Genomic DNA, 144179 nt, shown 5'->3' with positions numbered 1-144179 from the left:
ACTTCGTCTATATTCCGGGGTGCTACTCTATCCTCTCTATCTGATCCCTCCCCTCCCCTTCCCAGGCGGCTTCATTAACATTGGAATTTCCTGGGCCAGAGAGTGAACTGCTCTGCGGGTTTTTTTTTTTTTTGCCTTTTCCTAACCCATTCTCCTGGCCTGAGAGAAGCTGCTACAAAAAACCCAGGGACCAAAAATCCTTCCCTGACTTCCCAAAATTGGACTAAAAATGCAGTACCAGCTCCAGCCAAGCAAATGAGATCTACAGGCTTGGGCTTTCATCCCTACAGGCAACAAGGTGGCTATTACAATGCAAAGGCAATTCTGATAGTGATCTGACTGTAATTGTTTTAGTGGATTACTGGAAAGACAAGTTTCCCAGGTCTGATATCTCTACCTATTGAACAGAGCCCTCACTGACCCACAATGGGGAACTGAGGGCTGAAGCTCTATCCAAACCACCTAGCCTCCTGCTATAGGGGTCTGAGGATAGTGACACCTACAAATCTGTAGAGGTACATGCATTGGGTGGCTAAGGTACAGCTGCAGAGCCCACCCACCAAAGTGCTTTAGGAATAGAGACACACCTACCTCACTGGCACTTGGGGGAAGCCTGTCAGCATCCTGCCCCCCCTGGAGTGTGACCCCCTGCTGCTACTAGAATCTGGTGCACACAACTATCACCACTACTCTTCTAAGTGAATAGGTGACAGTCTACACCACACACTTGGTGATCCAAAATCCGATTCTAGTCAAGAATAGTGAATAGACTCTTAGGCTTATATATCTGGTAACAGCCCAAACCAGCTGGTAATAGGACATAAGTGATTCAAAGGCTACAACAATCAAGACACGCAATCTAGTAGCCCATCTACATATATTGAAAGAAAACAAAACAAAACAAGATAAGACTCAGTGAGCAAATATAAAATAAACCATTACAATATCTTATAGATGGCTTGGAGACAGCAGTCGATATCAAACCACATAAAGAAGCAGACCATGATTGCTTCTACAACTCCCCAAATTAAAGAATCAAAATCTTCCCCAAATGAAGATACAATCCTGGAATTGCCAGATGCAGAATATAAAAAACTAATTAACAGAATGCTTCAAGACATCAGGGATGACTTCAAACATGAAATAAGGCAATCTACAGAAAAAGCCAAGGAACACACTGATAAAGCAGTTGAAGAAATCAAAAAGATTACTCAAGAACATAGTGGAAAAATTAATAAGCTGCAAGTAATCCATAGAGAGACAGCATTCAGAAATCCAAAAGATTAACAGTAAAATTACAGAATTAGACAACTCAATAGGAAGTCAGAGAAGCAGAATGGAGCAACAGGAATGCAGAGTGGGGGAGTTGGAGGATAAAGCAATTGACACCAATATAGTTGAAGAAAAATCAGATAAAGAATTAAAAAAAAATGAAGAAACCTAAGAATCATGTGGGACTCTATCAAGGAGAATAACTTGTGTGTGATTGGAGTTGCAGAACAGGGAGGGATAACAGAAAATACAGAGAGAATAGTTGAAGCTCTGTTGGCAGAAAACTTCCCTGACATCATGAAAGACGAAAGGATATCTATCCAAGATGCTCATCGAACCCCATTTAAGATTGATCGAAAAAGAAAATCACCAAGACATATTATCATCAAACTTGCCAAAACCAAAGATAAAGAGAAAATTTTCAAAGCAGCCAGGGATAAAAGAAAGGTCTCCTACAAAGGAGAATCAATAAGAATAAGTTCAGACTCCTCAGCAGAAACCATGCAGTCAAGAAGGCAATGGGATGACATATACAGAGCACTGAAGGAGAAAAGCTGTCAGCCAAGGAACATATATCCAGCAAAACTCTCTCACAAATATGAAGGTGAAATTAAAACATTTACAGATAAACACAAGCTTAGAGAATTTGCAAAAACCAAACCAAAGCTACAAGAAATACTAAAGGAAATTGTTTGGTCAGAAAATAAATAATATCAGATACCAGCACAACACAAGGTCACAGAACAGAACATCCTGATACAACTCAAATAGGGAAATCACAAAAACAAATTAAGACTAATTTTAAAAAGAAAAAAAAATGCTCAAAACAGGGAATCATTGAAGTCATTATGTAAAAGATCACAATCATCAAAAAGAGGGACTGAATACAGGAGGCATAGAACTGCCATATGGAGAGGAAACAAGGCAATATAGGACAATACAAGTTAGGTTTTTACTTAGAAAAATAGGGGTAAATATTAAGGTAACCACAAAGAGGTCTAACAATTCCATAACTCAAAATAGAAACCAAGAAAAACATAATGACTCATCAAACAAAGTCGACTACTATGAAAATGAGGAACACACAATTTACAAAGAAAAACGTCTCAGCACAAAACAGTAAGTGGAAAAATGAAATTGTCAACAACGCACACAAAAAGGCGTCAAAATGACAGCACTAAACACATACTTATCTGTAATTACACTGAATGTAAATGGACTAAATGCACCAATAAAGACACAGAGAGTCTCAGACTGGATAAAGAAACACGATCTGTCTATATGGTGCCTATAAGAGACATGCCTTAGACTTAGGGACACAAACAAACTAAAACTCAAAGGATGGAAAAAAATGTATCAAGCAAACAACAATAAAAAAAGAGCAGGAATAGCAAAATTAATTTCTGACAAAATAGACTTTAAAGTTAAATCCACCACAAAGGATAAAGAAGGACTACATAATGATTAAAGGGATGATTGACCGGGAAGATATAACCCTATTAAATATTTATGCACCCAGTGACAGGGCTGCAAGATACATAAAACAAACTTTACCAGAACTGAAAAGTGAGATAGACACCTCCACAATTATAGTAGGAGACTTCAACACACCACTTTTGGAGAAGGACAGGACTTCTAGTAAGAAGCTCAATAGAGACACGGAAGACCTAATTGCTACAGTCAACCAACTTGACCTCATAGACTTATACGGAACACTCCACCCAACTGCTGCAAAGTATACTTTTTTTTCTAGTGCACATGGAACATTCTCTAGAATAGAGGACATATTAGGTCATAAACCTTTCCAGAATCCAAAACATTGAAATATTACAAAGCATCGTCTCAGACCACAAGACCATGAAAGTGTAAAGCAATAACAGAAAAATCAGGGAAAAGAAATCAAATACTTGGAAACTGAACAATACCCTCCTGAAAAAAGACTGGGTTATAGAAGACATTAAGGAGGGAATAAAGAAATTCATAGAATGCAATGAGAATAAAAACACTTCCTATCGAAACCTCTGGGACGCAGCAAAAGCAGTGCTCAGAGGCCAATTTATATCGATAAATGCACACATACATAAGGAAAAAAGAGCCAAAATCGGAGAAATGTCCCTACAACTTGAAGAAATAGAAAGTGAGCAACAAAAGAATCCATCAGGCACCAGAAGAAAACAAATATAAAAATTAGAGCTGAATTAAGTGATTTAGAGAACAGAAAAACAATTGAAAGAATTAAGAAAGGCAAAAGCTGGTTCTTTGAAAAAATTAACAAAATTGATAAACCATTGGCCAGACTGACAAAAGAAATTCAGGAAAGGAAACAAATAACCCGAATAAGAAACAAGGTGGGCAATATCACAACAGACCCAACTGAAATCAAAAGAATCATGTCTGATTATTACGAATAATTGTGCTCTAACAAATTTGCAAACCTAGAAGAAATGGATGAATTCCTAGAAAAACACTACCTACCTAAACTAACTAAACAGAAGTAGAACAGCTAAATAGACCCATAACAAAAAAAGAGATTGAAACAGTAATCAAAAATCTCCCAACAAAAAAAAGCCCTGGCCCGGATGGCTTCACTGCAGAGTTCTACCAAACTTTCAGAGAAGAGTTAACACCACTACTACTAAAAGTATTTCAGAGCATAGAAAATGACGGAATACTACCTAACTCATTCTATGAAGCCAGCATATCCCTGATACGAAAACCAGGTAAAGACACCACAAAAAAAGAAAATTACAGACCTATATCCCTCATGAACATGGATGCAAAAATTCTCAACAAAATTCTAGCCAATAGAATTCAACAGCATGTCAAAAAAACAATCCACCACGACCAAGTGGGATTTATGCCAGGTATGCAAGGCTGGTTTAATATTAGAAAAACCATTAATGTAATCCACCATATAAATAAAACAAAAGACAAAAACCACATGATCTTATCAATTGATGCAGAAAAGGCATTTGACAAAGTCAAACGCCCATTCATGATAAAAACTCTCACCAAAATAGGAATGGAAGGAAAATTCCTCAACATAGTAAAGGGCATCTATACAAAGCCAACAGCCAACATCACTCTAAATGGAGAGAGCCTGAAAGCATTTCCCTCGAGAATGGGAACCAGACAAGGATGCCCTTTATCACTGCTCTTATTCAACATGGTGCTAGAGGTCCTAGCCAGAGCAATTAGGCTAGACAAAGAAATAAAGGGCATCCGGATCGGCAAGGAGGAAGTAAAATTATCTCTATTTGCAGATGACATGATCTTATACACAGAAAACCCTAAGGAATCCTCCAGAAAACTACTGAAACTAATAGAAGAGTTTGGCAGAGTCTCAGGTTATAAGATAAACATAAAAAAATCACTTGGATTCCTCTACATCAACAAAAAGAACATCGAAGAGGAAATCACCAAATCAATACCATTCACAGTAGCCGCCAAGAAGATAAAATACTTAGGAATAAATCTTACCAAAGATGTAAAAGACCGATACAAAGAAAACTACAAAGTACTACTGCAAGAAACTAAAAGGGACCTACATAAGTGGAAAAACATACCTTGCTCATGGATAGGAAGACTTAACATAGTAAACATGTCTATTCTACCAAAAGCCATCTATACATACAATGCACTTCCGATCCAAATTCCAATGACATTTTTTAATGTGATGGAGAAACAAATCACCAACTTCATATGGAAGGGAAAGAAGCCTCGGATAAGCAAAGCATTACTGAAAAAGAAGAAGAAAGTGGGAGGCCTCACTCTACCTGATTTTATAACCTATTATACAGCCACAATAGTCAGAAAAACCTGGTACTGGTACAACAACAGGCACATAGACCAATGGAACAGAATTGAGAACCCAGATAGAAATCCATCCACGTATGAGCAGCTGATATTTGACAAAGGCCCAGTGTTAGTTAACTGGGGAAAAGATAGTCTTTTTAACAAAAAGACTGGCATAACTGGATATCCATTTGCAAAAAAATGAAACAGGACCCATACCTCACACCATGCACAAAAACTAACTCCAAGTGGATCAAAGACCTAAACATAAAGACTAGAATGGTACAGATCATGGAAGAAAAAATAGGGACAATGTTAGGAGCCCTAATACGAGGCATAAACAGAATACAAAATATTACCAAAAATGATGAAGAGAAACCAGATAATTGGGAGCTCCTAAAAATCAAACACCTATGCTCATCTAAAGACTTCACCAAAAGAGTAAAAAGACCACCTACAGATTGGGAAAGAATTTTCAGCTATGACATCTCCAACCAGTGTCTGATCTCTAAAATCTACATGATTCTGTTAAAACTCAACCACAAAAAGATAAACAACCCAATCAAAAAGTGGGCAAAGGATATGAACATGCACTTCACTAAAGAAAATATTCAGGCAGCTAACAGATACATGAGAAAATGCTCTCAATCAGTAGCCATTAGAGAAATGCAAATGAAAGCTATGATGAGATTCCATCTCACTTCAACAAGGCTGGCATTAATCCAAAAAACACAAAATAAATGTTGGATAGGCTGCGGAGAGATTGGAAGTATTATGCACTGCTGGTGGGAATGTCAAATGGTACAACCACTTTGGAACTCTATCTGGCGTTTTCTTAAAAATTAGAAATAGAACTACCATACAACCCAGAAATCCCACTCCTTGGAACATACCCTAGAGAAATAAGAACCTTTACAGGAACAGATATATGCACACCCATGTTTATTGCAGCACTGTTTACAATAGCAAAAAGCTGGGAGCAACCATGGTGTCCATGAACGGATGAATGGTTAAATAAATTGTGGTATATTGACACAATGGAATACGAAGCATCAATAAAGAACAGTGACGAATCTGTGAAACATTTCATAACATGGAGGAACCTGGAAGATATTATGCTGAGTGAAAATAGTCAGATGCAAAAGGACAAATATTGTATATGACCACTATTATAAGATCTTGAGAAACAGTATAAACTGAGAAGAACACATACTTTTACGGTTATGGGTTGGGGGGAGGGAGGGAGGGTGGGAGAGGGTTATTTACTGATTAGTTAGCAGATAACGACTACTTTAGGTGAAGGGAAGGACAATACTCAATACAGGGAAGGTCAGCTCAAGTGGACTGGACGAAAATCAAAGAAATTGCCGGGATAAACTGAATGGTTTTAAGGTCAGTGGAGTAAGTGTGGGGGTTTGAGGAGTATGGCTTTAAGGGGACTTCTAAGTCCATTGGCAAAGTAAATTCTATTATGAAAACATTCTGCATCCCACTTTGAAGTGTGGTGTCTGGGGTCACACGATAACTATGAGCCCAAGAGACAGAAAGGGCCACATGAACCAGAGACTTACATCATCCTGAGAGCAGAAGAACTAGATGTTGCCCGGCCTCAACCGATGACTGTCCTGACAGGGAGCACAACAGAGAACCCCTGAGGGAGCAGGAGAACAGTGGGATGCAGACCCCAAATTCTCATAAAAAGACCAGACTTAATGGTCTGACTGAGACTGGAAGAATCCCGGTGGTCATGGTCCCCAAACCTTCTGTTGGTCCAGTACAGGAACCATTCACGAAGACAACTCATCAGACCTGGAAGGGACTGGACAATGGGTTGGAGAGAGATGCTGATGAAGAGTGAGCTACTTGTATCAGGTGGACACTTGAGAATGTGTTGGCATCTCCTGTCTGGAGGGGAGTTGGGAGGGTACAGAGGGTTAGAAACTGGCAAAACGGTCAGGAAAGGAGAGACTGGAGGGAGGGAGTGGGCTGACTCATTAGGGGGAGAGTAAATGGGAGTAGGTGGTAAGGTGCATATGGGCTTATGTGTGAGAGACTGACTTGATTTGTAAAGTTTCACTTAAAGCACAATAAAAATTATTTAAAAAAATTGGCCAGTGAAAACCTTATGAATAGCAGTGGAGCATTGTCTGATACAGTGCTGGAAGACAAACCCCTCAGATTGGAAGGCACTCAAGATACAACTGGCAAAGAGCTGACTCCTCAAAGTAGAACCAAAAATGAGAACTAAACTTGTTGATGTCAAGTTGACTCTGACTCATAGCGACCCCCTTGATGATGTGGATGGAGTGAAGATTTTGGGACCTTTATTTGCTAATGTGACATGACTGAAAATGAGAAGAAACAGCTGCAAACATCCATTAATAATTGAAATGTGAAATGTACTATGAATCTATGAAAATTGGAAGTTGTCAGAAATGAAATGGAATGCATAAAGATTGATAATATAGGCATTAGTGAAGTGAAATGGACTGGTATCGTACATTTCGAATTGGACAGTCGTATTTACTATGCGAGGAATGACAGATTGAAGAGGAATGGCATTGCATCATTGTCAGAAAGATCATTTCAAGTTTTATCCTGAAGTATAGCAGTGTCAGTAATAGGATAATATCTGTATGCCTACATGGAAGATCACTTAATACGACTATTACTCAAATTAATGCTCCAACCACTAAAGCAAAAGATGAAGAAATAGAAGATTTTTACCAACTTCTGCAGTCTGAAATTGATCAAACATGCAATCAAGATGCATTGATAATCACTGGTGATTGAAACATGAAATATGAAAGTTGAAAACAAAGAAGAAGGATCGATAATTGGAAAATATGGCCTCGATGGTAGAAATGACGCCAGAGATCACATGGTAGAATTTTGCAAGATTGATGACTTACTAATTGCAAATACCTTTTTCAGAAACATAAACAGTAACTATACATTTGGACCTCGCCAGAGGGAATACACAGGAATCAATTTGACTACATTTGTGGAAAGAGATGATGGAAAAGCTTAATATCACCTGTCATACAAGGCCAGGAGCCAACTGTGGCACAGACCATGAATTGCTCATATGCAAGTTTAAATTTAAACTGAAGAAAATGAAAACAAGTCCATAAGATCCAAAGTACAAGCTTGAATATATTCTGCCTGAATTTAGAGATCATCTCAAGAATACATTCGACACTTTGAACGTGAATGACCAAAGTTCAGAGAAGTCGTGGGATGATGACATCAGGGACATCATACATGAAGAAAGCAGAAGGTCATTAAAAAGACTGGAAAGAAAGAAAAGACCAAAACAGATGTCAGAAGAAGACTCTGAAACTTGCTCTTGAATGTAGAATAGGTAAAGCAAAAGGAAGAAATGATGACGTAAAAGTGCTGAACAGAAGATTTCAAAGGGCAGCTGGAGAAGACAAAGTATTGTAATGAAATGTGGAAAGACCTGGAGTTAGAAAACCAAAAGGGAAGAGCACACTTGGCATTTCTCAAGCTGAAAGAACTGAAGGAAAAAATTTAAGCCTCGAATTGCAATATTGTGGGATTCTGTGGGCAAAATGGAGCTCTGGTGGTGAAGTGGTTTAAGAGCTCAGCTGCTAACTAAAATGTCGGCAGTTTGAATCCACAAGCTGCTTCCTGAAGCCTTGTAAGTCAGTTCTACTCTGTCCTATAGGGTTGCTATGAATTGAAATTGACTGCATGGCAACAGGTTTAGTTTGGTTTTTGGTATGGACAAAATATTGAATGACGCAGGAAGCGTCAAAAGAAGATGGAAGGAATACAGAGTTACTGTACCAGAAAGAATTGGTCTATGTTCAGCCATTTCAGGAGTTAACATATGACCAAAAACCGATGGTACTGAAGGAAGAAGTCCAAGCTACACTGAAGGCATTGGCAAAAAACAAGGACCAAGGAATTGACGGAATACCAATAGAGATGATTCAACAAGCGGGTGCAACTCTGGAAGCATTCACTCCTGTGTGCCAAGAAATTAGGAAGACAGCTACCTGGCCAACTGACTGGAAGAGATCCATATTTATGCCTATTCCCAAGAAAGGTGATCCAACCGAATGTGGAAATTATAGAACAATATAAGTCCCCGTTTATGATGGTGAAAAAAGGTATTTGCGATGAAGAAGTCGTTGGTCTTGCAAAATTTCTAGTTTGCTCAGCTTCTTGATTCTGTAGATTTGTCTTTTGTCAAATTTGAGGAGTTTTCACCCATTATTTCTTTGAATAATTTTGAACCCCACCTTCTTTCTCCTTTTCTTCTAAACACTCTGATCACATGAATGCTCGATATTTTGCTATAGTCCCTCAAGTCCCTGAGGGTCTGTTCATTTGTCTTTTATCTGTTTTTTCTCAGTTTGCATATTTTATGTTGTCCTATCTCCTAGTTCACTGATTTTTTCTACGCCCATTCTATTCTGCTGTTGAGCCAATTTACTGAGCATTTTTTAAAATTTGGTTGCTGTATTTTTCAGTTCTAAAATTTCCATTTAGTTCTTTATATCCTCTCTTCATTTGCTGAGGCTGTCTGCTTTTTCATTTGTTTCCAGCATGTTCATGATTCTTCCTTGAAGCATCTCTTTAATCTCTGCCATCTAGATGTTGGTGTATGTTGGTTGTCTTTTTTCATTCAAGTTGAGATTTTCCTGGTTCTTGGTATGATGAATATTTTCTGTTAAAATCTAGACATTTGGGGTATTATGTTATAAGACTCTGGATTTCATTTAAACCTTTGTTTTAGCTGGCTTTTTTTCTGATGCTGCTGTGGCAGGGGAGGTAAGGGTGCCATGTGGAGGTACAAACCCTTCTCCACTTAGGTTCTGTTGACACTTGAGGGAGGGTAGGGCTCCTCATTACTGTAGGGTGGGAGAGGAATTACAGGTTCCTCCCATGGTCTGCAGACACTGTGGTAGAATTGGGGTGGACTTTATACCGTCCCCTACTTGGCCTTCTGTGACACCACCTTATTGGGGGATGTTGAGGCATCTTGTTATAGCTTGGTGAGGGTAGAATTCTAGGCTCCGTACTTAGCCTTGCTGGTGTGTGTGAGAGTGGGGCCATAGGGTTTTTTTTGATGCAGTTTGACTGGAGTAGAACATTATTGTGTAAATTTTTCTGTCTTGCCTAGGCTGCCCTTTTCCTTTTCTTTTGGCTAGAGAGAGTAGGCTTTCAGTGGGGTACATTTTTTTCTGCATTGGTTGGTGTTTCTGGGTTGCCGGTTTCTTCAATTCCAAGGCTGGGATAGATGAGGCCAAAAGAAAAAAAAAATCCGAGAAACTCATCACCATGTCGTTCCTTGGGCTCCAAGGTCCCTACCCAATCTGGTGCCTTCTCTCTTTCAGAGTCTACATGTGTTTGTTTTATACATAATGTCCAGTGCTTTTAGGTGTACTTAGCAAGCGGAATAGGAAAAAATTATGTCCACTCTGTTTTCTGGAAGCTGAGGTCCATTCTGAAGTTTTATGATTCCTTTTAAAAAATTTAAATCCAATTGGATTTTATTTTGATGCAAGGAATGGGGTAGGGATGTACTGTTTCTTAAATTTCAGTTGACTAGTCAGTTAACGCAAGCTCATTTATTGAATAATTCCTCCTTTCTTCACCAATCTGAAATGCCACTTTTATCGCAAACAATATTTCTGTATTTGTTTGGGCCTGTTTTGTTCTGTCTTTTATCTTGCAGTGACTTGTCTTTCATCTTTATTATCAAATGTTTTAATTATTGAAGCTTCATAGTCGAATAGACAATGAATATGCTCTTGACCATCTAACCTGTCTCCCCTTTATTCATCCAGCTTCTCATTGGCAGTAGAAACCTCTCATCCTATATTATTTACATGAGTGCTATACAGTGCCACCATGTTTTGTTTTTTCCTTCTGTCTGTTGTGGCTGAACACTGAACACTGAACACTGGGGTGTTAATTCTCTGGGGCAGGAGTGGGTATCTTGGGAGAAGGAGAGAATGGTTTCTGCCAGAGCATGAGTTCTTTCAGTCTGATTATAAATGCTCTATGGCGGCTTCTCTGGAGGAGATGGAAAATTGCAATTATCATACTCCCAGCTCTGTAGTCCAGCATACTGCATTCCTGCCTTTCACCTTCAGAACCTTCTAAAGGGAACAGAAAGCCACTTTTTCCTGTTGTTTCTAATGAGCAAAGTACAAAGACTACTGTAATTTGGCCTAGGATCTCTGGAGAACAGATTGTTTATGTAGAGTGACACCATGGGGTATTCCTTTTAAAATTTTCTATACAATCTGTTTCAATGGTTGATCATTTAGTGGGCTTTCTTGCACATTCCCTATCTTTTTAAGGCAAATTAATTAAACTGAAAACTATTTAAAAATATTTTTATGTATATTTACGACATAACACTTTTATTTTTCTACCAACAAAAAACAGATTTGCTTTGCCCCAGTCTTGGCACCCTCCAAATTACCCTCTTCACTGCAGCCCGTGTGATTTGACTCCTATATCTGTATCTCCAGGCAAGGCCTGTGGGGTGAGATACAGACCCATATATACAGCTGCCGATGTGACATGCACATCATCTTTTGGATGTCTCAAATACAACATCTTCAAAACCAAACTCATGATCCTCCCTCTGAAACCCACTTTTCTTCCAAATTTCTTTCCCTTTTTTTTGGTGAATGACCACCCACCTCCAATAATTCAGTAATCATCTCCTTAACTATTAGAACTGTTCCCCTCTAAACCAAACCTAGCAGCCAAAAGAACTTTCCAAAATACAAATCTGATCACATCAGTTTCCTGCTTAAGTATCTTAACAGTATCTTTAATGGTTTCCCATTGCTGTTAGAATAAATATGAATCTTCTCAACATGGTCTGAAAGTCCTGAATGGTCTGCCTGCCTTTGTATTTCCACTTCTTATTCTTTCCCTATGTCCTATCCACTGACAGGAATATTTTGCCATCTAGATATGTTCTAAATGTATCTACCTATCTTCATCTCCAGTGCCACCACTGTTTTTCAGGTAAATATCTTTTTCTTTACCTCAAGTTCATTCTGTGGTGACCACTTAACTGGTTTCCCTGATTCTACTTTTGTCTTCGTTCAGTTCATCTGCACACAGTAGTAAGAGTCATCTTTTAAATATAGATATGCTCACGTAACTGCTCTGATTTTAACTCCTCCTTCATATTTAGCATACAATGCCATCTTTTTCCTGTAGCACCTCAGACACTCCATGATCTGGCTTCATCCCTACATTTTCAGCCATACGCCAATATTCATCCACCTTACACTCTAGTATTAATGATGATGGTGATACCCAATATTACTAAAAAAAAAAAAATACTAGCAGTTACCAATTAGTAAACATCTTCTATGTGTTAGCCCTGTTAATATATTATCTCTGGTTGTCAAAATAACCTTTCATGTTAGGTATTAGAGAACCACTGTTCTAGAGATTCACTTTTAATTGGAATGTTGGCTATTGGTTTGAAATAAGAATATTATTTATCACATTAAGTGAGTATCCTTTTATTTCTAGTTTACTAAGAGATTTTACGAGGAATACAACATAAAATTTAATACATATCTTTTGATATCCATTAAGATGGTCATAAAGATATTTTTTGTTGCTCTATTGATGTGGGGCATATTATGGTAATAGATTGCTAATATGAAAAAAATCTGATATTTGAGAAATTAATCCTACTTTGTCATGGTATTTTAATATTTTAATATACTGCTAGATTTGATTGATTAGTATTTTACTAAGAATTTTTGCATCAATGTTTATAACTGAGATGGGTCAATACCTTTCGTGTATATGTACGTGTGTACATGCTGTCTTTATCAGCTTTGGTATCAGAGTTATGTTACTCTCATAAAATAAATTGGTAAACTTATTCAGTATTCTCGTAACTGCTTGTTTACTGTCTGTCTTTCCCACTAGATGGTACATTTTGTGAGGACAGGGACTATATCTAGGGGTAATCGTAGCACAGTACTTGGCACGTTGGAATCAATATGTAAATATTTGGTGGATGTTCCACTGCATCCCTGTGATAATAGATGGAAAGCTGAGGCTCGGAACATTTAAGCAACTTTTCCAGGGTCGTACAGCTAATAAATGGCAGAGGTGATCCAGGGAATGTATAAGTAGAATCCAGTGGCCCAGACTTGGGTAGGAAGCTGGGGTGCATGGGTTCGAAAATTGACATTTTGTGGTTAGAATTTCCAAAATGGAAAATCAAGTGTCAAAGTACTCCAATACTGTCTTCCCTTGTCTTGGTTCAAACTTATGTACTCCATTCTACGCACGGAGTCTGCAACTTTTGCTCCATCGAGTTGCCTCTCAAACTACCCATAAAACAAAACAAATCAAAACAAACACATGGCCATCGAGTCGATTCCGACTCATAGCGACGCTATAGGACAGGGTAGAACTGTCCCATAGTGTTTCCAAGGAGTGCCTGGTGGATTTGAACTGCCGACCTTTTGGTTAGCAGCTGTAGCTCTTAACCACTATCCACCAGGGTTTCCAAACTACCTGTAGTTCTTCATATATAGGATGACTGTATAATGTATTGTCCACACTGGCAAAATTTGAGAGTGAGAGGAGTTGTTGTTCATAATTATGCCTGGATAACAAAAGTAAATTGGGACTGTCTATAAGGTTGCTCTACCCATTCACGTGTGATGTGTTGTCTCCCACATCCGTACCTTTGCACATGCTGTGCCCTCTGCCTGAAATGCCTTGTCTCTTTCTTTATCTAGTGGCCCAGTCTTACTAATCCTTCAAATGTTTTCTGATCTGGGAAGCCTTGTCAGGATGTTCCTTTCCTCCCAGAGTCAGTCCAGTGACTTACCCTTGGGTGTCTTCAGCACTCTGATTATTCCATTCCAGCATTTATCACACTGTCCTGTAACTGTGCATTTTTACTGGCCCATCTTCCTGATGGCTTGTGAGCTCCCTGAGGGGAGGGACTGTGTCCTTTCTTTCCCCTGGTGCCTTGCAGTGCTTGGCACATTGTAAGCACTCAGTAGTTGTTTGTCAAATACATGAAAGCGTGAACTAATGAATGAATGAACAGCAAACTAAAATTGCTCTCCCTATCCCAGAGAACTGCTACCTTTTGTGAAAAAGAATAGGCCAGGAAAAACTTGTTCATGCTTTCCACTTGACCTGCATGACTGAGCTTTCCCCCAGCCAACCCTTTAGGAAACATTAGGACAGGCACAGATGGCTCCCCTACTTACCATGCTGCGCGGTGTGCTAAAAGGTGGCCTGAACAGTCAGCTTCCGCTGGTGTGCCACACTGCCTGGGATGTCACCATCCTTGTCTCCACATGGCCACTCCTAAAATGTACATATGTTAGCTTAGAGGAGTGGCTCTCTAAATTATTACCGTTTCTCCTACCCACTTAGATTTTTCTGGGAATGGGATATAATATATGAAATGAATGAGTCTGGATCATAGTGGGGGAGACCTGGTGGAAAGACCTTTCCTTGTCTATAATTACTTAACTATCCGTGTGATTAATTAATCTGTCTCTCTCTCACTATACCGTGAGCTCCGTGAAGGCAGAAACAGGTCTCTTTTAGTTAAAACACCAATTCTGTGCTCACGTACTACTTTGCCACTTTGTACATAATTATAAGCCTTACCTCACTGAACCTTATTTGTTGATTTCTATGTTGTCAGACCCTGCTTTTATGCAGCCTCACTTTGAACTGAGGAACATTCAACCTGTGGCTTCAGCCTGCCTGTCCTAGCCCAGCCCAGCATCAAATTTGACCACTGCAGGATCTGTATTGCCAACTGGAGTCCAAATGTGTCTTGCTCCCCCAAACCTGGTAATTAGTGTGCGTGTATCACATTTATCACATGTATCACATTTTCTTACACACCTCAGGGACCCAAGGAGTTTAAGGAGTCATAGCCTCCCTGCTAATCCTTTCTGTTCGGAACATCAGAGATCATGATTGGCTCTTGCCAATTCTCCTTCCCCTTCTCCATGGGATTGGATCTTGTTCCCTGTACCCACAGTTTTTGGCTAGGGTTCTGTATCACAACATTGAATTATAATTCTCAGTTTGGGTCTGTCTTTCCTATTTTTTTTTCCTATTAGAGAGTGAATTTCTTACTGTCAAGCACCTTGTTTTGTTCATTGGTATATTCTTGATGCCTAGGGCAATTCTTGGCACAGAGTTGGTGTTCAGTAAATACCTTTCGATTGAATGAATGTGGATCTCTTTCTAGGGAAGGCATGCCGAAACAGTGTACTGCTGTGGGTGGATCCTGGACAGTAGTAGGAATAGCTACCATAGCTACCATTTAGTGTGAGTGTAGTCTGTGCTAAACCCTGTGCTAGGCATTTTGAGACCTTTACTCTCATTGGCATAATGCTGCCCGCGAGGCAGGTGGTATTATTTGTGTTATACAGATTACTAAGCTGAATTTCAGAGAGGTTAAGCAACATGACTAAGATCTCATAGTAAGTGATGGAACCAGGATTCAAACCCAGGTTGTTCTGATTCCGGAGTCTCCATGCTTTCTATTTTATCATGAGGGAGTACTGCACAGGTGGCAGTGGGGAGGAAATTTGGGGGGCACAGATGGGATAGAGAGGTGGTACAGGTGCTAAAGACAGACTTCATTGCCTGCCATATTTGCTGAGTGCCAGCTCTGTTCTCTTTGACTCTGAAGATGCTATTATAACCAGAAGAGACAAACTAGCCATCTCAGACACCTGTGGCCCAATAAACATTGAGAGCAGAGAGGGCAGAAAAGGCAGGCAAGCAGGCTTCAATCATCTGTGCTAGGAAGTGATGTTCTATTGTTTACCACCTGTTCTGTGCAGGCTGGCCAGGGTGCTAGGAGTAAGCATTTACATAGGATTTTAAGATGAGGGAATAGTTTAATTAATTTGGAATTATCTGCTTGGTTCCCCAAGAGAAAAAAAAAACCTCAGATTAATTCATGTATGAAATTTGTTCCCTCCCTCCCTCTTCCCCATACCCCGCCTCCTCTTTCCTCCTGTCTTCTCTCTCTCTTCCTGCAATAAGACTGCTAAAATCCTGGGGTAATGTATTCTATTTAGCACCCATGGAAACAAGAGTCAGGGAATCAAACGACACATTGTATTGGGCAAATCTGCTTCCAAAGGTCTTGTTAAAGTGTTAAAAAGCAAAGATGACACTTTAAAAACTAAGGTGCGCACTGACACTTGGGGGAAGCCTGTCAGCATCCTGCCCCCCCCTGGAGTGTGAACCCCAGCTGCTAATAGAATCTGGCGCACATAACTATCACGACTACTCTTCTAAGTGAATAGGTGTTAGGGTGCACCACACACTTGATGACCCAAAATCAGATTCTACACAAGAATAGTGAATAGACTCAGGCATATATATCTGGCAACAGCCCAAACCAGCTGGCAATAGGTCACAAGTAAGTCAAGGGCTACAACAATCAAGACAGCACAATCTAGTAGCCCATCCACGTATACTGAAAGAAAACAAAACAAGATAAGACTCAGTGAGAAAATATAGAATAAATCACTACAATATCTTAGTGATGGCTCGCAGACAGCAGTTGATTTCAAACCACATAAAGAAGCAGACCATGACAAATTCTACAACCCCCCACACAAAAGAATAAAAATCTTTCCCAAAATGAAGATACAATACTGGAACTATCAGATACAGAATATAGAAAACTAATTTACAGAATGCTTCAAGACATCAGGGATGACCTCAGAAATGAAATAAGGCAAACTGCAGAAAAAGCCAAGGAACACACTGATAAAACAGTTGAAGAACTCAAAAAGATTATTCAAGAACATAGTGGAAAAATTAATAAGTTGCAAGAATGCATAGAGAGACAGCATTCAGAAATCCAAAAGATTAACAATAAAATTACAGAATTAGACAACGCAATAGGAAGTCAGAGGAGCAGACTCGAGCAATTAGAATGCAGAGTGGGAAATCTGGAGGACCAGGGAATTAACACCAACATAGCTGAAAAAAAAATCAGACAAAAGAATTAAAAAAAATGAAGAAACCCTAAGAATCATGTGGGACTCTATCAAGAAGGATAACTTGAGTGTGATTGGAGTCCCAAAACAGGGAGGGAGGACAAAAAACACAGAGAGAATAGTTGAAGATCTGCTGACAGAAAACTTCCCTGACATCATGAAAGACGAAAGGATATCTATCCAAGATGCTCATCGAACCCCATTTAAGACTGATCCAAAAAGAAAAACACCAAGACATATTATCATCAAACTTGCCAAAACCAAAGATAAAGAGAAAATTTTCAAAGCAGCCAGGGATAAAAGAAAGGTCTCCTACAAGGGAGAATCAATAAGTTCAGACTACTCAGCAGAAACCATGCAGGCAAGAAGGCAATGGGATGACATATACAGAGCACTGAAGGAGAAAAACTGCCAGCCAAGGATCATATATCCAGCAAAACTCTCTCTGAAATATGAAGGCGAAATTAAGATATTTACAGATAAACACAAGCTTAGAGAATTTGCAAAAACCAAACCAAAGCTGCAAGAAATACTGAAGGAAATTGGTCAGAAAACCAGTAATATCAGATACCAGCACAACACAAGGTCACAGAACAGAACATCCTGATATCAACTCAGATAGGGAAATCGCAAAAACAAATTAGGATTAATTAAAAAAAATGCTCAAAACAGGGAATCATTGAAGTCAATATGTAAAAGATCACAATAATCAAAAAGAGGGACTAAATACAGGTGGCATAGAACTGCCACACGGAGAGGGATGCAAGGCGATATAGGACAACACAAGTTAGGTTTTTACTTAGAAAAATAGGGGTAAATATTAAGATAACCACAAAGAGGTATAACAACTCCATAACTCAAAATAAAAACCAAGAAAAACATAACGACTCAGCAAACATCAAGTCAACTACTATGAAAATGAGGATCTCACAATTTACAAAGAAAAACGTCTCAGCACAAAACAGTAAGTGGAAAAATGAAATTGTCAACAACACACATAAAAAGGCATCAAAATGACAACACTAAACGCTTATCTATAATTACACTGAATATAAATGGACTAAATGCACCAATAAAGAGACAGAGAGTCTCAGACTGGATAAAGAAACATGATCCGTCTATATGCTGCCTACAAGAGACACACCTTAGACTTAGAGACACAAACAAACTAAAACTCAAAGGATGGAAAAAATATATCAAGCAAACAATAAGCAAAAAAGACGAGGAGTAGCAATATTAATTTCTGACAAAATAGACTTTAAACTTAGATCCACCACAAAGGATAAAGAAGGACACTACATAATGATAAAAGGGACAATTGACCAGGAAGATATAACCATATTAAATATTTACGCACCCAATGACAGGGCTGCAAGATACATAAATCAAATTTTAACAGAACTGAAAAGTGAGATAGACACCTCCACAATTATAGTAGGAGACTTCAACATACCACTTTCGGAGAAGGACAGGACTTCCAGTAAGAAGCTCAATAGAGACACGGAAGACCTAATTACAACAATCAACCAACTTGACCTCATTGACTTATACAGAACTCTCCACTCAACTGCTGCAAAGTATACTTTTTTTTCTAGTGCACATGGAACATTCTCTAGAATAGACCACATACTAGGTCATAAAACAAACCTTTGCAGAATCCAAAACATCGAAATATTACACAGCATCTTCTCAGACCACAAGGCCATAAAAGTGGAAATCAATAACAGAAAAATTAGGGAAAAGAAATCAAATACTTGGAAACTGAACAATACCTGCTGAAAAAAAGACTGGGTTATAGAAGACATTAAGGAGGGAATAAGGAAATTCATACAATGCAACGAGAATGAAAATACTTCCTGTCAAAACCTCTGGGACACAGCAAAAGCGGTGCTCAGAGGCCAATTTATATCGATAAATGCACACATACAAAAAGAAGAAAGAGCCAAAAGCAGAAAACTGTCCCTACAACTTGAACAAATAGAAAGTGAGCAACAAAAGGATCCATCAGGCACCAGAAGAAAACAAATAATAAAAATTAGAGCTGAACTAAATGAATTAGAGAACAGAAAAACAATTGAAAGAATTAACAAAGCCAAAAGCTGGTTCTTTGAAAAAATTAACAAAATTGATAAACCATTGGCTATACCCACTAAAGAAATACAGGAAAGGAAACAAATAACCCCCAAAAAAAACCGGAAGGGCCACATCACAACAGACCCAACTGAAATTAAAAGAATCATATCAGATTATTACGAAAAATTGTATTCTAACAAATTTGCAAACCTAGAAGAAATGGATGAATTCCTGGCAAAACACTACCTACCTAAACTAACATAGTCAGAAGTAGAACAACTAAATAGACCCATAACAAAAAAAGAGATTGAAACGGTAATCAAAAAACTCCCAACAAAAAAAAGCCCTGGCCTGGACGGCTATACTGCAGAGCTCTACCAAACTTTCAGAGAAGAGTTAACACCACTACTACTAAAGGTATTTCAAAGCATAGAAAATGACAGAATACTACCTAACTCATTTTATGAAGCCACCATATCCTGATACCAAAACCAGGTAAAAAAAAGACATCACAAAAAAAGAAAATTACAGACCTATATCCCTCATGAACATGGACGCAAAAATCCTCAACAAAATTCTAGCCAATAGAATTCAACAGCATATCAAAAAAATAATTCACCACGACCCAGTGGGATTTATACCAGGTATGCAAGGCTGGTTTAATATTAGAAAAACCGTTAATGTAATCCACCATATAAATAAAACAAAAGACAAAAAGCACATGATCTTATGAATTGATGCAGAAAAGGCATTTGACAAAGTCCAACGCCCATTCATGATAAAAACTCTCACCAAAATAGGAATGGAAGGAAAATTCCTCAACATAATAAAGGGCATCTATTTTTTTTTTTTATACAAAGTCAACAGCCAACATCATTCTAAATGGAGAGAGCCTGAAAGCATTTCCCTCGAGAACGGGAACCAGACAAGGATGCCCTTTATCACCGCTCCTATTCAACATTGTGCTAGAAGTCCTAGCCAGAGCAATTAGGCTAGACAAAGAAATAAAGGGCATCCGGATTGGCAAGGAGGAAGTAAAATTATCTCTATTTGCAGATGACATGATCTTATACACAGAAAACCCTAAGGAATCCTCCACAAAACTACTGAAACTAATAGAAGTTTGGCAGAGTCTCAGGTTATAAGATAAAGATACAAAAATCACTTGGATTCCTCTACATCAACAAAAAGAACATCGAAGAGGAAATCACCAAATCAATACCATTCACAGTAGCCCCCAAGAAGATAAAATACTTAGGAATAAATCTTACCAAACATGTAAAAGACCTATACAAAGAAAACTACAAAGCAGTACTACAAGAAGTTAAAAAGGACATACTTAAATGGAAAAACATACCTTGCTCATGGATAGGAAGACTTAACATAGTAAAAATGTCTATTCTACCAAAAGCCATCTATACATACAATGCACTTCCGATCCAAATTCCATATGATAGAAAAACAAATCACCAACTTCATATGGAAGGGAAAGAAGCCTCGGATAAGCAAAGCATTACTGAAAACGAAGGAGAAAGTGGGAGGCCTCACTCTACCTGATTTCAGAACCTATTATACAGCCACAGTAGTCAAAACAGCCTGGTACTGGTACAACAACAGACACATAGACCAGGGGAACAGAATTGAGAACCCAGATATAAATCCATCCACATATGAGGAGCTGATATTTGCCAAAGGCCCAGTGTCAGTTAATTGGGGAAAAGATAGTCTTTTTAACAAATGGTGCTGGCATAACTGGATATCCATTTGCAAAAAAATGAAACAGGACCCATACCTCACACCAAGCACAAAAACTAACTCCAAGTGGATCAAAGACCTAAACATAAAGACTAAAACGATAAAGATCATGGAAGAAAAAATAGGGACAACGTTAGGAGCCCTAATACAAGGCATAAACAGAATACAAAACATTACCAAAAATGACGAAGAGAAACCAGATAACTGGGAGCTCCTAAAAGTCAAACACCTATGCTCATCTAAAAAAAAAAAAAAGACTTCACCAAAAGAGTAAAAAGACCACCTACAGATTGGGAAAGAATTTTCAGCTATGACATCTCCGACCAGCTCCTGATCTCTAAAATCTATATGATTCTGTCAAAACTCAACCACAAAAAGACAAACAACCCAATCAAGAAGTGGGCAAAGGATATGAACACGCACTTCACTAAAGAAGATATTCAGGCAGCTAACAGATACATGAGAAAACGCTCTTGATCATTAGCCATTAGAGAACTGCAAATTAAAACTACGATGAGATTCCATCTCACTCCAACAAGGCTGGCATTAATCCAAAAAACACGAATAAATGTTGGAGAGGCTGTGGAGAGATTGGAACTCTTATGCACTGCTGGTGGGAATGTCAAATGGTACAACCACACTGGAACTCTATCTGGCATTTTCTTAAACAGTTAGAAATAGAACTACCATACAACCCAGAAATCCCACTCCTCGGAATATACCCTAGAGAAATATGAGCCTTCACACAAACAGATATATGCACACCCATGTTTATTGCAGCTCTGTTTACAATAGCAAAAAGCTGGAAGCAACCAAGGTGTCCATCAACGGATGAATGGGTAAATAAATTGTGGTATATTCACACAATGGAATACTAAGCATCGATAAAGAAAAGTGACGAATCTGTGAAACATTTCATAACATGGAGGAACCTGGAAGGCATTATGCTGAGCGAAATCAGTCAGAGGCAAAAGGACAAATATTGTATAAGACCACTATTATAAGATCTTGAGAAATAGTATAAACTGAGAAGAACACATACTTTTGTGGTTATGAGGGGGGGAGGGAGGGATGGTGGGAGAGGGTTTTTTACTGATTAATTCGTAGATAAGAACTGCTTTAGGTGAAGGGAAGGACAATACTCAATACATGGAAGGTCAGCTCAACTGGACTGGACCAAAAGCAAAGAAGTTTCCGGGATAAACTGAATACTTCAAAGGTCAGCGGAGCAAGGGCGGGGGTGTGAGGACTATGGCTTAAGGGGAGTTCTAAGTCAATTGGCAAAATAATTCTATTATGAAATCATTCTGCATCCCACTTTGAAATGTGGCGTCTGGGGTCTTAAATGCTAACAAGTGGCCATCTAAGATGCATCAATTGGTCTCAACCCACCTGGAGCAAAGGAGATTGAAGAACACCAAGGTCACACGATAACTAGGAGCCCAAGAGACAGAAAGGGCCACATGAACTAGAGACTTGCATCATCCTGAGACCAGAAGAATTAGATGGTGCCTGGCTACAACCGATGACTGCCCTGGCAGGGAGCACAACAGAGAACCCCTGAGGGAGCAGGAGATCAGTGGGATGCAGACCCCAAATTCTCACAAAAAGACCATACTTAATGGTCTGACTGAGACTAGAGGAATCCCAGCGGTCATGGTCCCCAAACCTTCTGTTGGCCCAGGACAGGAACCATTCCCTAAGACGACTCATCAGACATGAAAGGGACTGGACAGTGGGTAGGAGAGAAATGCTGATGAAGAGTGAGCTAATGATATCAGGTGGACACTTGAGAGTGTGTTGGCATCTCCTGTCTGGAGGGGGGATGGGAGGACAGAGAGAGGTGGAAGCTGGCAAAATTGTCACGAAAGGAGAGACTGGAAGGGCTGACTCATTAGGGGGAGACCAAGTGGGAGAACCGAGCAAGGTGTATGTAAACTTATATGTGACAGTCTGACTTGATTTGTAAACGTTCACTTAAAGCTCAATAAAAGTTAATTAAAAAAAAAAAAGAAAAGAACTAAGGTGCGCCTTACCCAAACAAACCATGTTTTTTTCAGTCACCTCATATGCAATGTAAAGTGGTACGATGAATAAGGAAAACTGAAGAAGAATTGATGCCTTTGATTTATGGTTTTAGCGAAGGAGCAGAGTTGCCCTTCCAGTGGACCTCGAAGGCAGAGCTGCCTCCATTCAGAATCCTGAGTGTATGGTCAATACCTATAGTCTGGAGGGCAGGGCCATTGCCTAAATGGTCTCAGAGAACAGAGAATTATTTTCAAGCCTTGAGGGCTAATGTAATGAGTTCTGCTGACTTGCTTGGTGCTTGTTATTCCTTCTTTCCTTCCATTTTCTCCCATTTGTAATGGAAATGTCTAGCTTGTGCCTGTTCCATGTACTTGGGAAGCAGGTAACTTGTATTCTAGATTTCACAGATGAAGAGGGAGTTTTGGATTTTAGACTTGGAGTTGATTTAAGACTTTTGGGATGATATCATGGGGTGAATGTGTTTTACATGTGGCAAGGGCATGAATTTTGGTGGGCTGAAAGGTGGAATGTTGTAGACTAAGTTGTGTTCCCCAAAATGTGTGTGGATTTGGCTGGGCCATGATTCCCAGTATTGTGTGATTATCCACCATTTTGTCATCTAACGTGATTTTCCTGCATGTTGTGAATCCTACCTCTGTGATGTTAATGAGGTGGGATTGGTGACAGTTATGTTAATGAGACAGAATTTAATCTACAAGATTAGATTGTGTCGTAAGTCAATCTCTTTTGAAACATAAGAGAGGTGAGCTGAGAGACATGGGGGCCTCATACTACCAAGAAAGCAGTGCTGGGAGCACAGTGCATCCTTTGGATCCTGGGGTTCCTGCACTGAGAACCTCTAAGACCAGGAGAAGATTGATGATAAGGACCTTTCCCCAGAGCCGACAGAGAGAAAAGCCTTCCCCTGGAGCTGGCACCCTGAATTTGGACTTCTACCCTCCTACACTGTGAGAGAATAAATTTCTCTTTGTTAAAGCCATGCACTTGTGGTATTTCTGTTATAGCAACACTAGATAACTAAGACACCTGGAATGACAAATTGAAGAAGAATGTCATCACATTCATTGTCAAAAAGAGCATTTCAAGATCTATCCTGAAGTATAGTGCTGTCAATGGTAGAATAATATCCATATGCCTACAAAGAAGACCAGTTAATACTATTATTATTCAAATTTACACACTAGCCACTAAGCCCAAAGATGAGGAAATTGAAAATTTTTACCAATGTCTATAGTCTGAAATTGATCCAACATGCAGTCAAGATGCATTGATAATTATCGGTGATTGGAACATGAAAATTGGAAACAGAAGAAGGATTGGTAGTTGGAAAATATGGCCTTAGTGATAGAAATGACGCCAGAGATCACATGATAGAATTTTGCAAGACCAACCACTTCTTCATTGCAAATACCTTTTTTCAACAACATAAATTGCAAGCATACACATGGACCTCACCAGATAGAATACACAAAAAATCAAATTGACTACATCCGTGTAAAGAGACGATGGAGAAACTCAATATCATCAGTCAGAACAAGGCCAGGGGCCAACCGTGAAACAGACCATCAGTTGCTCATATGCAAGTTCAAGTTGAAGCTGAAGAAAATTAATACAAGTCCACAGGAGCCAAAGTACGACCTTGAGTATAACTCACCTGAATTTAGAGACCATCTCAAGAATAGATTTGACACACTAAACACTAGTGACCAAAGATCAGATGAGTTGTGGAATGACATCAAGGACATCATACATGAAAAAAGCAAAAGGTCGTTAAAAAGACAGGAGAGAAAGAAAAGACCTAAATGGATGTTAGGAGAGACTTTGAAACTTGCTCTTGCATATAGAGTAGCTAAATCAAAAGGAAGAAATGATGAACTAGAAGAGCTGAACTGAAGATTTCAAAGGGTGGCTCAAGAAGACAAAGTATTATAATGAAATGTACAAAGACCTGGAGTTAGAAAACCAGAAGGGAAGAACATGTTCAGCATTTCTCAAGCTGAAAGAACTAAAGACAATATTCAAGCCTCGAGTTCAAATTTTTGAAGGATTCTGTGGGCAAAATAGAATCTAAAAAAGTTGGAAAGAATACACATAGTCATTGTACCAAAAAGTATTGGTTGACATTTAACCCTTTCAGGAGGTAGTATATGATCAAGAGCCAATGGTACTGCAGTAAGAAGTCCAAGCTACACTGAACGGAATAGCAAAAAATGAGGCTCTTGGAATTGATGAAATACCAATTGAAATGTTTCAGCAAACGGATGCAGCACTGGAGGTACTCACTTGTCTATGCCAAGAAATTTGGAAGACAGCTACTTGGCCAACCAAATGAAAGAGATCCATATTTGTGCCTATTCCAAAGAAAGGTGATCCAACAGAATGCAGAAATTATCATTAATACCACAGACAAGTAAATTTTCCTGAAGATAATTCAAAAGTGGTTTCAGAAGTCCATCGATAGGGAACTGCCAGAAGTTCAAGCCAGATTCAGAAAGGGACATGGAATGAGCGATATCATTGCTGAGGTCACGTGGATTTTGGCTAAAAGCAGAGAATACCAGAAAGATGTTTACCTGTATTTTATTGACTCTGCAAACGAATTTGACTGTGTGGATCATAACAAATAATGGATAACATTGCAAAGAATGGGAATTCCAGAACGCTTCCTTGTGCTCATGAGGAACCTGTACATCAAGAAGCAGTCGTTTGAACACAAAAAGGGGATACTGTATGGTTTAAAGCCAGGAAATGTGTCAGTGTCGTATCCTTTCACCATACTTACTCAATCTATATGCTGAGCAAATAATCCAGGAAGCTGGACTGTATGAAAAAGAACGCGGCATAGGATTGGAGGAGGACTCATTAACAACCTGCCTTATGCAGATTACACAACCTTGCTTGCTGAAAATGAAGGGAACTTGAAGCACTTACTGATGATCAAAGACCACAGCCTTCAGTGTGGATTGCAACTCAACATAAAACAAAAATCTTCACAACTGGACCAATAAGCAACATTATGATAAATGGAGAAAATATTGAAGTTATCAAAGATTTCATTTTACTTGGATCCACAATCAATGCCCATGGAAGCAGCAGTCAAGAAATCAGATGACATATTGCGTTGGGCAAATCTTTTTCTTATAGATCTCTTTAAAGTGTTGAAAAGCAAGGATGTCACTTGGAGACTAAGGTGTGCCTGGCCCAAGCCATGATATGTTTTGCCACCTCATATGCATATGAAAGCTGGACAGTGAATAAGGAAGACTGAAGAAGAATTGATGTCTTTGAATTATGGTGTTGGTGAAGCAAAGATGGCGAGACTTGATCTTAGGTACTTTGGACATGTTATCAGGAGGGATCAGTTCTTGGAGAAGGACATCATGCTTGGTAAAGTGGAGTATCAGTGAAAAAGAGAAAGACCCTCAACAAGATGGATTAACACATGGCTGCAACGATGGGCTGAAGCATAGCAATGATTGTGAGAATGGCACAGACTGGGCAGTGTTTCATTTTGTTTTACACACGGTCACTATGATTTGGAACTGACTTGAGGGCTCCTAACAACGACAAGCTGAGCATATAGTACAACACAGGTGTGCAATTGATTCGGAGGAAGAGGGAAGCCAAACTGTGGCTCTAGAAGTAGAAATTCTAGGAATAAGGAATCTGGGTCTACTTAAAATAAAAGTAGCTGGGAAAATCCAGGCAAATAATTGTTCTATATGGATTTGTTCCCACACGTTTCTGTCAATTTGTCGGAACATGGGGGCTTATGTGTTGCTGTGATACTGGAAGCTATGCCACTGGTATTCAAATGCCAGCAGGGTCACTCATGGTGGACAGGTTTCAGCTGAGCTGAAGGAATTGGCAAAAAACTGCTATTGATGGAATAGCAGTTGAGATGTTTCAACAAATGGATACAGCGCTGGAAGTGCTCACTCGTCTATGCCAAGAAATTTGGAAGACAGCTACCTGGCCAACTGACTGGAAGAGATCCATATTTATGCCTATTCTCAAGAAAGGTGATCCAACTGAGTGCAGAAATTATCGAACAATATCATTAATAGCACGTGCAAGCAAATTTTTGCTGGAGATCATTCAAAAGCAGCTGTAGCAGTGTATTGACAGGGAACTGCCAGAAATTCAAGCTGGATTTAGAAGAGAATGTGGAACCAGGGATATCATTGCTGATGTCAGATGGATCCCAGCTGAATGCAGAGAATATCAGAAAGATGTTTACCTGTGTTTTATTGACTAGGCTAAGGCATTTGACTGTGTGGATCATAACAAATTATGGATAACATTGCAAAGAATGGGAATTCCAGAACACTTAATGGTGCTAATGAGGAATGTGCACATGGATCAAGAAACAGTCATTCAAATAGAACAAGGGAATACTGCATGGTTTAAAGCCAGGAATGGTGTGCATCAGGGTTGTATTCTTTCACCATACCTATTCAATCTGTATGCTGAGCAAGTAATCCAAGAAGCTGGACTATTTGAAGAAGAAGGGGGCATCAGGATTGGAGGAAGACTCATCAACCACCTGCGTTATGCAGATGACACAACCTTGCTTGCGGAAAATGAAGAGGACCTGAAGCAATTACTGATGAAGATCAAAGACCACAGCCTTCAGTATGAATTATACCTCAACATAAAGAAAACAAAAATCGTCACAACTGGACCAGTGAGCAACATCATGATAAACGGAGAAAAGATTGAAGTTGTCATGGGTTTCGTCTCACTTGGATCCACAATCAACAGCCATGGAAGCAGCAGTCAAGAAATCAAAAGACTCATTGCATTGGGCACACCTGCTGCAAAAGACCTCTTTAAAGTGTTGAAAAGCAAAGATGTCACCTCGAGGACTAAGGTGTGCCTTACAGAAGCCATGGTGTTTTCAGTCGCCTCATAGGCATGTGAAAGGTGGACGATGAATAAGGTTGACTGAAGAAGAATTGATGTCTTTGAATTGTGGTGTGAATCACGGACTGCCAGAAGAACAGAACAGATTTGTATTAAAAGTGCAGCCAGAATGCTCCTTAAAAGCAAGGATGGTGAGACTTCATCTTACATACTTTGGACATGTTGTCAGAGGGATCAATCCCTGGAGAAGGACATCATGCTTGGTAAAGCACAGGGTCAGTGAAAAAGAGGAAGACCCTCAACGAGATGGATTGACCCAGTGGCTGCAACAGTGGGCTCAAGCATAGCAACAACTGTGAGAATGGTGCAGGACCGGGTGTTGTTTTGTTCTGTTGTGCATCAGGTTGCTATGTCGAAACCGACTCTGCAGCTCCTAACAACAACACAGCAACAACATGGATTTGTTTGGGAGTAGTTGAGGTAAGGTGCAGGAACTAGACAGTACAAGAAGCCTAGTTTGGATGAGTTTTTCCTTCATTGATTGACAAGTTGATGCTGTAGATACAGGTCTCACACACAGAATCACTTTAAGTATGTTGGCTGACTTGTCCAATTAATAACCAATCATAGAGTGAATAAGATGGTATCAAGATAAAGTTGGACATGTAGAGGCACTACATTTTATAAGTTCATCAGTTCCTGAGAAGTACATGTTGATTCAAACCTACTCTTTGCTCTTGAATTTGAGTTTTCATTTTGAATGGGCTTTATCTTCTACAGACAATGATTTATAGCATGTTAGTTTTAAGTTTTTATCTTGCTCATTTCTCTATCAGTTACAGGAAACTTCTTTAAGATCTAAATCCAGAACACATTGAGGTAAGGTAGTGATTATGTACATTATGAAATTATTGACAAGAATATTCTCCCCACAGTTTTTAATTTTCTTTGAATATATTGTCTGGACTTATAAAATTTCTGCTGATATATATATGTGTGTGTATTTTATATGTATTATATAATTTATATACTATATGAGCGTATATATATAATATAAAGTTTTCTTTATATATATTTCAAAATCCGTTAAAGGAAGTTATAATTAATTTATAACCATCCGTATATGTATTAAATTCTAATATTGAAAAGATCCTTTGCGGAAAGCGTTTTATTTTTTTTTATTTTTTAAATTTTTATTGGCTTCAAGTGAATGTTTACAAATCAAGTCAGTCTGTCACATATAAGTTTATATACACCTTACTCCATACTCCCACTTGCTCTCCCCCTAATGAGTCAGCCCTTCCAGTCTCTCCTTTCGTGACAATTTTGCAGCTTCCAACCCTCTCTACCCTCCCATCCCCTCTCCAGACAGGAGATGCCAACACAGTCTCAAGTGTCCACCTGATACAAGTAGCTCACTCTTCATCAGCATTTCTCTCCTACCCACTGTCCAGCCCCTTCCATGTCTGATGAGTTGTCTTCAGGAATGGTTCCTGTCCTGGGCCAACAGAAGGTTTGGGGACCATGACCGCCGGGATTCCTCTAGTCTCAGTCAGACCAATAAGTATGGTCTTTTTGTGAGAATTTGGGGTCTGCATCCCACTGATCTCCTGCTCCCTCAGGAGTTCTGTGTTGTGCTCCCTGTCAGGGCAGTCCTCGGATGTGGCCGGGCACCAACTAGTTCTTCTGGTCTTAGGATGGTGTAAGTCTCTGGTTCATGTGGCCCTTTCTGTGTCTTGGGCTCATATATATCATGTGACCTTGGTGTTCTTCATTCTCCTTTGATCCAGGTGGGTTGAGACCAATTGATGCATCTTAGATGGCCGCTTGTTACCATTCAAGACCGCAGACGCCACATTTCAAAGTGGGATGCAGAATGTTTTCATAATAGAATTATTTTACCAATTGACTTAGAAGTCCCCTTAAACCATGGTCCCCAAACCCCCACCTTGCTCCGCTGACCTTTGAAGTATTCAGTTTATCCCGGAAACTTCTTTGCTTTTGGTCCAGTCCAGTTGAGCTGACCTTCCCTGTATTGAGTATTGTCCTTCCTTTCACCTAAAGTAGTTCTTATCTACTAACTAATCAGTAAAAAACCCTCTCCAACCCTCCCTCCCTCCCCCCGTCGTAACCACAAAAGTATGTGTTCTTCTCAGTTTATACTGTTTCTCAAGATCCTATAACAGTGGTCTTATACAATATTTGTCCTTTTGCCTCTGACTAATTTCGCTCAGCATAATGCCTTCCAGGTTCCTCCATGTTATGAAATGTTTCACAGATTCGTCACTGTTCTTTATCGATGCTTAGTATTCCACTGTGTGAATAGACCACAATTTATTTACCCATTCATCCGTTGATGGACACCTTGGTTGCTTCCAGCTTTTTGCTATTGTAAACAGAGCTGCAATAAACATGGGTGTGCATATATCTGTTTGTGTGAAGGCTCTTATTTCTCTAGGGTATATTCCGAGGAGTGGGATTTCTGGGTTGTATTTCTAACTTTTTAAGAAAACGCCAGATAGAGTTCCAGTGTGGTTGTACCATTTGACATTCCCACCAGCAGTGTATAAGAGTTCCAATCTCTCCGCAGCCTCTCCAACATTTATTCTTTTGTGTTTTTTGGATTAATGCCAGCCTTGTTGGAGTGAGATGGAATCTCATCGTAGTTTTAATTTGCATTTCTCTAATGGCTAATGATCGAGAGCATTTTCTCATGTATCTGTTAGCTGCCTGAATATCTTCTTTAGTGAAGTGCGTGTTCATATACTTTGCCCACTTCTTGATTGGGTTGTCTTTTTGTGGTTGAGTTTTGACAGAATCATATAGATTTTAGAGATCAGGCGCTGGTCTGAGATGTCATAGCTGAAAATTCTTTCCCAGTCTGTAGGTGGTCTTTTTACTCTTTTGGTGAAGTCTTTAGATGAGCATAGGTGTTTGATTTTTAGGAGCTCCCAGTTATGTGGTTTCTGTTCGTCATTTTTGGTAATGTTTTGTATTCTGTTTATGCCTTGTATTAGGGCTCCTAACGTTGTCCCTATTTTTTCTTCCATGATCTTTATCGTTTTAGTCTTTATGTTTAGGTCTTTGATCCACTTGGAGTTAGTTTTTGTGCATGGTGTGAGGTATGGGTCCTGTTTCATTTTTTTGCAAATGGATATCCAGTTATGCCAGCACCATTTGTTAAAAAGACTATCTTTTCCCCAATTAACTGACACTGGGCCTTTGTCAAATATCAGCTGCTCATATGTGGATGGATTTATATCTGGGTTCTCAATTCTGTTCCACTGGTCTATGTGTCTGTTGTTGTACCAGTACCAGGCTGTTTTGACTACTGTGGCTGTATAATAGGTTCTGAAATCAGGTAGAGTGAGGCCTCCCACTTTCTTCTTCTTTTTCAGTAATGCTTTACTTATCCGAGGCTTCTTTCCCTTACATATGAAGTTGGTGATTTGTTTCTCCATCACATTAAAAAATGTCATTGGAATTTGGATCGGAAGTGCATTGTATGTATAGATGGCTTTTGGTAGAATAGACATTTTTACTATGTTAAGTCTTCCTATCCATGAGCAAGGTATGTTTTTCCACTTAAGTAGGTCCTTTTTAGTTTCTTGTAGTAGTGCTTTGTAGTTTTCCTTGTATAGGTCTCTTACATCTTTGGTAAGATTTATTCCTAAGTATTTTATCTTCTTGGGGGCTACTGTGAATGGTATTGATTTGTTTAGTTCCTCTTCGATGTTCTTTTTGTTGATGTAGAGGAATCCAAGTGATTTTTGTATGTTTATCTTATAACCTGAGACTCTGCCAAACTCTTCTATTAGTTTCAGTAGTTTTCTGGAGGATTCCTTAGGGTTTTCTGTGTATAAGATCATGTCATCTGCAAATAGAGATAATTTTACTTCCTCCTTGCCAATCTGGATGCCTTTTATTTCTTTGTCTAGCCTAATTGCTCTGGCTAGGACTTCTAGCACAATGTTGAATAAAAAAATAAGAGCAGTGATAAAGCACATCCTTGTCTGGTTCCCGTTCTTAAGGGAAGTGCTTTCAGGTTCTCTCCATGTAGAGTGATGTTGGCTATTGGCTTTGTATGGATGCCCTTTATTATGTTGAGGAATTTTCCTTCCATTCCTATTTTGGTGAGAGTTTTTATCATGAATGGGTGTTGGACTTTGTGAAATGCGTTTTCTGCATCAATCGATAAGATCATGTGGTTTTTGTCTTTTGTTTTATTTATGTGGTGGATTACATTAATGGTTTTTCTAATATTAAACCAGCCTTGCATACCTGGTATAAATCCCACTTGGTGTGGCGAATTATTTTTTTGATATGTTGTTGAATTCTATTGGCTAGAATTTTGTTGAGGATTTTTGCATCTACGTTCATGAGGGATATAGGTCTGTAATTTTCTTTTTTTGTAATGTCTTTACCTGGTTTTGGTATCAGGGAAATGGTGGCTTCATAGAATTAGGTAGTATTCCGTCTTTTTCTATGCTTTGAAATAGCCTTAGTAGTAGTGGTGTTAACTCTTCTCTGAAAGTTTGGTAGAGCTCTGTAGTAAAGCCATCCGGGCGGGAGATTTTTTTGTTGGAAGTTTTTTGATTACCGTTTCAATCTCTTTTTTTGTTGTGGGTCTATTTAGTTGTTCTACTTCTGATTGTGTTAGTTAAGGTAGGTAGTGTTTTTCTAGGAATTCATCCATTTCTTCTAGGTTTGCAAATTTGTTAGAGTACAATTTTTTGTAATAATCTGATATGATTCTTTTAATTTCAGTTAGGTCTGTTGTGTTGTAGCCCATCTCGTTTCTTATTCGGGTTATTTGTTTCCTGTATTTCTTTAGTCAGTCTGGCCAATGGTTTATCAATTTTGTTAATTTTTTCAAAGAACCAGCTTTTGGCTTTGTTAATTCTTTCAATTGTTTTTCTGTTCTCTAAATCACTTAATTCAGCTCTAATTTTTATATTTGTTTTCTTCTGGTGCCTGATGGATTCTTTTGTTTCTCACTTTCTGTTTGTTCAAGTTGTAGGGACAGTTCTCTGATTTTGGCTCTTTCTTCTTTTTGTATGTGTGCATTTATCGATATAAATTGGCCTGTGAGCACTGCTTTTGCTGTGTCCCAGAGGTTTTGATAGGAAGTGTTTTCATTCTCGTTGCATTCTATGAATTTCTTTATTCCCTCCTTAATGTCTTCTATAACCCAGTCTTTTTTCAGCAGGGTATTGTTCAGTTTCCAAGAATTTGATTTCTTTTCCCTAATTTTTCTGTTATTGATTTCCACTTTTATGGCCTTGTGGTCTGAGAAGATGCTTTGTAATATTTCGATGTTTAGGATTCTGCAAAGGTTTGTTTTATGACCTAATATGTGGTCTATTCTAGAGAATGTTCCATGTGCGCTGGAAAAAAAAGTATACTTTGCAGCAGTTGGGTGGAGAGTTCTGTATAAGTCAATGAGGTGAAGTCGATTGACTGTAGTAATTAGGTCTTCCGTGTCTCTATTGAGCTTACTGGAAGTCCTGTCCTTCTCCGAAAGTGGTATGTTGAAGTCTCCTACTATAATTGTGGAGGTGTCTATCTCACTTTTTAGTTCTGTTAAAATTTGTTTTATGTATCTTGCAGTCCTGTCATTGGATGCATAAATATTTAATATGGTTATATCTTCCTGGTCAATTGTCCCTTTTATCATTATGTAGTGTCCTTCTTTATCCTTTGTGGTGGCTTTAAGTTTAAAGTCTATTTTGTCAAAAATTAATATTGCTACTCCTCTTCTTTTTTGCTTATTGCTTGCTTGATATATTTTTTTCCATCCTTTGTGTTGTAGTTTGTTTGTGTCTTTAAGTCTAAGGTGTGTCTCTTGTAGGCAGCATATAGACGGATCGTGTTTGTTTATCCAGTCTGAGACTCTCTGTCTCTTTGTTGGTGCGTTTAGTCCATTTACATTCAGCGTAATTATAGATAAGTATGTGTTTCGTGTTGTCATTTTGATGCCTTTTTATGTGTGTTGTTGACAATTTCATTTTTCCACTTACTGTTTTGTGCTGAGACGTTTTTCTTTGTAAATTGTGTGTTCCTCATTTTCATAGTATTTGATTTTATGTTTGCTGAGTCGTTATGTTTTTCTTGGTTTTTATTTTGAGTTATGGAGTTGTTATACCTCTTTGTGGTTATCTTAATATTTACCCCTATTTTTCTAAGTAAAAACCTAACTTGTGTTGTCCTATATCGCCTTGCATCCCTCTCCGTGTGGCAGTTCTATGCCACCTGTATTTAGTCCCTCTTTTTGATTATTGTGATCTTTTACATATTGACTTCAATGATTCCCTGTTTTGAGCATTTTTTTTAATTAATCCTAATTTGTTTTTGCGATTTCCCTATCTGAGTTGATATCAGGATGTTCTGTTCTGTGACCTTGTGTTGTGCTGGTATCTGATATTATTGGTTTTCTGACCAATTTCCTTCAGTATTTCTTGCAGCTTTGGTTTGGTTTTTGCAAATTCTCTAAGCTTGTGTTTATCTGTAAATATCTTAATTTCGCCTTCATATTTCAGAGAGAGTTTTGCTGGATATATGATCCTTGGCTGGCAGTTTTTCTCCTTCAGTGCTCTGTATATGTCATCCCTTTGCCTTCTTGCCTGCATGGTTTCTGCTGAGTAGTCTGAACTTATTCTTATTGATTCTCCCTTGTAGGAGACCTTTCTTTTATCCCTGGCTGCTTTGAAAATTTTCTCTTTATCTTTGGTTTTGGCAAGTTTGATGATAATATGTCTTGGTGATTTTCTTTTTCGATCAATCTTAAATGGGGTTCGATGAGCATCTTGGATAGATATCCTTTCGTCTTTCATGATGTCAGGGAAGTTTTCTGTCAGCAGATCTTTAGCTATTCTCTCTGTGTTTTCTGTCTTCCCTCCCTGTTTTGGGACTCCAGTCACACGCAAGTTATCCTTCTTGATAGAGTCCCACATGATTCTTAGGGTTTCTTCATTTTTTTAAATTCTTTCATCTGATTTTTTTTTGAGCTATATTGGTGTTAATTCCCTGGTCCTCCAGATTTCCCACTCTGCATTCTAATTGCTCGAGTCTGCTCCTCTGACTTCCTATTGCATTGTCTAATTCTGTAATTTTATAGTTAATCTTTGGATTTCTGAATGCTGTCTCTCTATGGATTCTTGCAACTTATTAATTTTTCCACTATGTTCTTGAATAATCTTTTTGAGTTCTTCAGCTGTTTTATCAGTGTGTTCCTTGGCTTTTTCTGTAGCTTGCCTGATTTCATTTTTATGTCATCCCTGATGTGTTGAAGCATTCTGTAAATTAGTTTTTTATATTCTGTATCTGGTAATTCCAGGATTGTATCTTCATTTGGGAAAGATTTTGATTCTTTCGTTTGGGGGGTTGTAGAAGCAGTCATGGTCTGCTTCTTTATGTGATTTGATATCGACTGCTGTCTCCGAGCCATCTATAAGATATTGTAGTGATTTATTCTATATTTGCTCATTGAGTCTTATCTTGTTTTGTTTTCTTTCAATATACGTATATGGGCTACTAGATTGCGCTGTCCTGATTGTTGTAGCCCTTGACTCACTTATGACCTATTACCAGCTGGTTTGGGCTGTTACCAGTTATATATGCCTGAGTCCATTCACTATTCTTGAGTAGAATCTGATTTTGGGTCATCAAGTGTGTGATGCACACTGTCACCTAACCACCTTGAGAAGTAGTGGTGATAGTTGTGTTCACCAAGTTCTAGTAGCAGCTGGGGTTCACACTCCAGGGTGAGGGCAGGATGCTGACAGGCTTTCTGCAAGTGTCAGTGAGGCAGGTGTGTCTCTATTCCTAAAGCACCTTGGTGGGTGGGCTCTGCAGCTGTACCTTAGGCCCCCAGTACAAGTACCTCTACAAATTGGTAGGTGTCACCCTCCTTAGACCCCTAAGGCAGGAGGCTAGGTGGTCTAGGGGGAGCTTCAGGCCTCAGTTCCCTGTTGTAGGTCAGTTAGGGCTCTATTGAATACGCAGAGATATCAGACCTGGGAAACTTGTCTTTCCAGTAAGTCCGCTAAAACAAATACAGTCAGATCCCTATCAGAAATGCCTTTGCATTATAATAGCCACCTTGTTCCCTTTAGGGATGAACACCGGAGATTGTGGATCACGTATGTTTGGCTGGAGCTGGTTCTGTGTTTTTAGTCCAATTAGGGAAGGATTTTTGGTCCCTGGGTTTTTTGTGGTTGCTTCTCTCAGGCCAGAAGAATGGGTTAGGAAAAGACCAAAAAAAAAAAGGAAAAGAAAAACCGTGGAGCAGTTCTCCCTCTGGCTCAGGAAATTCCAGTGTTAATGAAGCCACCTGGGAAGGGGAGGGGAGGGTTCAGAAAAACAGGAGAGAGTAGCGCCCCGGAATATAGACAAAGTTACTTATCTTGCTTGGGATGACTGTTTTATCTGAGATTCCCGAGGAGCGCATCGACTGTGTACGCTGGCTGGGTAGAGATTGCCCCCGAGGGTCAGGCCCTGTGTCCGGTGCTTGCGATGTCTCAGAAGCCACGGTCATTTCCTCCGTTGCCAGTCCAAAGCCCAACGTCAAGGTTCCCCGGCTGGGACGCTGCACTCCCGGCTCCAAAACCAGTTGCTGCCTCCTGGCGACTTCTTCTCCCTCCAGCTGCGTCACCACGCTGCCCGCGCGGACCAGCTGGGCCCCCTCCCGAGGTTAGTTCAGAGGAGTAGGGCTGCGCCCCATGTTTGTGCCTTCACAGTTTGCCGTGCTCAGCTCTCCTGCTCCCAGTCCAAAGCCCGGCGCCAAGGTTTCCTGACTGGGACGCTGGCTCCAGGCTCCGAAAAGAGTCGCTGCTTCCCCGTAGTTGTTCGTTCTGGGTCTCTATCACTCAGGTCAACTCTTTAAATCTGTTTTTGTTGGTCAGGGTTCGTAGATTGTCATGTATGTGATCAATTCACTTGTTTTTCCGAGTCTTTGTTGCAAGAGGGATCCGAGGTAGTGTCTACCTAGTCAGCCATCTTGGCCCCCTCTGGGGAAAGCTTTTTGAAAATGGAATATTCACTTGTTATTGGCATCTGTGACTTGGAATTTTTGCTCCATTGAGTTTCCATAAAGTGGAGAATGTTTTTAGCCAAGGTTTTCTCAATCTCAGCACTATCGATATTTTGGGCAGATAATTCTTTGTTGTGAGGAGTCTGTCGTGTGCTTTGCAGGTTGCTTAGCAGCATCCCTGGACTCTATCCCCTAGATGCTAGTAGCACCCTCCCCAGTTGTGACAGTGAAAAATGTCTCCAGACATTGTCACATGTCCCCTAGGAGTTAAAATTGTCCCATTCGAGAACCACTTCTTTATACAGATTTTGAATATTGAAAACTACTTTTTTGTTGGAATAATAATAGCAGATACTTATGTAATACTTATTTTTGTCTAGGAGTAAAGTATTTTGCTTAGTGTTTATGTGCTATGGGTGCTAACCAAAGGTTAGTCTGGCGCTCCTTGGAACCCTAGAGGGCAGTTCTACTCTGTCCTATAGGGTTGCTATGAGTTATTTTGCATATGTTGTTGTTGTTAGGTGCCGTTGAGTCCGTTCCGACTCATAGCGACCCCATGCACGATAGAACGAAACACTGCCAAGTCCTGAGCCATCCTTATAATTGTTGTTATGCTTGAGCTCATTGTTGCAGCCACTGTGTCAATCCACCTTGTTGAAGGTCTTCCTCTTTTCTTTCCTGTACTCTGCCAAGCATGATGTCTTTCTCCAGGGACTGATCCCTCTTGACAGCATGTCCAAAGTGCATGAGACGCAGTCTCACCATCCTTGCCTCAAAGAAGCATTCTGGTTGTACTTCTTCTAAGACAGATTTGTTCGTTTTTTTTTTTTTGGCAGTCCATGGTATATTCAGTATTCTTCACCAGCACCACAATTCAAAGGGGTCAATTCTTTGGTCTTCCTTATTAATTGTCCAGCTTTCACATGCAATTCTTGATTGCATGTTGGATCAATTTCAGACTGTAGCAGCTGATAAAAATCTTTTATTCATCTTTGGCCCTAGTGGTTGGTGCATAAATTTGAATAACAGTCATATTAACTGGTCTTCCTTGTAGGCGTATGGATATTATCCTATCACTGACAGCGTTGTACTTCAGGACAGCATTGTACTTCATGTGTCTGTCAGTTTGTCGTATTGTGGGGCTTGCATGTTGCTGTGATGCTGGAAGCTATGCCACCGGTATTCAGATACCAGCAGGGTCACAGATGGAGGACAGGTTTCAGCTGAGCTTCCAGACTAAGACAGACTAGGAAGAAGGACCTGGCCGTCTACTTCTGAAAAGTATTAGCCAGTGAAAACCTTATGAATAGCAGTAGAACATTTTGCATATATAACTCATTTAATCCTCACAGCAACCTGGTAAAGTAGCTACTATTGTAATCCCCATTTCAAGATGGGAAATAGAGGTACAGAACGGTTAAGTAATTTGTCCAAGTCAGTTGTTGTACTCGAATTTGAATTCAGGTGGCTGACATCAGAATCCATCTTCTGAAACGTCAGAATCCATCTTCTGAAACACGTCACTGTACTGTTTGTACAATGGAAGGGCCAGGTAATAGAACTTTGTAGAAGAAACAGAATATTTGAGCTCTTTCCTAGATATCCGCATTGACAATCCAGAGGGGTGTTGTGCATGGTCAGCTATGGGCCTATCACTGTGAAGGACTTTATATGAAGGCTAAAGCATTATTTTTTTTTAAAAAAAGCATTTTCGTGAATTTTCTTTATACCCAACTGCACATTTATAGGCCTATACTTGGTCACTAGTCACTTTTGATTGGGTTGATGAAAATGCTGCTATTTGGCAGATGGAATGTGGGGTATGTTCAGGCAGGGCCCATCTTATGTTGATTCTAGGGTTAAACAGTGATGGTAGCTTATATTTCAGTAGTTTCATGACAAACAATGCAATTTTAGCTGAACTCGATGGATTCACATTGCCCAGAGTTTGATCACTCAGCGTGAAGAGTGAAGGTTGTTCTAAAATTTCAGGCATCCTGTGTTACACAGTTATACAAAATTTCCAAATATGATCTTCGGGTGATTTTCAGACCAAGGATAAACTGGAAACATAAACTGGTGCACCCTTCATGTATGAATAACAGGTGATGTTGGAAGTCTGTAATATAATTTCTTGTTTTTGGCATTGGGTATGATTATTCTTTAACAAATAGGCAGCCCCAGCCAGACCCTTGGACAGTCACTACCTAAAGGAGTAAAGATGGTTAGAAAGCCTGTGTTGGGTTGGACAGTTCTATATATATATATATATTTTTAAAGCAGACAATAACACTTTTTTAAATTATTCACTGCAGCGTCAGTACACAGAAACTCTTTCTAAAGTTATAATAGTTGTCAAATAATGATTTCCTAGTCCTTTGCACTTTCCCATCAAACCAGGCATGTGCTAGCCCACCCATTGACTGTATTAGTCCAACATTACTATAGGTTGTAGGAAGTATAGGGGTCAAATTCAGATAGTTTCAAAGAAGAATACTACTTTAAAATCAGATTATTAAGACAGTTGGAAAGAAGACATGCCTGGATAAATGTCAAATCAATAGCTGGGTGCCAGTACAGAGTTTGAAAGATCGAATGCATTCACTTTCATCAAATTATATGGTTGTGTACAGTAGGTTATTGTTAGGCTGTGAACCTTCAGCCAGGTTGCCTGAGAGCTAATATTAGTGCGGTGGATTTCTTTGAAGAAATCATAATAGTAAATAAATTTCTAAAATGCAATAAAGGAATTAAAATATCTGAGCGTGTGATTTCTGTCCCACCCAAAGGGACAGAAATGCCCTAAAGTGAATGTTCTCAGTTCCTTTATTAGTTGAAATCACTACAAACAGATTCCAAATTGTTTGAAGCAGTTCCTCCAGAGGTCCTTGAAGTTGTTTATGTCAAGGTAGTTTTCAAATACATGTATTTTCAGTCAGTGTCTTGTTGGTGCTCTCTCCTCGATTTACATTTCATCCCTTCAGAATTCTGAACACTTTCGCCTTCTCCTTCGGAATATTTTATGATAAGCCAAAGGTCACCCATTTGGAATCTATGATATTTCAGCTTTGGACTGCAGGCTTCCTTTGGTTCAAGTGGTTTAAACATACCCTTCTTCTGTATATTTCCAGTGTGTTAAAGATGAACCTAATCTGAAATTCATTCCAGTGTAGAGCCAAGGGTTCACAAAATTCTAAAATCATCTTAACAGCCTTTACCCGTTGAGCACAGCAATTAAATCCTTTCTTTTTACATTCCTGCTTTTTTTTTTATATATATATTTTTATTGTACTTTAGATGAAGGTTTACAGCACAAACTAGTTTCTCATTAAACAGTGTATATTGTTTTATGACATTGGTTAACAACCCCACAACATGTCCACACTCTCCCTTCTTGACCTTGGGTTCCCTATTACCAGCTTTCCTGTCCCCTCCTGCCTTCTAGTCCTTGCCCCTGGGCTGGTGTGCCCCTTTAGTCTCATTTTGTTTTATGGGCCAGTCTAATCTTTGGCTGAGGGGTGAATCTCAGAAGTGACTTCCTTACTGAGCTAAAAGGGTATCCTGGGGCCATACTCTTGGGTTTCTCCGGTCTCTGTGAGGCCAGTAAGTCTGGCTGTTTTTTGTGAATTGGAATTTTTTTTCTACATTTTTCTCCAGCTCTATCCAGGACCCTCTATTGTGATCCCTGTCAGAGCAATCAGTGGTGGTAGCCAGGCACCATCCTAGTTGTACTGGACTCAGTCTGGTAGAGGCCGTGGTAGATGTGGTCCATTAGTCCTTTGGACTAATCGTTCCCTTCTATGTTTAGTTTTCTTCATTCTTCCTTGTTCCCGAAGGGGTGAGACCAGTGGAGTATCTTAGATGGCTGCTCACAGGCTTTTAAGACCCCAGATGCTACTCACCAAAGTAGAATGTGGAGCATTTTCTTCATAAACAGTATTAATGCCGGTTGAGCTAGATGTTCCCCGAGACCATAGTCCCCACAGCCCTTAGCCCAGCAGTTTGGTTCCTCAGGGAGTTTAGATGTGCCTATGGAGCTTCCATGACCTTACCTTGTACAAGTTGTACTGGCTTCCCCAGTATTGCGTACTGTCTTACCCTTTATCAAAGTTACCATTTATCTATTGTCTATTTAGTGTTTTTCCATCCTCATCTCTCCCTTCCATTGTAGCCATCAAAGATTGTTTCTTTTTGTGTGTAAACCTTTTCATGAGTTTTTACAGTAGTGGTCTTGTACAATATTTGTCCTTTTGTAATTGACTTACTTCACTCAGCATAATGCCCTCCAGATTCATCCAATGTTATGAGATGCTTTGCAGAGTCATCATTGTTCTTTATTGTTGCGTAATACTCCATTGTGTGTATATACCATAGTTTGTTTATCCATTCACCAACATGGGCATCTAGGTTGTTTCCATCTTTTTGCTATTGTGAACAATGCTGCAGTGAACACGGGTGTGCATATGTCTATTCGTGTGACGACTCTTATTTCTCTAGGATATATTCCTAAGAGTGGGATTACTGAATCATATGGTATTTCTATTTCTAGCTTTCTAAGGAGTGCCATATCATTTTCCAAAATGGTTGTATTATTTTGCATTCCCACCAGCACTGCATAAGAGTTCCTATCTCCTCACAGCCTCCCCAGTATTTTGTATTTCCTGGTTTTTTTTAACTCATGCCAGAAATGCTGGGGCAAGATGGTTATCGTTGTGGTTTTGATTTGCATTTTTGAAATGGCTAGTGATCGCAAGCATTTCCTCATGTATCTTTTGGCCTCTTGAATGTCTTTGTTGAAGTGTCTGTTCATTTCCTTTGCCCACTTTTTAATTGGATTATTTGCCTTTTTGTTGTGGAGGTGTTGGATTTTCCTGTAGATTTTAGAGATTAGACCTTTGTCTAATTTATAATAGCCAATTTTTTTTCCCAGTCTGTAGGTTTTTTTTTCACTCTTTTGGTGAAGTCTTTTGATGAGCATAGTGTTTAATTTTTAGAAGATCACAATTTTCTAGCTTATCTTCTGGAGTTTGTGTGTTGTTGGTTATGGTTTGCGTGCTGTTAATGCCAAGTACGAGGGCCTCTAGCACCAATCCTATTTTTTTGTCTATGAACTTCATAGTTTTTGGCTTTACATTTAGGTCTTTGGTCCATTTTGAATTAGTTTTTGTTTATGGTGTGAGGTATGGGTCCTGTTTCATTTTTTTTGCAAATGGACATCCAGTTTTCCCAGCACCATTTGTTAAAAGGACTGTCCTTTCCGCATTTGGTGGACTTTGGGTCCTTGTCGAAGATCAGGTGACTGTGTGTGGATGGATTTACATCTGGGTTCTCAATTCTGTTCATTGGTCAGTGTATCTGTCGTTGCACCAGTACCAGGCTGTTTTGACTACCGTGAGGTCAGGTAGTGCAAGTCCTCCTACTTTATTCTTCTTCAATAAACCAAAACCAAACCTTTGCAGTCGAATTGCTTCTTACTCATAGTGACCCTATAGGACAGAGTAGAACTGCCCCATAGGGTTTCCAAGGAGCGGTTGGTTGATTCAAACTGTGGACCTTTTGTCTTCTTCAACAGTGCTTTACTGATCCAGGTCTTCTTCCCTTTCCGTATAAAGTTAATGATTGGTTTTTCCATCTCTTTGAAGACTGCTGTTGGTATTTGGATTGGGTTTACATAGTATTTGTAAATTGTTTTGGGTAGAATTGTCATTTTCACAATGTTGATTCTACCTGTCCATGAGCATGATTTTCCATTTATATAGATCTCTTTTGGTTTCTTGTGGTAGTGTTTTGTAATTTTCTTTGTATAGGTCTTTTACATCCCTGGTTAGATTTATTCCTGAGAATTTTGTTTTTTTAGGCGTTGTTATAAATGGCATTGTTTTCCTTTTCATCATTCTCTTTATTGGTGTATAGGAATACAACTGGTTTTCGTATGTTTATCTTGTAACCTGCTACTCTGCTGAATCTTTTTATTAGTTCCAGTAGTTTTCTTATGAGTGTTTTGGGTTTCCTATGTGTAGTATCATTTCATCTGCAAATAGGGAGAGTTTAACTTCTTCATTATCAGTTTGGATGCCCTTTATTTCTTTTTCTTGCCTTATTGATCTAGCTAGAACTTCCAGCACTATGTTAAATAGGAGTGGTGATAAAGGGCATCCTTGTCTTTTTCCTGTTCTCAAGGGGAATGTTTTCAGTGTGTTTCCATTAAGAATGATGTTGGCTCTTGGTTTTTCATTAAAAAAAAACCCACTGTTGTAGAGTAGATTCTGACTCATAGCGACCCTATAGGACAGAGTAGAACTTACCCATAGAGTTTCCAAGGAGCGCCTGTTAGACTTGAACTGCTAACCTCTTGGTTAGTAGCTGTAGCACTTAACCGCTATGCCACCAGGGTTTCCTGGTTTTGCATAGATGCCCTTTATTATGTTGGGAAATTTCCCATCTATACCTGTTTTAATGAGAGTTTTTATCAGGAATAGGTGTTGGACTTTATTGAATGTCTTTTCTGTATCAGTTGAGTTGATCCTGTAATTTTTTTCTATCTATTTATGTTGGTTGATTTTGTAATGTTGAACCATCATCGCATACCTGCTATGAATTCCAGTTGGTCATGGTGTATTTTTCTTATATGATGCTAAATTCTATTGGCTAGAATTTTGATGAGAGTTTTTCATCTATATTCATGAGAGATATTGGTCTGTAATTTTCTTTTTTCATGGTGTCTTTACCTGGTTTTGGTATCAGGGTTATGCTGGCTTCGGAGAATGAATTTGGAAGTATCACCTCCTTTTCTATGTTCTAAAATAGTTTGATTAGTACTAGTGTAAACCCTTCTTTGAATGTTTTTTAGAATTCTCTAGTGAAGCCTTCTGGGCCATGGCTTCAGTTTTTTGGGAGGTTTCTTTTTTTTTTTTTTTAATTACCTTTTCAATCTTGTCTCTCGTTATGGATCTATTCAGATTTTCAACGTCATTTTGTGTTAGTTTGGTACGTAGTGTATTTCTAGAAAGTTGTCTATTTCCTCTAGGTTTTCAAATTTGTTGGAGTATAGTTTTTTCATAATACTTTGTTATAATCCTGTTTATTTCAGTTGGGCCTGTTGTAATGTCCCCCATTTCATTTCTTATTTGGGTATTTGTATCCTCTCATGTTCTTCTTTCGTCAGTTTGGCCAGTGGTTTGTCGATTTTGTTGATCCTTTCAAAGAATCAGCTTTTGGTTTAGTTGACTCTATTTTTCTATTTTCTATTTCATTTATTTCTGCTTTGTTCTTTATTATTTCCTTTCTTCTGGTGCCTGTGGCCTTTTTTTTGCTGTTCTCTTTTTATTTGTTCAAGTTGTGTAGCTAATGCTTTTATTATTGTTCCTTTATTCTTTTTTATGTGTGTGTCTATTGCTGTAAATTGACCTCTCAGCAGTGCCTTTGCTGTGTATCAAAGATTTTGGTATGATGTGTTTTCATTCTCATTTGATTCTAGGATTTTTTGATTCCGTCTCTGATTTCTTCTATTGCCTAGTGTTTTTTTTAATTTTCATTGTGCTTTAAGTGAAAGTCTACAAATCAAGTCAGTCTCTCACACAAAAACCCATATACACCTTGCTACATACTCCCAATTGCTCTCCCCCTAATGAGACCACCCGCTCCCTCCCTCCAGTCTCTCTTTTCGTGTCCATTTCGCCAGCTTCTAACTCCCTCCCTTCCAGGGAGGAGATGCCAACAGTCTCAAGTGGCCATCTGATCCACGAAGCTCACTCCTCACCAACATCCCTCTCCACTCCATTGTCCAGTCCAATCCCTGTCTAAAGAGTTGGGTCTGGGAATGGTTCCTGTCCTGGGCCAACAGAATGTCTGGGGGTCATGACCACCGGGGTCCTTCTAGTATCAGTCAGACCATTAAGTCTGGTCCTTTTTACGAGATTTTGGGGTCTGCATCCCACTGCTCTCTTGCTCCCTCAGGGGTTCTCTGTTGCGTTCCGTGTCAGGGCTGTCATCGGTTGTAGCTGGGCACCATCTAGTTCTTCTGGTCTCAGGATGATATAGTCTCTGGTTTATATGGCCCTTTCTGTCTCTTGGGCTCATAATTACCTTGTGTCCTTGGTGTTCTTCATTTTCCTTTGATCCAGGTGGGTTGAGACCAATTGATGCATCTTAGATGGCTGCTTGATAGTGTTTAAGACCTCAGACGACTCTCCAAGGTGGGATGCAGTGTGTTTTCTTAATAGATTTTCTTATGCCACTTGACTTAGATGACCCCTGAAACTATGGTCCCCAAACCCCTGCCCCTGCTACGCTGGTCTTTGAACCATTCAGTTTATTCAGGAAACTTGTTTGCTTTTGGTTTAGTCCACTTGTGCTGACCTTGCCTGTATTGTGTTTTGTCTTTCTCGTCACCCAAAGTAGTTCTTATCTACTATCTAATTAGTGAGTATCCCTCTCCCACCCTCCCCCCCTCATAATCATCAAAGAATATTTTCTTCTCTGTTTAAACTTTTTCTTGAGTTCTTATAATAGTGGTCTTATACAACATTTGTCCTTTTGCAGCTGACTAATTTCACTCAGCATAATGCCTTCCAGGTTCCTCCATGTTATGAAATATTTCACAGATTCATCACTGTTCTTTATCGATGTGTAGTATTCCATTGTGTGAATATACCATAATTTATTTATCCATTCATCCGTTGATGGGCACCTTGGTTGCTTCCATCTTTTTGTTACTGTAAACAGTGCTGTGATGAACATGGGTGTGCACATATCTGTTCGTGTAAAGGCTCTTATTTCTCTAGGATACATTCCAAAGAGTAGGATTGCTGGATCGTATGGTAATTCTATTTCTAGCTTCTTAAGGAAGTGCCAAATCGATTTCCAAAGTGGTTGTACCATTTTACATTCCCACCAGCAGTGTATAAGTGTTCCAGTCTCTCCACAGCCTCTCCAACATTTATTATTTTGTGTTTTTTGGATTAATGCCAGCCTTGTTGGAGTGAGATGGAATCTCATTGTAGTTTCGATTTGCGTTTCTCTAATGGCTAATGATCGAGAGCATTTTCTCATGTATCTGTTAGCTACCTGACAGCCTTCTTTAGTGAAGTGTGTGTTCATATCCTTTGCCCATTTTTTAATTGGGTTATTTGTCTTTTTGCAGTTGAGTTTTGCAGTATCATGTAGATTTTAGAGATCAGGCACTGATCAGAAATGTCATAGCTAAAAACTTTTTTCCAATCTGTAGGTAATCTTTTTACTCTTTTGGTGAAGTCTTTGGATGAGCAAAGGTGTTCAATTTTTAGGAGCTCCCAGTTATCTAGTTTCTCTTCGTCATTTTTGGTAATGTTTTGTATTCTGTTTATGCCTTGTATTAGGGCTCCTAACGTTGTCCCTGTTTTTTCTTCCATGATCTTATCATATTAGATTTTATATTTAGATCTTTGATCCATTTTGAGCTCGTTTTTGTGCATGGAGTGAGGTATGGATTACCCAGTGGTTTTTAAGTAAGGTCTTACTGAGTTTCCATGTAATTGATTTTTTTTCCTTGCTCTTCTTGTTGTTAATTTCTTCCTTGATGGCATTGTGTTCAGAGAAGATACTTTGTATTATCTCAGTGTTTTGGATTTTGTTGAGGGTTGCTCTGTGGCCTAAGATGTGGTGTACTCTGAAGAATGTTCCGTGTGTGTTGGAAAAGAATGTGTATTCTGCAGCTGCTGGGTGGCGTGTTCTGTATACGTCTTTGAGGTCAAGTTGGCTGATCCCTTTAGCTCTTCTGTATGTTTGTGGAGTTTCTTTCTAAATGTTCTGTCCTTTGCTGAGAGTGGTGTGTTGAAGTCTTCTATTATTGTGGAAGTGTCTATTTCTCTTTTCAGTGCCGTTCAAGTTTATCTATTTTGGCGCCGCCTCATTGAGTGTTTTTTTTCATTGAGTGTGTCAATGTTCATTATGGTTAATGTCTTCATAATGGATCGTCCCTTTAATCATTATATAGTGCCCTTCTTTGTCTTTTATGATGGATTTACTTTTAAAGTCTATTTTATATGAGATTAGTATTGCCACTCTTTTTTGGTAGGTGTTTGCTTGATACAGTTTTTTCCATCCTTTGATTTTTAGTAAATTTATGATTTTGTTTCTAAGGTATGTCTCTTGTAGACAGCATATTGCTGAATCCTGTTTTTTTATCCATTCTGTCACTCTCTGTCTCTTTAAGGGTGCATTTAGACCATTTACATTCAGTGTAATTATTGATAGGTGTGAGTTTATTGCTGTCATTTTGTAGTGCTGACATTTTCTTTGTTCCTCTTACTCTCCTGTGCTGAATTCCTTTTGTTTGCGGATTTTTTTTCATTTCTTTTGGTTTTGTAGATTTTGTGTTTACTGAAACTTTATGTTTTTCTTCTTTATTTTGATGAGTAGGTTTGTTAACTTTCTTTGTGGTTACCTTGATGTTTTTCCTTATAGTCGTAGGTTTGAATCAGTCTATTATTACTTGGTATTGCCTTGCCTTCCTCTCCATTACAACGTTCTATACCTACACCATTTATTCCCTGTTTTATTTTTCTGATATTTTTGTCATTTACAGATTAACCTCCCTGTTGTAAGTCTTTTGGTTTTGGATAGTCCTTGAGAGTTCATTTCCTAGTTTGGTATCTGGCTGGCACAATCTTACGTCTTAGATGCAGGCTGTGGTCTGATGTTGATTGTTCTCAAACCAAAGGACTGTCTTTAATAATTCTTGTAAGTTTGGTTTGGTTTTTACATATTCCCTTAATTTCTGTTTATCTGGAAGTGTCCTGGTTTCACCATCATATCTGAATGAGAGTTTTGCAGGATATATTGTTCTTGGTTGGCAATTTTTTTCTTTCAAGGTTTTATATTTGTCATCCCATTGCCTTCTTAGCTGCATGGTTTCTGTCGAGTAATCAGAGTTTAGTCTTATTGTTTCCCCTCTGTATGTGACTTTTTGTTTTTCTTGAGCTGCTCTCAGGACTCTGTCTTTGTCTTTGGTTTTAGCAAGTGTAATTATGATATGCCTTTTTAATTTTCTTTTGGGGTCCATCCTACATGGGGTTCATTGAGGTCCTTGGATGCTCAGATTTTCATCTTTCATGATATTAGGGAAGTTTTCTGTTAGCGATTCTTCAATGATCCTCTCTGTGTTTTCCATTTTCTCCCCATGACTTGGGTTGGGCACACCTTAGTCTTCAAGGTAACATCTTTGCTTTTCAACACTTTAAAGAGGTCCTTTGTAGCAGATTTGCCCAAGCCAATGCATCTTTTCTTCACTGCTGCTTTCCTGGGTGTGGATTGTGGATACAAGGAAAATGAAATCCTTGACAACTTCAATCTTTTCTCCATTTATCATGATGTGGCTTACTGATCCAGTTGTGAGGATTTTTGTTTTCTTTATGTTGAGGTGTAATCCATACTGAAAGCTGTGGTCTTTGATCTTCATTAGTAAGTGCTTCAACTCCTCTTCACTTTCAGCAAGGAAGGTCGTGTCATCTGCATAACACAGGTTGTTAATGAGTCTTCCTCCAATCCTGATGCCCCATTCTTCTTCATATAGTCCAGCTTCTTGGATTATTTGCTCAGCATACAGATTGAATACTTATGGTGGAAGGATACAACACTGACACACAGTTTTCCTGACTTGAAACCACTCAGTATCCCCTTGTTCTGTCTGAACAGCTGCCTGTTGATCTATGTAAAGGTTCCTCATGAGCACAATTAAGTGTTCTGAAATTCCCATTCTTCACAATGATATCCATAATTTGTTATGATCCACACAGTCAGGTGCCTTGGCATAGTCAATAAAACACAGGTAAATATCCTTCTGGTATTCTCTGCTTTCAGCCAGGATCCATCTGACATCAGCAGTGATATTTCTGGTTCCACATCCTCTTCTGATCTGGCCTGAATTTCTGGCAGTTCCCTGTCAATACACTGCTACAGCCGCTTTTGAATGGTCTTCAGCAAATATTTGCTTGCATGTGATATTAATGATATTGTTTGTTAATTTCCGCACTCAGTTGGATCACCTTTCTTGGGAATAGGCATAAATATGGATCTCTTCCGGTCAGTTGGCCAGGTAGCTGTCTTCCAAATTTCTTGGCATAGACAAGAGAGTACTTCCAGCGCTGCATTTGTTTGTTGAGACATCTCAATTGATATTCCGTCAATTCCTGTAGCCTTGTTTTTTTGCCATTGCCTTCAGTGCAGCTTGGACTTCTTCCTTCGGTACCATTGGTTCCTGATCATATGCTTCCTCTTGAAATGGTTGAACATCAACTACTTCTTTTTGGTATAATGACTCTGTGTATTCCTTCCATCTTCTTTTGATGCTTTCTGCATCGCTTAATATTTTCCCCATAGAATCCTTCACTATTGTAACTCGAGGCTTGAAGGTTTTCTTCAGGTCTTCAGCTTGAGAAATGCAGAGTGTGTTCTTCCCTTTTGATTTTCTATCTCCAGCTCTTTGCACACGTCATTATGATACTTCGTCTTCTCAAGCAGCTGTTTAAAATCTTCTGTCCAGTTCTTTTGCTTCATCATTTCTTTCTTTTGCTTTAGATGTTCGATGTTCGAGAACAAGTTTCAGAGTCTCCTTTGACATCCATCTTGGTCTTTTCTTTCTTTCCTCTCTTTTCAATGACCTCTTCCTTTCTTCCTGTATGATGTCCTTCCACAACCCCACTGGTCTTCAGTCATTAGTGTTCAACGCGTCAAATTTATTTTTGAGATGGTCTCTAAACTCAGGTGGGATATCCTCAAGGTTGTCCTTTCGCTCTTGTGGCCTTGCTGTCATTTTTTTCAGTTACAACTTCAACTTGCATATGAGCAATTGGTAGTGTGTTCCACAGTTGGCCCTGGCCTGGTTCTGACTGATGATACTGAGGTTTTCCATTGTCTCTTTCTACAGATGTAGATGTGGCAAGGTCCACAAGTATAACTGCGGTTTATGTTCATGAAAAAATGTATTTGTGGTGAAGAAGTCATTGGTCTTGCAAAATTCTATCATTTGATCTCTGGCATTGTTTCTGTCATCAAGGCCGTGTTTTCCAACTACTGATCCTTCTTCTTTGTTTCCAACTTTTGCATTCCAATCACTAGTAATTATCAATACATTCTGATTGCATGTTCGATCAGTTGCAGAGTGCAGAAGCTGATAAAAATCTTCAATTTCTTTTTCTTTGGCCTTAGTGGTTGGTGCATCAATTTGAATAATAGTTGTGTTAACTGGTCTTCCTTGTAGGCATATGAATATTATCCTATCACTGACAGCATTGTACTTCAGGATAGATCTTGAAATGTTCTTCTTCACCATGTATGCTATACCATTCTTGTTCAAGTTGTCATTCCTGGTATAGTAGACTATATGATTGTACGATTCAGAATGGCCAATATTAGTCCATTTGAGCTTAGTAATCTAGGATATCAATGTTTATGCGTTCTATTTCAGTTTTGACGATTTCTAATTTTCCTAGATTCATACTTTGTACATTCCAGTTTCCAATTATTAATGGATGTTTGTAACTATTTCTTCTCATTTTGAGTCATGCCACATCAGCAAATGACTGTCCTGAAAGCTTAACTCCATCCATGTCATTAAGGTTGACTCTGCTTTGAGGAGGCAGCTGTTCCCCAGTTGTCTTTTGAGTGCCTTCCAACCTGGGGAAGCTCATCTTCCGGCACTATATCAGAGAATGTTCTGCTGCTCTTCATAAGGTTTTCACTGGCTGATTCATTTCAGAAGTAGACTGCCAGTTCCTTTCTCCTATTCTGTCTTATCCTGGAAGCTCAGCTGAAACTTGTTCTCCATGGGTGACTCTACTGGTATCTGAATACCGGTATCACAGCAATACACAAGCCCCCAGAGCTTGACAAACTGACAGAACATGGGTGAGCACCATGTTGGCTCCCTGAAATTTGACAGTTCTATATTTTAATACATTTTCTATCTTTCCTCCTCCTTTCGCCATTTATTTAGATCTAGTATAGTATAATAGTATAATAGTTAAGACTATAGAATAAAATTCCACCTATGACACTTCTTGTTATATTATCCAGGAAAAATTATTTAATCTCTCAAAGCTTTACTTTCCCATTTGTAAAATGGATACATTGGATGTTATTTACCTCACAGGATTGGCTTGAGCATTCAATGGAATAATGTACATAAAGTTGTTAGTAAGTACCCAGGATATATTAGCTATTATTAGTGCTGCATATGCTGTGTTTGTCTACTAGATGCGGTAGTGGTGGTTCAATGGTGGAATTCATGCCTTCTACATGGAAGAACTGGGTTTGTTTTCTTGCCAGTGTACCTCAAGTGTAGAAACCACTCATCTGTTGGTGGAGGCCGGTGTGTTGATATGGTGCTGAACAGATTTCAACAGTGCTTTTTTTTTCATACTAAGGGAAACCCTGGTGGCATAGTGGTTAAGCACTATGGCTACTAACCAAGAGGTTGGAGTTCAAATCCACCAGGGGTTCCTTGGAAACTCTATGGGGCGATTCTCCTCTGTCCTATAGGGTCGCTATGAGTTGGAAATTGACTCGACGGCAGTGGGTTTGGTTTTGGTTTAGTTCATATTAAGACAGACTAGGAAGAAAAGTCTGGCCATCTACTTCTGAAAATTAGCCAGTGAAAACCCTATGGATCCCATGGCCCAATACTGTGGCCCAATACTGTTGTGCATGGGATTGCCATGGGTCGAGGTCGACTCAGTGGTAGCTGCAAACAACAACAACGTGTTTATTAGAGAAGAGAATACAAGGACATAAATAGCTGCAACATAGGGCAGAAGCTTATGTGTCATGAACAAGGGACAGATAAAATGCTCTGGTAGCTCAGAAGAGTTCAAGAATCCTTTTGGATGAAGAAACAGGGGTGGAATCATGGAGGAAATGACATTTAAGCTCAGCCTTGAAGGAAGGATAGGATTATGGCATGCAGTTGTAAGAACACTTTATTTCTAAAGTCAGCTATAAATAACTACTGGGACTGGACTGTAAATGGTGACTTATTCTTTTCTTCTTTATCATCTTAGCAATATGCAGAGAGGAAATCCACAATGGGAACAAATTTCTGCCCACTGGTGCCCCCTCCCCTACCTTTGTTTTCCATGGATAACATAGAAGAGTACAGTTATTTCCTGCTGAAATAATGGAGGCATCAGGTTCGAGGTCATGTAATGAGCCTTAAATTGGACATATATCCACAGACTCTGCAAGTGATGAAACACTATGTACATTTGTATTAAGCACCTACCTTGAACCTAACGTTGTTTGGCACTTTGAGGGTACAGAAGAAGTATGCCCTTGAGAGAATTATCGTCCCACTGGAGAAGTATGACATAAGCACAGTAAATAATATTATAAAATAGTATAGAATGCAATATTTAACTATATGATATGGAAGTTTTGAAAAAGGATTGATCCGTGGAATCTGGAATGATTTTGGAAGGAAGGCTTCATGGAGGGATAGGAACTGGAGTTGAGTTTTGGATTGATGTAGTGGAAGGGGAGGGCATTTGAGATGGGTAAAATGATATAGTTAAGATTCAGAAATTGTAATTTGTGAATGAAATAGTTAAGGTAATGTCTTTTAATCCATGTGTTATAATTTCAGTGATGCCTGCATCTCCTCAGCTGAGGTCTGTTTGCAGAGACATGTTTGGATCTGTCCCATCCTAGTGCCCCCGATCTAGCTGATATACTTGGGGTACTTTCTCAACCTCCTACACTTGCCGATGCTTTCCACCATCCAGAAAGTAAATGAATGCCTTGACATTGACAGGAGTAATTCCCCACTCTCAGACATTTTGACGAAATGAATAAGGTTGGCTCATTTCAGAAAGGGGTCTTTCAAAGTCAGCACATTTTCTGACACCCTTCTCCCTTCTCACCCTTCAGTGCATCAACCTCACTGATTTCTTAGGAAGATGCACTGGTTGTCATGGTAAAAAGTACGTTAATTGGCTTCCTCTAGCTGATGCTCTGTCAAGCTCACTACCCCACTGAGGATTTGGAATAGAGCACTTAACTTTTTGTTTCTCAAAGAACATGTTCTCAGCAAGTCAGCTGCCTCACCAGAAAATGGAAGATATTTGAAATGTCCAATATGTTATCCAAATATTTTACCCTTCATGGGGCCAGACGTGTACAGTATCACTTTGATTTGGTATCTTCTTTTCACAGAGAGTGCTGATGGAAACTTAGCTGGAGATTTTTAACTGTGTTAAGTCAATTTGAGGAATTTGTAAGGAATGAAAGCATGTGAGTAGAACATTAATCTGAAGATCTGAAGAAGAGATCTGAGTCCAGCACAAGGCTGGTCTAAAGGAACCTGTGAAGTTGTTTGCTCTTTTTCGGTCTTCTTGTCCTGTCTTCCCTATTGCCAGGAGGAAAGAAGGAAGAAAAAAAAAAAAGAAAGGAAGAAAGACAAGTAAGCCTACTGCCTCCCTCACAAGGTGTGGTCTCAACTTTAGACCTTTCCTGATTTTTCTTCTCTTCCAATTTTTCAAATCAAACTATAGCTATCTGGTGCCTCATTTTGTCAGGATAATTTTCTCTGCTTGGAAACTTAAAGGCAAATCTGAACTGTGATTTTCATGGCTCTGAATAAGTTAACATACCACTTGTCTCACTTATTATTTGAAATTTGTCTAGGTCTTTTGGTGTTCCTTATATGCCAAAAAGTATGCAGGTGCCACCATCTACACTGGTTTAGGTTTGTCCTTGGCCTTGGTAGTAGTGACTCATTGAGAAATCCTGAGCATCCTGTGTTGCTCTTCATGCCTCAGTTTTCCCACATGAAGAACGGGGTTTGTGAGGCTGGTTCCTTTTACTTTGGAGGAGCACATGATTAAATGGTATGATTTCAGAGGTTCCTGGAGGTCTACTTACATCTCCTGGAACACTTTCAGTGATACTGAAAACTTACTTGGAGGCCCATATCCATTTTTAATCCCTTTTTACCTGTTATTTTTCCTCTATGCTTCAGCGTGTGGGTGTCAGAGACGGTTCCATGCCCCGGCCACAAGAGGGAAGAAGGAGGGAAAACACTAGGAAAGAAAAGCATCCAGTGGGTCTTTGAGGGTTGAAAACAGCTTGCCTTTTGAACAATTTTGCTTCAGGCTGGTACTGGGGATAATAATGATAATCATCAACATCAGAAAGTTGTGCTCAATTAAATGCCTAATTGGGCATGATGCTGTACTTAGCTTAGAGGACTTCAAAGGCCTAGTCAGTTCCTGCATCAAACCTAAGACAAACACACTGCCGTAGAGACTGGGTTGTTGGATGGAAGTTTTAAGTCAGCTTGTGTGTAACGTGTGGTCCATATTACATAAAGGCTAAAGATCCATTCATTTGGAGGCTCTAAGAAGCAGTGAGATTAAAAATATGAAGAGAAAAGGAATCTGAATATTGTTTTGGCTTTATTCCTTCTCAGATATGTAAAAATGTTTATGCTGTTTTTCTTGCTTCAGGAAATAATGTCACAGCATCTCTGGTGATGAGGGAAGCCCTTGCTAGGTATTAGGAACATTTTTCAGATTAACAGAGATCACTATCTGCTCTTGGAAATGGGAATGAAGAAGATGAAGGCTGGGTAGGGACTGACCCCAAAACATCCCCGAGATGATGATTTTGGAGTCCTTATAGACTAAAACAGTATAATATATACTAAGATTTATTAAGTTCTTACTGTCAGGTGCTAAGCTAAGCACCCTTCATCAGTTACCTCACTGAATCCTCATAACAATTATACAGATGAGGAAATGGAGGCACAGAGAGTGGAAGTTGCCCAAGGTCACACAGTTAGGCATAAAACCAACTCCCCCTGCCACCCCCCATACTAAATTACTGCATTATGTATATTTTTATTTTTTTGTTATTATTGAGCACTCTGCAAAAAGTAGATGCAGTTAGTTGAGCACTCTATTTAATTGGATTCTAGTTAATTGAAGTTTGACTATTTCATAGGGAGGTTGCAGATGACTCAGTCAGGCACAATTAGTCTCTTAGTTTCCACCAAATAATGACATCTCATGGCAGCTTGTTGCTGAAGGTTGAGGAAGATAATGTTTATATACCAAAGAAACTTGATACATCAAAGTGGAGGCCTTAGTTAACTAATTCAAAGGGCCCTGTTGTTAGAATTGAGTTATTGTTAAGTCTCTTCTTCCCCAACAACCCACCAGCCACCCAGCCATAATGGCTTGTTTACATAGGGTTCCTTTAAAAGGAAAAATAACTGCAGCTTTTAGGGTGGAGGTGAAGCCTGCCTATGCTATAGTTTCTCCAGTTTGCCCTTACATGTTTCCATAGAAACAGAACTGTCGCTTGAATTAAAAATTCTTGGATTTGTTTTCCTTTTTATGTTGTTTGAAACTTGTGCTAACTTTACCAAAACTGAGGAAGAGATTCCTGGCTATTGGGCAATTAGTGGAGTCTGTGTACTTAGAGGAGAAAGAAGGCACCCACTCATGGAGTTTTTAGTGTCAGATTTGCATTAACCCTTCACAGGGGTGATGGAGCGATATATGTGGGTATATGAGTCCCCTCTCAACCCACTTTTACAACCCAGGCATTCCATTTATCTCAGCCATCTTGCCTTAGGCTTAGAATCATTTTGGAGGAAATAGAGTAGTTAAGAACATGGGCACTAGAGTTGGAGAGATGTGAGTTTGACTTCTGGCCGTACTGTGTATGAGCTTATGTGACCTTGAACAAGTAACTTAACCACTTTGATTCCCAGATTCTCATCTGAAAATAGGGATAATACTGATATTTGCTTCATAGGAGTATTGCAAAGATTAAATGAGTTAACCCATGCTTGGTATAATGCCCCAAACATGGTACCAAAAACCAAACCAAACCCACTGCCGTTGAGTCAGTTCCAACTCATAGTGACCCTATAGGACAGAGTAGAACTGCCCCATAGAGTTTCCAAGGAGCTCCTGGTGGATTTGAACTGCCAACCTCTTGGTTAGCAGCCGTAGCACTTAACCACTACACCACCAGGGTTTCCGAAACATGGTAGTTTTGAAAAGTTGTCTTTCCCCTGAAATCTTGCTAAACTCATATAATCCTTCAAGGCTTTTCTAGAACCCCACCTCATGTTTACCGGTTTGATATCACTTTCCTAGACACTTTTGGAGTTAGTTGGCAGTTGGGTTCTAGTTCTTTATGTTGTCTGTCAGGTCAGCTAGGTTGTAGTCACCCGAGAGCACAGGTGGGCTCTTTTCTAGCACAGTGCTGAGCGTCCATGAAATACTAATTAAATGCTTGTGGGAGTAAAGACTTATCCACAGACTCTTTGGAGATGGCTTTTTTTTTTCTCCCCAGGAGTCCAGGTAAATGCTCTCTTTCCTAGCTTTTGCAGCCTAATGAATATAGCCTGGTAAGACATGTGCATTGTGCTCAATATAATAAATTCCATGTGTAAGGAATGATAAAGATGGAAGAATGCCATCGTCTGCTCTCCTTCAAGTACACCTATGCCTGAGGCTCATTTTTTTTGAGGGAAACACTGTATTAAGTTTGATCAGCCTCAAGGGAAGTCACTGGGGCCTCTTACTGGATGTGAGCCATCAATGTTTCTCCAGCTGGGTTGAGCCTGGGACCAAGGTCAGCAGTACTTTAAGGTTCTATCGATCACCATTGGATAATGGTATCAGTCTGATTGAAGGTGTTAACTTCAGTCTGGGCTATTTTTCTCAGCTATTTTTCAGTTAAAGATGATACCTAAGGTGAAAAATCAGTTATGGGAAAAAAAGAAAAAAAGTTTTTTTTTTCTTTTTTTTGGTGAGCTACTTGCAGGCAGCCTGTTGGAGGAAAAGGGGAGACATTAAGAAGTTACTAAGGAAAATTTAAGTGTTTGCCAGGGCTTTGCAAAATAGAGGGGGGGGGATGAAAGTAGGGCCTTTGTGATAAATGAACACGGAGCGTGGATATGCCTCAGCTCTAAACCCCTCTATCACTTGAGTCAAATAGCAGAGGTTATTTGAACTCAAATTATTTTTGCCACACTGAATAGAGGAAAGTCTTTAGGAGATTTGCAGGTCAGAGCCACATCCTAGTGAGTGAGTAATTTTGCTATTTGTTCTCTTTTAGCCCTCCTGAAGGCTGTACTGCTGTAGATGGCATCCAGGTGTCAAGTTGGTTGAAATTTCTTAGTGAAGAAAAGGACGCTGGTGTTGGAAGCCTGTCCTTCCAGCATGGAGAGCCACCAGCAGTTCCGCCAGGGACCAAGGGCAGGCCTGAGGCACAGACTGGTAGGAAGGCAGCAAAGAGGAGAGGAAGAAGGGAGATGTGAGAGGAGGGAGGGAAAAGGGAGAAAGGCAAAGTGGACTGTCCCTGGGCTTACCGGCCATCGTCTTAATTATGCTGCCTACCGCTAACCCTGCCTCTCTCCAATCCATGCTCCACACAGGTACCATTGATCTTCGTAAACATAAATCTGATTGTCTCATTCTCCTGCTTAAAACCCTTCAAAGCTCCTTATTGACCTGAGCAGCAAGTGCGAGCTCCCTGGCATGATGTAGAAGGCCCTTCATGATCTGTCTCTTGCCTGCCTCTGCATTCTTACCTCTTCTACTTTCTACCTCATACTTGATGCTGTAGGGATATTGAATAGCTTATAAGTAATTCTGCTCCTGCTTCTTCACTACATATTTGTACATACAAAAAACCCTCTCATGCCCTTGCCTATGCAAATCAGTCTGCCTGGGGCGCTATTTCCACCTTTTTTTTTTCCGCTAATTCCTGCTCGTCCTTCAAGACACAGCTCAGATATCTCCTCTTCTATGCTTTCCCCAACCCCTTCAGATAGGGCTGTGTTTCTCCTGTAAGTTCCACGGCATCTGTGCATACCTCTATCTTGTCACTTACCCCATTACATTAAAACTAACTACATGTTGGCAGTTCAAATCCCCCAGCCATTCTTTGGAAACCCTGTGGGGCAGTTCTACTCTGTCCTGTAGGGTCGCTATATAGGTCGGAATCAACTCGCCGGCAACTGGTTTTGTTTTGGCTTGTTTACGTACCTGTGTTCTCCCTTAGACTGAGAGCAACTTGAGGATGAGGCTAAAGGCAATTGAAATGTTGCAGCTGGTGGAGAGGGCCAAGACAGTGGTCTTAAGTGCCTGTCAGAAGCAGCCGTGGTTGGGCTTCTTTCTTGTTTAGCAGATGCCAGTTCTCTCACTGGCTTACGTATTTGTGAAAAGTTGTGCATCCAATTAATCATCATCAAATTCAGCTTCAGGAAACATTTTCATTTTTAATGGGGGCCCTCAGTGCCTTACCTTAGGGAATGGAATTGCAGGTATTGAGGTAGGTTGATGTAGACATACATTTTCTTTGATCCTCACACTACCTGGTGTAGACAGCGGTCTCTTAAGCCTATGCTTAGGGTCAACCTTGAGCTCAGTGCGCACTGAACATCATGTTACCTGTTAATGATCAGTTAATTTGGTTTTTTAAAATAATTTTTATTGAGCTTTAAGTGAACGTTTACAAATCAAGTCAGTCTGTCACATATAAGCTTATATACACCTTACTTCATACTCCCACTTACTCTCCCCCTAATGAGTCAGCCCGCTCCCTCCTTCCAGTCTCTCCTTTTGTGACAATTTTGCCAGTTTCTAACCCTCTCTACCCTCCTATCTCCCCTTCAGAGAGGAGATGCCAACACAGTCTCAAGTGTCCACCTGATACAAGTAGCTCACTCTTCGTCAGCATCTCTCTCCAACCCATTGTCCAGTCCCTTCCATGTCTGATGAGTTGTCTTCAGGAATGGTTCTTGTCCTGGGCCAACAGAAGGTTTGGGGACCATGACCGCTGGGATTCCTCTAGTCTCAGTCAGACCATTAAGTCTGGACTTTTTATGAGAATTTAGGGTCTGCATCCCCCTGATCTCCTGCTCCCTCAGTCCTGGGCCAACAGAAGGTTTGGGGACCATGACCGCTGGGATTCCTCTAGTCTCAGTCAGACCATTAAGTCTGGTCTTTTTATGAGAATTTAGGGTCTGCATCCCCCTGATCTCCTGCTCCCTCAGGGGTTCTCTGTTGTGCTCCCTGTCAGGGCAGTCATTGGTTGAGGCTGGGCACCATCTAGTTTTTCTGGTCTCAGGATGATGTAAGTCTGTAGTTCATGTGGCCCTTTCTGTCTCTTGGGCTCATAGTTATCGTGTGACCTTGGTGTTCTTCATTCTCCTTTGCTCCAGGTGGGTTGAGACCAATTGATGCATATTAGATGGCCGCTTGTTAGCATTTAAGACCCCGGATGCCACACTTCAAAGTGGGATGCAGAATGTTTTCATAATAGAATTATTTTGCCAATTGACTTAGAAGTCCCCTTAAGCCATAGTCCCCAAACCCCCGCCCTTGCTCCACTGACCTTTAAAGCATTCATTTTATCCCAGAAACTTCTTTGATTTTGGTCCAGTCCAGTTGAGCTGACCTTCCCTGTATTGAGTATTGTCCTTCCTTTCACCTAAAGTAGTTCTTATCTACTAACTAATCAGTGAAAAACCCTCTCCCACCCTCCCTCCCTCCCCGCCTCGTAACCACAGAAGTATGTGTTCTTCTCAGTTTATACTGTTTCTCAAGATCTTGTAATAGTGGACTTATACAATATATGTCCTTTTGCCTCTGACTAATTTCACTCAGCATAATGCCTTCCAGGTTCCTCCATGTTATGAAATGTTTCACAGATTCATCGCTGTTCTTTATCGATGGGTAGTATTCCATTGTGTGAATATACCACAATTTATTTAAACATTCATCCGTTGATGGACACCATGGTTGCTTCCAGCTTTTTGCTATTGTAAACAGAGCTGCAATAAACATGGATGTGCATATATCTGTTCGTGTGAAGGCTCATATTTCTCTAGGGTATATTCCGAGGAGTGGGATTTCTAGGTTGTATGGTAGTTCTATTTCTAACTTTTTAAGAAAACGCCAGATAGATTTCCAAAGTGGTTGTACCATCTGACATTCCCACCAGCAGTGTATAAGAGTTCCAATCTCTCCGCAGCCTCTCCAACATTTATTCTTTTGTGTTTTTTGGATTAATGCCAGCCTTGTTGGAGTGAGATGGAATCTCATCGTAGTTTTAATTTGCGTTTCTCTAATGGCTAATGATCGAGAGCATTTTCTCATGTATCTGTTAGCTGCCTGAATATCTTCTTTAGTGAAGTGCATGTTCATATCCTTAGCCCACCTCTTTTTTTTTAATTAATTTTTATTAAGCTTCCAGTGAACATTTACCATTCCAATCAGTCTGTCACATGTAGGTTTACATACAGCTTACTCGCTTCTCCCACTTGCACTCCCCCTGTTGAGTCAGCCCTTTCAGTCTCTCGTTTCGTGCCAATTTTGCCATCTTCCCTCTCTCTCTATCTTCCCATCCCCCTTCCAGTCAAGAGTTGCCAACACACTCTCCAGTGTCCACCTGATTTAATTAGCTCACTCTTCATCAGCATCTCTCTCCCCCCCACTGACCAGTCCTTTTCATGTCTGATGAATTGTCTTCAGGGGTGGTTCCTGTCCTGTGCCATCAGAAGTTCTGGGGAGCATTGTCTCTGGGATTCCTCTAGTCACAGTCATACCATTAGGTATGGTCTTTTTATGAGAATTTGGGGTCTGTATCCCACTGGTCTCCTGCTCCCTCAGGAGTTGTCTGTTGTGCTCCCTGACAGGGCAGACATCGATTGTGGCCGGGCACCAACTAGTTCTTCTGGTCTCAGGATAACGTAGGTCTCTGGTTCATGTAGCCCTTTCTGTCTCTTGGGTTCTTAGTTGTCGTGTGACCTTGGTGTTCTTCCTTTGCCTTTGCTCCAGGTGGGTTGAGACCAATTGATGCATCTTAGATGGCCGCTTGTTGGCATTTAGGACCCCAGGCGCCACAATTCAAAGTGGGATGCAGACTGTTTTCATAATAGAATTGTTTTGCCCATTGACTGAGAAGTCCCCTCAAACCAAGTTCCCCAGACCCCAGCCCCTGCTCCGCTGACCTTTGAAGCTTTCATTTTATCCCGGAAACCTCTTTGCTTTTAGTCCAGTCCAATTAGGCTGACCTTCCTTGTATTGAGTGTTGTCTTTCCCTTCACCCAAAGCAGTTCTTATCTACTGATTGATCAATAAAAAGCCCTCTCCCTCCCTCCCTCCCTCCCCCCTTTGTAACCACAAAAGTATGTGTTCTTCTCCATTTTTTCTATTTCTCAAAATCTTATAATAGTGGTCTTATACAATATTTGTCCTTTTGGCTCTGACTCATTTCGCTCAGCATAATGCCTTCCAGGTTCCTCCATGTTATGAAATGTTTCAGAGATTCGTCACTGTTCTTTATCGATGCGTAGTATTCCATTGTGTGAATATACCACAATTTATTTACCCATTCATCTGTTGATGGACATCTTGGTTGCTTCCAGCTTTTTGCTATTGTAAACAGAGCTGCAATAAACATGGGTGTGCATATATCTGTTTGTGTGAAGGCTCTTGTATCTCTAGGGTATATTCCTAGGAGTGGGATTTCTGGCTTGTATGGTAGTTCTTTTTTTTTTTTTATGGTAGTTCTATCTCTAACTGTTTAAGATAACGCCAGATGGATTTCCAAAGTGGTTGTACCATTTGACATTCCCACCAGCAGTGTATAAGAGTTCCAGTCTCTCCGCAGCCTCTGCAACATTTATTATTTTGTGTTTTTTGGATTAATGCCAGTCTAGTTGGTGTGAGATGGAATCTCATCGTAGTTTTAATTTGCATTTCTCTAATGGCTAATGATCGGGAGCATTTTCTCATGTATCTGTTGGCTGCCTGAATATCTTCTTTAGTGAAATGTGTGTTCATATCCTTTGCCCACTTCTTGATTGGGTTGTTTGTCTTTTTGTGGATGAGTTTTGACAGAATCATGTAGATTTTAGAGATCAGGCGCTGGTCTGAGATGTCATAGCTGAATATTCTTTCCCAGTCTGTAGGTGGTCTTTTTACTCTTTTGGTGAAGTCTTTAGATGAGCATAGGTGTTTGATTTTTAGGAGCTCCCAGTTATCGGGTTTCTCTTCATCATTTTTGGTAATGTTTTATATTCTGTTTATGCCCTGTATAGGGCTCCTAGGGTTGTCCCTATTTTTTCTTCCATGATCTTTATCGTTTTAGTCTTTATGTTTAGGTCTTTGATCCACTTGGAGTTAGTTTTTGTGCATGGTGTGAGGTATGGGTCCTGTTTCATTCTTTGGCAAATGGATATCCAGTTATGCCAGCACCATTTGTTAAAAAGACTATCATTTCCCCAATTGACTGACACTGGGCCTTTGTCAAATATCAGCTGCTCATACATGGATGGATTTATATCTGGGTTTTCAATTCTGTTCCATTGGTCTATGTGCCTGTTGTTGTACCAGTACCAGGCTGTTTTGACTACTGTAGCTGTAGAATAGGTTCTGCAATCAGGTAGAGTGAGGCCTCCCACTTTCTTCTTCTTTTTCAGTAATGCTTTGCTTATCCGGGGGTTCTTTCCCTTCCATATGAAATTAGTGATTTGTTTCTCTATCCCCTTAAAATATGACATTGGTATTTGGATTGGAAGTGCGTTATATGTATAAATGGCTTTTGGTAGAATAGACATTTTTACTATGTTAAGTCTTCCTATCCATGAGCAGGGTATGTTTTTCCACTTAAGTATGTCCTTTTGAATTTCTTGTAGCAGAATTTTTTAGTTTTCTTTGTATAGGTCTTTTACATCCTTGGTAAGATTTATTCCTAAGTATTTTATCTTTTGGGGGGCTACTGTGAATGATATTGATTTGGTTATTTCCTCTTCGGTGTTCTTTTTGTTGATGTAGAGGAATCCAAGTGATTTTTGTATGTTTATTTTATAACCTGAGACTCTTCCAAACTCTTCTATTAGTTTCAGTAGTTTTCTGGAGGATTCCTTAGGGTTTTCCATGTATACGATCATGTCATCTGCAAATAGTGATAGCTTTACTTCCTCCTTGCCAATCTGGATACCCTTTATTTCTTTGTTTAGCCTAATTGCCCTGGCTTGGACTTCAAGTACGATGTTGAATAAGAGCAGTGATAAAGGGCATCCTTGTCTGGTTCCCGTTCTCAAGGGAAATGCTTTCAGGTTCTCTCCATTTAGAGTGATATTGGCTGTTGGCTTTGCATAGATGCCCTTTATTATGTTGAGGAATTTTCCTTCAATTCCTATTTTGGTAAGAGTTTTTATCATAAATGGGTGTTGAACTTTGTCAAATGCCTTTTCTGCATCTATTGATAAGATCATGTGGTTTTTATCTTTTGTTTTATTTATGTGATGGATTACATTAATGGTTTTTCTGATATTAAACCAGCCTTGCATAGCTGGTATAAATCCCACTTGATCAGGGTGAATTATTTTTTTGATGTGTTGTTGCGTTCTATGGGCTAGAATTTTGTTGAGGATTTTTGCATCAATGTTCATGAGGGATATAGGTCTAAAATTTTCTTTTTTTGTAATGTCTTTACCTGGTTTTGGTATCAGGGAGATGGTGGCTTCATAGAATGAGTTGGGTAGTATTCCGTCCTTTTCTATGCTTTGAAGTACCTTCAGTAGTAATGGTGTTAAGTCTTCTTTGAAGGTTTGGTAGAACTCTGCAGTGAAGCCGACCGGGCCAGGACTTTTTTTTGTTGGAAGTTTTTTGATTACCGTTTCAATCTCTTTTTTTGTTATGGGTCTATTTAGTTGTTCTACTTCTGAATGTGTTAGTTTAGGTAGGTAGTATTGTTCCAAGAATTTATCCATTTCTTCTAGGTTTTCAAATTTTTTAGAGTACAATTTTCCATAGTAATCTGAAATGATTCTTTTAATTTCATTTGCCTCTGTTGTGATGTGGTCCTTCTCATTTCTTATTCGGGTTATTTGTTTCCTTTCCTGTTTTTCTTTAGTCAGTCTAGCCAATGGTTTATCAATTTTGTTAATTTTTTCAAAGAACCAGCTTTTGACTTTGTTAATTCTTTCAATTGTTTTTCTGTTCTTTAATTCATTTTAATTCATTTAGTTCCGCTCTAATTTTTATTATTTGTTTTCTTCTGGTGCCTGATGGGTTCTTTTGTTGCTCACTTTCTATTTGTTCAAGTTGTCGGGACAGTTCTCTGATTTTGGTTCTTTCTTCTGTTTGTATGTGTGCATTTATCGATATAAATTGGCCTCTGAGCACTGCTTTTGCTGTGTCCCAGAGGTTTTGATAGGAAGTATTTTCATTCTCGTTGCTTTCTAAGAATTTCCTTATTCCCTCCTTGATGTCTTCTATAACCCAGTCTTTTTTCAGGAAGGTGTTGTTCATTTTCCAAGTATTTGATTTCTTTTCCCTGATTTTTCTGTTATTGATTTCCACTTTTATGGCCTTGTGGTCTGAGATGATGCTTTGTAATATTTCGATGTTTTGCATTCTGCAAAGGTTTGTTTTATGACCTAATATGTGGTCTATTCTAGAGAATGTTGCATGTGCGCTAGAAAAAAAAGTATACTTCGCAGCGTTTGGGTGGAGTGTTCTGTACAAGTGTATGAAGTCAAGTTTTTTGATTGTAGCAATTAGGTCTTCCGTGTCTCTATTGAGCTTCTTACTGGAAGTCATGTCCTTCTCCAAAAGTGGTGTGTTGAAATCTCCTACTATAATTGTGGAGATGTCTTTCTCAGTTTTCAGTTCTGTTAAAGTTTGTTTTATGTATCTTGCAGCCCTGTCATTTGGTGCATAAATATTTATTATGGTTATATGTTCCTGGTCAATTGTCCCTTTAATCATTATGTAATGTCCTTCTTTATCCTTTGTGGTGGATTTAACTTTAAAGTCTATTTTGTCAGAAATTAACATTGCTGCTCCTACTCTTTTTTGCTTGTTGTTTGCTTGATTTTTTTTTTCCGTCCTGTGAGTTTTAGTTTGTTTGTGTCTCTAAGTCTAAGGTGTGTCTCTTGTAGGCAGCATATAGACGGATCGTGTTTGTTTATCCAGTCTGAGGGTCTCTGTCTCTTTATTGGTGCGTTTAGTCCATTTATATTCAGTGTAATTATAGATAAGTATGTGTTTAGTGCTGTCATTTTGATGCCTTTTTGTGTGTGTTGTGGACAATTTCATTTTTCCACTTACTTTTTTCTGCTGAGACGTTTTTGTAAATTGTGTGTTCCTCATTTTCATAGCAGTCGAATTTATGTTTGCTGAGTCATTATGTTTTTCTTCGTTTTTACTTTGAGTTATGGAGTTGTTATACCTCTTTGTGGTTACCTTCATATTTACCCCTGTTTTTCTAAGTAAAAACCTAACTTGTATTGTCCGATATTGCCTTATTTCTCTCTCCATATGGCAGTTCTGTGCCACCTGTATTTAGCCCCTCTTTTTGATTATTGTGATCTTTTACATATTGACTCCAATGATTCCCTGTTTTGAGCGGTTTTTTCTTTTTAATATTAATCTTAGTTTGTTTTTGTGATTTCCCTATTTGAGTTGATATCAGGATGTTCTGTTCTGTGACCTTGTGTTGTGTTGGTATCTGATATTATTGGTTTTCTGCCCAAACAATTTCCTTTAATATTTCTTGTAACTTTGGTTTGGTTTTTGTAGGTTCTCTAAGCTTGTGTTTATCTGTAAATATCTTAATTTCGCCTTCATATTTCAGAGAGAGTTTTGCTGGATATATGATCCTTGGCTGGTAGTTTTTCTCCTTCAGTGCTCTATATATGTCATCCCATTCCCTTCTTGCCTGCATGGTTTCTGCTGAGTAGTCTGAACTTAATCTTGTTGATTCTCCTTTGTAGGAGACCTTTCTTTTATCCCTGGCTGCTTTTAAATTTTTCTCTTTATTTTTGATTTTGGCAAGTTTGATGATAATATGTCTTGGTGATTTTCTTTTTCGATCAATCTTAAATGGGGTTCGATGAGCATCTTGGATAGATATCCTTTCGTCTTTCATGATGTCAGGGAAGTTTTCTGCCAGCAGATCTTCAACTCTTCTCTCTGTGTTTTCTGTTATTCCTCCCTGTTCTGGAACTCCAATCACACGAAAGTTATTCTTCTTGATAGAGTCCCACATGATTTTTAGCATTTCTTCATTTTTTAAAATTTTTTTATTTGATATTTTTTCAGCTATATTGGGGTCAATTCCCTTGTCCTCCAGGTCCCCCACCCTGCATTCCAATTGCTCGAGTGTGCTCCTCTCACTTCCTATTGAGTTGTCTAATTCTGTAGTTTTATTGTTAATGTTTTGGATTTCTGAATGCTGTCTCTGTATGGATTCTTGCAACTTATTAATTTTTCCACTATGTTCTTGAATAATCTTTTTGAGTTCTTCAACTGTTTTATCAGTGTGTTCCTTGGCTTTTTCTGTAGATTGCCTTATTTCATTTTTGATATCATCCCTGATGTCTTGAAGCATTCTGTAAATTAGTTTTTTATATTCTGCATCTGGTAATTCCAGGATTGTATCTTCATTTGGGAAAGATTTTGATTCTTTAATTTGGGGAGTTGTAGAAGCAATCATGATCTGCTTCTTTATGTGGTTTGATATCGACTGCTGTCTCCGAGCCATGTATAAGATATTGTAATGATTTATTTTATATTTCCTCACTGAGTCTTATCTTTTTTGTTTTCTTTCAATATACGTATATGGGCTACTAGATTGCGCTGTTCCGATTGTTGTAGCCCTTGAATCACTTATGTCATATTACCAGCTGGTTTGGGCTGTTGCCAGATGCATAAGCCTAAGAGTCCATTCACTATTCTTGAGTAGAATCTGATTTTGGGTCATCAAGTGTGTGGTGCAGACTGTCCCCTGTCCACCTAGAGAAGTAGTGGTGATAGTTGTGTGTACCAGATTCTAGTAGTAGTAGGGTTTCACACCCCAGGGGGGACAGGATGCTGACAGGCTTCCCCCAAGTGCCAGTGAGGTAGGTGTGTCTCTATTCCTTAAGCACTTTGGTGGGTGGGCTCTGCAGCTTTACCTTAGGCCCCCAATGAAAGTACCTCTACAGATTGGTAGGTGTCACCCTCCTTAGACCCCTAAGGCAGGAGGCTACGTGGTCCCGGGGGAGCTTCAGCCCTCAGTTCCCCGTTGTGGGTCAGTGAGGGCTCTGTTGAATATGCAGAGATATCAGATCTGGGAAACTCTTCTTTCCAGTAGTCTGCTAAAACAATTACAGGCAGATCCCTATCAGAAATGCCTTTGCATTATAATAGCCACCTTGTTCCCTGAAGGGATGAAAGCCCAAGACTGTGGGTCACATATGTTTGGCTGGAGCTGGTTCTGTGTTTTTAGTCCAATTAGGGAAGGATTTTTGGTCCCTGTTTTTTTTGTAGCTGCTTCTCTCAGGCCAGGAGAATGGTTTAGGAAAAACCAAAAAAAAAAAAGAAAGAAAAACTGCCATGCGCTTCACTCTCTGGTTCAGGAAATTCCAATGTTAATGAAGCCGCCTGGGAAGGGGAGGGGAGGGTTCAGATAAATAGGAGAGAGTAGCACCCTTGAATATAGACAAAGTTAGTAATCTTGCTTGGGATGACTGTTTTATGTGAGATTCCCGAGGTGCGTGTTGACTGTGTGTGCTGGCTGGGTAGAAGTTGCCCCAGAGAGTCAAGCCTGCGTCCTGTGCTTGTGCTGTCTCAGAAGCCGTGGTCAGTTCCACTGCTCCCAGTCCAAAGCCCAGCGCCAGGGTTCCTCGGCTGGGACACCACACTCCAGGCTCCAAAACTAGTCGCTGCCTCCTGGTGACTTCTCCTCCTGTCAGCCGCATTGCTGCGCTGCCTGCGTGCACTAGCTTGGCTTCCCCTGAGGTCACTTCTGGGGGCTAGGGCTGCGTCCCGTGTTTGTGCTGTCTCAGGATGCTGTGCTCAGCTCCCCTGCGCCCAGTCCAAAGCCCAGTGCCAAGGTTTCCTGACTAGGACGCTGGCTACGGGCTCCGAAAACAGTCGCTGCTTCCCCGTGGTTGTTTGTTCTCAGTCTCTGTCACTCAGGTCAACTCTTCAGATTTGTGTTTGATGGTCAGGGTTCGTAGATTGTCATGTATGTGATCGATTCACTTGTTTTTCCAAGTCTTTGTTGCAAGAGAGATCCGAGGTAGCTTCTACCTAGTCAGACATCTTGGCCCCGCCTCTATTTTGTTTTTTTAAGGAAAGAAATTGTGGGCCTGTTGATTCTGAGGTTCTTTCTAGAATATGAGTTCCCTTGAGGAGGGGGACTGTCTTCAACTTCCACTGAGTTTCCCAGAGGGCTTTATATCATGAGAGAAACTCTGGGGGAGGGGTGTTGCTGTTGATCCTGCTGGTTAATAGAAGTTTCTCCTGCATTATGCCTAAACTAGAGTGAAGGGTAATGCTTGGACATAGTTTAACCAAGACTGATTGTTCAATCAATATTGGTTGTGCTAGGCCTCAAATTCTAGAGCACTGAACCCTGGTGGCGTAGTGGTTAAGAGCTACGGCTACTAACCAAAAGGTCAGCAGTTTGAATCCACCAGGCACTCCTTGGAAACCCTAAGGGGAGCTCTACTCTGTCCGTTAGGGTCGGTATGATTTGGAATCAACTAGGTGGCAACGGGTTTGGTTTTGGTTTATCTTAATTATAGTACTGGTGAAGAATATGGAATACACCATGGACTGCCAAAAGAATGGACAAATCTGTCTTAGAAGAAGTACAACCAGAATGCTCCTTAGAAGCAAGGATGGCAAGATTTCATATCACATACTTTGGGCATGTTATCAGGAGGGACCAGTCCCTGGAGAAGGATATCATGCTTGGTAAAGTAGAGGGTCAGTGAAAAAGAGAAAGACCCTCAACGGCATAGATTGACCCAGTGGCTGCAACAGTGAGCTCAAGCATAACCATTATGAGCATGGCGCAGGACCGGGCAGTGTTTTGTTCTGTTGTACATAGGGTCACTGTGAGTTCAAACTGACTGGACAGCACCTAACAACAACAACAACAACAACTTTAAGTATAAGGCTTAAATAAAAGCTAGTGCAAAGGAAGCGAAGGATAGACAGAGACCAGCTTGGGTCATCAAAGTTGACTGTTCTCATCCTACTGTCATTTCTCAGAAATTTCAAGTGATTTTTTTCATTGAAAAAAGAAAAAAAAAAAAGATGGAATCACACCTTTCAGTATCTGGAAGAAATTGTGCTTTAAGTAGCAAGATGCAGTCTGTCCTTATTGGAGAAATGCCAGTTCTGCTGATGGAAAGGGTTTTCTCAGACCGTTTGTCAGTTATTATATTAGCCTGTGTTTAACCTCTTATGTGCAGCATTAAAATAAATCACTAATCTAGCAAGTTGCTGCATCAGGTGTTGTGGGGTAAACATAACATTTGCCTTCAAGGGGCTTAAAATTTAATAGATGAGACAAAAGATAGACACAGTCATCTGTAAAGCAGGCAGAATGCACTGAGTGCCATAAAGGAGCTACCAAATGCAGTGGAAGTACCCATGAGAGGCAGATTACTTTAAAAAAAAATTTGGTATAAGTATATGTAACAGAACATATGCCATCTTAACAATTTCTACACGTACAATTCAGTGACATTAATTACATTCTTCAAGTTGTGCAACTATTCTTATTATCTTTTTCCAAATTGTTCCACCAATATTAACATAAGCTCAGTCCCTCCTAAGCAAGAACTTTTAGAGGAAGATTTTTTTTTATTGTACTTTAGATGAAGGTTTACAGAATAAACTAGCTTCTCATTTAACAGTTAGTACACATATTGTTTTATGACATTGGTTAACAACCCCACGACATGTCAACACTCTCCCTTCTCGACTTCGGGTTCCCTATTATCAGCTTTCCTGTGTCCTCCTGCCTTCTAGTCCTTGCCCCTGGGCTGGTGTGTGCTTTTAGTCTCATTTTGTTTTATGGGCCTGTCCAATCTTTGGCTGAGGGTTGAATCTTGGGAGTGACTTCATTACTGGGCTGAAAGGGTGTCCGGGGGCCGTACTCTGGGGTTTCTTCAGTCTCTGTCAGGCTGGTAAGTCTGGTCTTTTTTTATGAGTTAGAATTTTATTCTCCATTTTTCTCCAGCTCTGTCTTGGACCCTCTGTTGTGATCCCTGTCAGAGCAATCAGTGGTGGTAGCCAGGTACCATCTAGTTGTATTGGACTCAGGCTGGTGCAGGCTGTGGTAGTTGTTGGTCCATTAGTCCTTTGGACTAATCTTTTTTTTAATAATTTTTATTGTGCTTTAAGTGAAAGTTTACAAATCAAGTCAGTCTCTCACACAAAAACCCATATACACCTTGCTACACACTCCCAATTACTCTCCCCCTAATGAGACAGCTCGTTCTCTCCCTCCACTCTCTCTTTTCGTGTCCATTTCGCCAGCTTCTAACCCCCTCCACCCTCTCATCTCCCTCCACGCAGTAGATGCCAACATAGTCTCAAGTGTCCATCTGATCCAAGAAGCTCACTCCTCACCAGCATCCCTCTCCAACCCATTGTCCAGTCCAATCCATGTCTGAAGAGTTGGCTTCAGGAATGGTTCCTGTCCTGGGCCAACAGAAGGTCTGGGGGCCGTGACCACCGGGGTCCTTCCAGTCTCAGCCAGACCATTAAGTCTGGTCTTTTTATGAGAATTTGGGGCCTGCATCCCACTGCTCTCCTGCTCCCTCAGGGGTTCTCTGTTGTGTTTCCCGTCAGGGCTGTCATCTGTTGTAGCTGGGCACCATCTAGTTCTTCTGGTCTCAGGATGATGTACTAATCTTTTTTTTTTTTTTTGTACCTTTAGTTTTCTTCATTCTCCCTTGTTCAGAGGGAGATTATATTTGACTAAGGGCTCAGGAAATTTTCATGGAGGCATCTGAAGGCAGGGGGAAGGGGCACAAATTGTGGACATTCTGAGTGGAGGGACTGACATGTTCAATGCCAGTTGAAAGCCCAACATAAGTCTGGACAGCGGGGAATAGTCTGATGTGATAGGACTATAAAAGCTAAAACATTGCTGTTGAGTTGATTCCAACTCATAGCAACCCTATAGGGTAGAGTAGAACTGCCCCATAGGAGTTCCAAGGCTGTAATCTTTACCAAAGCATACTGCCACATCATTCTTCCCTGGAGCAGCTGGTGGGTTCGAGCCACTAACCTTTCCTTTCAGTTAGCAGCTGAGTACTTTAACCTCATGTCCCACCAAGGCTCCCTTAGTTAAAATTATAGGGTATGGAAATGACAGTTGGTGAGTATTTGCAGATTATTTGAGGGTCGGATGAAGAGGCATTTGACTGTCAAGAAGTAGCCTGACTTATTTTATTCTACAGAGTAGACATTGAGGTGTGAGTAGAAGGTTTTGGAGTAGTGAGTGTCATGCTTAGAGCTGTGCTTTAGGAGGGTTATTTGGGCAACCTGGGCAGCCTGGGGTAAGTGCTGAGCTATTTTCTCCACCCTCAGGGAAGGCAGATATGGATCAGTGGCCTCTGCTATTCGAGATGTGATTGATACCTTGGGTTTTGAAGATTTAGAACTATTGTATATTTTTCTTTTATTATTATCGCCATTAGGTTGATAGCCCTAAGGTCACGGCCTAGTCCAAGACACCTAGCCCAGCTGGGATGGGAGGGTGCATTTTTCTGCCAGACTTTGAATTTAATGTGAACTTTGTGGGTTTGGAGTTAAAACTGGGGCAATTTTTCAATATTAGCTTGATGTTCCTCTTTATTTTGTGAGTATGTGTATTGTTTTTGATGGATTCTTGACAGTTTTTTGTGATTTAGTCTTTCTGTATCCCATGGAATAAAACAGCTGGAGGTTGGGGGTGGTGGTGAGGAGAATGGTGAATCATATCTGAAAAATCTACATTTTTATTCTCCAAGTTCCTTCTAGCTTAGTGCTATCAAGAGGCTTCTTTTATTGGGGGTATAGTTCTGGTAGGAGCAGCACCAGTATTTCTCAAAGTATGGCCCTCTTGGACCATCTACCACAAAATCAGCTGGGGAGGGACAAAATCAGGTTTAGGGCTCTGCCCTAGATGGACTGAATCAGAGTTCAGGTACTTGCCTATTTAATAAGCTTCTCACGCAAAACACTCCAAGTTTGAGGACCACTCAAGTAAGAAAAGATTAAAAGCCATGAAATGAAGTTTTGAATTAAAAGGTAGAAAATGGTAGATCACAAGGCTGTTAAAAGGAATTTTGAAAAGTCTAGAAAACTTGGCCTTTTGGATTTTTAAAAAATTATCATGCTAGGGTTTTGGGGGTCAAAGGAAAGAAACTTGTGGTGGAAGGACCTTCCATTTTGGAATGGCCTCTCTTTTCTCATTCTCTGTATAAATCTAACTTGTTTGTCAAGACTTGTCTTCTGTCGTACATACTCCATTATCACTGCAAGCAATGAACATTTTCCTGATTTTCAGAGCTGCCTTTACTTTTTGGTTGTCATTTTCGCTTGCCATTAAGCCTTGGGTGGGGGGGCCCTTTTGTGTTATCAACTTACCTCCTGTGGAGACTTCACCCTTAAATTTGATTTACCTGCTTCATGCCTGTCGATGTTGGCCCCCCAACTAAATTTCTTGAGGGCAAACACTAAGTCTTATTCTTCTTTACATCTTTCCAACCCTGTAGCATCTAGCACCATGCTTGTCACCCAGTAAAAGTGTAATAAGTACCAATGCTATTTTGAGGGATAAAGGGGCTTTGTCTTTCCAACAGCTTCTAGAGAATTGCAGTGACCTAGAATTCTGTTTTATTTTCATTTATGAGAAACAAACCCATTTCCATAACTCACCTTCCATTTTCAACACTTTCTTTCAATTCCAGCCATGACTCAGGCTTACTTTATTTCTGGCAGTGTGTCATCTTTTAACTCCGGAGTGAAAAGACTGAACAATGACTTTTAAATGTTCCTAGCCCTTCGGTAATTGTCCCTCTTAAGTACTGAGGGATAGTGGTTTGTGCATTCACTGATTACATCGTTCATTGCACTGGCCCTACCATAGGATCCTTTTCCATCTCTTGGGATTTAATAACTGACCTTGTTTAATTTCATTTGTCAAAAAATAACTGACCTTGTTTAGTTTCATTTGTCAAAATACATCTTACCCATTTTCCCCTTTCCCCTCATTCTTCCTTGAAGCCATAACATGCCTGATTTTAGAGTGTGGGGGACCAGGGGTAGGTGGGAATTGATGCCTGCCTTGGCTTTTTAAGTACTAGCGGCAACATTATTTCTATATTTTTTGTTCTGCCACTGAAAATGCCTCAGCCCACATGTAACTAGCTCTTCTCTTCCTGTTCCTCCACCCACAGCATCCTCCCAGTCCTCCTCAGATGCCTGCCTCCTCTTCTCGGCAGCCACTTGCTTTTACAATTCCAGAATAGTTTCATTCATCACTGTCACAGCCCCTGTCGATGGTTAACTCTTCCATCTTATCTGTGGCCACCAGAAAATGAGTTTGCATTTAATATTTTAAAGAGTTTTCTTTGTTTCTGACATTTCTCTACCCACTGATACTTGCACTTATGCAGCTTGCTGTCACCTTTTTCTCTGCCAGTTGGTTGGCAGGAACCTGTCTCCCCCAGAAAATGCAAGATGATCCTCCTGTCGCTGAGAAAATCTGTCTAATATCTTTGACATTGGTTACAAGTGCTCACTTCCATCTTCACGTGAGAGACAGACTTCAGAAGAAGAGGAACAATTTGAGAATTTGGCAGAGGAGGGGGAAAGTTGCAAATGGTTGGGCTGGACACTGGAAAATTTTGGACTTGACTTCCTGCCCCGGGCTGACCTACTGTCAGTTTTGTGTCAATTACTTACTCTGTATACTCGTATGTACCATGGGAATGATGTTAACTTCTAAACTGGGTGCAGGAAAAGTAATGGGTACCGTATTTTGAAAATATAATGAGCATCAACAATAATAATAGTTATTGCTTGCTGAAAGCCATGTGCCAGTATTGTGCTAGGTGCTTTGTATGCATGATTTCTACTCCTTAAGACAACATAGAGTAACTTGGGGCTCAGACATATTCAGTGTCCTGTTTAAGACCACACAGCTTATAAGAGACAGAACAAGAATTTGAACATAGATGTGTCTGGCTCCAGAGTTCATACTCTTATGATGACTTTGTTTCACAAAATCAGAGTTGTACTAAGCACAATTAGATGTGCTCAGTATTTTGTGCTTTATCTTGCATTGCTGTCCCTCAGGACATCCACTATATTGGGCTGTGCATGTATAGGAATGCCTGGGTTTGAATTGCACTCAGTTACTAGCTATGTAACTTTGGACAAGTTATTTAACCTCTCTGTGCATATTATCAGGAGCCCTGGTGGTGTAGTGGTTAAGTGCTAGGCTGCTAACTGAAAGGTTGGTGGTTTGAACCTGCCAGCCACTCCGCTGGAGAAAGATGTGGCAGCCTGCTTTCTTAAAGATTACAGCCTTGAAAACCCTATGAGACAGTTCTCTTCTGTCTTGTAGGGCCACTATGAGTTGAAATTTTCTTGACGGCAACAAGTTTGGTTTTTAGTTTCTGCCTATTGTCCACATCTGTAAAATGGGGGTGATAAATGATGATAACAGGCTTGTCGTGAGGCTTGATGAGTTAACACATAGCAAGTACTTTTTCTCAACACATAATAAAACTCAGTAATTGTTAGCTATCATCATGATCCCCCATGCATTATTTCCCTACAGTGCTCCCTCCCGGACCTGTTCTGGCTGCTGATTGGCCATGCTCCCAATGTGTTTATTCTTCTTTTTCTTCGCTATAAGAAGCTCCCTGTTCTGTGTCTTCATTTCTGAGTGCCCTGCTCTGTACCTTCCAAGAAAAATTAGCTCATTCTGGAGTCTTAGTAGTAGATAATTTACTTTTGACCAGCGTTTCTCATGATACCATTTTTTAACCCCAAGGAGTAAAATAATATATTGTGTATCCTGAGTCTGAAGGGAGAAAGCGATGGGTTGAGGTATTCAGTAGTCAGGTCCATAAGCACCTCTTCTTCAAATAGAGTAGGCTACTTTTATCTCTTACGTAAACATGTAGCTTGCTGCTAAGATTTTCTTAGAATGTAAGATTTTCTTAGAATTATAATGATAGCAAACACTTACATAGTACTTTCTATGTGTCAGGCATTGTTCTCAACACTTCATGTTATCTCATCTAATCCTCACAGCCACCTATGAAGTAGATATTATTATCCTCATTTTACAAAAGATGTTAAAGCACAGAACGACTAAGTAACTTGCTCAAGGCTCCATAACTTAGAGCAAGGATTTGAATGTAGGCTGTACTCTTAACTATGACAGTATATTGCTTTGGTTTGAAGAAAAGGTTGCCCTGACCCCCCCCCCCCGCCTTTTTTTAAACAAGTTTGAAATCCACTGACCCTTAATAATGGAAATTTAAGGCACTGACTTGTGGTGAGAAGATTGGGTGATGTCAGAAAGCTGTAGCCCTGAGACTGTAGATTTTGTTGTTCTAATATTTCAGTTAATTTTGTTGTTTCAACATTTCCTTTACTCTTTAGTAATCAGCCCTGTAATTTTCATAAACTGCCCTGCCACCAGATGGTAGGAGACTTACAAGCCATGTGATCAATAAGGCTTGAGGCAGAAATCAAAATGTTTACACTTCTCTTGTTTAATTAAAACAGTCTCTTTATTAATATAAGCAACTCTTAAATAACATAAAAAATTGTTTTAGAACTTCTTATGGAATATAATGAAAATGCCTGCTATATAGTCTCTAAAAACCATGTCATACAACAACAACAAAAAAATAAAATGGTTGAATGAAGTAGGGTTGTTTTGCCTAGAGAGGGGAGACTAATGGAGTTTGGCTAATTGTCTTCAAATATTTAAGCATCAAACGATTGTCTTGAGGAAGTGGGACTAGGCTTGTTCTCTTTTGGACTGAAGAGCTGAGCTACAGCCAATATATAAAAGTTATAGAAGAAACAAATTTTGGCTCATTATAAGGGAGAATTTTCATAAAGAGCTTTTATTTAATGAAGCAACCTTCTTATGAGGGCTTTACTATGACTATAATATACTTGGGGAAATAGACTTTCCGAAAGATGGTTATCATGGTAGGCTTCATAAATATCTTTTCTTAGCTGTTATTAACTGTGTTTTTTTAAGTCTTTAAAACTTTGTTACAGAAGAAAGCTGTCTCTTTTGTACACATACCATTTATTAAGTGCTTACTATTATTAAGTCTTGGAAACTCTGCTCTTATACTGATAAAGAGTTACGGCTGCTAATCAAGAGGCTGGCAGTTCAGTTCTACCAGATGCTCCTTGGAAACCATATGGGGCAGTTCTCCTCTGGCCTATAGGGTCGCTGTGAGTTGGAATTGACTTGATGGCAATTTTTTTTTTGGTTTATTATTGAGTCTCCACTCAGAGAGAACCTCACACTGGCTACCGTTGTCTGTTTTCTGAGATCCATAGCTCAGCGCTCTCCTTTCAGGTGGCAGTGTACTTTACCTTTGAAGTTAACCTAGAACACCCTACAGACTTAATCTTTAGACCTCTCAGAGCACTAAAATCCCACATCCCCCCGCCCACCACCAGTAGAAGGGGGAGCATCTACCTTATTCTTCTGGCTGATTGAGCTTCCTGATATTCTAGCATTTTCCCTGAAAAATTACTCTAAAATGGAGAGAGAGAGATTCATTGATTTTAAAGTGTCAGCATCTTGTAAAGCAAAAATAGAAAATAATTCCTGTTTTTTTAAATCACAAGATGGACTTTGGTGTAGCCCACAGTCACGTCTAGGTATTTTCCTAATAGGCCCCTTCAGATACAGGCAAAGGTTTTTTTTTTATCACTGTCTCGGGAAACATAATTTTGTTAAATAGAGAACTCTTGTTTCTATGAGAACAAAGTCCAATAAGAGCTCCTGAAATGTATTCTTCAAGATGATGCTGAGAACAGATTTGGGGTTAGAGTGTTATTTCTTCTATTGTCTCCTTGGTAGTATCAAAGGGTTCCCTCAATTTATAATTCGTCAAATTTTAGTTTCTTATGACAGATAGAAGAACACTTTGATAAAATGCTTGGGAAGATGTGGTATCCTGGTGTCAGATTGGAGGCTAGTGGGATTTTAATCAATTTAAGAAATCACTCTTGGAAGCATACAATCTTTTCTTGATTGGGGAGCCTTCAATATATTGCAGATTCTAATTTATTAGGAGCTAAGCCAGCTCCTCCCCGACTCTACCCTCAGTTTTCTGTTACATATTTTCCTCTTATCTCATAAAAAAAAAAATACCATGTCCCTCCAGACTCTCATTAGGAAGAAGGAAAATATGTGTCATCATTTTTTTGGCTAACTTTTTTTTATACTAATGAGGCATGAATAATAAAAAGAAATTAATTTCTCAAAGCAGACTCCATTTTTTTGAGATTTTACCCTGATCATAAACCTTTACTCAAATCTGTTAAGCCACAGTCCATGTTTTCCAGTGTGGCATTCACAGCTTTCATTTCCCTGCCTGCTCTCTAGTCTGGGAGCCTAAGGGAGCCAAGAGCAGGTCAGGGAAGAAGAAAGCTGGAGCCCACCTAATATCTGATTGGCTCAGCCTCTTCTGAATGCGTGAGAAATAACTGAAGAATCCACAGAGGGCTGCGTTAAGCGAGAAATGACTGTATTTTTATCACTGGTTGCAAACTGAGGATCGGAAAATAGGGAGGTTTCTGCTGGAAGTGGTATTCCATTTATTACACGGGTCAGTTGAGAGAAGCCAGCTGCTTTTGAACCACTTTTTGACTCTTTTTCCGTACCCGTGATAAGGAAACCTCTATTAACCTGAATGCTTGGATGTGGGAAGAAGGAAAGCATAGAAGGTCCTGATTAGTGAGATTTTTCAGTGAATTTTTCAGGATAACTTGTAAATTGTGTTTTCTCTCTCTCTCTCTTTTTTTTGGTTTAAAGTATTACTAAAACATTGGAGTAAGATTAACTACCATTTGTTGCAACCCAACTAGGCCAGTGCTTACCTCATAACTGCCCTCGGAGGTAGGTATTGTATATTATCCTGATTATATAGATGAGAAATCTTAAATTCATAGAGCTTAAGTAACTTTTCCAAGGTCACACAGCAGGTAAGTAGAATAACAAGGGTCTCAACCAAAAGCTTTAGCTATTACTCTGTCCTCTATTTTACTTGAGGATCATGTTAAGCCTTAAGGGCTCCATTTTGGTGTCAGGAACCGGCTGAGTGCTGGGGCTACTGTTCTTCACAGTTAGTCCTCCAGTAGACAGGGGTCCTCTAGTAGAGGGAGTGGTTGCTGCATAAAAGACACAGGAATTAAGATTATTGCAGGGGACATTACAATCTAATAAGAGTAACAGGATATACACAACACTTTAAGATTTTTTTTTGGAAATTAATGACTATGCTCAATAAAAAAAAAAAATAGACATGAGCAAATCCCCATATAGGTATGACAGTGTTTCTATATAGGCTTGCAAGTTCTGTTTTTCCAAAGGTTCAACAATGACATAATGATAAGCACTATTTCAGGGATGTTTTAAGCAGAAATGAAAGTGATACCACTAAGAAGCCAAGGTCTGCCACAGCAAATATCATGAGAATACCCAGAGTCTCCTCAGTCCTAGTGAATGGCCTACTTTTTTTTCTCAATATGCGATGCATCTCAATTCCAGATGCATTTTGATTGACAAAGAAGAAATGTTCCCAAAAAGTTAACAAGTGAATATTAATCTTTTGTCAATTGAATTACTGTTAACTTGTGCTAGAGAAGCTATTATAAAAATCCCATGATTAATCCTTTTAAAAATAAAGCAAATTAAACCCCTAATTGGGTTGTTTTCCTAAGTTTGAACTTTTTTCTGTTGGAGCTGAAGGTGGAACAGATGGACAGACAACACAAAGTCTGAACAGTCCCCCAGTTTATTATTGTAATGAGGTTTGCACTTTAGTTCAAAGTAGATCACACATGCCAAAGGGCTGTAGAGAAGAGCTAGGTGCTGGGAGGAGTTATCTTTTCTCGATAGCGTGAGCAGTACAGCTTGTCTGTTTTCACCTTAATGAGGAATGGCAGGTGAAGTAACTTTTAGTGTGTTCTGGATTTCTGAGAAATACCATGGGGATTCTGATTGTAATTGAATTAGGTCTGGCCCCTGAAGCATTTTGTGATTAAAAATACAGTGCAGAGTGTCTGAGTAGGATGTGGTGGGTGAAGAAGGAGTGTGTAAAACCTGGCTTAGAGGGGAATTCCCAAATGGAATCCTTTAGTAAAATTGTAGAAAGTCACCCTCTTCTTTGCTGGAACCATGCATTTTAGTGGCTACCTCTGGTGTTTGAGCCAAGCCCAAGCCCTTAGTCAACTGTGTTTATAACTGCCTGGGAATTCAGGTTTTCAAGTTTCCATTAATATGCCATCTCAAATATGAATGTACTGTGTTATGGGTTGAATTATGTCCCCCAAAAGTATGTGTTGTAAATCCTAACCTCTGTGCCTGTGGTTATAATCCCATTTGAGAATGGGTTGTCCTTGTTGTGTTAGTGAGGCAGGATTAGTGTAGGGTGTATCTTGAGTTGATCTCTTTTGAGATATAGAAGAGACTAAACAAGCAACTTAAGAAGCAGAGATGGGTGAAGAGAGATGCCAAGCCACATGAAGATTGCCTAGGAGGAGAGGCTCAGAAGAGACAAGGACCTTCCTCCAGAGCCAACACACAGAGAGAAAGCCCTTCCCCTAGAACCAGCACTTTGAATTCAGACTTCTAGCCTCCTAAGCTGTGAGAAAATAAATTTGTTTGTTAAAGCCACCCATTTGTGGTATTTCTGTTAGGACAGCACTAGATAACTAAGACACATTGATACCAAAAAAGAGAAATAGCTAGATCAGATTAAATTTACTGTACTTTATTTCATTATGCACTGAGAAAAATGTATAATTCATAAAAGGGTCCTCAGTGCAGAACTATGTAATGATAGTTAAGCCTTACATAGTGCTCATCTTTTAAGCATTTTGCAGATAATAATTAATTCCCATAGCAATGCAATAGAAGAGGTAAGGAAATATTACTTTAATGGATAGGCAGAACAGGACAAAATGTCACCAAGGGAACTAGGAGTAGGTTTCAAAATTATCTTGGGCTTTTGGGGCATATCTGGTAAAGTGTCAGCCAGAGTTGTAGGTAGGGTATGGCAGGTGTTGTACCAGTTCTGGGCGTGAGGTACCACTGAAGAGTTTCTACTAAAACAGTATGGCCAGCAGCATAGCTATGGAAAATGCCGCCTGTGGCAAGCATTGGAATTGCACCCCTGTCCAAACACCTGACGTTCATCTTTTAGATTACTGTAATATCAGTTAAAAAATACAAGTCAGGCTTGTTAATCTTTTAATTAACATATTATCATACTTGAAGAAGGATTTTGAGCTGTACCTGGTTAATAGAGACTGCCCAGTGATGCCGCGTGCCCAGGGCCGGTGCAAAACACCACTCGTCTCAGCATCGACTAATGTGTTTATCAAAGAAAAGCAATGAGTAAATAACCTAATCAAAGTTAACCATTTGTTTTAAGGGAAGTAGAGGTTGAGCATTAATCAAAGCATTCAACCCAGAAGGAAACAAACGTACAGTATGTCCGAATTTATCTTAATGACTTAGTCCTTTATGCAAGCCAAGTATCTAACACCAAGTAGGCATACTATGGCCTGTGGGACATATCTGGACATCACTTTTCTTTTTTTTTTAATTTTTATTGTGCTTTAAGTGAAAGTTTACTAATCAAGTCAGTCTCTCATACAAAATTTTATATACACCTTGCTACATACTCCTAGTTGCTCTCCCCCTAATGAGACAGCACACTCCTCCTCTCCACCCTCTATTTTCATAACGATTCAGCCACCTCCTGTCCACTTTTACCATCTCATCTCGCCTCCTGACAGGAGCTGCCCACATAATCTCATGTGTCTACTCAAGCCAAGAAGCTGAGTCCTCACCAGTATCATTTTCTGTCTTGTAGTCCAGCCCAATCCCTGTCTGAAGAGTTGGCTTTGGGAATGATTCCTATCTTGGCCTAACAGAAAGTCCAGGGACCGTGACCTCCGGGGTCCTTCTAGTCTCAGTCAGACCATTAAGTCTGGTCTTTTTATGAGAACTTGAGGTCTGCATCCCACTGCTCTCCTGCTCCATCAGGGATTCTCTGTTGTGTTTCCTGTCAGGGCAGTCATCGGTTGTAGCTGGGCACCATCTAGTTCTTCTGGTCTCAGGCTGACGTAGTCTCTGGTTTATGTGGCCCTTTCTGTCTCTTGGGCTCATGATTGCCTTGTGTCTTTGGTGTTCTTCATTCTCCTTTGCTCCAGGTGTGTTGAGACCAATTGATGCATCTTAGATGGGTGCTTGCTAACGTTTAAGACCCCAGACGCCACTCTCCAAAGTGGGATGCAGAATGTTTTCTTAATACATTTTCTTATGCCACTTGACCAAGATGTCCCCTGAGGCCAGGGTCCCCAAACCCCCGCCTCTGCTATGCTGGCATTCAAAGCGTTCAGTTTATACAGGAAACTTCTTTGCTTTTGGTTTAGTCCAGGTGTGCTGACCTCTCCTATATTGTATGTTGTCTTTCCCTTCACCTAAGATAGTTCTTGTCTACTATCTAATTAGTGAATACCCCTCTCCCACCATCCCTCCCTACTCTCATAACCATCAAGGAGTATTTTCTTCTCTGTTTAAACTATTTCTCAAGTTCTTACAATAGTGGTCTCATACAATATTTGTCCTTTTGCACCTGACTAATTTCACTCAGCATAATGCCTTCCAGATTCCCCCATGTTATGAAATGATTCACGGATTCATTATTGTTCTTTATCGATGTGCAATATTCCATTGTGTGAATATACCATAACTCATTTATCCATTCATCCATTGATGGGCACCTTGGTTGCTTCCATCTTTTTGCTATTATAAACAGTGCTGCAAGGAACATGGGTGTGCATGTATCTGTTCATGTAAAGGCTCTTACTCCTCTAGGATATATTATAAGGAGTGGGATTGCTGGGTTGTATGGTAGTTCTATTTCTAGCTTTTTAAGGAAGGACCAAATCAATTTCCAAAGTGGTTGTACCATTTTACATTCCCACCAGCAGTGTATAAGTGTTCCAGTCTTTCCACAACCTCTGCAACATTTATTATTTTGTGTTTTTTGGATTAATGCCAGCCTTGTTGGAGAGAGATGGACTCTCATTGTAGTTTTGATTTACATTTTTCTAATGGCTAATGATGGAGAGCATTTCCTCATGTATCTGTTAGCTGCCTGAATGTCTTCTTTGGTGAAGTGCCTGTTTATATCCTTTGCCCATTTTTTAATTGGGTTATTTGTCTTTTTGTAGTTGAGTTTTTGTGGTATCATGTAGATTTTAGAGATCAGACGCTGACTGGAAATATTGTAGCTAAAAACTTTTTCTCAGTCTGTAGGTAATCTTTTGGTAAAGTCTTTGGATGAACAAAGGTGTTTTATTTTTATGAGCTCCCAGTTAATCTGGTTTCTCTTCTGCATTGTTGGTAATGTTTTGTATAATGTTTATGCCATGTATTAGGGCTCCTAGCATTGTCTCTCTTTTTTCTTCCATGATCTTTATCATTTTAGATTTTATATTTAGGTCTTTGATCTATTTTGAGTTCATTTTTGTGCATGGTGTGAGGTATGGGTCTTGTTTCATTTTTTTGCAGATGGATATCTAGTTATGCCAGAACCATTTGTTAAAAAGACTGTTGTTTCCCCATTTTACTGACTTTGGGCCTTTGTCAAATATCAGCTACTCATATATGGAGGGATTTATGGCTGGATTCTCCATTCTGTTCCATTGGTCTATGTATCTGTTGTTGTACCAGTACCAGGTTATTTTGACTACCGTGGTGGCATAATTTGCTGTAAAGTCAGGAAGAGTGAGGCTTCCCACCTTGTTCTTCTTTTTCAGTAATGCTTTACGTATCTGGGGTCTCTTTCCCTTCAATATGAAGTTGGTGATTTGTTTCTCCATCTCATTAGAAATGTTGTTCAAGTTTGGATCGGAATTGCACTGTATCTATAGATTGCTCTTGGTAGAATAGACATTTTTACAATGTTAAGTCTTCCTATCCATGAGCAAGGTATGTTTTTCCACTTATGTAGGCCTCTTTTGGTTTCTTGCAGTAGTGTCTTGTAGTTTTCTTTGTATAGGTCTTTTACATCTCTGGTAACATTTATTCCTAAGTATTTTATCTTCTTGGGGACTACTGTAAATGTTATTGATTTGTTGATTTCCTCTTCGATGTTCTTTTTGTTGATGTAGAGGAATCCAACTGATTTTTATACGTTTGTCTTATATCCTGACACTCTGCTGAACCCTTCTATTAGTTTCAGTAGTTTTCTTGAGGATTCTTTAGGGTTTTCTGTGTATAAGATCATGTCATCTGCAAACAGAGATAATTTTACTTCTTCCTTACCAATCTGGATGTTGTTTATTTCTTTATCTAGCCTAATTGCTCTGGTTAGGACCTCCAGCCCAGTGTTGAATAAGAGTGGTGATAAAGGGCATCCTTGTCTGGTTCCCGATCACACGGGGAATGCTTTCAGACTCTCTCCATTTAGGATGATGTTGGCTGTTGGCTTTGTGTAAATGCCCTTTATCATGTTGAGGAATTTTCCTTCTATTCCTATTTTGCTGAGAGTTCTTATCATGAATGGGTATTGAAATTTGTCAAATGCCTTTTTCTACATCAGTTGATAAGATCATGTGGTTCTTGACTTTTGTTTTATTTATAAGATGGATTACATTAATCAGTTTTCTATTCTTGAACCATTCCTGCATACCTGGTATGAATTCCACTTGGTCATGGTAATTTTTTTTTTTATATGTTGTTGAATTCTATTTGGCTAGAATTTTGTTGAGGATTTTTGCATCTAAGTTCATGAGGGATATAGGTCTGTGATTTTCTTTTTTTGTGATGTCTTTATCTGGTTTTGCTATCAGGGATATGCTGTCTTCATAGACTGAGTTTGGGAGTATTCTGCCCTTTTCTATGCTCTGAAATATCTTTAGTAGTAGTGGTGTTAACTGTTCTCTGAACATTTGGTAGAACTCTCCGGTGAAGTCGTCCAGGCCAGGGCATTTGTGGTTGATGTTGGGAGTTTCCAAATTACCTTTTCAATCTCTTCCTTTGTTATGGGTTTATTTAGTTCTATGTCTGTCTGTGTTCATTTACGTAGATAGTGTTTTTCTAGAAATTCATCCATTTCTTCTAGATTTTCAAATTTGTTAGAGTACAGTTTTTCATAGTTGTCTGATATTATTGTTTTAATTTCATTTGGGTGTGTTGTGATATCGCCCATTTCATTTCTTATTCAGGTTATTTGCTTCTCTTGTTTTTCTTTTGTCAGTTTGGCCAATGGTTTATCAGTTTTGTTAATTTTTTTCAACTTTTGATCTTGTTAAGTCTTTCATTTATTTTTCTGTTCTCTCTATTTACCCCCACGTGTCTGTCAGTTTGTCGTACTGTGGAGGCTTGTGTGTTGCTGTGATGCTGGAAGCTATGCTACCGGTATTCAGATACCAGCAGGGTCACCCATGGAGGACAGGTTTCAGCTGAGGTTCCAGACTAAGAGAGACTAGGAAGAAGGACCCAGCAGTCTACTTCTGAAAAGCATTAGCCAGTGAAAACCTTATGAATAGCAGCAGAACGCTGTCTGATATAGTGCTGGAAGATGAGCCCTCCAGGTTGGAAGGCACTCAAAAGATGACTGGGAAAGAGCTCTCCTCAAAGTAGAGTTGACCTTAATGACGTGGATGGAGTAAAACTTTCGGGACGTTCATTCACTGATGTGGCACGGCTCGAAATGAAAACAAATAGCTGCAAACATCCATTAATGATCGGAACCTGGAATGTATGAAGTATGAATCTAGGAAAATTGGAAATTGTCAAAATTAAAACGGAACCCATAAACATTGATATCCTAGGCATTAGTTAGCTAAAATGGACTGGTATTGTCCATTTTGAATCGGACAATCATATGGCCTACTAAGCTGGGAATGACAACTTGAAGAGGAATGGTGTTGCATTCATTGTCAAAAAGAACGTTTTAAGATCTATCCTGAAGTACAACATTGTCAGTGATAGGATAATATCCATACGCCTACAAGGAAGACCAGTTAATACGACTGTTATTCAAATTTATGCACCAACCACTAAGGCCAAAGATGAAAAAATGGAAGAATTTTATCAGCTGCTGCAGTCTGAAATTAATTGAACATGCAATCAAGATGCATTGATAATTACTGGTGATTCGGCTACGAAAGTTGGAAACAACGAAGAAGGATCAGTAGTTGGAAAACATGGCCTTGGTGATAGAAACAATGCCAGAGATCGAATGACAGAATTTTGCAAGACCAACAACTTCTTCATTGCAAATACCTTCTTTCACCAACATAAATGGTGACTATACACATGGACCTCGCCAGATGGAACACCCAGAAATCAAATTGACTACATCTGTGGAAAGAGACGATGGAAAAGCTCAATATCATCAGTCAGAACAAGGCCAGGGACTGACTGTGGAACAGATCATCAATTGCTCATATGCAAGTTCAAGCTGAAACTGAAGAAAATCAGAGCAAGTCCACGAGAGCCAAAATATGACCTTCGGTATATCCCACCTAAATTCAGAGACCATCTGAAGAATAGATTCGATGCATTGAGCCCTAGTGACCGAAGACCAGACGAGTTTTGGAATGACATCAAGGATATCATCCATGAAGAAAGCAAGAGGTTATTGAAAAGATAGGAAAAAAAGAAAAGACCAAGATGGATGTCAGAGGAGACTGAAACTTGCTCTCGAGTGTCGAGCAGCTAAAGCAAAAGGAAGAATTGATGAAGTAAAAGAACTGAACAGAAGATTTCAAAGGGCCTCTCGAGAAGACAAAGTATTATAATGACATGTGCAAAGAGGTGGAGATGGAAAACCAAAACGGAAGAACACGCTCGGCGTTTCTCAAGCTGAAAGAACTGAAGAAAAAATTGAAGCCTCGAGTTGCAATAGTGAAGGATTCTATGGGGAAAATATTAAACGATGCAGGAAGCATCAAAAGAATATGGAAGGAATACACAGAGTCATTATACCAAAAAGAATTAGTTGATGTTCAGCCATTTCAAGAGGTAGCCTATGATCAGGAACCAATGGTACTGAAGAAAAAAGTCCAAGCTGCTCTGAAGGCACTGGCGAAAAACAGGCCTCCAGGAATTGATGGAGTATCAATTGAGATGTTTCAACAAACAGATGCAGTGCTGGAGGTGCTCACTCGTGTATGTCAAGAAATATGGAAGACAGCTTCCGGGCCAACTGACTGGAAGAGATCCATATTTATGACTATTCCCAAGAAAGGTGATCCAACCGAATGTGGAAATTATGTAACAATATCATTAATATCACACGCAAGCAAAATTTTGCTGAAGATCATTCAAAAATGGCAGCAGCAGTGTATCGACAGGGAACTGCCAGAAATTCAGTCTGGTTTCAGAAGAGGACGTGGAGCCAAGGATATCATTGCTGATGTCAGATGGATCCTGGCTGAAAGTAGAGAATACAAGAAAGATGTTTATCTGTGTTTTATTGACTATGCAAAGGCATTTGACTGTGTGGGTCATAACAAATTATGGATAACATTGTGAAGAATGGGAATTCCAGAACATTTAATTGTGCTCATGAGGAACCTTTACATAGATCAAGAGACAGTTGTTCAGACAGAACAAGGGTATACTGATTGGTGTAAATTCAGGAAAGGTGTGCGTCAGGGTTGTATTCTTTCACCACACCTGTGCAATCTGTATGCTGAGCAAATAATATGAGAAGCTGGACTATATGAAGAAGAACGGGGCATCAGGATTGGAGGAAGAGTAACAACCTGGGTTATTCAGATGGCACAACCTTCCTTGCTGAAAGTGAAGAGGACTTGAAGGACTTACTAATGAAGATCAAAGACCACAGCCTTCAGTATGGATTGCACCTCAACATAAAAAAAAAAAAGAAAACAAAAATCCTCACAACTGGACCAATGAGCAACATCATGGTAAATGGAGAAAAGATTGAAGTTGTCAAGGATTTCATTTTACTTGGATCCACAATCAACTACCATGGAAGCAGCAGTCAAGAAACAAAAGATGCATTGCATTGGGTAAATCTGCTGCAATAGACCTTTTTAATGTGTTGAAGAGCAAAGATGTCCCCTTGAAGACTAAAGTGTGCCTGACCCAAGCCATGGTATTTTCAATCACATCATATGCATGTGAAAGCTGGACAATGAATAAGGAAGAACAAAGAAGAATTGACACCTTTGAATTGTGGTGTTGGCGAAGAATATTGAATATAGCCTGGACTGCCGAAAGAACGAACAAATCTGTCTTGGAAGAAGTACAACCAGGATGCTCCTTGGAAGCAAGGATGGTGAGACTGCATCTTACATACTTCGGACATGTTGTCAGGAGGGATCAGTCTCTGGAAAGGACATCATGCTTGGCAGAGTACAGGGTCAGTGGAAAAGAGGAAGACCTTCCACGAGGTGGATTGACACAGTGGCTGCAACAATGAGCTCAAGCATAATAACGATTGTGAGGATGGCTCAGGAGTAGGCAGTGTTTCATTCTGTTGTGCATAGGGTCGCTATGAGTTGAAACCATCTTGACGGCACCTAAAAACAACAACATTTCATTTATTTCTGCTCTAATTATTAGTATTTGCTTTCTTCTGGTGCCTGAGCATTTGTTTTGTTGCTGTCTTTTTATTTGTTCAAGTTGTAGGTATAATTCTTTGATTGGGCCCTTTCTTCTTTTTGTATGTGTGCATTTATTGCTATATATCAACCTCTGAGCACATCTTTAGGTATGTCCCGAAGGTTCTGATAGGAAGTGTTTTCATTCTCACTGGATTCAATGAATTTCTTTATTCCATCCTTAATGCCTTCTATGACCCTGTCTTTTTTGAGCAGGGTATTGTTCAGTTTCAAGTGTTTATAGCATTTCATGGCAAATATAAAATAGTTAATGACTTCAGTTCTTTTATGTGTGTGTTAATTCAGAAATATCCCAGGAAGAATTGCTAGGTGAACCTGCAGCAAACACGTATTTCTTTAGCACCAGTTAATTACTATAACAAGTACCTGTATATTTTAGAGGAACAAGATTAATATGCATGAAACAACTACAGAACAATAAAAAATGCATTTTTTTTTTTTACTTTTACTACTTAATCCCTCACTTAGTAGCCGTGTATCCTATAACTTGTTTCTAAGCTCTTTGAATGTTGGGACCATACATGATTTGTTGTTTTGGCCTCCTTGGTACCTAGCATATTGTTTGATAGGTATTAGATGATACATATGTGTTTGAGTGGAGGAACAAACCTATGTACTAGAATGCAGTGAGTGTCTCAAGTTATAACTCAGAAGTCCTGTCTAAGTACCACCCCTACCCCTATATCCAATTCGTCAACAGGCCTGGTGGTTCCACTTCTAAAATCTATGCAGAATGTATCTACCTTTCTTCACCTCCATTCCTGCCACCCTAGCCCAATGGAACATTAATCCTAACCTGGACTTCTGCAATAGCCTTTAATTGATTTTCCCATTTTTTTTTCTTTGTTGTAATATTTTTTCCATATAGTAACTAGAGATACCTTTTAAATGTGTAAATCAGATTATGTAACTGCCTTGCTTTAAATGATATACTATCTAATAGACTTAGAGTGAAACAAAAACTCTTTACCATGATTTGGCTCTTGCTTACCTCTCCAACCTCATCTCTTACTACTTTTTTTTCGCTCATTATGCTTTGGGCACACATTGACATTCTTTCAGTTTTTAGAAGATGACTAGTTCATTTTCACCTTAAGGCCTTTGCACTTATGGTTCCCTCTGCCTGGAATGCTATTACCACTAATCTTTGTATGGCAAGATGACTCAAATGTCACCTCTTCATTGAGGCCATCTGTGATCACGCAATCTGAATTTGCCATGTTGAGCATATCATCCTACCTTTTCTCTCATAATATTCATTTTTATTTGAAACATTATAGTTTATTCATTTGTTCATTACCTGTGTCCTTTCACTAAAATATAAGTTCCATTATAGCAGGAACATTATCTGTCTTGTTCAGTGTTGCATCTCCGATACCTAGAAAAAGTACTGGCTACACGGTAGATCCTCAGTGACTGTTAATTGAATGAATGAATGTTTAATTAACTAGAATGCAGTGGACATTTATTATATCATTGCCCAGGTTGTCACAGGTTGGTTTCCCTAAGATGCTGACTCTGATATGAAATTTAGGAGTACCCTTGGGATCAACACCTGTGGAAGGAAGGGTTTGGAAGCAGGAATGGACAGAGGGAGAAGCTGAGCTACAATGCAGGCCCAGCAATAGCTTTGGCCAACCATACAGGGAGATCTGAAGCTAAAATTGCCCTTCATAGTTTTCCTGAGTTGGATCAAGATGGCCAGGCCTTTATATCCCTCATCAGTCAGCCACTGGATGTTAGCTGTCCCAAAAAGAGCTTGACTTTGGGTGAGGTGGCTCTCTGCAGTTGAAACAATCTAATAACTAAAGGATGTCTGCCAGAGTTGCTCTAGCATCTGGAACAAGTCCTTCTTTGAAGACGGAGCTCAATAGTGCATCACAGTGTCGGCCATAGTCTACCGCTTGTACTGCTCAGATCAGCTTCTTCACATAAGTTTTGGTTGCAGATCCCCCAGGAATCTATGGACCTGTCTTCCTGAAGGAAACTTAGAAGTGGTAGGTCAGTGGGAAGAATAGATCCCACCATTAGACCTGTGGTCTCAGGGCTGGAACTGATACTCATCATCTTTCTCCACTATCAATTCTAGATTTCCCTCAACCTAGAGATAACACTTCAACCAGAGATAACACCTCTGCTGGTCTTGATTGCTTATTTGGTGACTCATATCCTCCCCCCTGAGGGGATATTGTGGTGTTTCCTCAGTGAATTCACCACTTATGTATTTTTTATTTTTTATTCTGCTTTAAGTGAAAGTTTACAGATGAAGTCAGTCTCTTATACAAAAATTTATATACACCTTGTGATATACTACTAATTGCCCTCCCCCTAATGAGACAGCACACTCCTTCTTTCCACTCTCTATTTTCATGTCCATTTGGCCAGCTTCTGACCCCTCTGCTCTCTCATCTCCCCCCAGACAGGAGATGCCAACATAGTCTCATGTGTCTACTTGATCCAAGGAGCTCACTCCTCACCAGTATCATTTTCTATCCCATAGTCCAGTCCAATCCCTGTCTGAAGAATTGGCTTTGGGAATGGTTCCTGTCTTGGGCTAACAGAAGGTCTGGGGACCATGACCTCTGGGGTCCTTCTAGTCTCAGTCAGACCATTAAGTCTGGTCTTTTTACGAGAACTTGAGGCCTGCATCCCACTGCTCTCCTGCTCCCTAAAGGGTACTCTATTGTGTTCCCTGTCAGGGCAGTCATCGGTTGTAGCCGGGCACCATCTAGTTCTTCTGCTCTCAGGCTGATGTAGACTCTAGTGTATTTGGTCCTTTCTGTCTCTTGGGCTCATGATTACCTTGTATCTTTGGTGTTCTTCAGTTTCCTTTGCACCAGGTGTGTTGAGACCAATTGATGCATCTTAGATGGCCGCTTGCTAGTGTTTAAGACCCCAGATGTCACTCTCCAAAGTGGAATGCAGAATGTTTTCTTAATAGATATTTTTATGCCAGTTGATCTAGATGTCCCCTGAAACCATGGTCCTGAAGCCCCTGCCCCAGCTATGCTGGCCTTTGAAGCCTTGGGTTTATTCAGGAAACTTCATTGCTTTTGGTTTAGTCCAGTTGTGCTGACCTCTCCTGTATTTTATGTTGTCTTTCCCTTCACCTAAAATAGCTCTTGTCTACTATCTAATTAGTGAATATCCCTCTCCCTCCCTCCCTCCCTCCCCACTCTCATAAGCATCACAGAATATTTTCTTCTCTGTTTAAACTATTTCTTGAGTTCTTATAATAGCGGTCTCATACAATATTTGTCCTTTCGCAACTGACTAATTTCACTCAGCGTAATGCCTTCCAGATTACTCCATGTTATGAAATGTTTCACAGATTCATCATCATTCTTTATCGATGCATGATATTCCATTGTATGAATATACCATAATTTATTTATCCATTCATCCGTTGATGGGCACCTTGGTTGCTTCCAACTTTTTGCTATTGTAAACAGTGCTGTAGTGAACATGGGTTTGCATGTATCTGTTCATGTAAAACCTCTTATTTCTGTAGGATATATCCCAAGGAGTGGGATTGCTGGATCATATGGTAGTTCTATTTCTAGCTTTTTAAGGAAGCACCAAATTGATTTCCAAAGCGGTTGCATCATTTTACATTCCCACCAGCAGTGTATAAGTGTTCCAATCTTTCCACAATCTCTCCAACATTTATTCTTTTGTGTTTTTTGGATTAATGCCAGCCTTGTTGGAGTGAGATGGAATCTCATTGTAGTTTTGATTTGCATTTACCTAATGGCTAATGATCATGAGCATTTCCTCATGTATCCGTTAGCTACCTGAATGTCTTCTTTGGTGAAGTGCCTGTTCATATCCTTTGCCCATTTTTTAATTGGGTTATTTGTCTTTTTGCAGTTGAGTTTTGCAGTATCATGTAGATTTTAGAGATCAGGCACTGATCAGAAATGTCATAGCTAAAAACTTTTTCCCAATCTGTAGGTAATCTTTTTACTCTTTTGGTGAAGTCTTTGGGTGAACATAGGTGTTTGATTTTTAGTAGCTACCAGTTATCTAGTTTTTTTCTGCATTGTTAGTAATGTTTTATGTAGTGTTTATGCCATGTATTAGGGCTACTAGCGTTGTCCCTATTTTTTCTCGCATAATCTTTATCATTTTAGATATTATATTTAGGCCTTTGATCCATTTTGAGTTAGTTTTTGTGCATGGTGTGGTGTGTGGGTCGTGTTTCATTTTATTGCAGATGGATATCCAGTTTGTTAAAGAGAGTGTCTGTTCCCCATTTAACTGTGTTGGGCCTTTGTCAAACATCAGCTGCTCATATATGGATGGATTTATGTCTGGATTCTCAGTTCTGTTCCATTGGTCTATGTATCTGTTGTTGTACCAGTACCAGGCTGTTTTCATTACTGTGGTGGTATAATAGGTTCTAAAATTAGGTAGTGTGAGGCCTCCCACTTTGTTCTTCTTTTTCAGTAATGCTTTACTTCTCCGGGGCCTCTTTCTCTTCCGTATGAAGTTGGCGATTTGTTTCTCCATCTCATTAAAAAATGTTGTTGGAATTTGGATTGGAATTGCGTTTTATCTATAGATGGCTTTTGGTAGAATAGACATTTTTACAATATTTAGTCTTCCTATCCATGAGCAAGGTATGTTTTCCCAATTAGGTAGGTCTCTCTTGGTTTCTTGTAGTACTGTCTTATAGCTTTCTTTGTATAGGTCTTTTACATCTCTGGTAAGATTTATTCCTAAGTATTTTATCTTCTTGGGGGCTATTGTAAATGATATTGATTTGGTGATTTCCACTTCGATGTTCTTTTTGTTGATTTAGAGGAATCCAACTGAGTTTTGTATGTTTATCTTATATCCTGATAACACTGCTGAACTCTTCTATTGGTTTCAGTAGTTTTCTTGAGGATTCTTTAGTGTTTTCTGTGTGTAAGATCATGTCATCTGCAAATAGAGATGGTTTTACTTCTTTCTTACTCATCTGGATTTTGTTTATTTCTTTATCTAGCCTGATTGCTCTGGCTAGGTCCTCCAGCACAACATTGAATAAGAGTGGCGATAAAGGGCATCCTGTCTGGTTTCTGATCTCGAGGAGAATGCTTTTAGACTCTCTCCATTTAGGATGATGTTGGCTGTTGGCTTTGTATAAATGCCCTTTATTATGTTGAGGAATTTTCCTTCTATTCTTATTTTGCTAAGAGTTTTTATCATGAATGGGTGTTGAACTTTGTCAAATGCTTATGTATTCTTCCTGAACACTCTGCTTCTGTTTAAATCATGATGAAGTACCTCAGTGTTTAGCTCAGGCCACACTTGCTCTATGGTCAGGCAGAGGAAATTCACCTGAAAGTGTTTCCTTCACAGTATGGCAACAGGTGCAGCCTTGGAATTGGAAAGCTAAATGTGCACTGAAACAAATTAAAGGTTGATGAATTTTTTATAGAAATATTTTCAGGTGCTGAAAGAAAACTGCCCATGGCCCCTTTCCCAGAATAATAAGGCAATGAGAAAATACCCAAAGTTTCAACTAGCACTGTCAAAATCTGCGAGGCTTAATTTAAGGCTTTATATAAACTCTAAACTTAAGGGAAACAGAATGTCACAGAAAGGCTATTACTCACATGTTTATAAATTCTTTAAATTTTACTACCCCTGTCTTCTAATAACTTTTTGCTATTTGAAAATTGTGCCTCTTTTCACTGTAGCGATTTACCCCATCTCTAATAGGAAATTAGTATGTTGTGTTTCTTTGGTGATTTATAGAGAGGAAGACCAAACTTTTTTGCTTGGCTCCTGGGTACCTGCATAATCAAGAGCTTCAGCTCTGCCATATAAATAGCCAGAGGACTTATCAGAAATTCTTTGCTGCTAAAACCCAAAAAGAAAAAGTAGCCCAAGGACAGACTCACGGCCACCTTTAGGCAGATTATGTCAAATCATATACTGTATGCACTTTGTGTGTGTGTGTGTGTGTGCAAGACGAACACTTTTCCCAAAGTCTCCAATAAGGATGTAGTTGCACTGTGTCCCCATCACACCTGGCATCACCTCACTGGACACCTGGCATCTGATTTCAAGGTTTTTGGTCCATGTTTTCCTTTCCTTTTTTCCCAAACCCATCAGTCCCCTTTAAATGAGCAGCAGGAACAATAATAGCTCCAAATCATGAGTGCTCACTATGTGCTAGATACTTTGCCATGGGCTTTACATATATTAACTCATTTAATCCTCACAGCAACTCTTTGAGGTCTATAGCAGTGTCATCTTCACTTTTAAAGACAAGTCAGCTATGGCACGAAGAGGTTAAGTAACTTAACCAAGGCAATTTATTCATTCGCCAAATATGCAATGAACACTTACTAACTTCCAGGCACGCTTCTTGGTGTTGGAGAAATGGCAGTGAACAAAGAAGATGACAGTCCATACCCTCATTTAGCTTATACTTGGTGATGTAGACAGACAATAAACAGGAACGTAAAATTATAGTATGTTGGAGAAAAATAATTGAGAGAGTATATATAGAAGGCTGGGACTGAGGAGGTGGTTACATTATTAAATAGGGCCAGGGAAGTCCTCACGGATAATTATATTTGAACAAAACCTGAAGGAGTTGAGGGAAGAAGCTATGTAGCTATTTGGGGTAAGAGTTTTCTAGGTAGAGGGGACAAAAAGTACAAATATGCAGAATCAGAATTATGCTCAATGTATTCAAGGAAGAGCAAGGGGCCTGCCAAGGCTAGAGTGAAGTAAGCCAGGTACAGAATAGTAGGAGACTTGGTCAGAGGGATTATGAAAGGGGAAGGAGGGCTCTTTGTAGGCTATTTTAAAGCTTTCAGCTTTTACTGTGAGTTAGAGAGTCATTGGAAGGTTTTGAGCTGAAGAGGGACATGATTTGACTTAACGTTTTAATAGGATCCCATAACTGCTGTGTCCACAACCCCATCTGTCAACTTGCCGTACTGTGGTGGCTTGCATGTGATGATGATGCTGGAAGCTATGCCACTGATATTTCAAATACTAGTAGGGTCACCAGTAGTGGACAGGTTTCAGTGGAACTTCCAGACGAAGACAGACTGGGAAAAAAGGCCTGGTCATCTACTTCCAAAAATTGTTGTTGGGTGCCATCAAGTTGATTGAGACTCATAGCAACCCTATGCACAACAGAATGAAACACTGCCCATTCCTGCGCCATCTGCACAATTGTTGTTATGCTTGAGCCCATTGTTGTAGCCGCTGTGTCAGTCCATCTCATTGAGGGTCTTCCTTGTTTTCACTGATCCCCTACTTTACCAAGCATGATGTCCTTCTCCAGGGACTGATCCCTCCTGACAACATGTCCAAAGTATGTGAGACGTAGTGCCTTCATCCCTGCTTCTAAGGAGCATTCTGGTTATAATTCTTCCAAGACAGATCTGTTCCTTCTTTTGGAAGTTCGTGGTGTGTTCAGTATTCTTTTCCAACCCCACAATTCAAAGGTGTTAATTCTTCAGTCTTCCTTATTCATCGTCCAGCTTTCATATGCATATGAGGTGATTGAAAACACCATGATTGGGTCAGGTGGACCTTAGTCCTCAAGGTAACATCTTTGCTTTTCAACACTTTAAAGAAGTCTTTTACAGTACATTTGCCTAATGCAGTGCGGCGTTTGATTACTTGACTGCTGCTCCCATGGGTGTTGATTGTGGATCCAAGTAAAATGAAATCCTTGACAACTTCAATGTTTTCCCCATTTATTATGGTGTTGCTTATTGGTCCATTTGTGAAGATTTTTGTTTTCTTTATTTTGAGGTGTAATCCATACTGAAGGCTGTGGTCTTTGGTCTTCATCAGTAAGTGCTTCAAGTCCTCTTCACTTTCAGCAAGCAAAGCTGTGTCACCTGCATAATGCAGGTTGTTAATGAGTCTTTCTCCAATCCTGATGTCATGTTCTTCTTCATATAGTCCAGTTTCTCAGATTATATGCTCAACATACAGATTGAATAAGTATGGTGAAAGGGTGCAACCCTGACGTACACCTTTCCCAACTTGAAACTGCACAGTATCCCCTTGTTCTGTTGGAACGGCTGCCTCCTGATCTATGTACAGGTTCCTCCTGAGCACAGTTAAGTGTTGTGGAATTCCCATTCTTCGAAATGTTATCCATAATTTGTTATGATCCACACAGTCAAATGCCTTTGCATAGTGAATAAAAAAGAGGTAAACATCTTTCTGGTATTCTCTGCTTTCAGCCAGGATCCATCTGACATTAGCAATGATATCCCTGGTTCCACATCCTCTTCTGAATCTGACTTGAATGTCTGGCAGTTCCCTGTTGATATACTGCTGCAGCTGCTTTTGAATGATCTTAAGGAAAATTATAGTTGCGTGTGATATTAATGATATTGTTCAATAAGTATTTTCTTGGCGGTACTGTAAAAAAAAATTTTTTTTACTGTAAATGGTATTGATTTGGTGATTTCCTCTTTGATGTTCTTTTGTGGGTGTATAGGAATCCAACTGATTTTTGTATGTTTATCTTGTACCCTGATACTCTGCTGAACTCTTCTATTAGTTTCAGTAGTTTTCTTGTGGATTTTTTAGGGTTTTCTGTGTATATGATCATGTCATCTGCAAATAAAGGGCATCCTTGTCTGGTTCCCAATCTCAAGGGGAATGCTTTCAGACTCTTTCCATTTAGGATGATGTTGGCTGTTGGCTTTGAATAAATTCCATGCATTATGTTGAGGAATTTACATTCTTTTCCTGTTTTGCTGAGATTTTTTTTTTGTCATGACTGGGTCTTGGACTTAGTCAAATGCCTTTTCCGCATCAGTTGATGAGATCATGTGGTTCTTTTGTTTTATTTAGGTAATGGATTACATTGATTTTTTCTCTAATGTTGAACCAACCTGGCATACCTGGTATGAATCCCACTTGGTCATGGTGAATTATTTTTTTATATGTTGTTGAATTATGTGGCTAGAATTTCGTTGAGAATTTTTGCATCTATGTTTATAAGGGATATTGGTCTGTAATTTTCTTTCTTTTTTTTTTTGATGTCTTGGTTTTTGTATCAAGGTTATGCTAACAATGAGTTTGGGAGTATCCCATCTTTTTCTATGCTCTGAAATACCTTTAGTAGTAGTGGTGTTAACTCTTCTGAAAGTTTGGGCCAGGGCTTTTTTTTGTTGTTGTTTTTGGGAGTTATTAAATTGCCTTTTCAATCTGTTCTTTTGTTATAGGTTTATTTAGTTTTTCTGCCTTTGTGTGAGTTTAGGTAGGTAGTGTGTTTCTAGAAATTCTTCCATTTCCTCTAGGTTTTCAAATTTGTTACAGTACAGTTTTTCATAGCATTCTGTTATGATTCTTTTCATTTCAGTTGGGTCTTTTTGTGATATTGCCCATCTTGTTTCTTATTCAGGTTATGTACTTCCTCTCCTGTTTTTCTTTTGTCATTTTGGCCAGTGGTTTATCGATTTTATTGATCTTTTTTCCTAAGAACCAGCTTTAGGTCCTGTTAACTCTTTCAGTTGTTTTTCTATTCTCTATTCCATTTAATTCTGCTCTAATATTTATTTTCTTTCTTCTGGTGCCTGAGGGCTTCTTTTGCTGCTCTCTTTGTATTTGTTCAAGTTGTAGCGTTAATGTTTTGATTATGGCCCTTTCTTCTTTTAGATGTGTGCAGGTATTGCTATAAATTGACCTCTGAGCACTGCTTTTATTGTGTCCCAGAGGTTTAACCCAGTAGTTTTTGAGCAAGGTGTTGTTCACTTTCTGTGTGTTTGATTTTTTTTCCTTGCTTTTTCTTATTATTGATTTCTACTTTTATGGATTTATGGTCAGAGAAGATGCTTTGTAATATTTTGATGGTTTGGATTCTGTTAAGGCTTGCTTTATGGCCTATTATATGGTCTATTCTCGAGAATGTTCCACATGCGCTGGAAATGAAAGCATACTTGTCTGCTGTTGAGTGGAGTGTTCTGTATATGTCTATGAAATCAAGTTGGTTGATTGTGGCATTTAGATCTTCCATGTCTTTACTGAGCTTCTTTCTGGGTGTTGTGTCCTTCACCGAAAGTTGTGCACTGAAGTCGCCTACTACTATTGTGGAGCCATTTCTCTTTTCAGTGCTGTTAGGGTTTGTTTTATGTATTTTGGAGCTCTGTCATTATGTGTGTAAATAATTATTTTGGTTATGGCCTCCTGGTTTATTGACCCTTTAATCATTATAAAATGTCCTTCCTTATCATTTATGGTGAATTTTACTTTCAAGTGTGTTTTGTCAGAGATTAATATTGGTAGCCCTTCTCTTTTTTGATTGTTTTTTGCTTGATATATTTTTTCCACACTTTGAGTTTTAGTCTGTTTGTCTTTAAGTCTGAGGTATGTCTCTTGTAGGCAGCATATAGATGGATTGTGTTTTTATTTTTCCATTCTGCCTCTCTCTGTTTCTTTATTGGTGTATTTAGTCCATTTACAGTCAGCATAATTATTGATAGGTATGAGTTTTTTTTTTTATGAGTTTAGTGCTCTCATTTTGATGTATTTTTTTGTGTTGTTGACAGTTTCTTTGCTCTACTTAATTTTCTGTGTGGAGTCAGTTTTCTTTATGTATTTTCATTGTTCTCGATTTTATATTTGCTGAGTCTAAGTTTTTCTTACTTTTTATTTTGACACATAGAATTGTTAGTTTCCTTTGTTTCCTGTGTTTTTCTAAGTGTAAACTGATCTTTTTTTTCTTTATATTGCCTTGACTTCCTCTCCATACGAAAGATCTATGACTACATTATTTAGTCCCTCTTTTTTGTTTCAATGTAGTCATCTTTTACCTATCAACATCTCTGTTTTCCTATTTTCAGTGTTTTAGCTTTGATTTACTTGTGACTTCCCTATCTGGGTTGATATCTGGTTTTTCTGTCCTGTGTTCTAGTGTTGGGTTTTTATCTGATGTTATTGATTTTCTAATGAAAGGACTCCCTTTAGTATTTCTTGTAATTTTGGTTTAGTTTTTACAGATTCCCTAAACTTGTGTTTATCTGGAAATGTCCTAATTTTGCCATCATATTTGGGAGACACTTTTGTTGGATATATAAATCTTGGCTGGCAATTTTTTTTTTCTTTCAAGGCTTCGTATATGTCATTCCATTACCTTTTTGTCTGCTTGGTTTCTGCTGAGTAGTCAGAGTTTAGACTTATTGACACCGCTTTGTAGATGACTTTTTGTTTATCCCCAGCTGCTCTTAAAATTCTTTATCTTTGGTTTTGGCAAGTTTGATTATAATATGTCTTGGTAACTCTCTTTTGGGATCTACCTTATATGGCGTTCGAAGAAATTCTTGGATAGATATCTTCTCATCTTTCACGATATCAAGGAAGTTTTCTGCCAATAAATCATGAACAATTTTCTCTGTATTTTCTGTTATCCCCCCTGTTCTGAAACTCCAATCACTCGTAGGTTATTCCTTTTGATAGAATCCCGTATAATTTGGAGGGTTTGTTCATTTTTTAAAATTCTTTTATCTGGATTTTCCTCAGATAAGTAGGTTTCAAATGTTTCATCTTCAGTCTCACTAATTCTGACTTCCATTGTTTCAGTCTGCTCCTATGACTTTCTATTGAGTTGTCTAATTCTGAAATTTTATTGTTAATCTTTTCGATTTCAGTTTGCTGTCTCTCTGTGGATTCTTGCAGCCTGGTAAATTTGTCATTATGCTCTTGTATAACCTTCTTAAGTTCCTCTATTGCAGTGTGTATGTATTCTTTTGCCTGTTCTCTGTTTTCCCTGCTCTCCTTCCTGATCTGTTGAAGAACTCTTTGTATTAATCTTGTGAATTGTATCTCCAGTAATTCCAAGATATTCTCTTCCTCTAGAAGGTTTCTTGATTCTTTGTTTTGGGCACTCGCTGAAACCCTCATGGCCTGTCTCTTTATATGATTTGATATTGACTTTCATCTCCGAGTCATCAGTAAGTTATTATATTTATTTTATGTTTGCTTACTGTATCCTAGCTTCTTGTTTTGATATGCTGAAATAAGCTGGTCATGCGAGCGAGTTTGATTATTGGTGCCTTTGAAGCTCTCACGTCCTGCCACCAGGTGGTTAGAGCTGTTAGCAGGTATGTGAGCTGAGGAGTCAGTTTACTTTTCTTGTATGGATTCATCTCATGTGTCCACGTGGTCAGTCACCAAGAGTGTGGTACAGGCTTTCATCTACAGTCCTAGATAGGCGGGGCTGATTGGAGTAGGCATAGGTATCTGGCTGCAGTAGGGAGTCATGTACTGAGCAAGGCAGCGGTCCGACGGCCGCCCCAGAGTGTCTGGGAGGAAAGCATGTCCCTGTTCCTTAGAGCTTGTATGTGGGTAGGTTTTGCAGCTGGACTATGGGCACCCAGTGGTGTTGGATGTGAGGACTGGGAGACCCCACTCATTTTTGGACCTCTGATGTGGGTAGATGCTATCCCTGCTTAATGGGCAGAGTGGTTCCATATGTCACAATCTGCCAGTCCTCCTTACAGTTCAAAATAGGCTTCAGGTGTATACCTGTTGTACTGTGCTAATGAGGGCCTACACAGTTGACATGGGCCCACCTAGTTTTATACAGGAGTGAAAGGCATTCAAAGTCTGTGAACCCCTTATCCCTTTGCCTAGGCAAATGGGCTGTGCCTGCCCTGGGTTACTGGCTTAGAGGAGGTGGTTGATTATTTTTCCTTGTTTGTTAGTTTGTTCCTTCTCTAAGGCTGGGAGAATGGCTCAGGGCACACGACGGGTCCTACTTCTGTCCCAGGGGACGTGTCAATCACTGAAGCCAACCCGGACCCGGTGCCCAGCAGGGAAGGGGCAGGTAAATGGGACAGAAGTTCTTTCCAAAGGGGGTGTTTTTTGATTTACGTGGTAGGTTAGACACATGTACTCATCTTTTGCTGATTAAGTGCTGCTTTTCTCTGGTTCTGGAGGCTTGAGTAGACTATCAGACACTCAGTCTCTCCCGATGTGAAAAATGATTCCTGAGTGTCACTGCTTGGCTTACTGACCACTTCAGCTGATCTAGCCTGCAGGGTGCCAGTTCCTACCAGGTCAATACTGGCAACTCCTTCCTGCATCTGAACCACCTCTCCCTTCCCCTGCTGCTCAGTCTGATTCCTCACCTTTGCCTTTGATACCCAGTGCTCCTAGATTGTCATATGTAACCGATTCTCTTGTTTTTTTCAGGTCTTTGTTCTAAGAGGGACCACAGGAAGCATCTGACTACTTCGCCATCTCGGCACCACCTTTCACAGATGACAAATCTTGCTTGCTGAAAGCGAAGAGGACTTGAAGGCTTACTGATGAAGATCTAAGACTATAGCCTTCAGTATGGATTACACCTCAACCTAAAGAAAACAAAAATCCTAACAATAGGACCAATAAACAACATCACGATAAATGGAGAAAACACTGAAGTTGTCAAGAATTTAATTTTACTTGGATTCATAATCAACATCCGTGTAAGCAGCAGTCATGAAACCAAACGACATATCGTTGTTGTTATTAGGTGCGGTCAAGTGAGTTCCAACTCTTAGCGACCCTGTGTACCACAGAACAAAACGCTGCCCAGTGCTGCACTGCTTGTTGTTATGCTTGAGCCTACTGTTTGAGCCACTGTGTCAATCTATCTCGTTCAGGATCTTCTTTTCTGCTGACCCTGTGCTTTACCAAGCATGATGTCCTTCTCCAGGGACTGATCCCTCTTGACAACTTGTCCAGAGTATGTAAGAAGCAGTCTCGCCATCCTTGCTTCTAAGGAGCATTCTGGTTGTATTTCTTCCAAGACAGATTTGTTCGTTCTTTTGACAGTCCATGGTATATTCACAATTCAGAGACATAATTCTTCTTCTGTCTTCTTATTCATTGTACAGCTTTTGGATGCATATAGGTGTTGAAAATACCATGACTTGGGTCAGATGCACCTTATCTTCAAGGTGACAGCTTTGCTTTTCAATACTTTTAAGAGGTTCTTTGTAACAAATGTACCCAATACAATGCGTCTTTTGATTTCATAACTGCTGGTTCCATGGGTGTTGATTGTGGAACCAAATAAAATGAAATCCTTGACAACTTCAAGCTTTTTTTTCCGTTTATCATGGTGTTGTTTATTGGTCCAGTTGTGAGGATTTTTATTTTCTTTATGTTGAGGTGTAATCCATAGTGAAGGCTGTAGTCTTTGATTTTCATCAGTAAGTGCTTGAATTTCTCTTCACTTTCAGCAAACAAGGTTGCATCGTCTGCATAACGCAGGGTGCTTATGAGTCTTCTTCCAATCCTGATATCCCATTCTTCTTCATATAGTCAAGCTCCTTGAATTATTTGCTCAGCATACAGATTAAATAGGTATGGTGAAAGGATACAACCTTGATGCATACTTTTCCTGACTTTAAAGCACACAGTATCCCCTTGTTTTCTCCAAACAACTGCCTCTTGATCTATGTACCGGTTCCTCATGAACACAGTTAAGTGTTCTGGAATTCCTATCCTTTACAGTGTTATCCATAATTTGTTATAATCCACACAGTCAAATGCCTGTGCACAGTCAATAACACACAGGTAAACATCCTTCTGGTATTCTCTGCTTTCAGCCAGGATCCATCTGACATCAGCAATGATATCCCTGGTTCTACTTCCTCTTCTGAATTGGGCCTCAGTTTCTGGTGGTTCCCTGTCGATATACTGCTGCAGCCACTTTTGAATGGTGTTCAGCAAAATTTTGCTTGCATGTGATATTAATGATATTGTTCAATAATTTCTGCATTCAGTTGTATCACCTTTCTTGGGAATGGGCATAAATATGGGTCTCTTCCAGTTGGTTGGCCAGGTAGCTGCCTTCCAAATTTCTTGACACAGACTAGTGAGTACTTCCAGCACTGCATCCTTTTGTTGAAACATCTCAGTTGGTATTCTGTCAATTCTTGGAGCCTTGTTTTTCACCAGTGCCTTCAGTGCCGCTTGAACTTCTTCCTTCAGTACCATCAATTCCTGATCACATGCTACCTCTTGAAATGGTTGAATGTCGAATAATTCTTTTTGTTATAATGACTTTGTGTATTCCTTCCACATTCTTTGATGCTTTCTGCGTCGTTTAAAATTTTCCCCATAGAGTCCTTCGTGTTGCAGGTCAAGGCTTAAATTTTTTCTTCAGTTCTTTCAGCTTGAGAAATGCTGAGCGTGTTCTTTTCTTCTGGTTTTCTATCTCCAGCTCTTTGCACGTGTCATTATAATACTTTGTTTCTCAAGCCACCCTTTCAAATCTTCTGTTCGGTTCTTTTTTTACTTCATTGTTTCTTCCTTTTGCGTTAGCTGCTCGATGTTTGAAAGCAAGTTTCAGAGTCTCTTCTGACATCCATCTTGGTCTTTTCTTTCTTTCCTGTGTTTTCAATGGCCTCTTGCTTTCTTCATGTATAATGTCCTTGATGTCATTCCACAACTCATCTGGTCTTTGTTCGTTAGTGTTCAGCACATGAAATGTATTCTTGAGGTGGTCTCTGAATTCAGGTGGGATATACTTAAGGTCGTACTTTGTCTTCTGTGGACTTGTTCTAATTTTCTTCAGTTTCAATTTGAACTTGAGTATGAGTAATTGATGGTCTTATCCACAGAGTGCCCCTGTCCTTGTTCTGACTGGTGATATTGAGCATTTCCATCATCTCTTTCCACAGATATACTCTATTTGATTCCTGTGTATTCCATCTGGAGAAGTCCATGTGTATAAATTTGCAATGAAGAAGTCGTTGGTCTTGCAAAAACCAATCATGCGATCTCCAGCATTGTTTCTGTCACCAAGGCCATATTTTCCAACTGCTAATCCTTCTTTGTTTCCAACTTTCGCATTCTAATCACCAGTAATTATCAATGCATCTTGATTGTATGTTTGATAATTTCAGACTGCAGACGCTGATAAAAATCTTCAATTTCTTCATCTTTGGACTTTGTGTTTGGTACATAAATTTGAATAATAGTCGTATTAACAGGTCTTCCCTTTAATAGTCATATTAACAGGTCTTCCCTTTAGGCATGTGAATATTATCATGTCACTGACAGCATTGTACTTCAGGATAGGTTGAAATGTTCTTTTGGCAGTGAATGCAACACCATTCCTCTTCAAGTTGTCATTCCTGGCATAGTAGACCGTATGATTGTCTGATTCAAAATGGCCAGTACCAGTCCATTTCAGCTCACTAATGCCTAGGATATTGATGTTTATGTGTTTCATTTCATTTTTGACAGTTTTCAATTTTCCTAGGTTCGTACTTCGTACATTCCAGGTTCCGATTATTAATGGATGTTTGCAGCTGTTTGTTCTCATTTTGAGTCATGCCACATCAGTGAGTGAAGGTCCCGAAAGCTTGACTCCACCCACGTTATTCAGGTAGACTCTACTTTGAGGAGACAGCTCTTCCCCAGTGGTATTTTGATTGCCTTCCAGCCTGGCGGGCTCATTTTCTGGCGCTATATCAGACAGTGTTCCACTGCTATTCGTAAGGTTTTCACTGGCTAATTCTTTTCTGAAGTAAACTGCCTCGTCCTTCTTCCTAGTCTGTCTTAGTCTGGAAGCTCAGCTGAAACATGTCCTCCATGGGTGACCCTGCTGGTATCTGAACACCAGTGGCATGCATAGCTTCCAGCATCAGAGAGCAACACGTAAGCTCCCACGTTATGACAAACTGATAGACACATGGGGGAACGATGTATTCCGTTGGGCAAATCTGCTGCAAAAGACCTCTTTAAAGTGTTAAAAGGCAAAGATATCACTTTAAGGACTAAGATGCTCCTGACCCAAACCTTGGTATTGTCAGCCATCTTATATGCATGTGTAAGCTGGCAATGAATAAGGAATACTTAAGAAAAATTAATGCCTTTGAATTATGGTTTTGTTGAAGAATATTGACTCTATCGTGGACTGCGAGAAGAATGAACAAGTCAGCCTTTGAAGAAGTACAGCCGGAGTGCTCCTTGGAAGTCAGAATTGCAAGACTTAGTCTCATGTACTTTGGGCATGTTATCAGGAAGGACCAGTCCCTGGAGAAGGACATCATGCTTGGTAAGGTAGAGGATCAGCGAGAAAGAGGAAGACCTTTAAAGAGATGAATTGATACAGTGGCTGCAACAGTGGCCTTAAACATAGCCAGCATTGTGAGGATGGAGTAAGTTGAGGCAGTGTTTCGTTCTGTTGTATAGGGGTTCGCTATGAGTTGGAACCATCTCTGTGGAACCCAAGAACAACAACGTTCATTAGAATCAACTTGATGCAATGGGTTTTTGGGGCATCTAGACTACAAATCACCTTTGAACAGAAGTTATACTCCCCTAAACTTGCTTGGGGTGCAGATACTGTCCTGGTAGTAGATTTTTCTGTGATGTGGTACTGATCACTTATCTTTTTCTCTGATTTCAATCATAACAAGAATTTTGTGATATTTGTATTGTTTACTGAGAAATAGTTGTTAGATTTTATTTCACAATTATATAACTGATTTATGTAATACTGAATTTTATGTTTTTGTTTTAATACTTTGCATAGTTGCAAAATTGTGTTTCTCTGGCTTGTTGGAATGTTTCACTGCAGTGTTTAAGTGTTTGGTGAGGATGGAGACTGTCCTTCTGAGCTTCCTGATGCTTTGCTATGGCCTTTGAACAAAAACCCAAGCACTGCATCTTTTCCATGTCTCCAAATGCCATAGCCTGTCCCTCCTTCCCAGTTTATGTCAATGCATCAAGGTTATTCAGATACATGTATTCCAGTAGGTAATGGAATGTCAATCTCTAAAAAAGCAGATATCAATTAGAAATTTGTGGGCCAACAGGGATCTAAGGCATCCAATCTTGCATAAAGTAAAATTGTAACCAGTTGGATGGATCAACTGAGTTCAAGAACCATAAATGTAGTTAGAAATGCCTTCTCAGTACCAGATGGCCACTTCAGGAAAGGTAATGGAGAAATTTCTGGGATGACAAGAGAACAGTCCACACCACTTCTGAAAAGAAAGTTAGATGTGTGACCCTTATAGTCCTCAGAAGATGATAATAATAAAAATATTGCTGTCTTTAAAGTGGTTATTGTTAAAATTATTGTTCATCAGGAGTTACTGAGGGAAACCAGGAAATATAACCTCTAGCTCCACCAAATGACTCATTTGGAGTGCTTTTGCCATTTTAGTTATTTTTTGGGTGGTTGGATATTGCTGGTTTTAGAAATTTAGTTTCTATGTAAATAGCCTGGGAGGGGCAACACTACATTATCAGTGTTGCTACATTTACATGAAGGTTTTTTGTTGTTGTTGGCTTTTTGTTTATTCTTTTAATTGTGGTAAGTATGTATTTAACAAAACATTTGCCATTTCAACTTTTTTTGCATGTAGAATTCAGTGACATTAATTATATTCATCAGGGTTTCACATACGGTTGTGCAGCCATCCCCACTATCTGTTTCCAGATTTTTCTATCTCCCTTAACAGAAGCTGTCTCATCCACAAGGTAACAGTTGAGTGCAATGGGGCTGCGAACGATTCAGAAAACACTGACTCTGAAATTACTATGAGGGGTGCCTCTTGGCACAGGACAGGAGGCAGGAATGCCTAAGCCCCACAGTCCCTGACCTTGAAATGGTGTATTCATCTCTCAGTGATACATGACTGTGATTGTTAAAGTTGTATGTCAACTTGGCTGGGCCATGATTCTCAGTGATTTGGCAGTTATGTTGTAGTTTGGCAATTGTGTATTGATGTAGTCACCTCCGTGATGAGATCTGATACAATATGGTCACCTGTAAGATGGGATCTACTGTGAGCGGCAAATTAGTTCAAAGGGAGTTTCCTTGGAGGTGTGGCCTACATCCAATATAGGTGGATTTTCTGGTAGGGCTTTTAGTTGAACTGGATCCTATAGCTGGCTCCTATTCCTTTGACCTCCAGCTCTTGGGACTTGAGCCAGCAGCTTACCTGCCATCTGTCCTACCGATCTTGGGATTTGCTTGTCTCTGCAGCCTGTGAGCCAGAGGCCTGCTGTCTCCCTTGTGATCTTGGATTTGCTAGCCCTGCAGCTATGTGAGTCAAGAGATGCCTCCAGTCTCTACAACCGTATGAGCCATTTCCTTGATGTAAATCTCTCTGTATATATGTTTATATGCATTACTGATTTTGCTTCTGAGAACTCAGTCTAGAGACAGTGACACACATGGGATGCATGTTCTGCTAGAGATACTGCAAGGGGGTTACAGAAGGGAGAGATTAAGGGACTTTGATGAGCAAATATGAAGTGCCGCCTTTTTCCTTTTCCTCATTTACCACTTAATGGATACCATTAGCACCTGGAGTAGTCAAAGGACTATAATTAGTGAGGAATGCTGTTCGAATCAAACTTTAAGGTCATTTAAACCAGTTGTAGATATAGTAGTTCACACTCCAGTTGCACATTATAATCACCTGGTTAGCTTAAAAGACTAACACTCACTAGGCCATGCTATAGACTGATTAAATCCAAATCTCTGAGCATGAGTATGGGCATCAGCTCCTTTCAGAGCACATGAGGTGATTGTAACATGCAGTCAAGGTTGAAAACCACTGGCATAGATGGTTACTTGTAGAAGTGATAGGGACAAAACATAAATGTTAAAAGCTGATCATCTGGCAAGTTCCTGAGCTGCTGGCCAGCACTGTCCCAGTAGAGTAAGCCTGAAAGAGTTTGTTTTTAGTGCTTCATCTCCCCATTAGGCATCTAGCAGTCAACTGTGGGTTGCAGTTTCTCTTAGAAAACATGTGGCTATGGAGCCAGCCTCCCTCAAATGCATGCAGACTTCCTTGACTGTGTCTCTTACCTAGGCTCAGTTCTCTTCTTCCTGAGGCAGCGGGGAGCCCTCAGTTAGTGTGTCTGCATGAGATGGGTTTGATTTAAAGAAATCAAGGGGGCTTTGTTCTTTATCGTACTTGGAGGCTTTGAGACCACTCACTGATACTGTTTCATTTTTAGCTTTTGCATGTCCTATCGATCCCAGCCATGAAAACCAAATACGTAAAATGGGAATTTTCTTTGATTTAGTTTGACTGTTTATTCATTTCCTTCTAACTCTCAATTCTTCTTACCACTGAGATCATTTTGGTCTGTATTGATTGATCTCATTTTATACACAGTTATTGAACATGCCTCTTTATACCTTGTCTTTGGAGACAACAGAATATCTGGCAGGCTCAGTTTCTTCACTTGCTCAAAGGAGTGAAGTGGTCAGAAGATTTTCTTTCTCCTCTGCTAAAGATCATGTAAACACTTTGCACTTTACAATGAGCTTTCCAGCCCATTCTTTCATTTGATACTTAAACAAATCTGTTTAGTAGGTTTGGCATTCTTTTAAAGGTGCAGAGATTGAGGCGTAGAGAAGTCACTTGCCCGAAGTTCATGCAGTCAGAATTCAAAACCTATTTTCTGCATAGCACATATCACTGTATCTTTCATATTGTTTCCTGTTTGATTATCATCTTTCTCCTCTGCGAGAGAATGCAAGTTCTACATGAGCAGGAATCTTGCCTGTCACGTTCAATTCTAAACCCCCAGAGACTAGTGTCTGGCATATAGTAAATACTTTTGTTAAATCTCTTGAAAAAAGCCCCACTCTTCTTGTCCCAAGTCCTATGGTCTTTTTAATTCCCTGTGGCTACTCTTGTCAGTGTTCAAAGGGATAGATAGAAAAATGTGTGAATCTTCATGCAGCTAGTAATTAGTGGAGCCGGGGCCAGAACTCAGGTTGTTGAATTCTCAGTACAGTAGACTTGTGTTATTTTATTTTTGGACTCCAGCAGACCCAGTGCTATGGCATGGTATGTATTAGAAAGGTCCCTGAGTGGTGATATGCATACTCTAAGGGCAGTAACAGAGCAACCTCTGCAAAGCTGTGGAGTAGGAAGTTTGTCTTTGCCTACACATCCACCTGCACCTCTACCTGAGCTGAAGCTCGAGTACTCAGTGCTTTTGAGTTGCTTAGGGACCCACCATGAGTCCTGGCTCTAGCCTGTCCCCCAGTGTTCAGAATTTTTCCAGATTCCCCTCTCTCCTACTGGATTCTCCCTGCCCTTTTACCTACTCTTAGTGCAGACCTGAGTCACTAACTGGATGGAATCACCTTACCTTAAGAAAATGGAATCTCAATTTTCTTACTGATTAATGAGGATAATAATATATCCTACCTATGTCATTTGTGTGCTGCAAATATGAAAAGGAACCGTTTGTATACTAGAAAGTATTTTATAAACATGAGGTGTTATCATTAAACTTTTCTAAGAAACTGCCTAATATAACAAGCATATCCTTCTAGGCTTTTTTTTTTCCTTTTCTTTTTTCCATTTTCACTTTGTAATATCTCCCCATTGTCCCCTTCCTCAGCCCCTGGTAAGCGCTAATCTACTTTTGTTTCTAGGCATTTGCCTATTCTAGGCATTTCATGTAAGTGGAATCGTATAATAAGTGGTCTGTTGTATCTGGCTTTTTCACTTAGCATAATGTTTTCAAGGTTCATCCATAGGGTAGCATGTATCAGAAGTTCATTTCTCTTTATGGCTGAATAAAATTCCATTGTATTTATATAATACATTTTGTTTATTCATTCATCTGTTGATGGACACTTGGTTGTTTCCACTTTTGGGCTATTGTGAATAATGCTGCTGTGAACGTTGGTGTACACATATCTGTTTGAGTTCTTTTAATTCTTCTGGGTATATATCTAGGAGTGAAATTGCTGGGTCATTTGGTAGTTCTATATTTAACTATTTGAGGAACTGCCAAACTGTTTTGCACGGCAGCTGCATTATCCTACATTCCCCCCAGCAGTGGAGTAGCATTTCAATTTCCCAAGTTCATGCCAAAACTTGTTGTTTTCCATTTCTTTTTTCAATCATAGCTGTTCTAGTGGCTATGCAGTGGTATTTCTAAGTGGTTTTGATTTGTATCTTCCTAATGATTAATGATGTTGAACATCTTTTCATGTGCTTGTTGACCATTAGTATTTCTTTTTGGCCAAATGTATTCAAATCTTTTGCCCATTTTTATTTATTTATTTTTTAAATTTTTTTCTTTATTGTGCTTTAGTTGAAAGTTTACAGCCCAAGTTAATGTCTCATTCAAAAATTTGTACACATATTGTTTTGTGACATTGGTTGAAATCCCCACAATGTGACAGCACACATCCTCTTTCCACCCCAGTTTCCCTGTGCCCATTTGTCCAGTTTCTGTCCCTTCCTGTCTTGTCATGCTTTTGGACAGGAGCTTCCCATTTGGTCTCGTATATTTGATTAAACTAAGAAGCACGTTCTTCACGTGTATTATTTTTTGTTTTATAGCCCTGTCCTAATCTTTGTCTGAAAAGTGGGCTTCAGAAATGGTTTCAGTTCTGGGTTAGCGGGCTGTCCGGGGGACATAGTTTTGGGGGTTCCACCAGTCTCTGTCAGACCAGTAAGTTTTTTAATTTTTTTTCTGTGAATTTGAATTCTGCTCCACATTTTTCTCCCGCTGTGTCCAAAACTCTCTGTTGTGATCCCTGTCAGATCAGTCGTTGGTGGTAGCCAGGCACCATCTGGTCTTTCTGGTCTCAGGATAGTGGAGTCTCTAGTTCATGTGGTCCCTTTAGTCCTGTGGGCTAATATTTTCCATGCGTCTTTGGTTTTCATCTTTGTTCCTTGCTCCGAGTGGGATGGAACCAATAGATGTATCTTAAAAGGGCATTTGCAAGCTTTTAAGACCCCGGGCACTACTCACCAAAGTGGGATGTCTGACATTTTCTTTATGAGCTTTGTTATGCCAGTGGACCTAGTCCTTCAAAACTGTGGTCCCCAGGCCCTGAACCCAACTACTCAACCCTCAAAGTGTTTGAATGTGTCTAGGAAACTTCCTTGCCTGTGCATTGGTCCAATTGTGCTGACTTCGCCTATATTGTGTGTTGTCCTTCCCTTCACCAAAGTTGACACCTAGTTAGTGATTCCCTCTCCTCCTCCCTCCCTACCCTCGTAACCATGAAAGAATGCTTTTTTTTCTGTGTGTAAACCTTTTCTTGGGTTCTTATAATAGTGGCCTCATACAATATTTGTCATTTTGTGACTGACTTATTTCACTCAGCATAATACCCTCCAGATTCATCCATGTTGTGAGATATTTCGTGAATTCATCATTGTTCTTTATTGTTGCATGGTATTCCATTGTGTGTATGTACCATAATTTGTTTATCCATTCAGCTGTTAAAGGACATTTAGGTTGTTTCCATCTTTGTGCTATTGTGATTGAACATGGGTGTGCATAAGTCTGTTCGTGTGACGGGTCTTATTTCTCTAGGGTATATTTCTAGGAGTGGGATTGCTGAATCATACAGTATTTCTATTTCTAGCTTTTTAAGGGAAGCACCATATCATTTCTGAAACCTCTCCAACATTTGATATTTGCTATTTTAGGTATTGTCAGGGCAAGATGATAAGATCTCAGTGTAGTTTTGATTTGCATTTCTCTAATGGTTAATGGCTAACGATTGTACTTCCTTATGTATCTTTTATCTTTTTAGCTGCCTGAGTGTCGTCTTTGGTGCATTGTCTGTTCATATCCTTTGCTCATTTTTTAGTTGGATTGACTTTTTGTTGTTGAGGTATTGCGGTATCTTGTAGATTTTAGAGATTAGACCTTGTTGCATATGTTGCAGCCAAAATTTTTTCCCTAGTCCATAGGTTCTCTTTTTACTCTTTTGGTGAAGTCTTTTGATGAGTATAAGTGTTCAGTTTTTAGGAACTCCCAGTTATCTTGTTTACCTTCTGGAGTTTGTGCATCTTTAGTTATGGTTTATATACTATTTATGCCATGTATTAAGACCTCTAGTGTTGTCCCTATTTTTTCTTCTATGATTATAATGTTTTAGATTTTGTATTTAGGTCATTGATCCATTTTGAGTTAGTTTTTGTATATGGTGTGAGGTATGGGTCATGTTTCACTTTTTTTTTTTTTTTTACAGGTGGATATCTAGTTATGCCAGCACCATTTGTTACAGAGACTGTCTTTTCCCCATTTAATGGACTTTGGGCCTTTGTCAAATATCAGCTGCTCATAAGTGGATGAATTTACGTCTGGATTCTCAATTCTGTTTCATTGATCTATGCGTCTGTTGTTGTACCAGTACCAGGCTGTTTTGACTACTGTGGCTGTATAATAGATTCTAAAATCAGGTAATGTGAGGTCTCCCACTTTGTACTTCTTCTTCAGTAATGCTTAATTTCTCTGGGGCCTCTTCCCTTTTCATATAAAGTTGGTGATTTGTTTCTCCATTCCTTTAAAAAATGCTTTTGGAATTTGGATTGGGATTGCATTGTATATGTATATTACTTTGGGTAGAATTGACATTTTCACAAATTTGAGTCTTCTTATCCATGAGCAAGGTATGTGTTTCCACTTATGTAGGTCCCTTGCAGTAGTGTTTTGTACTTTTCTTTGTATAAGTCTTTTATGCTCCTGGTTAGATTTATTCCTAGGTACTTTTATCTTCTTGGGGGCTACTGTAAATGGTATTGATTTGGTGATTTCTTTTTTGAAGTTCTCTTTGTTTGTGTAGAGGAATTCTACTGATTTTTGTATGTTAATCTTGTGTCCTGTGACTTTGCTGAAATCTTCTATTGGTTCCAGTAGCTTTCTTATGGGTTCTTTGGGTTTTTTTTGTGTATAAGATCATATCATCTGTGAATAGGGATCGTTTTACCTCTTTTGAATTTGTATGCCCTTTATTTATTTATTTTTGCCTTATTGCTCTGGCTAGGACTTCTAGCATGATGTTGAATAAGAGTGGTAATAAAGGACATCCTTGTATGGTTCCCATTCTCAAGAGGAGTGCTTTCTGTCTCTCTCCATTTAGAATGACGTTGGTTGTTTGCTTTGTATATATATATAAAAAAAAACCAAACCCATTGCTGTGAATTCGATTGTGACTCATAGTGACCCTAAAGGACGGAGTAGAACTGCCCCATAGGGTTTCCACGGAGGGCATCATAGATTCAAACTGACGGCCTTTTGGTTAGCAGCCAAGCTCTTAACCACTGCGCCACCAGGGCACGTAAATGCCCTTTATTCAGTTGAGGATTTCCATGCTATCCCTATTTTATTGAGAGTTATTATCAGGAATGAGGTTGGACTTTTTCAAATGCCTTTTTTGTGTCCATTGATAAGATCATATGGTTCTTTCCATTTGTTTTATTTATGTGGTGGGTTACATCAATTGATTTTCTAATATTGAACCATCCTTGCATACCTGGTATGAATCCCACTTGGTCATAGTATATTATTTTTTTGATATGCTGTTGAATACTATTGGCTAGAATTTCGTTGAGAATTTTTGTGTTGATATTCATGAAGGATATTGTTCTGTAGTTTTCTGAGTCAGAATCTACTCGACGGCAATGGGTTTTGTCTGGCTTTGGTATCAGGGTTATACTGGCTTCATAGAATGTGGGAGTATCCCTTCCTTTTCTATACACTGAAATAGCTTGAGTAGTATTGGTGTTAGCTCTTCTCTGAAAGTTTGGTAAAATTCTCCAGTGAAGCTGTCCGGGCCTGGACTATTTTTGTTGGAAGTTATTTTTATTCATTTTTTCAATCTCTCTTTTTGTTATGGGTTTGTCTACTTTTTCTACGTCAGTTTGCGTAAGTTTAGGTGAGTGGTGTGTTTCTAGAAATTTGTCCATTTCCTCTAGGTTTTCAAATTTGTTGGAGTGTAAGTTTTCATAGTATTTTGTTATGATCCTTTTTATTTCAGTTGGGTCTGTTGTGATGTCACCCATTTCATTTCTTATTCTGGTTTGTTGCTTCCTCTCCTGTTTTTCTTTTGTCAGTTTGGCCAATGGTTTGTCAGTTTTGTTGATCTTTTCAAAGAACCAACTTTTGGCCTTGATTCTTTCGATTGTTTTTCTATTCTCTATTTCATTTATTTCTGCTCTAATCTTCTATTATTTCCTTTCTTGTGGTGCCTGAGGACTTCTTTTGCTGCTCTCTTTCTATTTGTTTGAGTTGTAGGGTTAATGTTTTGATTTTGGCCCTTCTTTCTTGGTGTGTGCGTTTATTGCTATAAATTGACCTGTAAGCTCTGTTTTTGCTGTGTCCCAAAGGTTTTGGTAAGATATGTTTTCATTCTCATTTGATTCTGTGAATTTTTTTATTCCATCTTTGATTTCTTCTATTACCTAGTAGTTTTTAAGACAGACATTGTTCAGCTTCCATGTATTTGATTTTTTCCCGGCTGTTTCTGTTATTTATTTCTACTTTTATGGCATTATGATCAGAGAAGATGCTTTGTATTATTGCATTGTTCTGTATTTTCTTAAGTCCTGTTTTGTGGCCTAAAGTTTGGCCTATTCTGGAGCATGTTGCATGTGTATTGGAAAAGAATGTATACTTGGCTGCAGTTGGGTAGAGTGTTCTGTATATGTCTATGAGGTCGAGTTGGTTGATTTTGGCATTTAGATCTTCTTTGTCTTTACTCAGTTTCTTTTTTTGTGGTGTTGACAGTTTCATTGTTCCACCTAATTTTCTGTGCTGAGCTGTTTCGACGGCACTGGGTTGGGGGTTCTTTTTGTTTATGTATTTTGTCTTCATCTCTTTCATTAATGTTGATTTTGCGTTTGCTGAGTCTTTATGTCTTTCTTTTCATTTTGATGGGTATGTTTGTTAGCTTTCTTTGTGGTTACCTTGAAATTTACTTTTGTTTTTCTAAGTTTGAACTAGTCTTTTATTTCTTAATATCACCTTGACTTCTCCATATGGAAGTTCTATGACTATACTGTTTATTCCTTCTTTTTTGTTTTGACGTTGTCATTGTTTACATATTGACGTCTCTGGTTCCCTGTTTCAGTCTTTTAGCTTTGATTTGTTTTTGTGATTTCCTTATCTGGCTTTTTAACTGATTGATATGTCCTGTGTCTTAGTCTTAGATTTTTGTCTGATGTTGTCATGTTTTCGGTTCTCTAACTCTTTACTGTTTCTTGTAATTTTCATCTGGTTTTCACAAATTCCCTTAATTTCTGTTCATGTGGAAGTGACTTAATTTCACCATTGTATTTGGGAGGCAATTTTGCTGGATATAATCCTTGGTTGGCAATTTTTTTCTTTCAAACTGAAACCCAACCAAATCTGTTGCCGTCGAGTTGATTCTGTCTCATAGTGACCCATATGTCATCCCATTGCTTTCTTGCCTGCACAGTATCTGCTGAGTAATCTGAGCTTAATGTTATTGGTCCTCTGTTGTAGGTGACTTTTCGTTTATCTCAGGATTCTTTCTTTGACTTTGGTTTTGGCAAATTTAATTATGCTATCTCTTGGTGACTTTCTTTTAGGGATCTAACTTGTATAGGGTTCATTGACCTCCTTGGATAGACATCTCGTCTTTCATGACATTAGGGAAGTTTTCTGCCAGCAAATCTTGAACAGTTCTTCCCATATTTTCTGTTATCCCCTTCCTTCCCTGTCCTCCCCATTAAGTTTGTCATTTTGTTCTTGTTTTCCTGAATTCTTCTATTGCTTTGTCTTTGTGTTCCTTGGTTTGGTCTGAGTTTTCCCTGATCTCCTTCCTGATCTGTTGGAGAGCTCCGTATATTAGTCTTATGAATTCTTTCTCAGTTAGTTCCATTGCCTTATCTTCCTCTAAAAGGTTTTCTTTTCTTAAATTTGGTCACTTGCTGGAGCCATCTTGTCATGCTTCTTTATGTGATTTGATATTGACTGTTTTCTCTAAAGCATAAATAAGTTATATATATTCGTTGTATTTTTGTTTATTGCATCCTGTATTTTTTTTTAAGATCTATCCAAGTAGGCTGGGTGTGCTGCCTTGGTTGTTGGCGTCCTTGAACCCAAGTCCTATTTCCATGTGGTCAGAGCAGCTACTAGGTGTAGGAGCCCAGGATTCTGTTCACTGTTCTTGCGGGGGTGTGGTTGTTCAGGGTGCAGGCGTCTGGGTCATCGGTCACCGGGTGTGTGGTGTAGAGACTTTTATCTATAGTCGTAGGCAGGCAGGGCTGCATGGGGGTGTTTGGAGCAGGCACAGTCTCTGGTTACACTGGGTGACTATGTGTTGGGAAAGGCACAGGGCTGTTGGCTGCCCTTGGGTGCCTGGATGGAGGGCATGGTCTGTACGCTAGATCACGTAGTGGGGAAGGGTAGTGCAGCTGGCCCTTGAGCACCCAGTGCCATTGGCTGGAGGAATTGGGAGGCACCGCTAATTCTGAAGCCCCTGTCATGGGTGGCCTGATGGAATAGGTGGTACCGCCAGCCCTTAGGCCCCCAGTGTGGGTGGGTGATGCCGCTGCTTAAGGGGTCAGGTGATGTCGAATGTCACAAATCCACAGCTCCCCCTTGGCTGCTGCAGGTGAAAATGGACTTCAGGTGGATGTCTGCTTGTTCTATGTGAATGAGGGCGTGCAGTATTGAATTGGCCTGCAAGGCACTGGGATGGGGGTGAAGGGCAATGTAAGGCCACGGACCCCCTACGCCAGTGGCTGGGCGAAGGGGCAGGGCCTCCAGACCTGCCGTGAGTTCCCAGCTTAGGGGGTGTGGTGGTGTTGAATGCCATGGGCCTGGTGTCGAATCAGGGTGAGGAATGAGTGAAGGGAAGGGAGTGCTTCTCTGCTGTGGATCTTTGGTAGGGGGAGAGGTTATGGTGCCAGTGCGCTTGATAGGTTGGGAACTTGCACTTAACTTTCACAGATCTGGTGTCGGTCCTGTTTGGTTCTGAAGGTGCATGCACATCTGCTGCTGCTTAGCTGCAGCAGATGAGTTGGGCCTCGGCTTGGGATGTTGATGCTTGCCTCAGCCCATGTGCATTGTGCAGACTCGGCTGGCAGGACGCTGGTGATCCTGTGGCCGGTAGTTCCCCGTTTCCACTGCTTTTGACTTGTCTCTTCTTCTGTCTGATGCCCAGTCCAATTCTTCATTTTTGTCTTTGATAATTAGGGTTCCTAGACTGTCATATGTTTTAGATTCTCTTGTTTTTTAGTTTCTTTGTTGTAAGACAGATGAGAGGAAGCATCTGACTATTCCATTATCTTGGCTCCCCCTTTGCCCATTTTTAAATTGGGTTGTTTGTCTTATTGATGTTGAGTTGTAGGAGTTCTTCTTTATGCTCTGTATATTAAGCCCTTATCAGATGAATGGTTTCCAAAAATATTCTCCCGTTTTATAGGTTGCCTTTTCCCTTTGTTGATAATGTCCCTTGATGTGCAAAAGTTTTTAATTTTTATGAAATCCAATCTATTTTATCTTTTGTTGCTTGTGCTTTTGGTTTCATATTTAATAATCCATTGCCAAAAAGAAGACCCTGGAGCTTTATGTCTGTGTTTTCTTCTGAGAGTTTCACCGTTTTAGTTCTTATATTTAGGTTATTGATCCATTTTGAGTTAATTTTCATATATGGTGTGAGGTATGGGTGCAACTTTATTCTTTTACATGTAGAAATCCAGCTGCCCCAGCACCATTTTTTGAAGAGACTATTCTTCCCTCATTCAGTGGACTTGGTATCCTCATTGAAAATCAATTGGCCATAGATGTATGGGTTTATTTCTGAGCTCTTTAAGTTCTATTCCATTGGTATATCTATATCTATCTACCTATCTATATATCCATATTCTGGTACCACACTGGGACCCTAAGGCTTTTGATGATGGTTTGATTTACCTCTTGCAAGTTTCACAGTTACATTTTCAGAAAGACATTCAGTACCTTTAACCTAAAGGAGTAATTCCTATGGATGGAATATTAAGAATATTGGCAGGTCTGTGAGGGAGAGATTATTTTGGGGGAAGCAGAGGAAGGAGAGGTTTTAGGGCTTTGCAATTCACTCTCTTTTCTTGTAACATGGCTCACCTTTCCTCCTTTTTCATCCTATGTAGCAGGTACCTGTGCTGAGTCACAAATTGGTTAGAAATACCAAAACTTTTTGATGGCCAGTTTGGCTTGAAATGATTTAAAGTGATTTCCAGCTAATTAAAGTCCATTTTGTTCACCTCCAGAAAGTTTATCATTATAGCTCTCCCTTGCTGGAGCCCAGTAGGCAACAGATTACTACATAGGGGCAAATGAATTGGGACAAAGTGTTTCTTTGCCTGCTGGTGTTCTGTGACTGGGGGACTAGTGCCAGTGAGGCGAGAGGTGAGGGGTTAGATGGTGCACAGAAGCCTTCATTTGAAAAAAACTGTGGATGGTGTCAGATTCATATAGAATCTTGCCCCAGGGTATACTCACTGGGGCCCTTTTGTCAAAATCTGTCAACAAGAGCCTTTTGCAGAGTTGTGAGAACCAGACGTTGGTGTCTTTCCTGGCATTTTCCTGTCAGAGCCGTCATTAGGGTGTGAATTGAAACTGAGATTATAGGTTTAAATAGCCCTTGCCTCTCTCCAACTAGGGACAGCCTTAAGCAGTGCCCAGAAGCTAAATTTGGGCTTGGTCATTATGGAAATTGAAAGTAATGCTTTAAAATTAGGAATTTGAAAACAGCCTTTAATTTAGATTCCATAAAACACTGATGGGATGGGAGGATGTAATTCTGAGGGCTCAGAGGGTCTGTATTAAGATGAGTAGAGGCTTTTAAAGCTTCATTACTGGTTTAGATGTGGTTCAAGGGCTATGACAATCTCAAGGCATTGAGATTGTTTGGTTATTCAGGGCCCCTTGAAATGTAGTACTCAATATGTTTTGTAGCAATAATCACCAGAATTACTGCTTATAAAGGCAAAATAGAGGCTAGGATTATAGATAGGTAGGGTGGAGTTTACATAAACGGGGCTTATAAATAAAATAGGAATATCCTGGAAGGACCAAGGAATGTAAAATAATATATATAGAAAACCTGTCTCATTATGGAATATAAAGAAGAAAGGAATTGTCAAGATAAGAGTGTAGATGGGACCAAATTGACGAAAAACATTCGAAGATGTCTTGGCTCCCCTCTCAAAGAAGGAATCCCAGCCTCATAAGAACTGAAGAAATTCTGGACCTAACAAACTCTTCCTAATTTGGTGGAGCCAGGGCTAGAAGGGAAGGTAGCAGGACTGTAATACAGAGGCCATCACATTGGAGAGGATGCTGGTCTCTGAGTCTGGCCATGGGGGCAGAAGTTTTACCAAATAGAGGAAACGTAGAGCCAAAGGTTCTTTTTCAGCACTGTGTATGATTAGGACTTCTCTCTATTACCTTTAGGCTCTTAAACTGCTGAACTGACAAATAGCTTAAGCTATGTGTGTGTGTTTGTTTTTTTTTATGTGTGTTTGTAGGTGTGTGTGTGATATGTTTGTTTTTAATGGTGTGTTTGTGTGCGTGTGTGTTTGGGGATGGGGAGAAGGAAGAAAGTTAGAGCACTTAAAATCCCAACACCCTGAGATGACCATCCCATTGTGGGGCTCATTGTGTATATAGACATGTACATATGTAACTTTTCATAATTGGTATCATATTCTAATGCTTTGTTGTTAAGGACATCTTTTGGGGGGACTTGCCTTCTCCCTCTTCTCTTTTTTCTCCTTTAAACTCTCCCCGCATAACCAAAGTTATCCTCTATAACAGTATAGAAGGTATGTATCCTTTTAGACATTTTTCTAGATTTACTTAATCTGATTCTAACACATAAACTTCGAGGTTTTACTTGGCCATTTTACAAAATTGATGTTTTTTTTCAATAACTTTTATTAAGCTTCAAGTGAACGTTTACAAATCCAATCAGTCTGTCACATATAAGTTTACATACATCTCACTCCCTACTCCCACTTACTCTCCCCCTCTTGAGTCAGCCCTTTCAGTCTCTCCTTTCTTGACAATTTTGCCAGCTTCCCTCTCTCTCTATCCTCCCATCCCCCCTCCAGACAAGAGTTGCCAACACAATCTCAAGTGTCCACCTGATATAATTAGCTCACTCTTCATCAGCGTTTCTCTCCCACCCGCTGACCAGTCCCTTTCATTTCTGATGAGTTGTCTTCGGGGATGGTTCCTGTCCTGTGTCAACAGAAGGTCTGGAGAGCATGGCCGCCGGGATTCCTCCAGTCTCAGTCAGACCATTAGGTTTGGTCTTTTTATGAGAATTTGGGGTCTGCATCCCACTGATCTCCTGCTCCCTCAGGGGTCCTCTGCTGTGCTCCCTGTCAGGGCAGTCATCGATTGTGGCTGGGCACCAGCTAGTTCTTCTGGTCTCAGGATGATGTAGGTCTCTGGTTCATGTGGCCCTTTCTGTCTCTTGGGCTCTTAGTTGCCGTGTGGGCTTGGTGTTCTTCATTTTCCTTTGCTCCAGGTGGGTTGAGACCAATTGCTGCATCTTAGATGGCCGCTTGTTAGCATTTAAGACCCCAGACGCCACATTTGAAAGTGGGATGCAGAATGATTTCATAATAGAATTATTTTGCCAATTGACTTAGAAGTCCCCACAAACCATGTTCCCCAGACCCCCGCGCTTGCTCCGCTGAGCTTTGAAGCATTCATTTTATCCCGGAAACTTCTTTGCTTTTGGTCCAGTCCAATTGAGCTGACCTTCCATGTACTGAGTGTTGTCTTTCCCTTCACCTAAAGCAGTTCTTATCTACTGATTAATCAATAAAAAACCCTCTCCCACCCTCCCTCCCTCCCCGCCTCGTAACCACAAAAGTATGTGTTCTTCTCAGGTTTACTATTTCTCAAGATCTTATAATAGTGGTCTTATACAATATTTGTCCTTTTGCCTCTGACTAATTTCGCTCAGCATAATGCCTTCCAGGTTCCTCCATGTTATGAAATGTTTCAGAGATTCGTCACTGTTCTTTATCGATGCGTAGTATTCCATTGTGTGAATATACCACAATTTATTTACCCATTCATCCGTTGATGGACACCTTGGTTGCTTCCAACTTTTTGCTATTGTAAACAGAGTTGCAATAAACATGGGTGTGCATATATCTGTTTGTATGAAGGCTCTTGTATCTCTAGGGTATATTCCTAGGAGTGGGATTTCTGGGTTGTATGGTAGTTCTGTTTCTAACTGTTTAAGATAACGCCAGATAGATTTCCAAAGTGGTTGTACCATTTTACATTCCCACCAGCAGTGTATGAGAGTTCCAATCTCTCCGCAGCCTCTCCAACATTTATTATTTTGTGTTTTTTGGATTAATGCCAGCCTTGCTGGTGTGAGATGGAATCTCATCGTAGTTTTAATTTGCATTTCTCTAATGGCTAATGATCGAGAGCATTTTCTCATGTATCTGTTGGCTGCCTGAATATCTTCTTTAGAGAAATGTGTGTTCATATCCTTTGCCCACTTCTTGATTGGGTTGTTTGTCTTTTTGTGGTTGAGTTTTGACAGAATCATATAGATTTTAGAGATCAGGAGCTGGTCGGAGATGTCATAGCTGAAAATTTTTTCCCAGTCTGTAGGTGGTCTTTTTACTCTTTTGGTGAAGTCTTCAGATGAGCATAGGTGTTTGATTTTTAGGAGCTCCCAGTTATCGGGTTTCTTTTCATCATTTTTGGTAATGTTTTGTATTCTGTTTATACCTTGTATTAGGGCTCCTAGGGTTGTCCCTATTTTTTCTTCCATGATCTTTATCGTTTTAGTCTTTATGTTTAGGTCTTTGATCCACTTGGAGTTAGTTTTTGTGCATGGTGTGAGGTATGGGTCCTGTTTCATTTTTTTGCAAATGGATATCCAGTTATGCCAGCACCATTTGTTAAAAAGGCTATCTTTTCCCCAGTTAATTGACACTGGTCCTTTGTCAAATATCAGCTGCTCATACGTGGATGGATCTATGTCTGGGTTCTCAGTTCTGTTCCATTGGTCTATGTGTCTGTTGTTGTACCAATACCAGGCTGTTTTGACTACTGTGGCTGTATAATAGGTTCTGAAGTCAGGTAAGGTGAGGCCTCCCACTTTCTTCTTCTTTTTCAGTAGTGCTTGGCTTATCCGGGGCTTCTTTCCCTTCCATATGAAATTGGTGATTTGTTTCTCTATCCCCTTAAAATATGACATTGGAATTTGGATCGGAAGTGCATTAAATGTATAGATGGCTTTTGGTAGAATAGACATTTTTACTATGTTAAGTCTTCCTATCCATGAGCAAGGTATGTTTTTCCATTTAAGTATGTCCTTTTGAATTTCTTGTAGTAGAGCTTTGTAGTTTTCTTTGTATAGGTCTTTTACATCCTTGGTAAGATTTATTCCTAAGTATCTTATCTTCTTGGGGGCTACTGTGAATGGTATTGATTTGGTTATTTCCTCTTCAGTGTTCTTTTTGTTGATGTAGAGGAATCCAAGTGATTTTTGTATGTTTATTTTATAACCTGAGACTCTGCCAAACTCTTCTATTAGTTTCAGTAGTTTTCTGCAGGATTCCTTAGGGTTTTCTGTGTATATAATCATGTCATCTGCAAATAGTGATAACTTTACTTCTTCCTTGCCAATCCGGATACCTTTTATTTCTTTGTCTAGCCTAATTGCCCTGGCTAAGACTTCCAACATGATGTTGAATAAGAGCGGTGATAAAGGGCATCCTTGTCTGGTTCCCGTTCTCAAGGGAAATGCTTTCAGGTTCTCTCCATTTAGAGTTATATTGGCTGTTGGCTTTGCATAGATGCTCTTTATTATGTTGAGGAATTTTCCTTCAATTCCTATTTTGGTAAGAGTTTTTATCATAAATGGGTGTTGGACTTTGTCAAATGCCTTTTCTGCATCAATTGATAAGATCATGTGGTTTTTGTCTTTTGTTTTATTTATGTGATGGATTACATTAATGGTTTTTCTGATATTAAACCAGCCTTGCATACCTGGTATAAATCCCACTTGATCAGGGTGAATTATTTTTTTGATGTGTTGTTGGATTCTATTGGCTAGAATTTTGTTGAGGATTTTTGCATCAATGTTCATGAGGGATATAGGTCTATAATTTTCTTTTTTTGTAATGTCTTTACCTGGTTTTGGTATCAGGGAGATGGTGGCTTCATAGAATGAGTTGGGTAGTATTCCGTCATTTTCTATGCTTTGGAATACCTTTAGTAGTAGTGGTGTTAACTCTTCTCTGAAAGTTTGGTAGAACTCTGCAGTGAAGCCGTCCAGGCCAGGGCTTTTTTTTGTTGGGAGTTTTTTGATTACCGTTTCAATCTCTTTTTTTGTTATGGGTCTATTTAGTTGTTCTACTTCTGAATGTGTTAGTTTAGGTAGGTAGTGTTTTTCCAGGAATTCGTCCATTTCTTCTAGGTTTTCAAATTTGTTAGAGTACAGTTTTTCATAATAATCTGAAATGATTTTTTTAATTTCATTTGGGTCTGTTGTGATGTGGGCCTTGTCGTTTCTTATTCGGGTTATTTGTTTCCTTTCCTGTATTTCTTTAGTCAGTCTAGCCAATGGTTTATCAATTTTGTTAATTTTTTCAAAGAACCAGCTTTTGGCTTTGTTAATTCTTTCGATTGTTTTTCTGTTCTCTAATTCATTTAGTTTAGCTCTAATTTTTATTATTTGTTTTCTTCTGGTGCCTGATGAAGTCTTTTGTTGCTCACTTTCTATTTGTTCAAGTTGTAGGGACAGTTCTCTGATTTTGGCTCTTTCTTCTTTTTGTATGTGTGCATTTATTGATATAAATTGGCCTGTGAGCACTGCTTTTGCTGTGTCCCAGAGGTTTTGATAGGAAGTGTTTTCATTCTCGTTGCTTTCTATGAATTTCCTTATTCCCTCCTTGATGTCTTCTATAACCCAGTCTTTTTTCAGGAGGGTATTGTTCATTTTCCAAGTATTTGATTTCTTTTCCCTCGTTTTTCTGTTACTGATCTCTAGTTTTATTGCCTTGTGGTCTGAGAAGATGCTTTGTAATATTTCGATGTTTTGGACTCTGCAAAGGTTTGTTTTATGACCTAATATGTGGTCTATTCTAGAGATTGTTCCATGTGCGCTAGAAAAAAAAGTATATTTTGTAGCAGTTGGGTGGAGAGATCTGTATAAGTCAATGAGGTCAAGTTGGTTGATTGTTGTAATTAGATCTTCCGTGTCTCTGTTGAGCTTCTTACTGGATGTCCTGTCCTTCTCCGAAAGTGGTGTGTTGAAGTCTCCTACTATAATTGTGGAGGTATCTATCTCGCTTTTCAATTCTGTTAAAATTTGATTTATGTATCTTGCAGCCCTGTCATTGGGTGCATAAATATTTAATATGGTTATGTCTTCCTGATCAATTGTCCCTTTTATCATTACGTACTGTCCTTCTTTATCCTTCGTGGTGGATTTAAGTGTAAAGTCTATTTTGTCAGAAATTAATATTGCTACTCCTCTTCTTTTTTGCTTATTGTTTGCTTGATATATTTTTTTCCATCCTTTGAGTTTTAGTTTGTTTGTGTCTCTAAGTCTAAGGTGTGTCTCTTGTAGGCAGCATATAGACGGATCTTGTTTCTTTATCCAGTCCGAAACTCTCTGTCTCTTTATTGGTGCATTTCGTGCATTTACATTCAGCATAATTATAGGTAAGTTTCTGTTTAGTGTTGTCATTTTGATGCCTTTTTATGTGTGTTGTTGACAATTTCATTTTTCCACATACTTTTTTGTGCTGAGGCGTTTTTCTTAGTAAATTGTGAGATCCTCATTTTCATAGTGCTTGACTTTATGTTAGTTGAGTCGTTACGTTTTTCTTGGTTTTTATCTTGAGTTATAGAGTTGTTATACCTTTTTGTGGTTACCTTATTATTTACCCCTATTTTTCTAAGTAAAAACCTAACTTGTATTGTTCTATATCGCCTTGTATCACTCTCCATATGGCAGTTCAATGCCTCCTGTATTTGGTCCCTCTTTTTGATTATTGTGATCTTTTACCTATTGACTTCCATGATTCCGTGTTATGTGTATTTTTTTTTTAATTAATCTTAATTTGTTTGTTTTTGTGATTTCCCTATTTGAGTTGATATCAGGACGATCTGTTTTGTGACCTTGTGTTGTGCTGATATCTGATATTATTGGTTCTCTGACCAAACAATATCCTTTAGTATTTCTTGTAGCTTTGGTTTGGTTTTTGCAAATTCTCTAAACTTGTGTTTGTCTGTAAATATCTTAATTTCGCCTTCATATTTCAGAGAGAGTTTTGCTGGATATATGATCCTTGGTTAGCAGTTTTTCTCCTTCAGTGTTCTGTATATGTCGTCCCATTCCCTTCTTGCCTGCATGGTTTCTGCTGAGTAGTCAGAACATATTCTTATTGATTCTCCCTTGAAGGAAACCTTTCTTTTCTCCCTGGCTGCTTTTAAAATTTTCTGTTTATCTTTGGTTTTGGTGAGTTTGATGATAATATGTCTTGGTGTTTTTCTTTTTGTATCAATCTTAAATGGGGTTCGATGAGCATCTTGGATAGCTATCCTTTCGTCTTTCATGATGTCAGGGAAGTTTTCTGTCAGGAGTTCTTCAACTATTTTCTCTGTGTTTTCTGTCTCCCCTCCCTGTTCTGGGACTCCAATCACCCGCAGGTTATCCTTGATAGAGTCCCACATAATTCTTAGGGTTTCTTCATTTTTTTTAATTCTTTTATCTGATTTTTTTTCAGCTATGTTGGTGTTGATTCCGTGGTCCTCCAGATGTCCCAGTCTGCATTCTAATTGCTCGAGTCTGCTCCTCTGACTTCCTAGTGTGTTGTCTAATTCTGTTATTTTATTGTTAATCTTTTGGATTTCTACATGCTGTCTCTCTATGGATTCTTGCAACTTATTAATTTTTCCAGTATGTTCCTGAATAATCTTTTTGAGTTCTTCAACAGTTTTATCAGTGTGTTCCTTGGCTTTTTCTGCAGATATCCTAATTTCATTTGTGATATCATTAAGCATTCTGTAAATTAGTTTTTTATATTCTGTATCTGATAATTCCAAGATTGTATCTTCATTTGGGAAAGATTTTGATTCTTTTGTTTGGGGGGTTGGAGAAGCTGTCATGGTCTGCTTCTTTAAGTGGTTTGATATGGATTTATCACTGGGAAACTAGTTTTTCCAGAAAATCCGCTAAAAAAAACTGCAGTCAGATCCCTATCAGAGTTCTCCCTCTGGCTCAGGCTATTCAGATGTTAATGAAGCCGCCTGGGGAGGGTGGGGGAGGGAACAGAGAGATAGGAGAGTAGCACCTCAGAATATAGCCAGAGTTGCTTGTCTTGCTTGGAATGACTATTATATCTGAGATTCCAGCGGGCGCGTCACCTATGTGTGCTGGCTGTGTGGAGATTGCCCCCGGGGGGTCTGGCCCGCTGGAGTCATGGTCAGATCCTCCGCTTCCAGCCCCACGCCCAGCGTCAAGGCTCCCCTACTGGGACGGTGCAGTCTCGACTCCAAAATCAGTCGCTGCCTCCTGGGGACTTCTCGTCCCTCCAGCCACGTGGCCGTGCCGCTCCCGAGAACCGGTTGGGCCTCCTCCCGGGGTTAGTTCAGATGGGTGGAGTAGCTCCCCGTGCTTGTGCCGTGACCAAATGTCCCGGCTGGGACGCTTTTCTCCCCGCTCCAATACGAGTCGCTGCCTCCCGGGGACTTCTCCTACCGGCTGCGTCCCATGCCGCCCGCGCGACCCGGCTGGTCCCCTTCCCGGGGTTAGTTCAGGGGGGTGGAGCAACTCTCCGTGTTTATGGCGTACCTGCGTCCAGTCCAAATCCCTGCAGGACGGTTCCCCGGTTCGGGTGCTGCTTTTTCTCCTCCAAGATCAGTCACTGCCTCCCGGGGACTTGTCCTACCGGCTGCGTCCCACACCGCCCGTGGAACCGGCTGGTCCCCCTCCCGGGGTTAGTTCAGGGGGGTGGAGCAGGTCTCTGTGCTTGTGCCGTACCTGACTGGTACGCTGGCTCCAGGCTCTGGAAACAATCGCTGCTTCCCCGTATTAGTTCGTTCTCCGTCTCTAAATCTGTGTTTGTTGTTCAGGGTTCGTAGATTGTTATGTATGTGATCGATTCACTTGTTTTTCCGTGTCTTTGTTGTAAGAGGGATCCGAGGTAGCGTCTGCCTAGTCCGCCATCTTGGCTCTGCCCCAAAATTGATTTTTATCGTATATACCTTTCTGTATATTTTATTAATTGTAGAGCCTAGTTAATTAAGTGAAATTTCTACATATTCCCTTAATGACAGCATAGTACCTATGATATGAATCGAACACAGTTTATTCAGTCATTTCTATATTAATGGATATTCACTGTATTTCTAGTTTGTTGCCATCACCATCAGTGCTACAGTAAATATTCTTGTATTAATTAGAACCATTTAAAATTGCTGTTTTTGTAGGTTAAAAATAGTCACCTATCAGCAAAAAAAATTAGGATACTAGCATGCAAAAATGAATTGGGAGAAATAGGGATCAGGTTTGAGAATGCAGAAAATAAGATCAGTAATTTGTGGTACAACCTTAAGTGCTGCTAGAATGCAGAGAAGCACAAGGAGATAAAAATAACGAGAAAATAAGTGATAAACATAATGGACCAGTGAATGGAGAGCTACCATGTGGCTAATCTGTGTATCTGAAGAGACAAGAATAAATTCAATAGAAGCAACAATAGAAGAACACTTCCCTGGAATTAGGAAATAATTGAATCTGCAGATCAAAAGGAATCAGCAGTTACCAGTCAAACAAATAAAATGTGACTGACATCTAAATAATCTTGGTGAATGTCCTGAATTTCAAAGATTAAAAAAAAAAAAACTACAAGTATCCAGTCAAAACAAGAAACAAAAAACAGAAGTAAAGAGTTTACTTCTAAAGGGGAAAAAAGGATGACCTTGGACTCCATAATATCAAATGTCATTTAAAAAATGGAGCAACATATGCATTTTTGAGATAAAAATATTTTGGCCAAGGACTTCTCTATTCTGACAATGCAACATAATGATATTTTCAGAAATGCAAGAGCTCAGAAAATATACACTCTGTAGTACCTTTGAAGGAGCCCAGGTGGCGCAGTGGTTAAGTGCCTGGCTGCTAACCTCAAGGACGGTGGTTCGAACCCACCACCTACTCCGTGGGAGAAAGGTATGATAGTGTGCTTCCTTCAAGATCACAGCTTTGGAAACCCTATGGGGCAATTCTGCTGTGTCTTATAGGGCCACAGTGAGTCGAAATTGACTTGATGGCAATGGGTTTAGTGTTCTGGGTTTAGTACCCTTGAGAAATAAGGGGGGCAACTCAAAAGAAATGCTCAAGCCAACTGGAAAATAATTACAAATAAAGACTTTAAGAATGTGGATTATGGTATAAAAAGATTGATGTGTGCATTGAATCTATTTAAACATGTAATTATTCTAAATAAATGTTATAAAGTTACAAAACAAATGCAAATACCATTAATAATTCTTGAAAGAATAGATAAAATAATTTTAAGCTTTAAAAATACGAAACTGAGTCTAAAATCTCACATTATGCTGCCATTACCTGTGAGATATGGGGATGGGGTAAGATAGTACAGGAGGAATTAGTAGATATTATTTCAAAGAGAAATATGGATTCAATTATTTTAGATTTAAGGGTAACCTCTTAAAATATTAAAACCAGAAAGTATACTTTCCAAATTATTAAAGCAGAAAACAATTATTCAGATACAACAACAGAAGTAATACCAAGCAATTCCAATAAATGTATATGAGTTAAACAATCCTATTATAGGACGAAAGGATCCCTTGTGGTGCAGTGGTTAAAGTGTTTGGCTGCTAACCAGAAAGTTGCCACTTCAAACCCACCAGGTACTCTGCAGGAGAAAGATGTGGCAGTCTGCTTCAGTACATATTTACAGCCTTGGAAACCCTATGGGGCAGTTCTGCTCTGTCCTGTAGGGTCGCTATGAGTCAGAATCAACTCATTGGCAATAGGGTATTATAGCACAAAGGTTCTCAGATTGAGTTGAAAATAAAAATCAACTGTAGTTTCTGTGGTTTACAAAAGATATATCTAAAAATAGGTCAAAAAGGTGAAAGGCAGAAAGATGAGAATATCAGCATGTATGCCAGCAAGTTCAAACAAAAAGAAAGTATAATGTTAATAGACAAAGTAGAATCCAAGGCAACAATAGTCATAAGATAAAGCTGCTTATTTATTATTGATTTAGTACTGCTCTGTCCAATAGTCACTAGTCACATGTGACTATTTGAATTTAAATTTAACTATAATAAAATTAATTCTATTCCTCAGTAATGCTAGCCACATTTCAAGTGTTCAGTAGTTATATGTGACTAGTAGCCACCATATTGGACTGCACAGATGTAGAACATTTCTGTCACCTCAGAAAGTTTGATTTGACAGCACAGGTAAAGAGTACAATGTATAGTCAGCAGAAATGAGGAAAACCCTCAATGAGATGGATTGACACAATAGCAAAAACAGTGAACTTAAATATACCGACAATCATGAAGATGGCACAGGACTAGGCAACATTTTGTTCTGTTATAGATGGGTCACTATGAATTGGAGCTGACTCAAGGGCACCTGACAACAACAACAAAAATGTGTAAAATAAGATTCATTCAAATATAATAATTGAATACTAACAAATACAAGAAAAAAATTGACAAGGTTAAGGGAGACTTTAATGTATCTCTTTCTCTGTGATAGATAAAAATGTAAAATATATAAAATGATATAGAGAATCTATTTTAATTAATAAAGTTGAATCACACAATTCATATAAAATTCTCTATCCTGAAGAAATTATATCTTATTTTCTAGTGCTCATAGGACATTAAAAATGTATTCATGTATTGACCACAATGTAAATAAACCTCAATTTCAAAAGCAGAAATAGTACACCATTCACTAATATTGAAATTAATAATAGAAGTACAAATGGAAACCTTCCAAACACTTAGAAAATACAAAACACTCTTTTAAATAACTCTTGAGGAAAACAAAAGCCACATTTCCAGAATACTTAGAAAAATAACAATAATGAGAATACACTACATGACTGAACCTCATGGGTATTGCTAAGCTTTAATCAGAGGAAAATTCATAGCTTTACAAAGTTTCTATTATTAAATGTTCAATCTAAAAGTTAGAATAACAAAATAAATGTAAGGAAAAGTTGTAGAAGGAATTAATAAGGATTAAAGCAGAAATTAATGAACTAGGAAAAAGAAACCTAGTGGAATTGACTATTCTAGTCCAAATACACTTTTAAAATAAAACGGACAAAATTATAGTCTAATAAGCGAAAAAAAATTAGGAATGAGAAAGGGGATTCAGCCACAAACAGTGAGATTTTCAAAATTATACACGTTATGTACAATTCCATGCTACTAATTTGAAGATCTCAATGAAATTGTTTTTTCAAAACAAATTGTTAAAATTGGCTCAAGAAGTATGACGCCTTACAGATGAGATATTTTAAGTAAGAAATAGTCCCCATGGGTATACTTTTCCAGATGGAAAGTTTCCTAATTCTTTTTTAATGTTAAAAATTAATTTTCACATTATTTTTGATACAGATACAAAAGTCAAAAGGCACAAAGCATATACAGCAAAAAATAAATTTCTTCTTACCCCATCTCCCATTTCCCAGATTGGCCTATATAGTTCCCAGAGATTTTCAGGGCAAACCTTGTTTGAGTGTTTCTGTGGATGGATGTGTGCCATCAGGAAGGAGAGCTGATGTGGCAACATCTTAGGTCCTGTACAACGGGGCTGCATGGAGAGGTGAGGAAACCTCAGCAGAAACAAGCTGGAGGTGTACTCCAGGATGCCCAAGAACTGAAGAGAGAGTCCTAAGGAAGCTGGTTCAAAGGAACCACTGAAGAGATGGCCCAGCAGGGACCATCTGAAGAGTTCATGGGAGCAACCCAGAAGGTAGCAGTCAGCTGGTCAGTTTTAACAGTCACGCAGGCGCAGGGAGCATTAAGCTCAGCAACCAAGTAAGAACTATGGTATCTCCCTGACTCCCCCTCCCCTTTGACCTGGGGAGCAACCAAAATGAGTGAGTAGGGGAGAGCACAAACAGGGAGAGAGTAAGGGAGCAGAATGAACGTTATCCCTCTTCTGCATTGCAAACTTCCAGTCTGAACTAGGAGGGGGGATTTGATGTAAATAAAGTTTGAATTTTTCATTATTTTAGGACAAGATTGAGCAGAAGAGTCATGGGCATGTTGGAGTTTTTGTCTAGGAGCAAGGAAATATTACTTCCATTGAATTGATTTTTAAGTTTTTGGGAGAAAAAGTTACATTTTGATCACAAAACACATGTCATTCAATGTACTGGTTACAAAAACATGTATATGTATATTCTCTTAAAGCATACATGTAACACACACAAATGAATTTCTGTCATATCTACCATTGTACACCTTGCTTTTATCACTTAAAACATCCTGCAGATAATTTTATGTCATTATATAGATACGCCTCATTAGTTTTTCTTTCATTACGGTTTCATAATATTCCATTATATGGATGTACCATAGCTTAATTATTTAACAACCCCCGTTATAGACTCTTTCATTAAAATTAGTCTTTTAGTAATGCTGCAATGCAATTCTTTGTATATACATAATTTTACATCTGTGAGTACATCTGTAAGATAAATTCCTATAGGTATAATCAAAGGGTATGTGCATTTAAAATCTCGATCTTGATTCCAAGTCTCCCTTCAATTAAGACTACCAGTTTATACTCTACCAACCTGTATTTTCACGTGCTCATCAATGCAATGTTTTAAAATTAAAAAAAAAATTTTACCAATCAAATAGGTTAAAAGTGGAGTGTTTGTATTTTAATTTGAATATATATGTGTATATATATATATATATTTAATTTGTCTTTTCTGTCAAGTGTCTGCTCATGCCTTTTGTCCTCTTTTCTTTTGGGATATTGATCCTTTCCTTATTGATTTATAGGAGCTTTTCTTAGAGGTCCTGTCTTATTAGTTATCCATTGTTGCTATAACAGAAATACCACAAGTAGATGGTTTTAACAAACAGATACATATTCTCACAGTCTAGGAGGCTAGTAGTCTGAACTCAGGGTGGCAGCTCCAGAGGAAGGCTTTCTATCCCTTTTGGCTCTGGGCGAAGGGCCTTATCATCAATCTCCCCTGGTATAGGAGCTTCTCAGTACAGAGACCCCGAGTGTAAAAGACATGGTCTGTTCTTGTTCATCTTGCTTGGTGCTAATGAGGTCTCTCTCCTCTCTGCTTGCTTCTCTCTTTTATATCTCAGAAGAGATTGACTCAAGATACAACCTAATCCTGTAGGTGGTGTCCTGCCTCATTAACACAACTGCCTCTAACCCTCTTTAATGAACATCGTAGAGGTCAGGATTTACAGCACATACGGTAATCCCATCAGATCACAAAATGGAGGACAGCCACACAATACTGGGAATCATGGCCTAGCCAAGTTGACACACATTTTTGGGGAACATAATTCAGTCCATAACAGGTCCCATGGTCATTCATGAGTTTGGCGATTCACTGGAAGTACTTGAACAACTCAAGAGATTGTATGCATAGCTAAGACATATTAGAGCAAAGATACAGTGCTAGAACAGCATACATAGACGAGTGCTAGAGAGGTCACATGCAAGCTTCTCAGTCTTTTTCACTCCAAATGTGAACCACAGAGACATGTGCAAGATGCTTTCCCACACAAAGTACACTTACTTCTTGGGGTCCAGATTTCTTAAAGGGTGCTGGTAATGTGACCAACCACAGCATGGGCCCCAAACCAGGTACCAGGTGCCCATTGTGAATCTTCATGTTTACTTTAATCATGCTGACAGCCTGGTTCATCTTGACACACTGCCTTGGACTTACAAAATAACATCCGTAATCAGTAACCATGTGAACATTCTAGTAGTTCTTAGTGTTTGACCAAGGGTCATTGCCATGGTTACAGAGATAAGCAAGAATTGAGTAAAACAGACCTAATGCATTAACTCTTTCTTTCCTCACAGGGCTTTTATAAGGTTTTCGATTGTGTGTGTGTGTGTGTATGTGTGTATATGAGAGAGTGATCCTGCCAATAGTTTGTAAAATTTGTATTCTCTTTCTAGTTCTTTAAATGGTTACCTTTGTAACTACAACTTCATATATCTAGTTCTCTTAATCCTCTAATTTTTTATTGTGTTATAGCTGAATTAATCCTCTAATTTTAATGATGGGTCTGTTGACCCTGCATGAGCAAAGACAAAATGAATCTAATTATTCCTGTCTTCTTTTCCTCCCCTCCTCTCTCTCCTTCACCCAAATATAGTTGGTTTTCCTTTTGTATTTTTATATATTTTCGGGTTTTCCTTTTGTATTTTTATACTTTTAAATATACCTATACCTCTGACTATTTTTTAGTTGACAAAGAAGTTTTATTTTATCATCCATATTATCTAATAAATTAAAACTATTCTTTAAAATAATATATAGTTTATCAGTTTCTCACTGAAGGAATATTTCTTCCTAATCTCTACTCATCTTTTAACCCTTAATCTAGATGTAAGTCCTCCAGGAAGCTTTCTCTAACTCTCCAATTGCAATTTAGACCTGCCTCTATGTTCTCTCATAGCCCTCATTGCTTCCCTAGTTATAGCACTTACCACACAATTTTGAAAATGCCTATTTGCTTGTCTTTTTTTTTTTAAACTAGACCTTAAGCTTTGGGAAGTCCTGTAATGCTTTTTTCCTTCTCTATTTGCTTTTCTTGTCCTGTAATGCATCCCCAGCCTCTGGCCAATAGTAACCCTTCAGTTTATGCCCTGAGTCATCTGAAAGGGCTTAAAGATGGTGCTCATCAGCAGAAAGAACACAATCTTATGAGGTGCTAATTATGAACACGCATCGAGTCCTTAACGTGGTACAAGCAGGTCTGTACTTTTTCCTTTGGTTTATCTTAACAGCCTGTATTGAGTTAGATGAATGCTCTCTACAGGCCCTGCAACTTCCGCTTTCTACCTTTCTACCCTTCCCGAGGGTTCTGTGATCAAAGCCATGGGCTTTCACTTGAGAGGGAGAATTGAGGATGGCTTCATAAAATAACTACTTACAGTCTTCTGTGGGACCAAGCTTAAATCTTTTCATATGCTTGTAAGTGTTACATCTATATGACAAATGTTTTTCTTATTAACATTGATTGTACCTTATTATGATTATTATATTCTTAAAAATGTTCCCTTCCCACTAGAAATGCCAATAAGAAACAAAGTAGAGGGTATAGGGTCAGACAATTCTGATCTGCCAGTTGTAGGAGGTGCTCAGTAAATATTTATCGAGTGACGGAATGAGTAGTGTAACTAGGGGTGAGACTTGTTTTCTTTTTTCTTGGGATGTATGTGTGTGGCATGCATACATGAGCATGCATGAATGCATTCCTTTAAGTATTTTTCAATGTGTGTATCATACTGTTGAAGTAAAAAATGAAATGAATGTTTAAGTTTTAAAGTTTAAAATAAAGATAATTTAAGTGGGCTTATGACCATCTTCTCACCATCTTGTATGGATTGAGAGACAGTGAAAGGATCCTCTGACCAAAATAATCTTCAATACTTGCCTCAGGGCCTAAAATTCCACCATTCTTAAAGCTAAGGCTTTAAGGCATTTAAATGATCACATAAATTAGCTTTAATACAAATATTTTCTTGCACATATATGGGAGGGTGGGATGCTATTGAAAGCCTTTCGATGGTTCATTATCTGGGTGATTTCCTTATTTAGTAGAACCTTGTGAGATAGAGAAGGAAAAAATCTAGAGGTTAAGGTTCCTGGGGGTTGGAGTGAGGTACTTTGCCAGAGTTAACCAAATGACAGTGGGGTATATAGGTAGATGATTCTGGCATGACTGGATCTGCCCCCTGCTCATTTTTAGTAGTTATAGCATGTTATGAATCTTTTGTCTTTTTTAGACCTTTTGCCCCTGTCAGCTTTGCTGTTACTTTCTGACTCGCTTTGTTTTTGAGCTATCCAGCGGGAAACAAACAAAAACAAATAGAGGTAGGCAAGGACTGGAGGGCCTAGCATTTAAAGTATGAAGCTCTGCTTACCAGCCCCAAACACATGAGTGGAAGCTAAGCAAATAACAGTTCTTCAACTGACATTCAAGTCCTATGATCTTCCCAAAATCAACAGCTCTCCATATTTACCTTTAAGTGTCTCCTGTATTTGTACTTCTCGAGGAACTGTCCAAAGAACTGAAGGCAGCTTTGGGTGGGGCAGTTGCTGCGGGAGATGGATTCACAATTCTTTGTCCTTCTCTAACTCTGCTCTCAATAGTCTATTAATAGTAGCTGCTGCCTAGACTTGTCTTTGCTTATGCAAGTTGTCTCAAATGCAATGCCTAATGTCATAGATTGAATTATGTCCCCCCCAAAATGTGTGTGTAATTTGGCTGGCCCATGATTCCTAGTATTGTGTGGTTGTCCTCCATTTTGTGATTGTAATTTTATGTCAATGAGGGTTAGGGTGGGATCGTAACACCCTTACTAAGGTCACATCCCTGATCCAATATAAAGGGAGTTTCTCTGGGGTGTGGCCAGCACCACCTTTTATCTCACAAGAGATGAAAGGAAAGGGAAGCTAGCAGAGAGTTGGGGACCTCATACCACCGAGAAAGCAGCACCAGGAGCGGAAGGCGTCCTTTGGACTCAGGGCCCCTGTGCAGAGAAGCTCCTAGTCTGGGGGAAGATTGATGAGAAGGCTGACAGAAAAAGCCTTCCCCTGGAGTTGACACTCTAAATTTGGACTTCTAGCCTCCTAGACTGTGAAAGAATAAATTTCTCTTTGTTAAAGCCATCTCTTTGTGGTATTTCTGTTATAGCAGCACTAGATGACTAAGACACCTTCAAAAAAAAAAAAAAAGACACCTTCCTAGCTTTGTCTAAATCCTACTGTTTTTTAGGATCTAGCTCAAGTTATACCATCTCCGTGAACCCTTCTGTGATTTCCCCAGTGTTCTCCTTTTAATGCCTGGAACTAGACTGTCTAGATTTGAATCCAGACTTCACCATTATGAGATGTGTGACCTTGGACAAGCTACTTAACCTCCCTGTGCCTCAGTTTCCTCACTTGTAAAATAGGAATGATAATAGTGCCTACTTCATCAAGTTGGCTGTTGTGAGGATTAAATGGGTTAATAATGTGAAACCCTGTAAACAGTTTCTAGCAGATAGAACAGTGCCTGCTCAGAAATTATTACATATTTTTTTCTTATTACTTCTCATGTGGCTTACAGCATAAACTTTAAGTTTTTATTTATTTATTTGTTGTGCTGTAGGTGAAAGTTTACAGCTCAAGTTAATTTCTTATACAAAAATTTACTCACATATTGTTACGTGACACTAGTTACAATCCCTATAATGTGACACACATTTCCCCTTTCCACCTCAGGTCAATCCAACCAGCTCCTGTCCCTTCCTGCCTTCTCATCCTGCCTCCAGGCAGGAGCCACCCATTTGATCTCCTGTATCTGCTTGAACTAAAAAGCACACTTTTCACAAGTATTATTTTACGTTTTATGGTCCAGTCTAATCTTTGTCTGAAGAGCGAGCTTTGGGAATGGTTTTAGTTTTGTGTTAACAGTTTCCGGGGGCCATGGCTTCGAGGGTTTCTCCAGTCTCAGTCTTTAAAAAAAAATTTTTTTTTGTTGGATTTTTATGGCTTCATTTCATCTCCTTAAGTGAGCCTTCTGTAACAACGGAAGAAAAGAAAACATGGATTCTGGATCCAGACTGCCTGAATTTGAATTGTAGAGCTGCTACTTACTAGCTCTCTGATCCTGGACAAGTTATTTTTCCTTTGTAAGTCTCAGTTTCATTACTATAAAATGGGGATACATATACTTACCTTCTGTAGAGATAGTCTTTGTAAGAATGCTTATAGAGTATCTGGCACAAAGCAAGCACTCCATAAATGGAGATGGTATTATACATTTTAGTATCCATTGTGCCTAGGTCCAGATTAGGCATTCATTAAATGTTTGCTAAATGGTGTGGAAGTAAAGTACAGTCATGTGTTGCTTAACGTCCACGATATATTCTCTGAAATTTTGGATGTTGTGCAAACACCATATTATAGGTGAAGTTCCTTTTAGGCATTCGCTTCCAGAATAAGGAGGTTTTGTTCATATTGAAAATTTACTGGGGCAAATAACCTCCCTCCACTGTTAGTTTATCTAAGGTTTCAACAAAGTCTTCTGCTGCCTTCACATAAGCACTCGCAGACTTACCACTCACTTTCACATTATGCAGCAAAAAAATTTGTTTGAAGCACCCAGAGCTAGCACTAAACTTGATTATTGTAGTCTGGTCCTGCTTTTTCTTTAAAGCGCCTCAGACAAGCTTCCTGCCTTCGCAGTGATCATCAACATGCTGAGAGGGGTTCACTTTTGTGTTTGGTCTTCAATCTGTGTCATTAGCAATTTCTCCATATCTGATATAGGTCTTTCTTGCATTTTTGTTAACCTTGTAGCTTTCAGTGGAGCTGAACCTTTAATGGCTTGGAGAATTTTTTCTTTGTATTTTAGGATCAATGTGATTGTCAAGTGCCCAAAACCCAAAACCAAACCCCAGTGTCATCGAGTAGATTCCGACTCATAGCGACCCTGTAGGACAGAGTAGAACTGCCCCATAGATTTTCCAAGGAGCGCCTGGAGAATTAGAACTGCCGACCCTTTGGTTAGCTGCCATAGCACTTAACCACTATGCCACCAGGGTTTCCTTGTCAAGTGCAACATGCCCAAATCTGATATGCCCAGTTCTCTGATTGGGATTTTTGAACTCTGTTATAACCCTATGGGACCACCGGTGTGTATGCAGTTGGACATTGCCCAAATGGTTGTTATGCGGCACACGACCATATTCTCCTTTTCTGTCGTCTATCTTTTGTGTTATTTAGAATCTCAGAGTGAGCAGAGAGAGAACTTCATCTTTGGACTCTCAAGCTAAGTCCAGGCTCAGTATCTTTTTAACTCATCAAGTTGTCACTGTTTGTTTTGTTAGGCCTAGTAATAAAATGATGATAATAATAAGAGCAGCACCGTTTGTTGATTGCTTACTATGTTTATGTGTGTATGTTAAATGCTTTACATGAATTATCTCTAGTCTCGTTTCCTCTCATGCTACACTTTCTAAGTAATCTCATATTATCTTGGCTTCAAATACCGTGTATATGCTGATGACTCTCAAATTCCTATCTTCAGCCCAGACCGTTTATGAGCTCTAGACCCATATATCTAACTTCAATCTTGCATTCGCGTTTGGTTATTCCAGAGGCAACTGGAACTGAGAGTTTTCAAAACTAAACTCTTCTGCAGTTCCTCCCAACCTCAATCCCATTTCTGCTGCTGCTTTGTGTGTCTTGTCACAGTGCAGGGCACCACCAACTAATCATTTGTACCCTGAATTCAGAATCTGGGCAAGTTATGATTATTTTTCTTCTAAAATATGTATTAATGTATTTCTATTCTTCTTCAATAGAGTCGAAGCTACTATCATTTTCCTTGGAGTTCATAAAATCTCCTAACTGATTTCTCCTCTTCTGTACTTGTCCCCTTCTAATATATTCTCTACAGTGTGGCTAAATTTTTTTCTTTTTACTTTTTTAGTTGAGGTATAACATAAATACAGTAATAAGTGCAAAGTGCACTAATCTTAATGTCTATCTGGATGAATTTTTCTATACATACGTACTTTTGTAACCACGCCTCAGATCAAGATATAGGACATTTCCAGCACCTCAGAAAGCTCCTTTGAGCTCCCTTCCAGAGGTAACTGCTATTCTGCTTTAAGATTTTTTAAAATGATCCTTTGGACTAAAGGAAAAAAAAAAAACAGCAAATATTGAACCCTGGTTAATAATATGCATGGTGACGTATTTAGGGTGGAATATATGGAGTCCTTGTTTGACTACAAAACCCAGGCTCATAGTGCTCTCCTGCCTTACTTTGCAACTTCCTTTGAAATGCGTAAGAAAATAAGGGGTTAGATGGATAAAGGGGTGGCTAGAAAGATGGATACATATGTGATAAAGCAAGTGTAACGAAGATAAATTGTAAAATTCTTCCAAATTTTCTGTATGTTGAAAATTTTCATTGTAAAGTGTTGGAAAAAGAGAACCTTTTGAAAACACAAAATGGTCTTGTACATCCTAAAACTTGTCAGTGGCTTCTCATTGCACTTACTATAAAGTATGTAACCTTTCGTATGTCCTAAAAGACCCCCAACATGGCCCCTGCCAGACTATCCAATTTCTTATCCCATCACTCTTCATCTTCCTCGCTATGTTCAAGCCCCACTTGCCTTTTTCCATTTCCACCAATATATAGTGCTGAATGAGTGAATAAAAGCAGCAGGGATGTCCTAATAGGCAGGCAGCGCACAACAGTGGGGCAATCTAGGGAGAGGGTACTTTTTAAAAGAAATACAGCCAGACAGGTAGTGTTGTTTGGGTTAATTGTGGGCAAGAGGCCTAGTCTCTAGTTGCTTAAATATATCCAACCACCTATTGCTACTGCTGAGCTGCATCCCTGAAGGGTATTTATAGCACCGGGATGTAGGGGTGACACTGTTCTCTCCTCCTCTTGATTGTAAGTTCCGTTAGACAGAAGCAGTGTCTAGCTTTCTTCTGTTTTATCTTAGCTTCTAGCAGTCTCAGCCAGCCATACAAGAGACATCAAATAACCATTTATTGAATGCGTTAATGATTTCATTAAATCCTGATAACAGTCCTATGGGATAGTTACCAATTTGACTCCCATTTTCAGATGAGGAAACTAAAGCTCATAGAGGTTAAATAACTCACTCAAGCCCACACAGTTAATAGTGGAAAGGGTAGGATTCAATCCCAGGTTTAACTCCAAAGCCCAGGCTCATATAGGCTTTCCTGCTTTCCCTAATGCAAATATTAAACACTTCCTGGAAGTCACTCCTGAGAGTGAAAAGGGCCGGACCTAAGAGGGCATAGGGGAGGAAAAGATAGCTATTTTGGCAGTAACAGAAGTGCTGGGTGTTTTTCTACTGGGGAGATTTCTCCCCCATAAGCTCTTTTTAGTGATGCTTAGAAGCTGCAATTTGGAGCCCACACCTGGAAGTGAACAGTGCCCCTGCTGAGCCAGCACTCCTCCTTAAATTGGTGATTCATTTTGGCTAATCACCTTAGTTATACTCATTAGTTTCCTTTTCATTAAGCCAAATGTAATAACTGCCATTTTAGCTGGGTGTGGGTTTGGGGTTGAATAAAGCACTGCAAAGGAAAAGAATGCTGGCATAAATGAGAAAAAAAAATTTCCTCAGCCAAACCAGCTTGGGACGTTCTTATAAAGGGGTGAGATCCACAGGCAGCATCTGTGATCTGACTTTCCGTTGGACTTTGGACCAAAACACCCACCTGGTCCCATGCCTAGGTGGAGTAAGCAGCAGCCTACATACTGTCAAATGAGGACTATTAAAAGTCCTTGGTTACTATCAGGTCACTTCCTTGGATCTGCCACAGAATTTGAAACTTCCATTTAAATCATTGCTTCAGATTGAAGGACCTAGGGCCCCTGTGTTAGTTACTAGTGGAGCTATAACAGAAATACCACAAGTGCATAGCTTTAATAAACAGAAATTTATTCTCTCACAGTTTAGGAGGCTAGAAGTCTGAATTCGGGGTGCCAGCTCCAGGGGAAGGCTTTCTCTCTCTGTCGGCTCTGGGAGAAGGTCCTTGTTATCAATCTTCCCCTGATCTAGGAGTGCAGGGACCTCAGGTCCAAAGGACGTGCTCTGCTCCTGGCTCTTCTTGTTAGATGGTAATGAGGTCCCTCTGTTCTCTGCTTGCTTCTCCCTTTTATATCTCAAAAGAGATTGACTCAAGATACAACCTAATCCTGTAGATTGTGTGCTGCCTCATTAACGTAACTGCCTCTGACCCTGCCTCATTAACATCATAGACATTAGGATTTACAACACATAGGATAATCCCATCAGATCACAAAATGGAGGAAAACCACACAATACTGGGAATCATGGCCTAGCCAAGTTGACACACATTTTTGGGGGACTCAATTCAATCCATAACAGCCTCTCTTAGAATTTAAACAAATTCCCTGATAGGGGCCACCCTAATAAGGCACTATCATTGTAACTTATTAGCTCTTGCCTTGTTTTCTTTGTTGTCCCTCCTCAACTCTTCACAGCTGAGCCCACAGACATCCTGAAGTATAGACTTAGTCCTACTTCATCTCCTGAGCCAGTTTTGAATGAGAAAAGAGGTAATAATTACAATTGTTAACATTTATTGAGTGCTTACTTTACATATATTAGATCAATTTAATCCTTATGACAATCCCATATGATACTTTTATCATGCCTTCCTTATGGAGAGTCAGAGGCTCAAAGAGGTTAAGTGAGTTGCCTTAGATTATACAGTAAGTGGCCAAGATAGGATCTGAACCCAGATGGTTTGACTACAAAGCCCATAATCTTAGCTACTATGTAGTACTGCTTTTGCCAGCCTCAGCCTGACCGTTTGAAGTGGGCATATTCTTTATCCTCAGGACCCGATGCACTTGTTGTGAGCCCTGGATCCCTATATGGCCTTCAAGTCCCAGCAAAGGGAACAGAGGCTGAGGAAAATAAATGGTCTTCATATTTGGCCTAGTAGAAGGCAAAGGTACTTTTGTTATATAGTTTCCTAAATATTATAATAATCACTAACCTTTATTTAGAGTTTATCTGTGCCAAGCACTGTGCTTGCATAATTTGTATTAACTCATCTTGATACGATAGGTCCTGAGGCCCAACCTTTTCCCCCATCTTGTCAACATCATCACCCAGAGCCATCTAGGATAGGGTTCTGTCAGGAACATTGACCCAGTTAACTAGAGTTCTGATAGCCTAAAAATTCCTGCCAATACCTTCTTGGGGGAATTGTGTCCTGCACCCTGTTTCGTTATATGCTGATTTAGTAATCTGTTGCATATGGAAGGATCAATTAGAATCTGACTTCTGTTTGTCTTTTAAGTATTTGATTAGTTTTTAAATTCATCGTTATATTAGTCACTGACCGAGTTGAATAATAGACTAAAACTGAATGTTTTCAGCTTTAAGTAGGGACAGATTACCCAATAAGCAAGGTACACATGGGCTTACTTGTGCTTACTTACTAATCTGTAGCGCACAATTTCACCTGAAATTGTGCGCTACAGATTAGTAACTAACCACAAGTAACCCATTGCATACCTTGCTTACTGTAAGCCTGTGTGTATGTACCTTGCTGACTGGTTAATCTGCCCCTGGGTTTAGGACACAAATCATCATACCCCTTGGGATACTGAGTTGCCCTCTCCCAAACTAGCCTTTGGATCCAGTTTCCCCAATCTCTGTCTAGATTAGTGCCACCAATTCCAAATTCCCAGTGGTACCTTTTTGGCAAGGTACCAACATGCCCTGGCTAAGCCTGCCTGAATTATGATAATGGCCATCCAGGCATAATATGGATACTTAGACCTTCCTGACAGGATTTTTAATTTCTTTATGCTCTTTAGTGGAAGTCAGAGAGGATTTTGAAGCCCAGTGAATCATGTGAAAATTATGTTTCCCTTTCGACAATGAATGGTAGAATTCTCGCCTTACTTGTAGGAGATGTAGGTTCAATTCCTGGCCAGTGCACTTCATGTGCAGCCAATGTCCATCTGTCAATGGAGGCTTAGGTTTTAGCAGAGCTTCCAGACTAAGATAGCTTAGGAAGAAAGGCCTGGTGATATGCTTCCAAAAATCAACCAATGAAAAACCCTATGGGTCACAATGGTAATGTCCACAACTGTTCATAGGGATGGCACAAGACAAGGACCAGGCACTATTTTGTTTTGTTGTGCATGGGGTTGCCCTGAGTTCGGGGCTGACTTGACAGCAGCTAACAACAACAGCATTAGATCTTGAAGCTACCTTGATTAGCACTCTCCTCCATTTTAAATATATCTCTAAAGCATCACTAAATGCACTCTTTTTCCCCTGGCTTAACTCCCACCCAAAGGATACTTCTACATACTTATCTAAATGTTATAAAGATGACACATAAAACCATTATGTTTGAATTGTCCCCAGTAAAACATATGGTTTTACTTTGTATAAAAAGGTAGTGTTCCTAACTCATTAAAACCTGTACTCTATATCTTTACATTATTTACGCACAGCTGAGATATCTTGCCCAGAGCTAGCCATACTCTCTTGCCTGGACCATGTATTTACCCAGTGGTGAGCAGGGGTAAAGGTAGATCAGTTAGTGACCGATAGCAGCTCTTCAGTCCTCATATGTGGATTGAACTCATAACCTTCGCTCATGATCTTTGTGCCTTAACATACTGAGTTAGCCATCGGGTTTACATGCTTGCTTGTATGTGTAAATATTCTCCTCCCACCCACTTTTCATCTCCAATTTACAAGCGCATATTGGCTCACGTGCAGAAAATGCCTATTTGCAGGTGCCAAGAGTTCTGAGGCCAAACACCATGAAGCGCCATCCTAAACCATGGTATGTCATGATATTTTGACATAAGGTGTTCAGGTATTAAAAAAAAGCACCTTCTATTTTGTAATCTGTAGGACAAATGAAATAGTAATGTACACAATATATTTGGAAAATTTGGCTTTTATGGAATTGGAAATAAAAAAAAAACCTAGTTCCTTAATAGGCAGGATTTGTTCAACTTGGCATTACTCAGAAATATCAAGGGATCAGGATTGTATCACAGTGTGTACATAACCCAGTTTCTTCAGATGAGCCCCGACCACCATGCTACATCTGTGGTGAGATTTTCCTGTGCACTTCTTCGGGTGAACAAATTGTGTCTGGTTCACTAAGTCTGTTTCTAAATCAGTGTTTCTAAAAGTGTGATCTGTAAACTACCAGTATTAGAACTTCATGGGGCATCTGTTGAACATATACATTCCTGGGCCCTACTGCAGACTTATTGAGTCAAAATCTCTGGAGAAAGGGCCCATAAATTTGCATGTTTAAAATACATGTCTGTTTTGACAACTGCCAATACTTTGTGCACTCTTCCCTCTTTTTGTAGTGCCTTTTCCCTTATCCTTGCCTGTGGAATTTCTGCCCATTCTTCAAGACCCAGTTCAAAGGATGTTTCCTCTGTAAAGCCACCTGATCCACTTCCCTCACTCCCAACAAATAAAACTTCTTCATTGGATATGGAATGGGGAGTGCCGGAGTACCAGAATCTGGGTGCAGGGAAAAGTTGGAGGCACTCAAATGGGATGGGTTAGACAGAGTTGGAGAGAGATTTTGCCCCTATTTTTTTCCATTAAAAAAAATTGTCCCTGAGTTTCACACTTGAATTTGCAGCAAAGGCAACGTAGTAACAATATCCTGATTGGTCAGACAGTGAATTCTAGCCCCATGGCAACAGTGTTTGAGGAGGAGGCTTGGTAGCCATATCAGGACAAAGGAGTAGGAGGAAAAAAGAGATGAAATGATTGCCCACTTGACAACAACCTGCGGGGCATAATGAGGAGGGATAAAATTATTTTAAGGCCTTCCCAAAAATTCTTTCAGGGAACTGATTTAAAAAATGTATTGTACATGTATATAGCAGTTTTGAAATGTGTACATCCTTAAATTCAACTACTTGGTCATTGTGTTTTCTCATTCATCAGGTAGTAAATATAGCTGTTGTCATATGGAGGTCTGAGAA

This window comes from Elephas maximus, chromosome X (genome assembly GCF_024166365.1).
Source record: "Elephas maximus indicus isolate mEleMax1 chromosome X, mEleMax1 primary haplotype, whole genome shotgun sequence".
In the NCBI taxonomy this organism is placed as follows: domain Eukaryota; kingdom Metazoa; phylum Chordata; class Mammalia; order Proboscidea; family Elephantidae; genus Elephas; species Elephas maximus.
This window is presented reverse-complemented; position numbering follows the sequence as displayed.